Source organism: Pygocentrus nattereri, chromosome 1, assembly GCF_015220715.1.
Source record: "Pygocentrus nattereri isolate fPygNat1 chromosome 1, fPygNat1.pri, whole genome shotgun sequence".
Taxonomy (NCBI): Eukaryota; Metazoa; Chordata; class Actinopteri; order Characiformes; family Serrasalmidae; genus Pygocentrus; species Pygocentrus nattereri.
This window is the reverse complement of record NC_051211.1, coordinates 15503565-15647743: the sequence shown is the minus strand read 5'-3', so window position 1 is coordinate 15647743 and position 144179 is coordinate 15503565. Positions and strand designations below refer to the sequence as shown.

Here is a 144179-nt window from a genome sequence, read left to right as displayed (position 1 = left end):
TGTGTGCTTACTGTCTTCCCACAGCAGACTGGAATCAGTTCGATTTCGGTTTCTTCTTTCCTCACGCAGACATTCAGACAGGAGTCTCTGCACCTTTAAACAGAATAGAATAAAGTCCTGTTACAACTCACGTAGACTTCATTCTGTATTCCTGGAAGGAAAATGATTGGACACAAGCTCTAATCTGGATCTTATTGTTCATTTCAGAACCATGTCAGTTTTACAGATTTGCATGATTGCTTACACATTGTTCTTCCACACTGCCACACAAATCAGAGTATCTGAAGCTCAGGTGCTTTTTCCAAGATGAAGGCAGAAGATGAACAAATTAGGGAATTAGTAACAGAGCTCTGACTGCAATGGGACAAAAAGAGTGTTTCTCTGCATTCTATGAGTGAGAGAATGAGGCAAAAATAATGTGAAACTTCCCATACATTTCAAAATATATCACTGTTGTTGGAAGAAAACCTTCTTTTTGATGTTTTTCAGTTTTGGACATAGTTGGAAAATACATGTTACCCTTTACATTGTATATACAGTACTGTGCGAAAGTTTTAGGCATCTAAAATTGTTTTTTAAACAATTGACCTCAGCAGTGAGTTTATCACAATATACATTAGAATAAAGTCATATTCATACTTCAAATAAACGTAAAAACAATAAAAAGTAACAAGAATTTCTTGGGTCCATATTTTCCTTGACACCTTCACAACCACCACAGAGACTTGTTAATATCATCTATTACATCATGAGCACAATTTAATGAAGCACTGATTGGTCAAACCAGGAGTTGCTTACATAATAATACTGGGCTTCCTCAAGGAGAGGCTTGAAAATACTAACATTCACACTAACACGCTAACATTCATCAAATCGGTATTAATTAATATTCTATACATTTTGTTTATTCAAATATTAACACTTTTCAGCAAATAAACACAAACTACACAAATAAATAGATTTTGAAAGTGTGTCTTGGGTGCCTAAGACTTTCGCACAGTACTGTAAATGTCATGACTAATGGACTAAAAGAAATGATCTAAAATGATTTGGAAAAAAAGTCTGGTTCCATTGACTTACATTAAAAGTAAAATAGGTTTTTTTCCTTCTTCTGTAAAGTTACCATTTTGGAGATACAAGGTTTTGTTCTCACAACAGTGATATAATAAATATAATGCAAGTAGAGATATGCATGAGTGTCTAATAACATGACATGTATATGTGCACATTTTACTTTCTGCACTAAAGCCGCATTTGCTGTTGAGTTTGAACTAAAGAAATTGCAGACTGGAGACAACAGAAAGACTTCATAAACATGTATTATTCAGCAATTTATTACTGGCATTTTAAGGGTCAAATGTGATGAAAAGTGATACTAAATACACACCACACTTTCAAGAATTAAAAAAAATCTACTTAGAACAGCAGACACACAAAAGCTTAGCTGAAATGTTTACAATATGTCGCTGGTAAGAATGAATGAATGAATGAATGAATGAATGAATGAATGAATGAATGAATGTGCAGGATCCTGTCTACCATCTTCATTTCAGCACACAAAGTGATCCACATCACTTTCTAGCCAAACAGTGCTCTAAACATGTTCTACAGTTTTCTAGAATGTCTTCTTCAGTCTGGACAGTGGATGTTCCTAAATGTGTCCTCCATAATTTGAAGCAGGGTGATCTGCTGATGCTCATAGACCTTCTAAACCCAAGAGAAAAGCTTCTTCATTTGGATTTAGAAGTAGAGAATATGGTGGGAGGCGTAAAACAGAGAACACATTCTTGAAGATGGTAGAAGATTTTCAGAACGTGTGTGATGTAGATAGGATAAAGACCAGATGCTGTGACAGGATCCAGTGTCTTTACCGTTTATTTATTTATTTATTTATTTATTTATTTATTTATCTATCTATCTATCGACAGATAAAGGAAAGCTCAAACGAGCTTTGCTTTTTATATATTTTTACATTGTTCAAAGTGTGGTGTAAATTTTGTATCACTTGCAGTTTGTTTGTTTCAAATGAACACAAATAATAAAGTTATATGTGAATTATTAAGTTAAATTATATGAAGTATATTTATATTGTGTCTAGTCTGCCTGTCTGCATTTTCTTTGGTCCACACACAGCATCAAATTTAATGTTGATGTATCAAACTTAATGTAACTTAGCTTCTCTTTGCAGAGGGAAACATCTGATTTGTTGTAGAAATTCATCTGATCACTGGGTTTGGTATGTTAATGTGAATACCTTCACATTAACAATTTCAAGGAACATGTTCTTGGTTTTGTAGCCAGAAGTTCCTTTTGGTCTTAGTATGGGAGAATTTTCTAAACGCGTGTAGTATTTTGAGAATGGATGTGTGAGCTTTTAATAGTCTGTGAGAAATAATGAAAAAAAGTAATAAGTATATTTAGCTTTCTGTTTCATGAAAGAAATATATACATACAATTAAAAGCTTGTCCCTCTAAATTCATAGTGATCAGTTTTAATTACTGCATTTCTAAAAACGTCACAATATCTGAGAGACTTCTTGAACATATTTTTGTGATCCTTTAGAGGGAGAGAAGTGTGTGTAGAATGTCTTTGAAGCTGTCAGGACTGATAAAGTGTTGAGTTAATGAGCATAAGAAAATCGGCCGTTGCTATTAGATTAGGGGAAATGTCTTTTTAAGCCAGTTACAAGGTTTGAATTCTTTCTGATGAAAGTGCATATTTGTTTTTGATGTCAGTGATGATGCTGGGTGTGAAGCATAGCCTGCATAAGATCAAAAGACTCCAGCGTGTATGACCATCCCTCATACTGAATTCTGTATGAATGTACCAAGTCAGTACTCAAAAAAGCATTGTGCTGTTAATGGACTGCTATGCCAATAAAAAGTCACTGTGTATTGCAATCTCTCTTATTAAGAGAGACAATATAATGTTTTTTGTCATAAAAACAAACGTAGTTTGAGAAAATCAAGTTATTATCTAGGCATGGATTTGAACACCAGTTGCCAGTGTGCAACTCATTATGTAGTATTTAGTTCTAACTAGTTTTGTACTGTTCATGTCCAGGCTCTTTTCTAGTCTCAAGGGCATAAATTAACGGTCTCAGTTTTGTCTCGGTCTCAACATCATTTGGACTTGTCTTGGTGTTGGGGTAAAGTGGACACCAACTGCAATGCCTCTGTCTGAGGAAACTAGACATTATTAAATACCTACAATATCTCACGTTTAAATGAAATGTTCACTGCTGGTTGAGAATCTAAGTGAACTTTCTATAAAGGCTGGATATTATTTGTTTGTTGATGTTCATTGGTTCCAAAATTTAAACATCTCCTGAGGGCAATTCTAGTCCATAATATTGTAATATTTCAGTAAAGTGCCTTTCTGTCTCTGAACATTTATTTAACTTTTCTTTAATGGAAAATGCTCCACATTGCAGCTTTAGCATCAAGGTCCAGGCTCTTTCTCAAGAGATCCTAGCTGAAATGAAGGCTTTTGCTTCATCTTAGTCTTTCTTGCTCGGCTCAGTCGGCTTGTGTTTGGCGGGACGGAGCCGGGCTGCAGCGGCTGATTAAACTGCCCTGAAGGGCCGCAGATCCTTCTGTGATCAAAGCACAGTGTTTTGAATCTCCATGCCAACCATTACAAATCAATGCAAAACCCAGCGCCAGTTACACCGCAGGGAAGGAAAGCACTAATGTTTAGATTATTAATTACACAGTGCTTTTTCTTTTTACTTTGACTGTTATCAATGCAATTGATTATGGTTTAAATTGATTTTGCTACTTTTTTTGGGAATAGAAATGGTTACATTATTATACATAATTTGTGCGTGAATGTATGTAATATTCTGCAAATATGTATAATTGCTTTCGTGAAATTTAATTGCCTAAAATGTATGACAAATTTACCCATAATTGCCTTTACAACAGTAATAGCTGAATCTGATAAATGGCTGGGAATGGTCGTACTGTACAGGCCAACAGTCTAAAATGTATAGTTTTTGTTAGCCACCCTCTGTCCCTTCACCAGGTCAGTTTCTGATCACAAAGCCTCTCTTGGCTGGATATTTTTGTGGGTTGTAATCCATTCTCACGCTAGCTGTAACATTGATTTGTGTAAAAACCCTAGCAACACTGCTGTACCTGATGCACTTGTACCAGCACCGCACGTCATATCAGTGTCACCGCTATGTCAATAGCACTATGACAATAATCCACCACCCAAATAATATCTAGTCAACAGCAGTCTTGTGTTCAGAAACTGACCAGTGTTGAATGGGTTAGAAGGGGGTTGACAAATTGTGAAGCAACAGATGGGCTAACTATATAGTGCCTATATACCGATGATCCCATGCCTAATATACTGCTGGTCCTCTGCTTGCCACAAAAACACCTCTAATCTGCCGAGGCATTGACACTACAAGACCTCTGAAGATGCCCTGTAGTATCTGGCACCAAGACATTAGCAGCAGATCCTTTAAGGCCAAGGCAACATCTTGATCTTCTCATCATGTTCCTCAAGCCATTCCTGAACAATGTGCTCAGTGAGGCAGGGCACATCATCATGCTGAAAGAGGCCACTGCCATCAGGAAACATCAATGCCATGAAGGGTTGTACCTGTTCCACAACAATGTTTAGGTAGGTAGTATGTTTCAAATGATATCCACACGAATGCCTAGACACAGGGTTTCCCAGCAGAACATTGCCTAAAGCATCACACCCCCTCAATATCTTGTCTTCCCCCAATGTATTCTGGTGCCATCACTTCCTCAGGTAAATGGTGCTAACGTTCCTGGCCAGGACTCATCGAATGAGGCAACCTTTCCACAGTGGGCAGGATGCTCTGTTTGGTCTGCAGCTGTGAAGCTACATGCACAGCAGAGCACAATGCACTCACAAAAACATCATTAAAAATGTATATGACTTGTCCTACAGTAGCCTTTCTATCATTCCGGACATGACAGGAAATCCTTTGTTGCTGGGGGCTCAACATTCTGTCACCAGTTCGTGGTTTGTCCCTCCTCGGACCACAACGGGTATCACTGCTAAACGGGAGCACCCTGCTCTGATCCAGTTGTCATGCCATAACAATTTGGCTCTTCTCAAAATCGTTCAGGTCTTCATGTCTGCCCATTTTTCCACCGTTCAGCATGTCGACTACAAGAACTGACTGCTCACTTACCATATAATATATCCTAGGCAATAACATTTGCTGTTGTTAAGAAATAATCAACACTTCATCTGTGAGTGGTCATGGTGTTTTGGCTCATCAGTGTATACTTGTATCTATATATAAAACATATCACATCTATATAGTGAATCCACAAGGGACGTGGAATCATATCACATCTATATAGTGATTCCACAAGGGACGTGGAATCATATCACATCTATATAGTGATTCCACAAGGGAGGGGGAGCTCTTAAAGTGAGCAGTGAGTGGAAGCAAAAGGTAAGTCTTTCTAATAAAGTGAATAGTGAGTGAAGTTATGAATCAAACCTATCTAATACGTGGTTTTCAACTAGGGAAATATTTGTATTTGTCAGAACAACCACTTTTCAATCAAACAGCTAAGCTCAGAGCAATTTGCCATGCTTTTTACTATTAGAAAGTGCATTTAAAGTGATAATCTGCAGACCATATGACAGTGATCTTTGAGAAACACAGCCTCAAGCCAGAAAGCTTTCTACTTTTAGTGTTTAAATCAGCTGAAACTTCAGACACCGTGTGACATTACAGACACTAGTTTCATCACAGAATCTTCCCAGGCACCCCAAAATGTAGTCACGATCAGCCAAGACATGATTGTCAAGATATTTTTTTAGTATAAATGCTAAAATCTATATATACTAAAATAAATGCACATAAATGACAGTGTGAAAATGAGACATGATTTTTCTCTATACAAATCTATCAAAAATTAAAAAATGACTTGCAGAAAATCTGCAATTAATCCAATTAGTCATTTAAATGTATTAATACTGCTTTTTACTGTAATTCAACAGACTTACTAGTTCAACTACTTATTCTGACCTACAGTATTTTACTACAATGATAACAGTGAGAGCGATTCAAATAAATGCAAATGTCTGCAAAATAAAGATAATTTATTTTTGTGAATTTATATTCTATTTCTGTAAATTAACAGCAGTGTTAAAATACAGTATGTATGCCTCATTTACATACTTAAAAAAAACAAAAACAAGTATTGACCATTATATTTTTTTCTGTATGTTAAATGTACAGTGAATACTTTAAAGTGTATAGTGTAAACTTTAATAGAGCTTGGATGTCAGTAACCCACTTAGAGCTGGTTTTGGAGATGTTAGCACAATCTTTGACAAAGCAGAAGGAAACTTCTGACACTTATGTAAATGTTTTTGTTGTTGGGACACAGCCAATCAGTCAGCTAGGTTGTCAACATGCCAATGCCAGAGGCAACAATGATTGGCTAGTGAGTTCTCACAAAATCGAACAGAGGCCTTCTGAAAAGGTGCATTTGGTGTGCAAGATATCATCAGGTGTACATGTGATTGCACAAATAAATTATACTTAGCATATAAAGGCCTTTGCACTGGAGCTATGAAAGTAATGTAGCTAACAAGCAATTGAAACCCCCTGAATAGCATTGTGCAAGCTGCATGCCTGATCTAACAGACTCTGGCCTCAAACCATCTTGAGTTGGGCCATTGCATGGAAAAAACATTTATAGACCTATTATAATCACTGTGTTTCTGCGATGTCACAAAAACCATTCCATTTGCATATGTGACCTGAAGAAGATTATGTTGAGATATGTCAGATTTATGTTGAGGTTACAAGGCATTTTTGAATGTGGTATAATACAAGGCATCCAGTCAGAACAGAGGTCATTTATAAATACCAGTCTTAAAAGCACAGTAAAAATAACAGCCTGTTTAAGTCTGAGGGATGAAGAGATACTGAAACTTTAAAAGTAAACGAATTCAGACTCTTTCTGGTACTTAAAATCATAAAATTTCATAAATAGACAAATATAAACTACAGGCCCTTTAAGTAATCTTGAATAGGCTTGAGTCTGTGGTGTCTGATGCTGTATGACATTATATACAGTATTATATGTAAAAAAATGGGTGTCATACAGTGTTAGAAGCTACATCTGTGGTAAGGAGGGAAAATACTGGAGATCTGATTTTTTTTTTGCCAGACTAGGTTTTTTTTTTTTATTTCGACACAGAGGCCATAGAAACTGGACTGTCAGACAAAGTTGCACAAGCAGATTTCCTCGAGCACGGAGCCGATCTATAAATATGAACTCTAGAGCTCGTCTTACTTCGCTGCCACAAATACGTCTAAGAATTGCCAGAGAGTTCAAAGCCCCTGCTGATCAGCACGATAACCTCCAGTTGTAGACATGAAAGGAATGCTGTTGCGTTGATTTATGCATGCCGCGAGAACATTAGTTTGCTGTAATGAAGAATTCACAACCAAGCCAAGTTTTTTCTTTTTACTTTTTTCTTTTCTTCAGTTTTCTTTTATTCCATTTTAGAGTATATGTTGCCTTTCAGTAGAACTGAAATCAAACATGCACTGCCACTTATCAAGCCTGTTCTCTGTGCAATTAAACGTCAATGTCATGATTAAACTTGAAAAATGTCCTGGTTTCTTACAATTTATTGCCGTAAGCTAATTCTGCACATTAATTGCTTTTAAATGGACTTTTGAATTAAAGGGTCATAAATGTGAAGGAGTCATTTGAGATATTTAACTCCAGGAAGCTTATTCAATCCTGGAGCCAGACAAGAAAGGTGTGTGTGTGTGTGTGTGTGTGTGTGTGTGTGTGTGTGTGTGTGTGTGTGTGTGTGTGTGTGTGTGAGTGTGTGTATGCATGCCGGTTCAGTCATTTTTGGGAGTGAGCTATTGCCACTGGGAACCAGGGTGCGCTTCCTTCACCTTTAAAATGGACACCGAATATCAGTCATGGACTTGAATGTATTAGTACTGTAATGAATAGCAGTTCATTAAAATGTTCATATTTTTACATTCTGATGTTACTCACTTCACTGCTATGAAGATTTGATTGCATTGTTCAACCACAAAAGCATCAGCAAGGTCAGGTACTGATGTTTGATGATTAGTTCTGGTTCACAAATACCACTCCAACTCACCCCAAAGGTATTAGAGAATGCTTCGTCACCCTAGTGAATGCAGTTCCACTGCTCCACGGCCCAGCGCTGGGGACCTTACAGCCCTTTAGCTGATGCTTGGCATTGTCCATGGTGACATTAGGCTCATGTATGGTTGCTCCAGAGCTTCCCATTCTGTAGGCAAGGCTTTTCTATTGAGATTATACAAGCTGTATGTGCGCAACTAAAGAACTGTCTCAACAATGCACTTTGAGGTAGCTGTATGCACTAATTTCAGGCACTTATAAACCACAGAATTTGTCCTCTTCAGTGTGCATAGACTCTTAGAACAAATTCCACATAAGAAAACATTTGTGAATGTCAAAATGTTCATGAAAACTGTGTAAGTGGGTTTTAAGGAGAAATTTCTTCTTGAGAATTGTTGCTGAATGAAACCCATTGTACTTAACTTTGATAAAATATTTGATAAAGTTAGTTTGAACCTTTTCCCTCTGTATTATCCATTATCATGAAACATTCACATAATATAAAGATCTAAAGAGAAGCTTGCAAATTCCTTAGGAACAGCAGCTTTCATTAGAAAAAGAGGCTGATCTGTTGTTTACTGGTGTTAAAGATAGGGTTGGGTTAAGTAAAGCATTAACATCTCATGGAGTAATGGAATAACTGATATTTGAGGAAACCCATCCTCCTTCCAATCTACGGACTATAAATTCCCATCCTTACGTTCCATTTCCTGTGAGGAAGTTCTTGCCTCCCCGACCCCAACTCTTCCCTGTTCCTCAGTCCTATATCAGCCCTGTGTTAAAGACACTGTCCAAACTCGTCACACATGCCAGCGCACTGTAACAATAGTTTGTGGATTCTAAAGTAATCTGGCTTTAAAGTTCTGAGTTTATTGTATGTTTAATAGTGTGTCAACACAACAATAACCTAAAGGTTTGGGCAGCCCTGGCCAATAACATGTTTGTTGATGTTCTAAGTGAAGTTAACACATTGTCTACAGAGAACAACGGAGGTTTTTTTTTTTATTTCCAGTATGTTAAACTTCCTGTAGAAGGTGAGTTAACTTATCTTCGCTCAGAACATCGACAAAACTTGGATGACTTCGGTCATCCAACCGAACATTTGAATATGACTGTATAAGTTTAGTAAAATTGAAATATTAAGACAGGCATGTTGCTTGCTTTTTAAGTTAAACACCAAATCCTTTTTTTTCAGTTTACTTGGTGTGTGTGTGTGTGTGTGTGTGTGTGTGTGTGTGTGTGTGTGTGTGTGTGTGTGTGTGTGTGTGTGTGTGTGTGTGTGTGTGTGAGAGAATGTGTTTTAGCTGTGCTGAAACTCCCTTCTTTCTCTCTTACTCGATCTGTATGTTGCGTTTGAACCCTGTGTTGTGTCTGCTGAACCACTGGAACATGGCACTGGAGACATATGATTTTCATTGGAGGGATAAAAGGCATCTATAATGTTGTTTTTTTCCCCCCGTCGTCTTCTTTTGTATGTTTAGTAAAAGCTGAGGGCCTGCAACATCCCTCAGCCGTCCATATGGTACTGCTTTATACGTCGTGAGGAAGGATTCATTGAAGTGAAATTGAAACTTCATGACATGTCATTATTATAAACTTATAAATAGTTTTTTTGTTTCCGGCAGGCTGTTTCTTTGCTTAAGAAGCAGTCACTTGGCAGAGGTTAGCTTTAACTCTTAGAAGTCTGGAGTTATTATTTTCCATTTGCTGTACTATTCCAGTTTAATTACTGAGTATATACATTTAATGACACAGTGACATTTGAGATTTGTGTTATTTTGGTTTGTTTTGTTTTCCATTTGTTTCGGCATCCAGCGTATGTGGCAAATACAAACCCACAACAATAACTTTTCACTAAACTCAAATATCTCCTCTTTTACTCATACAAGTATAATGTGAACTGAAAGTTTAAACGCCACATTTCACACTGAATTTACAGTGTGCTTTTGTTATTGCTAGTGGTTAGTGACTTCTAAGGGTTGCTACTAAACCTTGTTGTGTGTGTATATATATATATATATATATATGTATGTATATATATATATATATATGTATATATATATACGCTGCTGTTGAAAGAAAAATTCATACCTCCATTTTTGTTGTTTTTCAGTTTTTGACACAATTTGAAAATATCTGTTGCTCTTTACATTGTTTGTAAATTTTGTCCTGAATGGACTAAAAGAAACGGCTCAAAAAAAGTCTGGTTCTATTGACTTGCATTAAAAGTAAAGTACAGCAAAGTCACCATTCTGGAGATAAGAGGTTTCTTCTGAAAACAGCGATATATATATATATATATATATATATATATATATATATATATATATATATATATATATATATATGTATCTCTCTCTCTCTCTCTCTCTCTCTCTCTCTCTATATATATATATATATATATATATATATATATATATATATATATAGTCTGCAGACTGTAAATAACTATGTAAAGGTTATAATCCTCAGTGATAACATATAGATTATAGACGTTAAAGCTCATAGATGACATAAATGACTATGTATGAATACTGTATAACAGACATCAGTGAAAGTCCGTAGATCTCAGTAACTATGTAATTATGACACAACATATCTCAGCAATGACATACAGACTATAAACTACAATGACTCATAAATACAATGTTGATAAAACAACAGTCCTCAGTGATGAAATAAAGGCTATAGGAATCAGACGACCCCATAAAGACTACAGACCATAATGACTGCATACTGTAAATACCAAACTGCAGAACTTAGTGATGACATAAACACTGTGGACTTCAGTGATGACATGAAATCCATAGACAGCATTAATGATATAAAGTCTATAGATTTCAATGACCATATAAAAACACGTGACTTCCCAAAGACTACTTAATGTAGTGACTATATAAAGATTACAGATCTTAATAAGATGAGATCACAAAATATTTTATACTATATATAACTTTGAAACCTACTACCTACTATTTGCATATTGGCACTGCACCAAACGTTTGGGCATGCCTGCTCAAAGGCCATGGTATTTTATTTAAGTATTGTGCTTTTTCCAACTTGTTTCATTACAGCAGTTGTTATAGCGCAAATCAGCTTTTCACATTTTTTGCTATTTTTTTCTTACCTCAAACATGGTAATGGAAGCTCATACCCCATCAGTTAGCACTGTGCACAGTGCATGCACAAATCGTCACACACTTGCCTCAAACTGCATTTGGTTGTTAATTGCAAATAAACTGTTTTTTGTTTTTTTGGGGGTTTTTTTGCATGGCATTATTATCTTTAGTATTATTAATTGGAATAATAATAATTATTCTTATTATTATCTAAAGTAGAAGTACATAACTGGACATAAAGTACAAAACCAAAGTACATAACTAAAAATAGTTATGCACTGAACATGTCTTCTTCATCATAGATGCCTTGTTCTTCTCTGGTTCCTTTCCATTTCAGTTACAGTGTCTTTCACACTGTAATTAAATGCCTAATCTTGCCTGCAATCACTGTCCCCATCAATGTAGGACAGCTCTCAAGCCCCTGACCAATACACATCTGTCAGTGTAGTGAAATATTCCTCTTTCCTATAAGAGCTACAGCTGCAACTCTGCCCCCAATGCACAGGTGCATTGAAGGTATAAAGCATGTATTCATAAACCTACAGAGACATAGAGTCAAGCACACAACTTGCCCTCACTTGACATTTTTGGAAATGGTTTGTGTCGTGGGAGGAGACGGATGGATTCTTTGAGAATTTTTTTGTTTGTGGATTACAAGTTTTCATATGACTGAAGGACTGGTACCTTGAGTTCTCCCCCACCTGAGCTAATTGCAAGTCTTTTGATGCAGTTCTCCTTGATGTCCTGCTGGGAGGTGAGCCTACAGCCAGCACTTGGCCAGGGTTGATTTGGATTTTTGGGATTTTTATTTGTTTATGTTTGTGTGTAGTTTTTGATGATTTGTGGAACTGTGCCATTTCATGTTGTGAGGTTCAGATAAATGCATGGCAAATAGGGCAAGGTCAATTCCAGTGCACTGCAAAGTCCATGCTTGTCAGATAAAGATCAAATACTTCAGAGTTTTCAGAAGTAGCACCAGAGCTTTCCAGAATTATTTGCACCCGTGATACAGATGAACACCTTTACCAAGGGTGCTTACAACTATGCAGGTCACTGTGCTTTACACAGTGCATAAAAGCTATAGACCTCATTGACTGTATAAAAATAACTAGTCTTCAGTGGATATATGTAGGCCTTAAAGACCTAAAGGCTATAGACACCAATTGCTATATTAAGACAAGACCTAGTGATACACACTGCTCAAAAAAATAAAGGGAACACTCAAATAACACATCCTAGATCTGAATGAATGAAATATTCTCATTGAATACTTTGTTCTGTACAAAGTTGAATGTGCTGACAACAAAATCACACAAAAATCATCAGTGGAAATCAAATTTATTAACCAATGGAGGCCTGGATTTGGAGTCACACACAAAATTAAAGTGGAAAAACAAACTACAGGCTGATCCAACTTTGATGTAATGTCCTTAAAACAAGTCAAAATGAGGCTCAGTATTGTGTGTGGCCTCCACGTGCCTGTATGCCCTCCCTACAATGCCTGGGCATGCTGCTGATGAGGTGGTGGATGGTCTCCTGAGGGATCTCCTCCCAGACCTGGACTAAAGCATCCGCCAACTCCTGGACAGTCTGTGGTGCAACGTGGCGTTGGTGGATGGAGCGAGACATGATGTCCCAGATGTGCTCAATCGGATTCAGGTCTGGGGAACGGGCGGGCCAGTCCATAGCTTCAGTGCCTTCATCCTGCAGGAACTGCTGACACACTCCAGCCACATGAGGTCTAGCATTGCCCTGCATTAGGAGGAACCCAGGGCCAATCGCACCAGCATATGGTCTCACAAGGGGTGACATTATCACTATAGACCTCAGCGATGACATTAACACTACAGACCTCAGCGATGACATTAACACTATAGACCTCAGCAATGACATTAACACTGTAGACCTCAGCAATGACATTAACACTATAGACCTCAGTGATGACATTAACATTGTAGACCCCAGCGATGACATTAACACTGTAGACCTCAGCAATGACATTAACACTATAGACCTCAGCGATGACATTAACACTATAGACCTCAGTGATGACATTAACACTATAGACCTCAGCGATGACATTAACACTGTAGACCTCAGCAATGACATTAACACTATAGACCTCAGCGATGACATTAACACTGTAGACCTCAGCAATGACATTAACACTGTAGACCTCAGCAATGACATTAACACTATAGACCTCAGCGATGACATTAACACTATAGATCTCAGTGATGACATTAACACTATAGACCTCAGTGATGACATTAACACTATAGACCTCAGCGATGACATTAACACTATAGACCTCAGCGATGACATTAACACTATAGACCTCAGTGATGACATTAACATTGTAGACCCCAGCGATGACATTAACACTGTAGACCTCAGCAATGACATTAACACTATAGACCTCAGCGATGACATTAACACTATAGACCTCAGCAATGACATTAACACTATAGACCTCAGCGATGACATTAACACTGTAGACCTCAGCAATGACATTAACACTATAGACCTCAGCGATGACATTAACATTGTAGACCCCAGCGATGACATTAACACTGTAGACCTCAGCGATTACATTAACACTATAGACCTCAGAAATGATAAATAGACAATATACAGTATACAGTAAAGACTATCTACATGAAAATCTACATACCATACTATGTCCATATAAAGACTATTGACTTCAATGAGTACATATAGTTAATAGAAATCAATGCTGAAATGAAGTCTATAGACCTCCTTTCAGTGCTCTACTCTTCCTTTTACTGAAAAGTAGCAGCCTGAGTATAAGAGAAAGTCCCCTCTTTTGATTGACATTCATTATCATGTTCAATAATAAGCATGATATACATTTGTTTATACCTTAGAAGTAATTAATCTGCTTCTACTGGTAAATGGGTAGCCTCTTTTCAGGGCTGTTATACAGTGGACTTGCAGGAATCTGGATTTGCATTCCCTGTCTTTCTCATTTCCTCTGTGGCCTCTGAAGATGTTCTTTAAAGCAGACCAGGCGTTTATTTTTTTCGTCCTCTGCTGGAAACGGTGTGTTTGTTATGCAAAATAAAACCCAACAGACGCCCACTTTACACCAAACCCAGGAATCCACTGCAATTACCCCCTCAGCCTCGCGTGTAAATATGAGCGTTTGAGGCCTGCTGTGGTTCAGCGGTGGCACACACACACTCGCGCACGCTGAGGATCCTGATTCTTTGTTCTGCCGACCTTTGGCTTGTTGCCATGGCGATTCCTCTGGCAACACCTCACTGTAATAATCTCACAATGGCAGGCGTGCGAGCCGTCCATCACACAATTCTTTAGATTTAACACACATGCGCACACACACACACACAGGAATGCTCACAAACACATACAGACACTTAGGTAGCCATGAAACCTTTATTGCCAGTAATAACAGCATAGAAGAGTAGAATACATATAAATAAACATAAATAAAACATAAGAAGACTGTTTTGTTTAATTCTATCAGCATTCCTGATTTAATTTATGGGGAATTCCACTGATTTGGACCAACAATTAATAGTCTCTGCATGGTCTGTCAGAGCGTGGCTGCACCACAGACTGATATAAGCCAATGCTTTCAGAGTAGAAAGTAAGAACAGATTGAACAGGTGGCTTTACCCAGATGTGCGCCTTCCAGTCAATAGCTCACCTGCCCATACTACACTACAGGCTGCTCTTTATCTGTGTGTGTGTGTGTGTGTGTGTGTGTGTGTGTGTGTGTGTGTGTGTGTGTGTGTGTGTGTGTGTGTGTGTGTGTGTGTGTGTGAGAGAGAGAGATAGAGAGAGTGAGAAATATCATACCTATACCCAGGGCCTTATCAGTGGGTGATGTACTGCAATTTGTCATTACGAAATCTGCAGGGATATTGAAGTTGATTGTATTTTCTGCCTCTCCTAATCCAGATAATCCCAGACACACTGAGTGCGGTAAAGGTCTGGACTCTGGGGTGGTCAGCCCATTGTTCAGAGCACATTAGCAGCTTCTTTGTTTGATTTGCAAATGGTTTGTCAAATTTCTTTTCCCAGTAAGAGATTCTTGACAGCTACACATCTTTCAGACTCATAGTGTTGAGTTGTCTTCTCACATTGAAAGGATGGACAGAAACACCTGTGAATGTTTTCAGATCTGAAGCTAGTCTGTTTTTGGCCTCTCTCTCAGAGATGAACAGTGGTGGACAGAATGAAGTAAATGTAATTCGTTACTGTACTTAAGTAGTTTTGTCATGTATCTGTTTACTGAAGTATTTCCATTTTGGGTGACTTTTTCCTTTCACTCCACAACATTTCAGGGTCTAATATCTTACTTTTTACTCAACTACATCTGTTGTTCCTGTTGGTTTATGCGTATATAAGAATGTGACATGTCAAAAAGAAAGAAATGTGAAGCAAGAACACCAATGCGCACTTTGTCATACCGACCCAGTGCAGCACACGGTTCAACATCAGTGCAGCAGCATGAAAGACTCTGTTCATTTATACAAACACGATTTCATTTTATAGTAAATTAGATTTATCTAATTTGTGTTTATGAACAAAGACCTACAGATGCAATATAGTAAAGGAAACTCATTTGTTAACCTGAGTTTGAAGCAAGTTTTATGTTAAACTTTTAACTAAGTTGCAAATAAATCTTAAAGTGAAACTTTGCTTGTTTGTAAAAAGTTATTTCAGAGCCACTCGGTTCTACCTGATGGAAACTGTTTGCCTTCAGTGTTTTGTGTCTCCCAATCACATCATTTTAATAGAGATCAATGTCAGACTAATTAATGACATTCTATCAAAAGCCTGGTTTACCAAGAGAGGCAATGGAGTATTTTCACCTAAAATGAGTTCGTGAAGTGAGTCTTATTACAAAAAGGATAACATTAGAGTCATAATTAATCTTTTAGTACTTTTACTTTCAATACTTAAGTACGTTTGAAGGCAAATACTTTTGTACTTTTACTCATGTGGAGGTCTAACAAGAGGAAGTTCTACTTTTCCTGGAGTAATATTTTACCTTGGGTATCTCTACTTTAATTCCAGTACATGATTTGAGTACTTTTTTGAACTCTAGTGTATTATTGGTGTTTTTTTATTTCCAATCTCCTCAGCAATATCTCCTACTGTAAGTATGTATTTATATGATTTCCTTGCTAAATTATCTTAACAGCACATAAAGCATAATGCACATCAGTCCAAAACAGACGCAAAACACCAATTTGTATGCAGGTATGTCAGAATTAGATATTTACATACAAGATAAGCCTTGCGATAAATAAAAGCTGTTCCTCAATGGCTCAAAACCTCCACTGAAACAAAACAGGTCCGCTGGCCTGCTGGTGTGATTCCTTCTGCTAACACTGCTGTTACTGTCCCAGCATGAGGCCTAATAAACCACTGACGACTGCAGAGATAAGAAAAGAGCTTCACAAGTCTGAAGTTCTTATTGTTGCTCTGCAACATAATTTATCTACACTACGTCATTATTTAAATGTAATTACATAATCAATAATTACATATGCATCCCTTTATTTTTAAGACCATTCAAGACTTGTTCTTTGGTCAATTTAGCTGAAATTAGATTGGCTAAATGGTTTATTCACTATGCCTGAAGACCTTTTCATTAATACCCATAATGGAACATTACTGGAGGTCTGTTATGTGAAAATCATGCATAATTGCACTATTGGTTGTCATAAAGCACAATAAACATTTATTAAGACCTTGTTAAGACTCTGTTAACACTTTTTTTGTTTCAATGTAAAAATAATAAATACATTGTCTATAATATTATAATCTAATACTATTTTCTCCTCTACTCAACACAAAAGTATTGAAAGTTTAGCATCTGAAATTTCAACGGAATTTTTCCTTTTGTTTTAATGAGCTACAATGTGTGTTTAAAAGAATGAAATGTGGTGTAACTGAACCTAATGTAAGTATTTAATGGTATATACAGTGAAGAGAGGTGAACAGCACCTTCAGTGGGTGTAAAAGTAGCCTTAAAAACAAACAGGGGCACCCCATGACTGTTAGAGTTGGTTCACACACACAGAGTATTTTACACCCCTCTGGGCAGTGGTGGGGGGTTTTGGGGGGTAATAAAGGGGGCTAAACCATCACACTCTTGTAAACTTAATCTACACTGCCTTAATTACTATCTGGCGCCTCTCTCTCTCTCTCTCTCTCTCTCTCTCTCTCTCTCTCTCTCTCTCTCTCCCTCTCTCTCTCTCTCTCTCTCTCTCCCCCCACCCTCTCTTTTTCTGTCTCTCTTTCCTCTCTATATCTCTTTCTCCATTTGTTTCTTTCCACTCTCTCTTGCTTTGTCTGGTTTTCCCTCTCTTTTTTGTTTCTTTCCACTCTCTTTTTTCTCCCCTTCATTCATCTACCTCTCTTTTACTCTTTCTTTCTCCCTCTAGCTTTCTCATTGTCTGTTTTGTCCGTTTCCATCACTTTCTTTTTCCTGTCTCCCCCCTCTCTCTCTTTCTGCTCTGTCTCTTTGTCTCTCTTTCCTCTTTCACCCCCCCCCCCCCCTCTCTCTCTCTCCCTCCCTCTCTCTCTCTCGCTCTCAGACGGGTTTGTAATGGGATTTGCTCTGTAAGTCTCCTGCTGGACGGGTCAGTGTGGAGTAAATGAACAGCACGCCCCCCCCCCTGCTGCCCCTCCCTCATTCTGTTTGTCTTTACCTTCACTCTCCTCTGGAGAGCTGGAGCCAACCAGCCTTTCTGCTAATCAACTGTTTCCTAGCAGCACACACACAGAGACACACACACATGCATACGGATACCCCTCTACCAAATGCTTGGCATTATACATGGTGACCTCAGGCTCATGTGTGGCTCCTCTAGAGTGTCTAATTCTACTGGTAATGTATTTCTAGGAATATAAGATAAATAAGTGATGTGTGCACAATTAAACATCTGTGTCTGCAAGGGATGCACCTTAAAGTAGCTGATTGACTAATTAGAAGGAGTGTCTGGATACTTTTGGACAGCCGGTGTTTATTGCATTGCCACAAATATCATCAAAGTAAGTCAATAGATAGAGAACAAAATTACGTTGATGTAATATGTTGAAGTATCAAGTATCAATTCAAATTGAAGTAAATGAATTAAATTATCTAAAGCTTGGCAGTACATTGCAATTTCTATACACACCCACCTTCAGAAGAGGAAGCAAGGGTGGGTGGAGAAGGGGGGGATTGGCTCGGTGGTCTGGGCTGTAGGCTGTATTCTCTGGAGCCAGAGTAATGAAGTGTGAAATTCACAGATAGAGACGTCCTGCTGTACACTACACAATCAACACAGACACCCAGACTGCTTCTCTCTCTCTTTCCTTTTCTCTCTCTCTTTTTCTCTCTTTCTCTCCTTCTCTCTGTCTATCTGTCTCTATATCTCTCTCTTTATGTATGTTGCTGCCTATTCCATCTTCTCATCTCCTCTCTTCCCTTCCATTCTCTCTTTCTGTCTCCTCTCTCATTCTCCATCTGGCCTGTATCTGTATTCTGTTCTGATTTATGAACTTGTCTCCTTTCCTGGTGCCAGTCTTGTTTTATTCCTACTTGTTTTTTCCCAGATCTGGTGCTGTCCCTTAAAGCCCCTCCACTAATCTTTTTGACACCACATAGGCATGCAGTCCTTCTTGGGATGACTTGAGTGAGAAGAGCCCATTTCACAATCACAATAAGAATCACTATCAGGAACAGAATCAAATTTATTGTCAGATTCACACTTAGAGTAAGAATCAGAATTACAATCAGATGCAGTCTGAATCCCAATCAGAGTAAGAATCAGAATTACAATCAGATGCAGTCTGAATCCCAATCAGAGTAAGAATCAGAATTACAATCAGATGCAGTCTGAATCGCAATCAGAGTAAGAATCAGAATTACAATCAGATGCACAGTCTGAATCCCAATCAGAGTAAGAATCAGAATTACAATCAGATGCACAGTCTGAATCACAATCAGAGTAAGAATCAGAATTACAATCAGATGCACAGTCTGAATCCCAATCAGAGTAAGAATCAGAATTACAATCAGATGCAGTCTGTATCCCAATCAGAGTAAGAATCAGAATTACAATCAGATGCAGTCTGAATCCCAATCAGAGTAAGAATCAGAATTACAATCAGATGCAGTCTGAATCCCAATCAGAGTAAGAATCAGAATTACAATCAGATGCAGTCTGAATCGCAATCAGAGTAAGAATCAGAATTACAATCAGATGCACAGTCTGAATCCCAATCAGAGTAAGAATCAGAATTACAATCAGATGCACAGTCTGAATCCCAATCAGAGTAAGAATCAGAATTACAATCAGATGCACAGTCTGAATCCCAATCAGAGTAAGAATCAGAATTACAATCAGATTCACAGTCTGTATCCCAATCAGAGTAAGAATCAGAATTACAATCAGATGCACAGTCTGAATCCCAATCAGAGTAAGAATCAGAATTACAATCAGATGCACAGTCTGTATCCCAATCAGAGTAAGAATCAGAATTACAATCAGATGCACAGTCTGAATCGCAATCAGAGTAAGAATCAGAATTACAGTCAGATGCACAGTCTGAATCACAATCAGAGTAAGAATCAGAATTACACTCAGATGCACAGTCTGAATCACAATCAGAGTAAGAATCAGAATTACAATCAGATGCACAGTCTGAATCGCAATCAGAGTAAGAATCAGAATTACACTCAGATGCACAGTCTGAATCGCAATCAGAGTAAGAATCAGAATTACACTCAGATGCACAGTCTGAATCACAATCAGAGTAAGAATCAGAATTACACTCAGATGCACAGTCTGAATCACAATCAGAGTAAGAATCAGAATTACAATCAGATGCACAGTCTGAATCACAATCAGAGTAAGAATCAAAATTACAATCAGATGCACAGTCTGAATCACAATCAGAGTAAGAATCAGAATTACAATCAGAGTAAGAGTCAGAATTACAATCAGGTGCACAGTCTGAATCAGAATCAGTTAAAGAATCAGAATTACAATCAGATGCACAGTCTGAATAAGAATCAAAATCAGTTGAACAATCAGAATCACATTCACAGAGTCAGAATCAGAATTAGAATCAGATGCACAGTCAGAATAAACTAGAATCAAATGAAGTCAATGAGAATCAGAATCACAATCACCTTTACAAGCAGAGACAGAGTCAAAATCACAAAGTCAGAATCGCACTCAGATTTACAGTCAACACCAGAATCACATGCATAGTCAAAATCAAAGTCAGATTTACAGATTCAGAATCTTAATCACAGTCAGAATTGCAGTCAGCACCAGGACCACAATGAATGTCCAATGAATTGGAATCAGATGCACAGTGAGAATCACTGTCACAATCAGTATAGAAACAGAATCTGATGTCCCTTCACAGCAAGAAATTATCCATTTATATAATTTATATTATATCCTTTTTTTATCAAATGTTTCTTTGTGCAACAAACCAGGCAAAACTGAAAATGAGTTTTGATTCTGATTTTGATTGGGATTCTGATTGGGGCAACTCAAAGACAGGAGCAGCAAACAGGCATCCAGAGGAATGAAGGAGTGGCAGAGGGAGGACAGAAGCTATGAAGGGAGGAGAAGAGAAAAGAGTAAAGGAGGAGGGAAGAAAGTAGAGGGGCAGCCGTGTACTTTGATGTCTGTGGAGTGGTTTGCTCTTCGGCTCAGTGCTAATCAAGAGTCTGCCAGACTAAGAGCCGTGTGAGACTTAAGTCTGGAGCATGGAGAGAGGGAGAGGGAGTGGGAAGGAGGGAGAGAGAGAGTGGGAGAGAGAAGCATGGAGGCAGAAAGAAAGAGGAAAAGAGAAGTAAAGATAGACACAGTGAGTCAAAGAAAGAAATTAGGAGAGGAGAAGGAAATGGAAAGTGATAGGGAAAAGACAAAAAGAGAGGGGAGAGGACACAGACGGAGAAAGAGATAGGAGGAAGGAAATGCTATAAGAGATATGTTGAGTGAATGTTAAATAATAAAGTGTGAACAAGAAAAAATTAAAAACAAAACGAGAAAATGAAAACGAGCAAAAGAAGAGGGTTTATGTAGAAAGAGAGGATGAGAAAGAGACAGAAGAGATGGAGAATCAGAAGAGAAAGTGCAGAATGAGAAAAGAAAGATATAGAGTGTGGAATGAGAGGAACAAAAACAGATAAAGAGATTGTAGAATCAGAAGAGAGAAAGATTGTAGAATGAGAGGAGAGAATAAGAAAGCAGAATAAAAAATCAGAGAAAGCAGATGAAGAAAGAGTGTAGAGGAAGAGAGAGTGTAGAATCAGAGAGAGAGATGAAGAAAGAGTGTAGAGGAAGAGAGAGTGTAGAATCAGAGAGAGAGATGAAAAAAGAGTGTAGAGGAAGAGAGAGCGTAGTATCAGAGAGAGAGATGAAGAAAGAGTGTAGAGGAAGAGAGAGTGTAGAATCAGGGAGAGAGATGAGGAAAGAGTGTAGAGGAAGAGAGAGTGTAGAATCAGAGAGAGTGATGAAGAAAGAGTGTAGAGGAAGAGAGAGTGTAGAATCAGAGAGAGAGATGAGGAAAGAGTGTAGAGGAAGAGAGAGTGTAGAATCAGAGAGAGAGATGAGGAAAGAGTGTAGAGGAAGAGAGAGTGTAGAATCAGAGAGAGTGATGAAGAAAGAGTGTAGAGGAAGAGAGAGTGTAGAATCAGAGAGAGAGATGAAGAAAGACTGTAGAAGAAGAGAGAGTGTAGAATCAGAGAGAGAGATGAAAAAAGAGTGTAGAGGAAGAGAGAGTGTAGAATCAGAGAGAGAGATGAAGAAAGAGTGTAGAGGAAGAGAGAGTGTAGAATCAGAGAGAGAGATGAGGAAAGAGTGTAGAGGAAGAGAAAGTGTAGAATCAGAGAGAGAGATGAAGAAAGAGTGTAGAGGAAGAGAGAGTGTAGAATCAGAGAGAGAGATGAGGAAAGAGTGTAGAGGAAGAGAGAGTGTAGAATCAGAGAGAGTGATGAAGAAAGAGTGTAGAGGAAGAGAGAGTGTAGAATCAGAGAGAGAGATGAGGAAAGAGTGTAGAGGAAGAGAGAGTGTAGAATCAGAGAGAGAGATGAGGAAAGAGTGTAGAGGAAGAGAGAGTGTAGAATCAGAGAGAGAGATGAAGAAAGAGTGTAGAAGAAGAGAGAGTGTAGAATCAGAGAGAGAGATGAAAAAAGAGTGTAGAGGAAGAGAGAGTGTAGAATCAGAGAGAGAGATGAAGAAAGAGTGTAGAGGAAGAGAGAGTGTAGAATCAGAGAGAGAGATGAGGAAAGAGTGTAGAGGAAGAGAGAGTGTAGAATCAGAGAGAGTGATGAAGAAAGAGTGTAGAGGAAGAGAGAGTGTAGAATCAGAGAGAGAGATGAGGAAAGAGTGTAGAGGAAGAGAGAGTGTAGAATCAGAGAGAGAGATGAGGAAAGAGTGTAGAGGAAGAGAGAGTGTAGAATCAGAGAGAGTGATGAAGAAAGAGTGTAGAGGAAGAGAGAGTGTAGAATCAGAGAGAGAGATGAAGAAAGACTGTAGAGGAAGAGAGAGTGTAGAATCAGAGAGAGAGATGAAGAAAGAGTCTAGAGGAAGAGAGAGTGTAGAATCAGAGAGAGAGATGAAGAAAGAGTGTAGAGGAAGAGAGAGTGTAGAATCAGAGAGAGAGATGAAGAAAGAGTGTAGAGGAAGAGAGAGTGTAGAATCAGAGAGTGAGATGAGGAAAGAGTGTAGAGGAAGAGAGAGTGTAGAATCAGAGAGCGTGATGAAGAAAGAGTGTAGAGGAAGAGAGAGTGTAGAATCATAGAGAGAGATGAAGAAAGAGTGTAGAGGAAGAGAGAGTGTAGAATCAGAGAGAGAGATGAAGAAAGAGTGTAGAGGAAGAGAGAGTGTAGAATCAGAGAGAGAGATGAAGAAAGAGTGTAGAGGAAGAGAGAGTGTAGAATCAGAGAGAGAGATGAAGAAAGAGTGTAGAGGAAGAGAGAGTGTAGAATCAGAGAGAGTGATGAAGAAAGAGTGTAGAGGAAGAGAGAGTGTAGAATCAGAGAGAGAGGTGAAGAAAGAGTGTAGAGGAAGAGAGAGTGTAGAATCAGAGAGAGAGGTGAAGAGAGAGTGTAGAGGAAGAGAGAGTGTAGAATCAGAGAGAGAGATGAAGAAAGACTGTAGAGGAAGAGAGAGTGTAGAATCAGAGAGAGTGATGAAGAAAGAGTGTAGAGGAAGAGAGAGTGTAGAATCAGAGAGAGAGGTGAAGAAAGAGTGTAGAGGAAGAGAGAGTGTAGAATCAGAGAGAGAGATGAAGAAAGACTGTAGAGGAAGAGAGAGTGTAGAATCAGAGAGAGAGATGAAGAAAGAGTGTAGAGGAAGAGAGAGTGTAGAATCAGGGAGAGAGATGAGGAAAGAGTGTAGAGGAAGAGAGAGTGTAGAATCAGAGAGAAAGATGAAGAAAGAGTGTAGAGGAAGAGAGAGTGTAGAATCAGAGAGAGTGATGAAGAAAGAGTGTAGAGGAAGAGAGAGTGTAGAATCAGAGAGAGTGATGAAGAAAGAGTGTAGAGGAAGAGAGAGTGTAGAATCAGAGAGAGAGATGAGGAAAGAGTGTAGAGGAAGAGAGAGTGTAGAATCAGAGAGAGAGATGAAGAAAGAGTGTAGAGGAAGAGAGAGTGTAGAATCAGAGAGAGAGGTGAAGAAAGAGTGTAGAGGAAGAGAGAGTGTAGAATCAGAGAGAGAGATGAAGAAAGAGTGTAGAGGAAGAGAGAGTGTAGAATCAGAGAGAGAGGTGAAGAAAGAGTGTAGAGGAAGAGAGAGTGTAGAATCAGAGAGAGAGATGAAGAAAGACTGTAGAGGAAGAGAGAGTGTAGAATCAGAGAGAGAGATGAAGAAAGAGTGTAGAGGAAGAGAGAGTGTAGAATCAGGGAGAGAGATGAGGAAAGAGTGTAGAGGAAGAGAGAGTGTAGAATCAGAGAGAAAGATGAAGAAAGAGTGTAGAGGAAGAGAGAGTGTAGAATCAGAGAGAGTGATGAAGAAAGAGTGTAGAGGAAGAGAGAGTGTAGAATCAGAGAGAGTGATGAAGAAAGAGTGTAGAGGAAGAGAGAGTGTAGAATCAGAGAGAGAGATGAGGAAAGAGTGTAGAGGAAGAGAGAGTGTAGAATCAGAGAGAGAGATGAGGAAAGAGTGTAGAGGAAGAGAGAGTGTAGAATCAGAGAGAGAGATGAAGAAAGAGTGTAGAGGAAGAGAGAGTGTAGAATCAGAGAGAGAGATGAAGAAAGAGTGTAGAGGAAGAGAGAGTGTAGAATCAGAGAGAGAGATGAAGAAAGAGTGTAGAGGAAGAGAGAGTGTAGAATCAGAGAGAGTGATGAAGAAAGAGTGTAGAGGAAGAGAGAGAGATGAAGAAAGAGTGTAGAGGAAGAGAGAGTGTAGAATCAGAGAGAGTGATGAAGAAAGAGTGTAGAGGAAGAGAGAGTGTAGAATCAGAGAGAGAGATGAAGAAAGAGTGTAGAGGAAGAGAGAGTGTAGAATCAGAGAGAGAGATGAAGAAAGAGTGTAGAGGAAGAGAGAGTGTAGAATCAGAGAGAGAGATGAAGAAAGAGTGTAGAGGAAGAGAGAGTGTAGAATCAGAGAGAGAGATGAGGAAAGAGTGTAGAGGAAGAGAGAGTGTAGAATCAGAGAGAGAGATGAGGAAAGAGTGTAGAGGAAGAGAGAGTGTAGAATCAGAGAGAGAGATGAAGAAAGACTGTAGAGGAAGAGAGAGCGTAGTATCAGAGAGAGAGATGAAGAAAGAGTGTAGAGGAAGAGAGAGTGTAGAATCAGAGAGAGTGATGAAGAAAGAGTGTAGAGGAAGAGAGAGTGTAGAATCAGAGAGAGTGATGAAGAAAGAGTGTAGAGGAAGAGAGAGTGTAGAATCAGAGAGAGTGATGAAGAAAGAGTGTAGAGGAAGAGAGAGTGTAGAATCAGAGAGAGAGATGAAGAAAGAGTGTAGAGGAAGAGAGAGTGTAGAATCAGAGAGAGTGATGAAGAAAGAGTGTAGAGGAAGAGAGAGTGTAGAATCAGAGAGAGTGATGAAGAAAGAGTGTAGAGGAAGAGAGAGTGTAGAATCAGAGAGAGAGATGAGGAAAGAGTGTAGAGGAAGAGAGAGTGTAGAATCAGAGAGAGTGATGAAGAAAGAGTATAGAGGAAGAGAGAGTGTAGAATCAGAGAGAGAGATGAAGAAAGAGTGTAGAGGAAGAGAGAGTGTAGAATCAGAGAGAGAGGTGAAGAAAGAGTGTAGAGGAAGAGAGAGTGTAGAATCAGAGAGAGAGATGAAAGAGTGTAGAGGAAGAGAGAGTGTATAATCAGAGAGAGTGATGAAGAAAGAGTGTAGAGGAAGAGAGAGTGTAGAATCAGAGAGAGAGGTGAAGAAAGAGTGTAGAGGAAGAGTGTAGAATCAGAGAAAGAGATGAAGAAAGACTGTAGAGGGAGAGAGAGACAGGAAAATAGTGTAGAATCAGAGGGAGAGATAAAGAGAGATTAGAATCAAAGGGAGGGAGAGAGAGAGAGAGAGAGAGAGAGAGGGAGGGAGAGAGATGAAGAAAGACTGTAGAGGAAGAGAGAGCACATCAGAGGGAGAGAGAGACAGGAAAATAGTGTAGAATCAGACGGAGAGATAAAGAGAGATTAGAATCAAAGGGAGGGAGAGAGAGAGAGAGAGGGAGGGAGAGAGATAGGAACAGAGTATAGAAAGAGACGGAGAGAGAAGAGAGAGAATGTAGAATCAGAGGGAGAGAGGAAGAGAGACATTGCAGAATTAGAGGGAGAGAAAGGAAGAGAGACAGTGCAGAATTGGTTGGGGTGCCATAGAGCACGTTTAATGACTCAGTTTAGATTGTATCCAGTTTGATTTAGTCAGACTATATATAAGACATTTATATACATGTACAACGTCAACTCATATGTCTATACTCAGATGCATAGACACGTGATGTATCGTCGCTGTCCAATGAAAAACATGTATCTCCATTTTTTGTGATTTTTATTTTTCTGCATCATTTGAGCTCAGCAGCGGTCCTTTACACTGTGTGATGATTTCATGATGATCGGACCTGTAGAAATGGTCCAAAATTGCTTAGAATAAAACCTTTTTCCATTAACTTACATTGAAAGTAAAGAGCCCTGCGATGGCCTGGCGACCTGTCCAGGGTGTATCCTGCCTTCTGCCCGATGACAGCTGGGATAGGCTCCAGCACCCCCCCCCCACGACCCTGAGGGAGAAGCGGCTTAGAAAACGGATGTTTCTTACTGTGGTTCTAGACAGGGGAGCCAGTTCAGAGCAAAAACACAGACAGAGAACGCGCATCCTCAAGAACACACACACACACACACACACACACACACACACACACACACACACACACACACACACACACACACCCACACACACACACACACAAATATCAAGCCATCCTTGTTGAGTCATCAAATCATCTTAATCCAGGACGTTTACTGTGAATGTGAGTGAATTCCCATTCCTGCCTCAGTCTCACCACGAACTCAAGAAATGCAAGGACTGAGAGAAGTCTTTAGATTTCATATGAGTAGAGAGAGAAAAGGTTCTGATTGCTTAACCTGCCAAAAGCTCTGATCCATCCATCCATCCATCCATTTTCTAAGCTGCTTCTCCGTCAGGGTCGCGGGGGGGTGCTGGAGCCCATCCCAGCGGTCATCGGGCAGAAGGCAGGATACACCCTGGACAGGTCGCCAGTCCATCGCAGGGCAAAAGCTCTGATCTTACATACATATCAGTCTACAGGGTGGGCCATTTATATGGATACACCCAAATAAAATGGGAATGCTTGGTGATATTAACTTCCTGTTTGTGGCACATTAGTTTATGGGAGGGGGAAAACTTTTCAAGATGGGTGGTGACCATGGTGGCCATTTTGAAGTTGGAAGATTTTGGATCCAACTTTAGTTTTTTTCAATGGAAAGAGGGTCGTGTGACGCATCAAACTTACTGAGAATTTCACAAGAAAAACAATGATGTGCTTGGTTTTAACATAACTTTATTCTTTCATGAGTTATTTACAAGTTTCTGACCACTTATAAAATGTGTTCAAAGTGCTGCCCATTGTGTTGGATTGTCAGTGCAACCCTCTTCTCCCACTCTTCACACACTGATAGCAACACCGCAGAAGAAATGCTAGCACAGGCTTCCAGTATCCGTAGTTTCAGGTGCTGCACATCTCGTATCTTCACAGCATAGACCACTGCCTTCAGATGACCCCAAAGATAAACGTCTAAGGGGGTCAGACCGGGAGACCTGGGGGCCATTCAACTGGCCCACGACGACCATTCCACTTTCCAGGAAACTGTTCATCTAGGAATGCTCTGACCTGACACCCATAATGTGGTGGTGCACCATCTTGCTGGAAAAACTCAGGGAACGTGCCAGCTTCGGTCGTCATGGGCCAGTTGAATGGTTTAAAAACCAAGCACACCATTATTTTTCTTGTGAAATTCTCAGTAAGTTTGAGTCACATGACCCTCTTCCCATTGAAAACACTAAAGTTGGATCCAAAATGGCTGACTTCACCACCCATCTTGAAAAGTTTTGCCCCTCCCATATACTAATGTGCCACAAACAGGAAGTTAATATCACCAACCATTCCCATTTTATTTGGGTGTATCCATATAAATGGCCCACCCTGTACAGTTATTATTGTCTTTTTTCGAAATAGCATTTTACTGTAATTACATAAATGTGCATAGACAGATGTCACAAAATGACAAACATGGCAGAAATGTTTCATTTCACTCTCTAAAGAGTGGTTTTCTTTACAACCCGAGACTTTACAATAACTTTCCCATCAAATTCAAATCATAATGAAATATCTCATCTCCTACTTACAAAAGAAACTGCGTCTTTCTACAGAATTTCTAATAATATAATAATAAATATGAAATCACATGACTTTACTGTCCCTGGAAATAACTGTGACTCATGGTTAACTAAGTGTTAATTATAAAAATTCAAGAGAATCAATAACTACAAGTTCTCTTGCGTTATGGCCTTTACTCCCACTCGCACGGCAGAGCGGCTTTAGCTCACGTACACTGTGCTCTTTCCTCATCTGTTCACTCATCATTTACTCTCACTGTATTATTTTTTTAATTTCTTTTTTATTTGATTGTTGTATTATTTAATTATATTAAATACATTTATACTCTAAAGGTCTTCAGTCTCATTACTTCAGAGCTCACACATTAGTTACGTATGAGTAGTTCATATATTCATACTTAACACGTAGATGCTGAATCATAACTGATAATAAATGTATTGCTGTTGTCAGAAGAAAATCTTATATCTCCAAAACTGTAACTTTACAGGAGAAGGAAAAAAAAATACTTTGCATTTAATGTGAGGCAAAGGAACTAGATTTTTTTCCAAGCAATTTTGAGCTGTTTCTTTTGGTCCATTCATCCTGAAATTTACATACAGCGTAAAAGGCAACGGGCATCTTCAAATTACAACGGAGATTTTCTTCCGACAGCAGCAATATATGAATAATTACATGCATAAAAATAACTATGAATCATTAATGGTAGTTACTGTATAATTTATAATGGCTACTGAATTGTTCATAAGACTAATAATGAATAATAATCATAGCATTCAAAGGGTTAAAATTCAGAAAATGTAAAAATGATCATATAAAACATGCAAAAAAAGAGTAGAAGAAACAATAATACAGTTTTTGCAGCTTTCAAGAAATGTCATAACCCCCCCAACCTCCTCCACACAATTCTCTCTCTCTGTCTCTCTCTCTCTCACTAACTCACACACACATGCACACTCGTCACAGGTATTAAGCTGCCGACTCCAACATTGTTTATGAAACACAGCGGGATGACATCATCCAGCGAGACTAATCGATACGCTTTCACTCTGCTTGTTTCAGACCACTTCAGGTGTCAGTGAATACTGTGTGTGTGTAATATGTGCAATATATGTGTGTCTGTGTAATATGTGTGTGTGTGTGTGTGTGTGTGTGTGTGTGTGTGTGTGTGACAGGCAGGCGGCAGTGTGAAAAGTGAGAGTGTGTGTGTCAGACATGTCGACTCCGCTGGTTTGATGGATGGTCAGTGGGGTAAGACAGATGACAGTGTGTGCATGCTAGTCTCTGTCTAAGCTCTCAATATCACTGGCCAAACTAAAGTTTGTTTACCCTGCTGAAGCAGAATGATTTAGAAGCAGACTGTGTGTATGTGTGTGTGTGTGTGTGTGTGTGTGTGTGTGTGTGTGTGTGAGCGTGCATGTGTGTGTGTGCGTGTGCTGTAGAATCAGATTACTAAACAGCTCTTTGAAATCTAGCCCATCGTTAAAGTCCTGAAGAAGCTCTAAACACACAGCCCTGCTGGAGGTCTAGCGGGTAGGCAAAACAAAACAACACATACACACACACACACACATTACACAAAATATTTGTAATTTTTGTAAAATCTGTTTTTTTTTAAAGTTTTTTATAGAATCATTATACTTATTATTTTAAGCTATGCAACTATTGTAGGAATAATATTTTTTAACTGTTAAATGTTGGTCAGAAGCAAAAGGGTTATATTTTTGAAACTCCCAATGGAAAACGGTAAAAATGGTATCTAGAAAGATAGAGCCAAGAAAACCCTCCCATTGTTCAGGACTTCAGGAACTGAACAGAAGGCCTAATATGTCATATTAACCACTAATGTAATTAGGAAGAGAATAATCATATTTTACCAAATAAACCAATCATATTTTGAATTCCAATAGGTGGGACCAATTTTGAGGGAAAAATCATCACTTTAGATGTTGTGGGATTCCTAATTATGTTACTGACTGATACGACTGGTAGCTTGACCAATGCATTTCAATCAAAAATCCAGCTAAGACTGGCTTTCACTCGTAGCTGGTTTCAGATTGTCTATGGTGATCTTGGTCTTTGACAGTAGGTGGTTGCCAAGCTACTAGAAAATCCTTCATGCTGATTGGTTAACTAGCTGGAGTATGGAAAACATCCTGCAGCTAGTTAAGCTGGAAGATCAGTTTAGCTGATTGATCAGCATATGATATGTATTCATTGAGCTGAACTGAAAGCCTAACTCTAATAGTCATGGCTTGCTTTGATGTTCATACTGTCAAAATATTATTGTGTGTTCATGGCAGTGAAGGGGACTCACGTCGCATGCTGACTGACTTGCCATTTGACTTAAAATTACCCTTAGCTGACTCATGCCTCGACTTGGATTTCTGTGTAGTTTAATTAGCAGGTCTGTGAGCTAGCATCATAGCTATTTTGATCTACAGATACATATTCCTTTAAAACGTCAGAGCTTCATTCTCTCCTTCAGACTGAAGGTTTGTCTACAGTGAAAGAGTTCTTATTTGAAGCTGTATGAAACCTGACAGGCTTTTAGTAGGTTTTTCCTTTTGTGCAATGCAATGCCTACAGCTAATAATGAGACTTAACAAGCTCTCTACTAAAGACTGCTCAAATACTCAAAACTCAACTTGGGCTTGTAGCTCAATAATGGCTCGAATGGGACTAGCAGCCCAGAGACTCCTGACTTGATTTTGGCTAACAGCTCAGAGACTCAAGACATGACTTAGAGACTTGAATTGGACTTACAACTCAGAGACTTGAGACATGACTTGGGCTCAAAGCTCAGAGACTCAATACTTGACTTGGACTTGCAGCACAGAGAATTAAGACTGCATCTGGACACGCAGCTCAGAGAATCAAGACTCTACTTGGGCCCAATCCCATTTCTGCTTTTCACCCCTAACCGTTGCTCTCGAGTGTCACCATAACCCCTTAGAACTGATTTACAATGGGACAACCCTCAAATAAAAATAAATAAATAAATAAATAAAACAATGTTTCAATAACAGCTACTAACAGTGCTCTGTAGGCGACCTGGCCCGTCTTCAGTGACAGCAGAGAAGGGTAAAGTTCAATGACCTCACTGCTGGGCTTTAGTTAGTTAGTTTAGTTAGTTGTACTTTCAAAGAGTGGGTATAAGAGAATTATTTATTATCACTCACCGCAATTCATTGGTGATACGAAGCTGAAGTCAGCTATTTGCCAGCTTCTTGTTCGAATTTTCCTGTTCCACCTTAAATGGTGTAGCAGTTACCTTCTGGCGCTTCAGGCATCGACACTGCTGGACTATTTAAGGGGGAACAGGAAAGTTAGCTAGGTAGCTACTGAAACATTAGCATGCTAGTAACGATTTTTATGCTTGTTATGAAGAAAACGACCATAATACATTGAAATGACATTAAACATTAAAGATAAATCTCTGTTTGGAGGGTCATGTAGCCCTAACACTTCGCCCTACTCCTCCATCTCAACAAAAATCGGGACACCCTAACCCTAGACATGAGCACGCAAAACAGAGGTCTAAGGGCTAAGTGGTAGGGACAAGGGGTGAAATAGGATTGGGCTTTGGACTCACAGCTCAGAGACTCAAGACTTGACTTGGCAAACTCAACTAGAAATTTGCAAACTTTGGTGTCTGAACCACATACTTACACTCATAATTAACAAAATGTACCTTCTCTATTATGCATTGTCACAGTTCTGTACTGCCATGGCACACTGCACTGTTACACCACTAAGGACAATTGACAAATGACAACTGACAATAAAAAAAAGGTACAAAGTTTACTGTAAAATCAATGAAATGACAATGAAAAACTATGCCGAGTTGACACCTGAGTGGAATTTAAGTCAGCATTTTCCTCTTATTCTTTCTAGATTTCTTTCCAGGGTTGTTCGAGGGTGGACTGATGGGGTACCAGATTCCCATAAGAGCAAAGGAACTCCCATAACAGAGACAAAATTGCATATTTTCTTTTGTATTATTTTATTTGTACTTATTCCACTAAAGCACTGAACAGTTGTTCTGACACAACTAAACTGTATATTGGGAAAACAATATTCCTCAGTGTATTTATAGTAAGATTTATTTGATAACCTGTTTGCTATGCTGGTTGTTTGTATTGTGCAACCAGGACACATGCCAAATTTGTTAAAGGCCATTTCACAGTCAGACCCTCCACTAGGGGACCACCACAAGTCAAGGCCACAATTGCACACTGCTTTCTGTATATTTAAAATGATGAAAATACCATGGTATTCTCAGCCGTTTTTGATTGTTATAAATGGATAAATCTGAATCTGTTAGTATAAAATAAATAACAAAAACAAGCAAAATCACCCTACAGATATTTAAAACAGAACAGTGACGTGAATAGCATGTCTACTGTAGTAACAGAACCTGATATCTTCAAGATGGTAACTTTACAGAGAAGATAGAAAAAGGCAAAAATGTGCTTGAATGAATGTTAATGTAATAAGATTATCAAGAAGCATAATAATGAGTGGTCTCTGTGTAAAGGGTAGATGCTATTTTCTAATAAAGTAAAAAATCTAATTGGAAAAAATAGACTCACAAGGTTTTAATAGGGCAGTGATGATGTACAGTTGCGTTATAAATAATGATACAAATTTAATCAGTTACAGTTGTGCAGCAATTGTTGCATAAATAAACATTAAAGACATTATTATAATAAGTACCAATTCCTGTAGATGAGTGGAAGGTGCTAAGGCGAGTTAAACAGTAGCGCTCTCGTAGGCTGTCATGTCACTGATAAAGCACAGCAGTGGTTTTTCTGTGTGTGTTGTGTCTCTGTTGTTTCAGTATTAAATCTCTAACCTGTAAGCCCCTCAGCGCCGCCCCCTCCCCAAAAACTTTCTGTGCTGAGTTTCTGAGTAGCAGTATGATGTATGGCGGTACTGAAGGGGCAGCGCAATTATATCATCACTGCAGATGTAAAATGATTCCTCACAGGAATTCCTGTGACCCCTCACACACACACACACACACACACACACACACACACACACACACACACACACACACAGTGTCTCTCCCTGTCTCAGTGTGTGCTTGTGTTATCAGTCAGGGCAGGGCAGCAGGTCAGATGCTACACTCGGGTCAGGTATGAAAGGATGAAAGAGAAGACAGCAGCACAGTACACTCAGGGGAGAGTCTCTCTCTTTCTCTCTCTCTCTGTTTTTGACCCTCCCTATCTCTCTTTCTTTCACTCTCATTCTTTCTGCTATTTCTCCCTGCATATTTCTCTCGATATTCCTCTTTCTCTCGCTCTTTATTTCTCGGTTTCTCTGGCTCCCTAATGCTTTCTCACCATTTTTGGTCTGTTTATCTTTTTATCTCTACCTCTATTTTTTTCTCACTATCTATCTATCTATCTATCTATCTATCTATCTATCTATCTATCTATCTATCTATCTATCTATCTATCTATCTATGCACACACGCGCGCACACACACACGCACACACATATCGCTGCTGTCAGATCAAAACCTAATTGTAACTTTACAGGAAAAGGTAAAAACATACTCTACCTTTACTGGAAGTCAATATATATATATATATATATATATATATATATATATATATATATATATATATACATGCATGTTTAATTCCACGCTCAGATTCCCTCATAATAAACAGATGAATATGCATAATGCTGTAGACAAAATGCCGGTAAATCAGTTGATTATACTGATGTTAAATACTGTAGATTTATTGCTGATAGGGTTGTTTAAAATACTAGATTAAGCTGTTAAACTGACAGACACCACTATTTTCATCATCAACACCTTATGAGGTTTATGAATAGAAGGGATAATACCCACAGAAAAAAGGTCTTCAGTTAAACAGCCTGTTACGTACACTTAAAGTAAGTTATCATTATCAACTACTTAAAGCTAGCAGCTGCTGGTGAGCCCAAACTTGTATTACACACACGTGTACGAATAACTTTGCTTCTTACACTGAATGCAGTTTGTTTTGCATTGCATTGCTTTGGGGTGTAATAAGCCCGAGGAGTTATGGCGTGAAGGGGTTAACCTAGATTGGGGTCTTTAAGAAACACACCCCCAGGTACAAACCCTCTTTCCTGATTCACGTTGCTGGGACTGAATTAGCTGAACTCTTGTAGTTTATATTCATTCAGTTCACTTCCACTTCATTCAGCAATTAACAGTTCAACAATTCGGCTGGACCGAAACCTGAAAACCACCTGTATATATTTTAATACAACAGCGCCATCCTCTGGCAGAATTGCGAGTCCGAAATCCAATGTTTTCTTCACATCGTTTGCCTGTAGACTATGGACAGCGTTTTACGAATGTCGACAAAACTTTTTTATATTTAAATATTATGAAAATATGAAATATGTATATCGATACTGGAGACATTTATTCTCAGGAAAAGCACATATTTACTTATTTACTCACATGGAGTCTGACACAGATTTCCCTCACATGCTTCTTGCAACAGAAAGAAACACAGACAATATGTTTGTTTTTGTTTTTTAGAGAAATGCTGCCACTTTTTTTAAGAATGTTGCCACAAACCCAGATATCGAGCTTTACAGATATATACATTTTCTAAACGAACAACTTTGTGAGAAACTCTCGCAATACGGCTCTGATGTTAAACAATAACCACTACATTTTCTGCTCAGAAGGTGAAGAATCGGTTAAGTCAAGGTAAACACGCTGCGGCACAACCTCCCTGACATTAGAGACAGTAGAGACATTAGAGACAGTAGAGACATTAAAGACAGAGATATTAGAGACAGTAGAGACATTAGAGACATTAGAGATAGTAGAGACATTAAAGACAGATATTAGAGACAGTAGAGACAGAGACAGTAGAGACATTAGAGACATTAGAGATAGTAGACATTAAAGACATCAGAGATATTAGAGACATTAGAGATAGTAGAGACATTAAAGACATCAGAGATATTAGAGACAGTAGAGACATTAGAGACATTACAGACAGTAGAGATGGAAACCCGTCAAGGAGAACTTCTCATTCTACAAACCAAAATAACTCTTTTTGGTTTTCTGCAGGAAACGATGCAATTGCGTTAAGCATTTTGAATCGCTAAAAGTCCGTTCGAAGCAAAATTCCAAATGTTATTTTTTCTATATTTGTACTCCCATATGGAAAAGAAATATATTAATGTATTTAATTTAAAATACAACTGAAAACCATATACTGAGCTATTGTAGATTTATATTGTAGATGTGTGATGTTTATCTTTTGTTTTGTTTCTGTGTTCATTGTGTTGTAGGCTTTTCTAACAGGGGATGGGAGGGTGGGAGTGGTGGGGTGGAGTTCAGGAGGGAAATAATTTATTTGTATGTGTGTCTTCATTATACATTTTGTTTCTGTTTAGTACTGAAAATAAAAAAAATGTCACAAAAAAATAAAATACATCTGAAAAAATATAGAAATGGTCATTTGCTTAATATACTTTACATTTGGGAGTGGAACAATGTATTGTGCGTTATTTTATTGCTTGCGATTTGTATCTCAACACTTGTATTATATGAAAGTTGATGGATGATGCCAAAGCTGCAAAAAAATGAATATATATGTAATAAAAATTGAATATATATACTTCAAGAAATGTTCACAATGTCACAATATTCATATTTTTTCAAAAAGAACCAGTAGTGCTACATTTTAAAAATACTATCGAAATCTATGACTACAATGATTTTTATTCAAAAGTTTGTTTACTGTGTTGCACTAAATCCAGTTAAATGGGGCTGTTTTTGTTGTCTTCACAATGAAACAGCTTAGGTTGACGCCTAAATGTCTTTCATCACTGAAATAAATAAGGCATCTTTAAAAATGAATTTGTGTTATTCAGTAGTGCTACACAGTAACGATAAGATTGTCCATGCAGGATGTGTGAGTATGAGACGTGGGGTAGTATGAGCACAGCGTGAGTTTGGGAAGTTTATCAATAACATTGTACAATATCTGACCAACTTTCAGCAGAACTCAAAACTGTGAGTTTCCAAAGACCTTTATTTAGCCTCAACTCTTATTTTCCTTGTTCACTTATTTTTTGGAGGTGAGGGTTAAACAATAGCTGTCCGTTGATTGTTGGGTTTCCTTTCTCCCCACCCTTTCACATGCCAGCTATTGTTCACACTGCGGGCGTCCAGCTCCAGACCCTTTCAGAGACCCTCATATGGCACTTACAGAAACTTCACAGGAACTTTTAGCACCACTTTAGCGGCTTTGAACTTCAGTGCTATATGAGTAAAACCCAAGCTTCACACGTTCAATAGTGGGGGCCACTCTTCTCTTTCTCTCACCGACAAAAGACAACTGGGCCACTGTGTCTAATTCTGTCTAACAAAAACATACTTTCAGCTTCATGAGCTGACTTCCCATGAGGTGGTGTTGTTGTTTGTTTTGTCCCTCTGGAATCAACTCTGCTAGCTATCTGTCTCTGAAAACCATCCTCATTTAGCAAGGGAGAACTGACTTTTTGCAAATTTCAGTGTGGTGCCCCCTCCGATTGCCATCCATCCATCCATCCATTCATTTTCTAAGCCGCTTCTCCCTCAGGGTCACGGGGGGGTGCTGGAGCCTATCCCAGCAGTCATCGGGCGGAAGGCAGGATACACCCTACACAGGTCGCCAGTCCATCGCAGGGCAGACAGACAGACATAGACAGTCGCTCACACACCCACACCCAGGGGCAATTTAGCATATCCAATTGGCCTGACTCCATGTCTTTGGACTGTGGGAGGAAACCGGAGAACCCGGAGGAAACCCACGCAGACACGGGGAGAACATGCAAACTCCACAAACTCCCTCTGATTGCCACCCCTCCAAAATATGTTTCCCATGGTCTCTGTGTGTTTCCCAGAAAATGACACCTCCACCTGAAGAAATGCAAAGCTTTTTTCAACATTAATTGTCCTGATGCTTTAACTGACTTAATAGGAATCCTTAAAGGTTTTCCACATTTATTTATATCTGAATTGCAGAGCACCTCCAATTCAGTGAAGGAAAAAAATTATTCTCGCGAGCAAAGCATGTGAACTTGGATTAGCACACACACACACACACACACACACACACACACACATTTTCTAAGCCGCTTCTCCCTCAGGGATCCTATCCCAGCGGTCATCGGGCAGAAGGCAGGAGATACACCCCAGACAGGTCACCAGTCCATCGCTGGGCAGACAGACAGACGTACACATCACTTGGATTGGTACCATATTTCATGAATCCTCCACAAGGGGGTGCTATTAACTTGAAAATAAATGGGCCTCATTGGAAGAGAGGAAACTTCAAACCAGCACCATAAATGCAGAACATTTTGGTCACAACTTAATTTCAAAACCACAACAGAAAATAACATATTACCCAAATACTTGCACTGTTCACTGTTATTTCATATTATTTAATATTTCAGTGTAGGGAGTGTCAGTATGTGGAGGGGAGGGAGAGTTTGTGATGTAATAGGTAATCCTGACTTTTTTTGGGGGGGGATTTGGAGACCTCTCTGGTGCAACACAACTTGAGGAAGAACATTTTAAAACACTGGTTGTGCACTGGACCCCTTCCCCAAGGGGATGAAACTGATTGTGAGTGCATTGAAAGAGAATTCAAAGAGAACTCAGTCAGAACTTTGTGAAGGCTGTCTTCCGAGGATGTTAGTATCTACTACGCAATCCTATCTTCATCAATGAAATACTCATTTTATATTAAAGACTTAAACATGGAGACAAAACTTCTTTCTAAGCCTGTGAGAAAGACATTAATACATATAGAAATAGCATTGATCTGATGCAAAACGAGGCTCAAAAAGCTCTTTTAAATGATTATTTCAGGCTTTACAGGGCGACACAGCAGTGCACACACACACACTCACACACACACATACCATAATTTAGTGTTTTCCCTTCTGACTCAATACTGCCACTTCTTTCAAACTGAACATAAAAATCATGCTTTAAATCAGCTTTAAAAACATGTCAGTTAATGCTGCGTGTGACAAACATCAGTAAAATCTAACCTTGTGAGGTCAGTTCTGCCACTTGTGAAGGGTCATAAATACTGAGGGGCACCTGCTTTATACGTGACCCACATCTGCAACGGGAAAGAAGCCAATGTTTACTACCCCAAGCACAATGGCAGTTTCTGACTTCCTCCATTTGTTTACTGAAACTGAGGAAAGCTGAGAAGCAGCTGGCAGGAGAGAAGTGCACCCACACGGCTTTGCACAAAGTGTAAATAAACTTTAACAAGGGTCGTATGGCATGAAAACAATGCAGCTTGGCACTGAATGTTCACTGCACGCACAATTCAACTGCTGTCACTTTTCTCTCAATGAGCCAGTAGGTTTTATTCGATGCTTACACAGGCCTCAAGGACAGAGTACACTGATCAAACAAACATGAGCTTTCTAATGTCTGTAACTGTCCGTAAATGTCTAGGAAAAGAAGAGACAAGCCAAAGTGACTGAACAGAGAAGATTCTAATCTTTCAACAATCAAAAACATCTTTGTCTGGTTAGCGTACTCTGGCCTCAGTAGGACTTTAATTTTCCTCTATGACATATTCATAACTGATTTGGACGGCAGGCATAAAATTTCGGACCTCCCCATGCTTCAATTCAATTAAGATTCAATGCATTGTGGAATCTCACTACCCTGTGACTACTTAAAATTATTTCGGCTTTTTGTGTTTTTACATTTTGATGGATTACTGAACACACAAATTTGATTAGAGGAACCTCTTACATAGTAATTAGATTAAAAACAACAAAAAAAGATCTTTTGTTTTTGTATGATTACGTTTTAAATAGCCTGGGAATTACCTCACAGGATATCCATGACTTGACTGAAGTAAATTCTTGTTACTTTTTGTGTTTCTCATTATTACTTATTCTAATTATACAGCACTTTCATATTTATGGCATATTTTTGGCACTTATATATATATATATATATATATAGTTACTTTTTAAAGCAGCCATAAAATGAGTTTGTACCATGTAAACACTGTAAAAATTTTTAAAACTGTACTCATTCCATACAGTCCATATACAGAAACTGAGCTGCAAAACAGCTCATTTTAAGTGGTGTTTTTATAATGTCATACATCCACTTATTCATCCTACAGCAGTTTAGCCCTGCCCATTCACACTGAAGTCTCAGTCCGGACTGATTTTTGGATGAGGCACAATACTGGACAGCCAATTACATCTTCTGTATGAGGTACAGTAACAGAAATAGATAAAAGTCAAAACATGATCACATAAAAATTAACTATGACCATTTTTGATGCACAGGCCCCTACAAAATGGAACTCGGGGGGGGGGGGGGGGTCAACATGCAAGAGGAAGGTGGGACAGGGGCCCTTTAAAAACGGGGGTTCATTAGAGCCACATTTGGTTCCCTAAAGTGTGAAAAACTAATATAAAGGTCCTACACCAATTCAAGGGTTCTACCTAGAACCCTCACAACACGTGGTTTATTTTGTGCTTTATTAAGTTTTTTTTTATTTTCTTCACATTTACATGTCATTTAAAAAAAATGGTTCTCTTAAGAAGCATCCATTGAAAGAATACATGGTTCTTACATGCAAACTCAATTTTGGCACCTTTAACAAATATAACATAAAAAAACTAGGGAATATTTTCTTTTTGAAGAATGATAACTGCCTACATTCCAGTGTGAATTTTGCTTGAATTTTATCCCCCTCCCAGTCCACTTATACCATGTATATGGGTTTTAGGTACAAAGAGTTATTAGGTATAAACACTAATTTTCACATGACCATTTCTGAGCGTTCTGTATCTTTATTATCTGTTTTATAAACACACTGTTTTTGTTGCTGTGCGTTAAAATATACGTATGACGTATGTAAATGAGCTCTGTTGTTCTGATTAGCTGCCCTGTATTGGGCCTCACTCAAAAGCAGTTCAGGCTCAAACACAGCTCATAACTTCAGCATGAATAAGCAGAATGAAAAAGCTGTGAGCTGAATATGTGGATTTATGTAAACGTGCTGGTTTTCGTGACATCACTAAAACAATTGTTCTGCACCCCAGCTTTCATATATGGGCTGCATGCACTGAGAGTGAATGGGTAGTTTTGAATCTTCAATGTTTAGACACTACATTAAAAAAAAAACACACTGTAGTTTTCCATATGAGCCATTTAAATTCATTCTGTGCTAAAGGAATCCCACTCAGCTGTGCTTCTGATTGCAGACCTTTCAAAAGACATTCTTCCAGTGGTCTCCAGCAGAAAGCAGCCATTATCTGGCATGCCTTTTGCCTCACCACATGAGAAATATAAGGAGCCCCTGGTACAGAAAGACAGAAGCGTGCGAAGGAGTAACCTAAGTTCGTTCCCTGTCTTATCTCTGCCCCTATGAGCCAATGAGATAGGCTATCACCCTCCCCTTACCCTAGTGTTGGACAAGAGAGACGCTGATAGCACAACCACACTAAGTAATGAAGCTCTTCCTTGCTACTACTGGTAGTTTCAATTCTCAGGATTACACAGACAGACACTCACACACACACACATATGCACACGCACAAACAGACCGTTACAGATGAAAATGTGGTTTAATTGGCTGCTTGAAGTACATGTTGCAACCATGTAATCAAACTTGTGTCTACTGAAGGCATGCCGGAATATCTAGATTTAAAAAGATCCATGTCCATTGTAAGATAACCTCAGAGGCCTCTTGACAAAATAGACCAGAACTAAAAAAGACAATTAGCTACCTGTAGCTGTTTGGTGCTATCAATATTGTGGACTGAACGGAACCTACCCTGACAATTACTACAAAAAAAAAAAAAAATAAAAAAAAAAAAAACATTTAAATTAAAACTGGCTGGAGGTTTTCAAAGACTGGAACCTCTTTGCCACAGAAACTGCATACATATATACTGACCAGAGCAGAGGAACTATAACCCATAATAGATTCTGTTAAGCACCTCACTGGCTAAACACTGAAACAACAAGGCACTTGAGATTTGAAAGATCTGAACCCTCTACAGAGATAAATTAAAATCCTTTCAGTTAAGCGACTAAGGACAAATGAATTTGGAAAGAAAAGCTGCCAGTTTTCTTAAAAGGGGAATTGTACCTATTTTTCAAATTTTCTGCATAATCAAATGGTTAAGATGTAAACAAAGTCTTAAGTAGTTTGATGTGAAATGATACTGGTCTAGAGAAACAATGGTGGTGTTTGGGATCACTGCTCAAGTCAGATTTTTTGCTCAAATCTGATATCCGTGACATGATATCACACTCATTTATGTACATGATTAGAATCGGTCATTAATGGGAATGAGCCAACGTCCCGAAAAGACCCACATGTGCACAATCTACTTAATCAGTAACGTAACGTGAATGAACCACGTGCGTCACACGCATCATCAGCAAACAAACCAACGAGCAGAACGAGCCTTCGCTGCATAGATAATTAACTCGGAACAGCTCTCAGCGTCATTAATAGAGTAAGACGAAGGCAAAAAAGATGAGATGTGTTGCTTTTTTTTTTTACTGCTGCCACGGTAACGCTGAATGTTGGCAGACGCACAGTGGAAAAAAGCACATGAATTCCGAGTGGGGCGTTCACATTAAGGTCGCATGACCACAAAACAGATAGCGCAACAAAAAAATTGGATTTGTGGCATTTCAACCTGGTAATGTGAACGCAGCCTAAAAACACCCTCATATGTAAAATGAGACATTTTATATATAAATACATTACTTGTTGCCTGAGACGTTGTTTAATGATAGTTTTGCGATTAGGTTTTGGCCATTCAAAGAAAATAAATACAGCTAAGTCAGTAAATTTCTCTACGTTACACCACATCAAACCACTCTGGAAGACTTCATTTACATGTCAGTGATCCTGAAAAATCAGTGGAATTCCCCTTTAAGATTCACATTCTAACCCTTAACTCAAACATGTCTCATTTAAAATAAACTGTGTCAAGTCCATGCTTCATGAAAGTTTGATTTAAAATGAGTTTTCAGCTTTTTTCCTACAAAAAAGATTGTTTACTGTTTTTACACAATCTAAAAAACACAACACAGTAAGAAACAATAAATAAAGATGGAGATTTCAAATGCTATCAAAGAGAAGGCCACATATTAGCCAGAACAGAACAATGCTAAACTGCTCTTGAGACTGCTGCTTATAGTTCTAGCAAGGCGAAAGCTTCACAAATCTAAAACTGGCCACTTTAAACTGGCCAAAATAACAAACAAAAAAACTTTGGATAAGTTTAAAAGTTGTCTTCTTCTGTAGTTTTGTGCTCTTGTAAACAATACTGTTTGAGAACATTTAACCACGTTTGCTCCGATATCCATGACGAGGCTCGCATATATGTCCGCTGACTTAGTATAAGACACATTGGTTGTAACATAGTATAAAAATGTGACCTACAAGACTGTGTTTCTTCTTTCACTAAGCACCACTTAGCAAAGCACCTGATTGAAGACGTACATAAAGAGCATTTTCTCAATCATGTATCATATCTTCCAGTCTTAAGTTTGGTCTCCTATTTTAAGGCCACTGACCACACATCCTCTAACAAACACTTACAAACCTTATACCTTCACTATCTCTGTGTGTGATTGTTGGGAGTCTCCAGATTGTCTCCCACTCCAGCCCCATTTTACTTTGTTCTAGAATGTTGTCCTCCCTTTACGCTAGTTCATTTGGCTTGTAGGCTCTTGTTTCTGAACAATATAGAGCCAACTGCAAATGCACTGCAATGTCAATGTTTGTTAGAGAATGTTGAGTCAGTCTGCTCTACCTTTTAAATGGCAAATTGAGACGGTTCTTTGAATAAAAAAAAAGAAAGAAAATTAAAAATTAAAAAAAGATGAAAACTCCCAGTATAAAATCCTGGAGATGTGAGTAGAGAACAAAATGTTTCTGAAGTCTTCCAAGCACCAAAATAGTTCACAAACGATTAGTAATTCCGGATACTGAAGAAGCCAACACTGGTGGGAGACTCCTTCACGGTGACTGTGACTAGGTTGGCGGTGACGTCGGTGACAAAAACGTGTTCTATCAGGCTGCGTGTGGGCCTCCAGTCCTGGCTTGCCTGCACACCAATAGAGAGATCCTGCCTTTTGCTGGATAACGAAGACTCATGCTCAGATTCAGAACTTGTTCCCTCTTCCCCTGTGCTCATTTCGCTCAGTGTCTTCGCCATCTTGGTGCCGTCTTTGGAGCCATTTCTGTCCAAAGTAGGTGGGAAGTTCAGGCCTTTCTGGGGCCTACCTTGGTTTGGTTTCCCAAATCTCTCCGCTGGGTCACTGCAATCCTCTGATTTTACCCTCTCCACCCCAACAGGCATACTGTTATTGCGGGTTCCCACTATTCCCAATCCTGTTGCTTGACTGGTCGGATTCAGCAAAAGACTTTTCTCTTGTGTTAGGCCTTTTCTCACTGTGCTTCCAGAGTTCCGATGGATAGAGCCTTGACCATCAACTGCAGAAGTGTCACTACCTTGTGCCATTTTGCTAACACTATGTAGGGTGGCATTCTGGAGGCTTGTGGTCTGGTTACTGTTTTTTGCAGAGGACAAAGCAGTTGCAGGTTTGTTGTTGGCCGGTCGTTGCAATGGACTTTGTGCCAGAGATTCCTGTTTTTTTGTCCAGTTAGGAGCTCCCACTGCTGCCTGTCCATTGGAATTGCAGGTTGTAAGTTTTGGGTTGTGTAAACTAAGGGATGCCACTCCCGGGGACTTGCATGCTGACGCTTTTAAATCCAGTCCTCCTCCTCCACTCGCCATGTCGGAGAGTTTAAAATCTGCAGTGCTTTTCCCTTGCGATGGCCGTCCAAGCGATCCCACTGGGCGACCTGGACCCAACGAACCCAGAGAGCTCTTCGAAGATGCATTGTGGTTAAAGGATCCTCTGCTCTGCATTGCCATTGGCTCCCTGTTGGCAGCTCGATTCATGCCTGTGTAGGTGAAGCTGGCAGGCATAAGGGGTTTCTTGATGCTGCCTCGCAAGTCAGACAGAGAGTCTTTGGGCATAGGCTTTCGTGAACTCTTGGCTTGACTCTGCCGCAAGGCCTTTAGCTCTGGCGCCAGAGGTTTCCTGCCTCTCTTCTTCTTCGGGGGGTCCGGTTTGGCAACTAAAATCTGAGCCTTTTTCTGTGGAACGGGATGCAGTTCCCTCGGACGGGGGCTCAGCTTCGGCTTCCCGTCATCGTCATCATCGTCATCCTCAGATGAAGAGGAAGAGGAGGACGAAGAGGAGGAGGAGCCAGATGAAGATGATGATGATGAGGAACTACTTGATTTTGAGACCTGTGGAACAGTTTCCTGACAAAATACCAAAACAGAAAAACATTAATTGGTGAACACATCCACTACAAGTCTGGAAACAACTAATAAAATAAATAAACTAACAATTAATTGTTTAAAGCTTTACTATGTAAGACTGTTTTAAAACAGCTTTTTACTGAATTAGGGAAAAAACATGCTACAATATTATGTCCATGCAGAGCTGCAGGATTGCAGGAGTTTGTCCATGTCATTGATCTTTATGCATTAATGTCACACACAGGCTCAAAATAAAGGTCCGACTCCATATTTACATCTTAAATACAAAAATGAACATAATACTGATGAAGATATGAGGACAATAGTAGAAAATTCGCTTACATCCTTGGAAGACAAGCTTTTCACCAAGAGGTCTCTTATGTTTTCATCGTGATCATCATTATCAGATTCATCCATTCAGGGAATAATTATGATGTGTAACCAACATTACAAAATATTCCTCTGCATGTTGTGTACAATTACACATTTCTAACAGAGATCCTCAAATCTCACATAGTGTAGTTTTAATCTCTTATGCCAGGGGTCTCCAATTTGCGGTGCTGGAGGGCCAGAGCTCAGCACAGTTTGGTCATTTCTCTACTCTCTTCCAATAACTATACATAGTAATTAATTTAGCTTCATTAATTTAGTTCATTCAGTTGTTAGGACAAAGAAATTACTGTGCTGGACTGAGTTGGACCCTGCCTTATGATCCTTTGTTTGTCAAGATCACAAAGCTTATTAACTACTTGGAAAACAATGCGAAATTATTAAGTGGTTATATTGTTATAAACTTATGCCATGGAAGTCTTTAGGGAACCAAAAATGGTTTGACTATGGCATCATTCCAAAGAACCTTTGGCACCTTTATTTTTAAGATGTAGGTGAGCATTCTACTGCGGAACTACCTTACCATGATTTTCCGCGGTCTTCCACGAGGTCGTTTTCCTCTTTTCTGGAGTAACAGCTCTCGTTCCTGCTCCCTGAATATGGAGTAAAACCACATGAGTTAGAAACTACAATTTGTGCACAGTACACAAACCTCCATTCAAAGATATTTTCATTCCTGAGTATGCTAAAAAATTGATTCTTAACAATGTAACATATTTAATAAAACACTCTGAACTTTTATAAAGATTCTACTATAATATTAGATTTACAAATGCCCAATGATGGATCACCATGTCTCTGTGTTTTTTTTTTGCCAGAGCTTTGTTCAAAGCTAAGGAAAGAGCAAAAATCGTTAAGCCATCGTTAACAACTGTAAAACGCAGCAGCAAGTTGAGAAATCTAGTTCCTGTTTTTATGAATTAACAATCTCGCCTCCACATTTCCTGTACACAGCCTCCCTGCAGCTTTAGGCACCTTTTTTTTTTAAAAACAAAACAACTACTCTTCTTTTGAGCTGTCTCTTTTCTTCACCTTATAAGCAAACTTTTATTCTTCACACACCTTAGCAAGGGCTAAACTCTCAGTATTTGACTATGAAAGTCTGTTGTTATTTTCTTTTGCATTTAAACTGATCCTATGGGGGGAATCGGTCGTTGAACTAAACAACAAAGTATGGCAGAGCTACCAGGTGCTAACGCAAGAATGTTTATTTGAATGAGCCCTTTGGCAGCTCTAAAATCCATATGTATGTCCAAAGTACTGAATGGCTGAGAATGGTGCACCATTGACGCTTGGCCAAGCGTTGCAGTCCATATTATTTGCACATGGAGGAGGAACATCTCGCTGTTCGTCCAACCCCCTCACCTCTTGTTAAATGCAGCCAGCAGTCTTGGGTCAAGGAGGTTCTCCTGTGGCTCCCAGCTATTGTGCCTGGAAACACAAATCCAGAAGCCCTTTAGCATTTTCTCCACCCCACCCACACATGCAAAGCAGGAGAGACACTCACATACACTCCCTTGAATGTTATTTGAGTATAATTTGGATAAGCCTCTGTAAGTGTGGTTTGGTAGGGAAAAAAATCCAGAACTACTGGCCACAGAAAACCATAAATCTGATAATTCTGACTTCACATATCCAGTCCATTATGGTCTGTTTCTTTGAAGTCTGGACTGGAATGAAAAGGCTTGAAACCAGATCTTTTCTTCTGTTCCAAATGTGGACTTGGTGTACCAAAGCACCAATTCTGAAAATGTTTACATGCTGACTGCTTTGGCTAAACACACGCCCACAACCGCACCAAAACCAGCAGGTAAAGCATTACAGGCTGTTCAGTAAACCAAGCCATAGACAGATTTGTGTAGTTTAAGGGCAGGGAGTGGGAGTTTAGGGCCAGCATGAAAGACAGAAACTTCTTTAACTCTTTAAACTCCAGGAATCCATGCATGGTTCCAGATTACATTCCTCAATCTCAAAACTACAAAGCCTACACATTAGTTTCATACCTATTACTGAATACTGTTTGTTGCTGTTGTAAATAACCTGATAACTCTGAAAATGTAACTTTGTAGGAGAAAGGGAAGGGGAAGGCAACATTCTTCATTTTAATGTTCGTTAAGGCAAGAAATGTTTCCAAATAATGCTGAACCTTTTCTATTAGTATATTCATCTTGGCAGGCTTACACAATGTGAAGGGCAACATTTTAACATGCTTGTTTAAAAAATAAAGCACAAAAATGCTGATTGACATGGAAAAAAGCCTTATAAATGGAAACTACGCCTGTTGTTTAGGAAACAAAATTAAGTAAATAAATAAATAAAATACAGCAGAGTCCACCACACCCTCTGGTTTACTTTTAGCTATTAAATTAGTAATAAGCCTATAGGAAAGTAAACTACACTCACTGCTACACAACTCCAAGCATCCACTCAGAAAGGCAGGCATATTTCCGAGTCATTCAGAGCGATCTGATGTGAAATGATGCACGCTAAACAAATGTACTAACTCATGTGTGTGGTACAATGACAGTTCTGACTTTTTTTTTTTGGTACAATAATAATTCTGACTTTTTACAAGTAATGTTGATGATGGTAAAACAGTGGTAAAAAATGTTTCTTTGGGGATTATTTCGGCTGTTATCATCCAACACGTACCTCTCCACCATTAACAGAGCCTAGAAAACAAGTTTTTAGGAAACAAAGTCTCAGGCAATGTGTTTATAACCATTTAATGCAACAACTTTCTGCAAAGTGGGGGCTTTTAGACGCATTAAGCTGTTCAGATGTCTGGTTCCTATAATCATCTAGAGAAACTTAGAGTCGAGAACAGAGAATTTCACATTAAGCCACTCTGATTAACTGTTCACGTGTTAGCACTTTAGATATGCTGAGAAACTGGAATTCCCTTTTAAAACTGCTGCATTCACTCCTTACGCATGACTTGACTGTTAAAAAGCAGGTGATTAAAATAATCAATGGCTTTTGCACTATCTGCCCCCCCCAACCTGCGCGTGTGGAAGCAGATGGAATGGAAGGGGGGGTAAAAGTGGGTTGTGATTGACAGATAAAATGCCCACTGAGTGGGATTAACAGCAACAATAGAGAGGGAGAGGGAGAGAGAGGGCGGGAGAGGGAGAGAGAGAGAGAGATGCTTCTCATCTTGTAATTGCTTTGGCAATATTGCATCTAAAGCAGACATGCCAATAAAGCCCATTATAGCGAGAATTGAGGAAGGAGGGAGGGAGAAAGGGAGGGAGAGAGGGAGAGAGAGTGGGAGAGGAGAAAGAAAGAGCATGTGTGCATGTATATTGACTAAAGGGGTGGGGGGTGTGATTGTGAATGTGGAGGGGTAGGGGCGAGCTGGGGCAGCTGGAGTTCACCAAAAGCCCCAAAAGAAGCGCGCGACGTCTCGAGGGGGCACACAGCCAAACCCGGGGGGAAAGAGCCACACAGAAAAGCCCAAAGTCCGTTTTTCAAAAAGCCCCCAAGTGGACGATGCAAAAACCAGCCCATTTAACTGAACACAAACAGAAAATAAGTACATCAATGGGGGGACAGTGTGGACATCACCGAAACAACATACTGAACGAGAAAAGCGTTGCGTTCTGCAAAACACACACACACACACGCACACACACACACACACTCTCATTTTCTCAAGAAAAGAAATATAACAATTAAAAACAACCGCAACACCAAGCCGCTCGGGTCGAAAACTTCGCAGACAAAGGAGCGACAGGGAAAAGGTTTAAAAAAGGACACACCAAATCCTGTTCAGGACTACAGCAGCGATATTTACGCGGAAATCTGCAGCGTGGGTCTCAGTGTGTGTGTGTGAGTGAGTGTGTGTGTCCTGCTGGAGCAACAAGCTGCTGCTGCTCTGTTGTTGTTGTGTTCATTGACGAGGCTGAAGTTGGTTTCTTAGTCGAATTGTCCGTTCCACCTTAAACAGTTCAGCAGTTTCGTTCTGCTGCCTCTAGCTAAACAGTCTGTGGCGCCAGAATGGAACTGCTGCACCGTTTAAGGTGGAGCGGACAATTCGACTCAGAAGCCAACTTCAGCTTCGTCGTTCATTGTGTGATTTCTTTGCTCTTACTTGGCCGACCATCCCCTCCACTTCACCAGATACTCCAACTTTCCCTGCAGAAACACACGAGCTCCTGGTTACCGAGACAGAAACAAGGCGGTTTACGAGCAACAGCAACAAAAGCAACCGGCGAATAGTCTCACCTTTCGCAGCCTTTTGTTCAGAATGCACTCGGCATCAAAAACCTGCTCTCCCATAGCGCTCAGCTCCTCCATGTCTGCCAGCACCAGCCCCTCTCTCTCTCTCTCTCTCTCTCTCTCTCTATCTCTCTCTCTCTCTCACTCTCTCTCTCTTTCTCACTCACACACACACAAACTAACACACTTACGCAAACAGGCACGTCTGTGTGTAGAGGAAAGGAAGGAGCGAGGGGGAGGAGAGAAAAAACGCCAAAATAACGGCCCTGGACCTCGGCGGGCACCGTCCGCGATGACGTCGTCACGCATCGATCCGGGTAGTTTTCCCGGCGAATTTGATGAAATAAAGTAAGAAAAGATCAAATGAAGATTTAATTTCGATCAAATATTAGAGCTAAAAACTAACGCAATAAAAATACAGAGTTCATGGACGTTATTTATTAAGTGCTGAGTATTTATATTAAACACACATGCACTTATGTACGGACAATAATAACAATAGCAATACAATAACTGGAAAGATGTAATGTAAAATAACAGTGGCTGAAATTAGGAGCGGCCGATATGGCAAATATATAACATCTGAAAATATAAAAGACTGGGCAGCCCGGTCAGATGATATGTTTTGCTGGCCTAAGTGAACATGGCATCATCCTTTCCAGAGAACATACGTCTGCACAGTTTACTGCAGAATGTCTTTTTAACTTTGGGGGTAAAAATAAAAACATATCATAAAGAGTAGCGTTTACAGTAGTTCTGGCACATTTACCATAGCTGGCACATTGCATTAGTTCACACTGTATTATTTCTTTCTCCCAATATGATAAACTCAAATAAATGGAATGAAATAAATTGTGCACTAAAATCAACTTGTGATTTGGGGTGTTTTTGCATGCAACTCTATGTGTATTTGCATTATATTCATGCAGATGTAGTTATATAGTTGTAATACTACCACTACTACTACTACTACTACTACTACTACTACTAATAATAATAATAATAATAATAATAACTATGAGAGAAGGACAGGTTGAGAGAAGCTAGTTGAGGTGGTTCGGGCATCTGGCACGGATGGCCTCTGGACGCCTCCCTAGGGTGTTGCAGACATGTCCGACAGGGAGACGACCCCGGGGAAGACCAAGGACACGTTGGGGGGATTATATCTCTTGACTGTCTTGGGAACGCCTGGGTATCCCTCCGGAAGAGCTGGAGGAGGTGGCGGGGGAGAGGGAGGCCTGGGCCTCTTTGCTTATCCTGCTGCCCCCACGACCCGGACCCAGATAAGCGGTTGAGGATGGATGGATGGATAATAACTATCAATGTGTAATATAATTTTTTAATAATAGCCCATTTTAGGGGTGATTTAGCAAAACATGTATCACTATACCTCACAAGATTTCCTGGATACATGATATGCATTTCCTGAGGTTTGACAAGTTAGAAAAGACAAAAAATATCAGTGGTCAGTTGCTCAGGATTCTTTAATCGAGAAAGCATACTGTAATGTAAAGTGACATCATTTAATGATAAAGATTGTTTAGCTAATAAAACGTATATTATTTAAAAAAAACAACTAAACATAAAACACAGTGCCCAACAAATCATATACATTCAATTGGATCCCAAAAATACAAACACAGGTTTAAAATACCAATAGCTTCAGTTGAACAGTTTTTAAATATTGCAAATTCCAGTATAAATGACATTAGCATGAATGAACATTAGTATTTGGTTTGGAGTGCTCACCAGTTTTAACTTGGTTTTTTACGATCTCTTCTGCTACAGCAGGGCATTAAACAGTATGTTTATATTGTCTTACAATATATGTTTAGGATGATGACATGTCTGGAAGTATTGTAAATACTATTGTAATTTAACATTTAATAAATTAAATGTCTTAAAAGGAGGCCTCTTTTGTGGGAAAGTCTTCGGTCTTCTCCGAGTCACTAGTTCTGCCAGTAAAAAAAAGAACAGAAAGTCCAAAAATGTGATTAGTGTATTATAACTATGTACCTTACAACTCACTTCTTTAATGTAATTAATTAAAGCTGCATCAGGATTGCATGAATCACTGCATCAGGAACAGTTGCAGTTTTTTTTCCAGTTAAAGAATCACAAAACACATATAACACATTTTGTAACAACACACAAAAAAGCATGAAACAAGATTTAAAAATAATTGAAGGGAAATTCTACAGTTTTCTTGTATTTTTTGTTCCCCCAAAGGAACATAAAATACAAGGTCACCTTATAATGTGTTTGTTTAGGTACCAAAAACAGTCAAGACAGTGAATCTGTTCTGATTCTGTTGAATCTGTTCTGATTCAAATGCTGTCCAAGCTGAAACAGTGCTTATAACTTCAACGTGAATGGGTGGGGCTAAACGATCCTAGGCTGAATGGGAGGATGCATGTAAATACAGTTTAGCTTCTATATGTGAACAGTAAGGACTGTGCGGTGAAGAGAACACTGTAAGTACATGTCAAGAGTACAATTACATACCACCTCAAAGTGTTTTATTTAAAACAGTCAGGGAAAGTCAATATTCCATTATATGGCTACACAATAAATTGTATTTCTATTGCTATCACAACGAGTTTCAACAATTAACACATCAATAAGGGCTGCATTGCCTGAAGAGATCAGATCACCTCACACACAAAGCGCATAGTGAGGTACTCAGAGAAAATGTATATATTACACCATAAAAATGTTTTTTGATGTTTTTGATGTTTAAAAAAAGTAGTTTACCAGGCTCAGTTGAAATTCTAATAGTAATTTAACAGAAGTTGCCCATAAGCATTGTTTTTCTCATTTTATGTTATATATGTAAAGCACTTTGAATTGCTCTTGTGTATGATATGTGCCACAGTCATTACAAGCAAAAGTTTGGTACATCAGTCAAATGATTTGCTGATTTCCTAAATGAAACAAGGCACACATCCTCTACAGAGGACAAACAATCACTGCTTATTTAATAAATGTAGCATATGGGGGAGAAAAAAAGAAACATAAAATGTGGCCCAGTTATGGCGCACTTTATATTTTATGTTTCATCGTTTCCTCAATATGTTAAAATCAGCATTTAAATAGAAATTGTACACTAAAATTAGTGCCCTATTGAAGTGTGTTCCCTGTATAAGCTTATTTTCACTCTAATCAAAATCAACAACACATGACCTTTGAGTGGTGGCACCCCATCCTTTGCTCAAGCCTGTAGCACATTTCATACACGAAGGCAATTCAAAGGATCAGGGGTGTTCAAACTTCTGCATACCACTGTATTTTGAATAAAATGACTGGCACTGTACAACCCCAATTCCAATGAAGTTGGGACGTTGTGTAAAGCATAAATAAAAATAGAATACGATGATTTGCAAATCCTTTTCAACCTATATTCAATTGAATACACTACAAAGACAAGATATTTAATGTTCAAACACTTGAACACTTCATTGTTTTTTGCAAATATTCACTCATTTTGAATTCAATGCCTGCAACATGTTCCAAAGAAGTTGGGACAGGGGCAACAAAAGACTGGGAAAGTTGAAGAATGCTCAAAAAATACCTGTTTGGAACATTCCACAGGTGAAGAGGTTAATTGGAAACAGGTGAGTGTCATGATTGGGTATAAAGGGAGCATCCCTGAAAGGCTCAGTCATTCACAAGCAAGGATGGGGTGAAGTTCACCACTTTGTGAACAGCTTCTCTGGGCCCGAGCTCATCTGAGATGGACTGACGCAAAGTGGAAAAGTGTCCTGTGGTCTCACGAGTCCATGTTTCAAATTGTTTTTGGAAATCATGGACGTCGTGTCCTCCGGGCCAAAGACGAAAAGGACTGTCCGGATTCTTATCAGCACAAAGTTCAAAAGCCAGCATCTCTGATGGTATGGGGGTGTGTTAGTGCCCATGGACTGGGTAACTTGCACATCTGTGAAGGCACCATTAATGCTGAAAGGTACATACAGGTTTTGGAGCAACATATGCTGCCATCCAAGCAACATCTTTTTCAGGGACGTCCCTGCTAATTTCAGCAAGACAATGCCAAGCCACATTCTGCATATGTTACAACAGTGTGGCTTTATAGTAAAAGAGTGCGGGTACTAGACTGGCCTGCCTGCAGTCCAGACCTGTCTCCAATTAAAAATGTGTGGCACATTATGAAGCGCAAAATACGACAATAGAGACCCCGGACTGTTGAGCAACTGAAGTTGTACATCAAGCAAGAATGGGAAAGAATTCCACCTACAAAGCTTCAACAATTAGTGTCCTCAGTTCCCAAATGCTTATTGAGTGTTGTTAAAAGGAGAGGTGATGTAACACAGTGGTAAACATGCCCCAGTCCCAACTTCTTTGGAATGTGTTGCAGGCATCAAATTCAAAATGAGTGAATATTTGCAAAAAACAATAAAGTTTATCCGTTTGAACATTAAATATCTTGTCTTTGTAGTGTATACAATTGAATGTAGGTTGAAAAGGATTTGCAAATCATCGTATTCTGTTTTTATTTATGTTTTACACAACGTCCCAACTTCACTGGAATTGGGGTTGTATAATACAAACAGCTGTACTGTCTAATGTTACATTGCACTTCCTTTTAGGGAAACATCTTTTCATACCTCTTTTCTTTCCTTCTGCGTTTGATGGCGCTACTGGTCACAATAAAAACAAACACAATGAACAAAAAGCCAGCCACTGCAGCCAGTCCGATGAATAGACTATTGAGGACATCACCTACAGCAGTTTTATCTACAACAGCAAGAGAGAGGGAGAGAGAGAGAGAGAGAGAGAGAGAGAGAGAGAGGGACACACACAATAGTGAGTTACAGTGTTGTATTTGACTGATGTCACTCTGCTGACAGTGTGTAACTAATTCACTGCTGTTCTGTTGCTGAAACACTTGTTTACAAAGTAAGAACTTGGGCATGTCTCAGTACAAACTAAATGTCAGATATTACACCCTGTAATCAAGAGTTCTTCAGAATGTTTTAAATGTCTGAGTCACATTTTCTACTAATCCAGTCACATGGTACAGTCAATGAGGGGTTTCTGGTTGTTGGTGAATGTAACTAAAGGGCTGCAGTGTGTTTTAAAGTAGCTGCTTATACTCTTAGCCAAAATGGTTCTAGGGAACGTATTTCTTCACCAATTCACCAGGTTAGGCACTGTGTATGCATAGAATCTGACAAATGTTTTTTTTTTAACTTTGCTTAAAACCTACAATCACCAAAAACTTATAACTGGCAAAACCATAATACCAATAAACAATAAACATTTTTGTGGACACCTCAGTTTTGCAGCACTTAAATGATCCAAAAAAAACTAGCGTACAATTTTAACCAAAACCTGGATTGATAGAATAAAAAATACTTTTTATGTGATTTTAAAAATGTTTTTATTAAAATGTTAACATATTTTAACTGTCATATCCCATAATGCTGTGCTGTAGAATGTCAAGGTCAACATTTAAAGAAAGAAAATAACCAAAGACTGATAACACCAATCTACAGAGTGTAAGCTAAACACTGCAGAGAGTGAATCTCCTGATTTATACATTAGAGTTTATTCAACTAGTCAACTAGTGATGAAGTGAGCTAAAACTATATTGGAGCACATTACTCTGCAGCAGTAGTGTCATAGAGCCTGAGTTGGACATTGGTACTCTAAAATGTTTCCTTAAAATGCAGTCTTGGTTTATCACATTTGAAAAAGTGACTTTATAAAAACAGTTCTAGAGCTACTAAGTCACATTAAAAAAAATACATAAATAAACACACATACAACCACACATTAGTTTAACTCTATCTAACTGTATTAATGCGCCAAGCTATTAACAAACCCTGATTCTTGGTAACTACAGCCCACTTTTAACAAACTGCATTGCTTTGTGGAAGAACTGTTTATTGTAATTATAAAAACCAGACAAGGCAAGCCTTGTTTTGTCAGACAGCCAGGCTGCACACACTCCCCTCTGCAACTTTGGTAAACAGTGCCAGGGCGAAGCAGTCATTTTAAAAGTAAGGGGTCACAGTTGTCAGTGCATGACCCCTGAAACCCCACACTTGTTCAGAATTATTATTATGAAGCCTGTAGTATTATGTGCACTTTTACAGCCAAGACAGTTTGAGTGTAAAATGAACCTTTCAAAGTTTACACTTTGCTCCAAAAACATAAAACTATGTTATGTTCCAAAATAAGAAACTGACCCATCACTGACCAGTCATGGGGTAGTTATTCAAATTATTCCATTCTAAATTACTACTTCTCTCAAACTGTAATGGGATCACTTATTACTTCCAGGGAAAAGTAATCTCACACTTCTCGTTACTTTACATCTAGACACTTTCTAAACCCCACATTTGTACCAGTCTTAGATACACAGATATCATATCATTTAAAACACATCTCACCATCTCATAAGCTAAATCCAGTCAGATAAAGTGAAAGTAAACAACATTAGCTGGCCACTGTGTAGGGAAAAAAGGCTACTTAAGTGACCACTTAAAGAGGGAATGCAGTATTAGCTACCATTCATTAAAACTTCCCTAAATAAGATAAGAGATAAGATAAGATAATCCTTTATTAGTCCCACAGCGGGGAAATTCACAACAGCAGGGTTAATAGCAGTTAATAGCAGTTAAATAGCAGTTAATGGATCTACTCTCCCTGTTTACTCTTGCATCACTGGGTTTAATTAACTCTTTGTGAACCATTTTAGATAAAAAGTAAAAAAACAAATAGTTTTCTTCTTTATATTCAAATACTTCACATTTACAGATTTGAACATTAGATGAACAAATGCCTTTTCCTAGTGACCAAACACTGCTACTCTGCACTTAAAGTTGCTTATGCTATGTGTTCTTCTTTTCTTCTGTTTCCTGCAGCTCGCTGTTGGCTAATGCCAGTTGAACATGCTCAGGCGGCCCAAGAAGAGTTGACAAGAAGCCACTAAAGCTCCCTGATCTCAAAATTTTCTGATGGCTCGCAGCAGCAGCAACCCATAGCATAATATTTCAAGCAAGGACACACAGCCTAATGAAATGCAACAGCTGCAGCCTTAGCCAACCTAAGACTGTGTAGCATGAGAAGCTCGGGTCCTTTTCTGTTGGACAAATGGAGGTTGGCAAGCTAATTTAAGGTGCATTACCTCCATCAACTAAGGGCTAGCTGCACCCCATGTGCATGCAAGTTTTAACAAATTTGACATTCAGGCAAGTGAGCAAAAATGCATCTTCGTGACTGGCCTCCTAGACAGTCCGAAAATAAATTCTAATATATTCTTAAAATGGATGTGATCCCTATAAACTACCCCATAATAATGGTAAAATCACTGTAATGCACAATCTCTCATGACTTACTACTTCTTCACTAAGCATAAACAAACTGGTTGATTATAGAAGGCTATAGGGAACAGTATGGCAAGCTGTAGTCTAATGCCATTGTGCTAATTGTTAAAGGAACTATATTCTATATTTTTGTTGTATTTAACCTTTAACCCAAAACTCATGCTCTGGTTATATACAACAGTCTCAATTGATTTATATGGCCTTTGTGACATCACAACCATGATGAATTCATGAATTTTTGCAGTTTCCATGTAGCTAATGTGTGGATTAGACAATGGTATGTTTCGATACTTTGATGTTTACATATAAAATTAAGCTCTTTTATTTTTAAAAATTGATCCATGAGTTGTTACCTTTAATGTTAGCATGCCATTTTTAGTGTGAGTGATTCAGGAAGGAAACTCACCCTCTGGTGGCTCAGAGGAGATCAGCATGGCCTGAGTGGCACCCAGGTGGCCATCGTTGGGTTCAGGTGTGATGCCCAGCAGGTGACACATCAGTGGATAGATGTTCACTGTCTCAAAGGGCTCCACCACCAGATTCTTATGGAAGGCTGGTCCAACTGCCCGGAAGAACGGCTTCATGTCCAGATTCTCATTGTCAAAGCCATGCTCTCCTTTGTTGAACTGCACTGGGAAGTACTTTCAGCACATAAAGAGAAAGAGCCATGTAGATAAGAGCTGGGAAAAAAGATCTTGATCTTTACAGAAATGTCATTTGACATGGTACACAGACCAAAAATATTAATAGTCATTAGTTTACTAAGCGATTAAAATGATTTACATAGTGATTTACACAATGAAGTACATTTACTTTCAATTTACATTTTGTATCCACAGGGTTAAGTCTGTACGTCTGACTGTTTATACGTGTGTTTGTCTTCTAATTGAATACTGCCTTTCTGCTGGTAAAGGTAGGCTCTGAGTTGAGACTTTCTCTAGCTTAGACTCTGTTAGTTACAAGGCTGTCTTGTAGAACCTAGTGCTTAAATGTAATTACTAGTTTCAGGTGTGGTTTCGAGGCCGGACAATCAGTCACAAGGCTGATAAATTGAGGAGGTGTTCCCTGGAAGAATCAGCGTGTTTGTCTTCTAATTGAATACTGTCTTTCTGCTGGTAAAGGTAGCCTCTGGGTAGAACCCAGTAAAAACTTCTCAAAAACACACCATATTCAGAATACTTTTCCTCCTCACTTAGTTTTAAGTAAACCAGTTTTTGTAGAGTAACCATCATATTATTCTGGAATGTCCCAGAACAACTGAAGTAAACATAACATATATACTTTAAAAAGTTATATTTTTTGTCAGAGACAACTGTCAATGGTGCTTTTAATCTTCATGCTTAGGTAAAATGCTAATGACAAAACTCAAATTCTCAAAAAAAAAAAAAAAATCAATCAAGTTTACTGAATGGTCTGGCATATTGCCCACTACTAAATTGTACTCCCAGCTGTATGCTGATTCTCCTCAAAGTTAAATCACAGTAAATTCTGTAGTTTCTGAACTTACCCCGTTAATGACGTATCCTGGGTCAGACCAGAGGATGATGGGTAATATGCGAGCGTTGTTGGCGAAATGCAGCCTGGAGGGCATATCTTCTTTCTTGTAGACATGGAGGTGTGGATGAGCGCCCTTCAGGGCGTTATACACCTTCTCCAGCATCCCTTCTTTGGGCAGGAGCATGCCCGTGGGCCCATAATCCACCAGGTGGAAGACCAGGTCTCGGAAAGAGAATCCTGGAATCTTAGAAAGGGTGATTTCCTTCACTAGCCCGTTGCGGTAAACTGTGGTCATACCATGGTCAGCGGTGATGATGATGTTGAGGTGGTCTGTAAGTCCATTGCTTGCAGCTGAGTTGCGCAGATAGCCAACGGTTCGGTCCACTTGTTTCACCATCTCTATTCTCTCTGGAGAGTCTGGCCCATACTTGTGACCCGTGCTGTCTGGTTCACCAAAGTACATTGAAACAAAGTCAAGGTCTTTCTCTCGAAACCAGCTGCCCATCACCTTGTCCACATTCTCACGCCAGGCGGTCTCATTGCTATAATTGTAGAACCATGGCTCCACCTCGCTCACTTCGGCACTCTCTCCCTGATAGGTGGAAGCTGTACCAGGGAAGTGGAGGGAACCGGCCCGAAGACCCTGAGTATAAGAACAGCATAATGTTGACATGTAGCATTGTTTGCACATATTTATTTAAATTAGTCTGCACTTTAATGATGACCTGGACGTGGTTTTAGAAGGTTGAGAGAAGTATTGGGGATGTATTTTTACAGAAACTATGTGGGCCATTTGGATGAGTTATGACCCAGTGACTATTGGGTTCTAGTGTCTATTAGCAATGTTAACCTTATAGCTCCAGGTCTAAAATAAAGAAGCAAAATTTGCACTCCAAACATGTCTTGGCTAATCAGCTGCATTTGAGATTAGTTGAAAATTTGGTAATAGGATATTTTTGCTGAAGATATTACTTTAAGATACACAACTAGACCTTATGGTCCAATTTTGACGTTTGTACTTAGGAGGAAAATTCCACCTTTTTTCTGACAGTGCTATGGCAAAAATACAGTTTTAAAATGGTCAAAAGACTAGAGCAGTCAAAGCCTGGTTTATTTCTGGTTTGTGATGATTCAAGCATGCAGTTAGTACAATGCTAAATGGTGTACATGAGCTTTACTTCTTAGCTACATTAGCTTCAAAACGACAGTGCTGATTAAAAGTGTTCAGGTGTAATATTGACTGTCTAAATGTGTAAACACAGAAGGTTCCAAAACCCACAAAGGAAACTCCAAAAACAGAAGTATGTTTTAGCATGACTACTCATAGCTTTCTGCCGAACTATGGAAGTGCAAGGTGTTGATACCTGTCTTTGCGCAGTGATCCAGATGGGGACACTGCCATTGTCCCACCATTCATTCACAAACTGCGTCTGGTAGTATGGCTTCTTCTCAGAGGTGGTGGTGTTGAACCACATGTTATGGATCACCCCATGATTTTCTATGTATTTTCCTGCAGAATAAATGCCTGTATCATTTATCATAATTCACATTTTGAAACTACTGCAATGCTATAACCAATGTGTGAAATCCAGGACCCCCTAATTAACCTCTTGGACCCCCTGAATGTCTCAAAATCAAAATTCTGGGGGTCTCTGAAAAGACATTTATGTATTATTTCCATTTCCAAAAAAAGTTGGGATGCTGCGCAAAAAATAAATAAAAACAAAATTCAATGATGTGCAAATCATTTAAACCATATATTTGATTTAAAACAGTGCAAGGACAACAAATCAAATGTTGAAACTGAGAAACAAAAACAACAAGCACATTCAACAAATTAAATGATGAAATTTTATTGTTTCTTGAAAAAATTTTGCCCATTTTGAATTTGATGCCTACAACACATTCCAAAAAACATGTGACGGGGGCATGTTTACCACTATTTCATCACCTCTTCTTTTAACAACACTCTGTAAGCATTTGAGAACTGAGGAGACCAGTTGCTGTAGTTTTGAAAGTGAAATGCTTTCACATTTATGCTTGACATAGGATTTCAGCTGCTTATCAGTTCAGGGTCTCCTTTGTTGTATTTTTCGTTTTGTAATGTGCCAAATGTTTTCATGGAGGTCTGGGCTGCAGGCAGGCCAGTTTAGCACCCGGACTCTTTTAATACAGAGGCATGCTGTTGTAATACATGCAGAATGTGGGCTGACATTGTCTTGCTGAAATAAACAAAGCCTTACCTGAGTAAGTCATTGTCTGAATTGCAGCATATGTTCCCAAAACATGTATTTATCACTCAATATTAAAGGTGCCTTCACAGATGTGCATGCCACCCATGTTATGTGCACTAATGCACTACTATACCATCATGAATACTGGCATTTGAACTGTGAACTCATAACAAGCTTAGTGATCTAAAGCCTGATGGACACAGTGTTCATGATTTCCAAAAAGAAATTCAAATGTTGATTCATCAGACCACAGGACACTTTTCCACATATCCTTTTTAATCTTATCCTTTAGTCCATTTTAAATGAGCTTGGGCCCAGAGAAGGTGGCAGCATTTTTTATGTACAGTTTCTTCTTTGCATTAAAGAGTTTTAATTAGCATTTGTGGATGCTGCACTGAACTGTTTTCACAGACATGTTCCTAAGCCCATGCAATGATTTCCACAAGAACATCATGTCCATTTTTAATGCAGTCTCATATGAAGGCCCAAAGATCAAGGCCAGCAAATACTGTTTTTTGGCCTTGTCCCTTGCATACAGAGATTACTCCAGATTCTCTGAATCTTTTAATGATATGTATATAGACGATGAAAAGCAAATGTTTTTTGCTATTTTACTGTGAGAAATGTTAATTCTGAATTATTACACTATTTGATTGTGCAGTCTTTCACAGAGTGGTGAACCCCTCCCCATCTTTACTTCTGAAAGACTCAGACTCTCTGAGATGCTCATTTTATACCCAATCATGTTATTGACCTATTGCCAGGTTGGATTCCCAAGATTTTGGTGGAAGTGAATTGTTACTCATTTCTCAAACCAAAGGCACTAGAGAAGATGTGTAAGATCTCAGTTAATGTGTAGAAGAGTGCAATACCAAACTACAAAAGAGCATTTCCAGAAGAAGACTTGTTAAACCAAATATTTTGTTGCCATTGAAGCCAGCAACAGTGCCGTTTGTGGCGAGTGAGCAGCAAGCCAACACTGGATTATCGAGCCAACATGGAAAACCAACACCTGTATAAAGCCAATATGCGCCAATATGCACCAATATGTTCCACACTGAAAACCTAAAGGGCCCATTACCTGCATTCCTTAATTTTAAATAAGCTGTTTATGTTACTGTGCCAGAAAGACTGACATACGTAAATAATCTCTGTTCTGATTGGTTTCCTATATTGTGACTCATTCTAAAAGCAGTCCAGGCTGAAACAATTTTTACAACTTCACCATGAATGAGTGGAGCTAACCTGCTGTAGACTGAATGTCATCATATGTGTAAATGTGTTGGTTTTTGTGACATGACAAAAACAGGGAATTCCAAACGACCTATTTATGCAGTTCAGAGTCCACATCTAGACTGTATGGCCTGGGGAGTGAACTATACATTTCTGAAACTTTAACAATGTTCACATACTACATCATCAAGCTCTTTTATTTAAAAAGCAAGGTTTTCAATTAAATGGGCCCTTTAAGATTATTGGTGTCATTGTGAAAAACTGTCAAACTCACTCCGGTGGTACGTTCTGTATCTTTTGGTAATATATTTGTGTTTAACATTAGTAGTTGGTAATCACTGTTTCCTGACTCTTGAAGTTCATCTCCTGGGGGGGTTATGCAGCATTTCTTCCTCATGTGAGTAACTAAACTTTAACTTTTATGGTGGTAATCATGTTTTTGTCTAATCTATATTCAACTTGATTTTATATGAAGGTTAAAATGCAGGATAAGTGAAAGTTCAAATGAATATGATTTAGCTCAGTAAGCAGGAGATCATCATTCAGATGAGCAAGCAGGAGTTCAGGCAAAGGCCAAGGTCAGTGATAAGGTGAATCTTAATGGCATGGCATTTCCAAGGCACAGCCTACTTAGAAACTGATATGGTGAGCAGCAGTTAATCAAGGCTTTCGGTTACAAAAGGAAGCAATGGATGCATGATAGTGATATATCCTATGCTGCAATAGACCAGATTAGCTCACTTTTTATGTTTAACTTTTCAATAAAACAGTAAGTACTGGAACAGAGCAAAGGCCTGCATGAGCTCTCTTAATGCTTAACCAGCCGAGAAAACATACAAGCACTTTACACTTTAGTACTCTTGTTAGCTCTCTTTAAAGGAGAAGTCCACCACTTTTTCAAAACGTCTCTATACTGAAACGGTCAGGATGTAAACAATATTCAAAGTGGTTTATTGTGCAATTATCTATTCTAGAGAAACTTACAAAGTCACAGTTCACAGTGGTGGTTATAGGAACCAGACATCTGAAGAGTTTAATGCCTCTTAAAGTTCCCTCACAGAACATTACTACATAAAATGGTTATGAACATAGAGACATTGTTTTACTATGGTGCCTGTTTAAAACATTGTTTTAATCAATTCATGGTGGAGAGGTACAGGCAGGCCATTATAAAACAATATTGTCCTTTATTGTCCTTTTTGTCCTTTTTTTAGGTTTATAACTATTTTACCAAAATAAACATTGCATTAAAAAACTCAATGCACGCATTTGCTAGGTTAGCTAGTCATTTTGGATACAAAATAAAACGTATATATAAAAGTTAGATTTATGTTGTAGACATTGTGACCCCTGGTTCCTATCTCCAATGTAGAGAAATTCCAATTGATACGTTTCTCTACAAATGACTATTTTACACCAAATGACTCTGCATGACTTTGTTTTCATCTAAATGATTTAAGTATGCAGAAATCTGTGGAACTGAAGTCAAATCCAGGCATTTGAAGTGTTTATGACCAAGAGTTGACCTTGACTTCCAGGTTAATTGGAGTCGAAGAAGCAACTCTTTGGGAGTCGATTCCCCATCACTGAAGACATTAGCACAGGCGAGACGTGAGATTAGCCTTAATTCATTTTCACAAAATATTGTGGGTGTATGCACGAACATGATGACAGCAAAGAAAGAATGTTTCTGTAGAGATGAACCTGCTGTGGCAGCAATGTGTTTTTTTTTTGATAATGAGTGCTGAGGTGACTGCTAGCTCTTGGCCTGTGAACTGGCTCTGCATGGTTCTACAGTAGTTTTTGCCAAGGAATGCTAGTGCTGCTGATTAGGAATATACCAGTAGACACAAAAATGAACTTTTATTTTAATATTTATCCCCTTTTATTTCTATTCATTTTTCTGATTTTCCTACATTGTCCAAGGATTACCTGAACAAAACCAGGACATATACTGTGCTGTCCACTTAACATGGATTTTGTCTATTTCTATTTATTATTATTATTATTATTATTATTTAATCGGTTTCTGCGTTCCAACATCTCTTACTTGTTTGTGCTATAAGCCTGTTTGCTGGACAGCAATTTCTTACTGAAACATCTTGATAGTTCTACATTTGAAAAAGTCTTTAATAATATACATAAACATGGTATAAAGACTAGATTACAACTTGTTGGAAAATGATAGATAATATCTGTAGCTTGGATGATTTGTGAATTTAAAATAATGAATGAAGAGGCGTTTGGGAACCAAATGTTTGGGAACGAATGCTCTTATTGGTGATCTGAGCCACCTGATCTGACTTACTGAAATGAGTCGAGTGAGAGTCTGTAGCCTGCTTTCTACTGCATTTGAATATAGAAACAGCCCTAGTGCTGCATTCATTACAGCACACATACAAAATCTACAAAACGTGTGCCTTAGTATTAAGTGGTGAATGCAGTCACGTTAAAAGCTCAGCTTGAGGAGAATTTTCTGTTGTATAAGAGGGCCATTTAGCTGCCGGTTGCTTTTATTAAGAAACCATTTTGGTCTAAATTTGCTGGTGCTATTGGTATGAGCTAATAACAATGGGCTAAAAATGCTAATTTGAGCTTGGTTTCTGTCCTGGTGAAGACGCTGTGTAGCGCACCACACAGAGAAATTGAACTTTTTTTGAGAGTATGAAAGCCTGTGAGGTCTCAGTGCATGTCGTGAGACTGCAGCAAAACCAAGAAATGTAAGTCTCTTACTAGCAGTTCTTAAATAAACCATGTGACTTCACAGCTATGTGAGTTTGTTATTTAGCAGGTTACTTGGACTTCCTGTGACATGCATCATTTGTGCATCATGCCCTGTCAAAGGGTCGCACTTGATTCTTGCAGAGACATGAACTAATCAAGTTTGTTTTCACACATAATGAGTTATGCCTATTAAAATGGTAGGTCACTCAGGTCAAAATCTGCTCTTACACTGGTGCTTCTAATTCAAAACTCTGTTCCTATTTCTTTAAACAGAAGGAGTAAATGCAAGCACACACTTGAGCTAATTTTTTAGGTTAAGGAAAGTTCCAAGTGATAAATGTTTTCAAGTGATAAACGATAAAACCTTTGTTATCTGATGGTCACATCTTTACGATGCTGGTGAGATGAGTGTTAGTACTGAGAACTGGCTGGAAAAGTCGGTTTTGTATGTGATGATGGTCAAAGGGGGGGGCGGCTATGTGGGTGTTCTTACCTGTGAGAATGGTAAAGTGAGTAGGACTGGTAACGGTGATGAAGGCAGGGGTCACATATGGGGCTTTTACCCCATCTCGAGCCATTGCGTCCAGGTGGGGAGTGTCCACATCCCTGTCATAGTCCCACCTGAAAAATCAGTGTGAATTTAATGTGAATAAGGACTGTGCTGGTAAAAATGCATGATACAACAATCGTTAAACGGTGTCTCACCTGAACCCGTCAAAAGAGACCAGTAGCACTTTACTCCGGCTTGAAATGCGAGGTCCAGCCACGGGCACGGCTAGAGAGCGTGCACACACGCATAGAAACACACACACCACCCACAGCATGACCATATCTGTACAGTCAACCTGCTTTCAGCATCCAGTTATGTTAGTATTGATCAAACTTTTCTGACTTGTCCAGCTTCTTTCTTCACCTGTCTGGTGGAGATGTTCCCTCACTGCTTCCCTTCAAGAACTGTCCGTACACCCCACTTCCCCACCCCACACACACACACACACTTCTCTCTCTCTTGCTCATTTTCTGTCTCAGTGGTTAATGAGCAAAGTTTGCTCTGGTTATCTCATCTGATCATATCTTTTTTGATTAGAGAGGTGTTATCTCAGCAAAGTAAGCTACAGTGTTAACATGTCTTAATGAACAGACCCCAGGCCATCTACCCATTCCAGCGTTGAAGAACTAACATTTTTACTTGAAAATATAGCCACTCTGATTCAACATTCCTCTGTCAGAGAACTGAAGTACTGAAGTGACTCCAGCAAAAACAGAGAGGTCTGGTTCTTATTGCATGGATCTGTTTGTCCATCTGATTTAGTTTTTTTTATATTGTTTTGTTTCTGTGAATGATTTACAAACGTAGACAGCTGCTGGCGCCTGCAGAAATACAGTGAAATACATCCACATGTACCAGAAAATACTCATGAGTACACCCTTCAAAAAGATGATCCTTTAAAGGTTCTTCGGTAAAGAAAAGGGTTCTATATAGCATGAACACTCAAAGAACCCTTTGCATGTTTAAAGGGTTATTTGCACCATGAACGCTTTCTTCAGATTGATGGAGAATGTGCTGTAGATGGTTCTATATAGCACTGAGAAGGGTTCTTCTATTGTTACGACGTCAAGCTTCTAACAATAGAAGAACGTTTGGGTGCTATATAGAACACTTTTCAAAAAGGTTCTTTATAGAACCATCTATAGCACATTCATGCACATTTTCCATCAATCTGAAGAACCCTTGTATGATGCAAAGAACACTTTAAAGATGGCAAAAGTTTTTTGAGTGTTCATTGTTCTATATAGAACCATTTTCTTTACTAAAGAACCCTCCAACAGCCATCTTTTTTAAGAGTGTAGAACTACAATAAAATGTATTGTTTTATGGAACTTTGCATGTGTTTTATTATATATATTTAAGTGGTAATGGCTTGTTTGATAATGAATCCTTATCAATATCCCTTGTATCTGCTGACAAGCCACAGATGTGTCTTTTTTTCTTTCTCTCTCCTGTTCGTACCTGAAAGAAGTTCAAGGCAAATGTCTAAGCACGCTGAAGATAAAAGATTGTTCATCATCTCCCACTTATCAGAATCATGTTCACATTTGTCTTCTGTGTGATCTGCTGTGTCTGTGCTCATGTAATATGGCATGTGATAGAAGATAAGCTGTTAAATTGTTGCTGTGTATTTACTAAATGCATTACATGTGTCTTTAAAATTAGATTAGTTATGAACTAATACAATTGCTTGACATCAGCTCATTTTGTATGTGTTCATTGTTTCATGTTGCATTATCAGGTTGAAGGGCCCATATCAGGAAAACTGAACGTTTCCCACCTTTTTCAAATAAGTTTGATGTAGTTTGTAACCATTGTTACCATAGAAATATCTGCCACCTCAAGCAGCAATGTTATGCAAAGTGCAGCAGTGAGCAGAACGTTCCATCAAGAGTTCGATTTTCCCAACTTTTGCCGTCAAGTGTGAAATTAACAGGATGTTTATTTTTGGAAGGGGGGGTCATAAATGCTGAATGTCTCATTGTTAAAGTCCAGAATCACCTACTGTTTTACAACAACAAATAAAAGGGCAGAGAGCATCCCCCTGACATTTTACTTTACCTTCAGTAAGAAATCGACACTGATATATTTCTATTCTGATAATCGTTCATTTTCAGTCTTTTTTAATATAGGAGTTTGAAGTAATACAGTACATAAACGTGCATGTTAAGGTTTCAATATGTACCATTCACTACCCAGTCCATACAGTGCATACATGGAAACTATGCTGCAAAAACAGCCTGTTTGGAATTCACTGTTCCTGTGATGTCACGAGAACCAACTCATTTACATGTATCCACCAGACCAGCCTGTTTAGCTCTAGTTCTACAGAGCATTTCAGGTCAATTCATTCATTTTCTTATTTTGTTGGTCTTGAAACACAATAACAAAAACAGACTGCTTAATACTATAGTTTGGAAAATGACCATGACAAAAAAAATAGGATACACAGATGCTACAAGTGGACACCAGAGAAAAAAAATGACAAAATGGACACTTTAAGAATGAGTCATGAGTTTTGGTATATAAAACCACACAAATCACAAATATTGAGCAGTTCTCTGGGAAACAAATAAAATACAATTGGGCCTTTTAAATACAGACAGCTCAAATGTATTAAAGTAGCAGGTTGTGATAAACCAATAGGTTTTTTTTTTCTTGCATTCAGACAAAAAGAAAAAATGAAGGGCCAGGTTTCCTGAACCACATTAAACCTAAGCCTAGACTACAAAGCATTTCTAATGGTGATTTACCATTGCCTTAGCAATTTAGTCCAAAAATAAGCATAATCCTTGTTGAACAGATCTTGAACAGACAAGTAGAATAATTGATATTCTTATATATATTATCATATATGATTGTATTTTTATGGGATAGTACTGTTTATTTATGACATATAAGTTATCAAGGTTGGCTTGGATGCAGTACTAGGATGCATAAAATATATGTTGTGTGCTTTGGATCCTTAGATAAAGCTTTTTTACAGTCCAAGTAACTCCAACCATTTATGCTAGCGGATGCCCTCTGCTGTTACAGATCTGTTACTGTAGCATAAAGAACAACATTGTAATTGTAGCCATTGTATTATATTGTAGGCCTGAGCAGATGATTATTATAAAACATGTATTCACTTATAAGTCCTTATACACAACATGTTATTCTATACCCCTATTACACACAGGATCATTAATCTATCTTATCTATCACTTATTTATCATTTTTACAGCTAATCTTCTGGTTCATGGTTATAGCTGAATGATAGACTCAGGGCTAATACCCATTAAAAGTCAACTTTCTGGAAATGTGTATTTATGTTTGCACCAGAATTTGACAGGCACATATGCCACTCACCCTATACCTACTTTGATTTTATGAGGCATTGGTAGCTGAAGTGATGTGATATGTCAAGAATGTCTTTCTATCAAATTGCTCTCTTCTGTAAGACTACCCTCTTGTATTTTATTTTTATATGGAGATTATGTGTCTGGTCCACCACCCTACCCAGTACCCAGTTCAGAATGATCAGAATATGGGCATTTCTGATATTTGGCTGCACTTTCAGTAATAATAACAGATTTTCCTGATAAGCTTGTCATGAGCATGCCCTTAGCCTCCTCATAGTGTTCAGCTCTGTGAGTCCTGGGAAGCTGAACAATGGAGATATTTAAGGCAACTTTATATATATATATATATATATATATATATATACACACACACACACACACACACACACACAGCTTATACTGCTTGTCATACAGCAGTTTCAAATTTTACCAAGCATGCATCTCACATTGTCTTGCGATAATGTTGCTTCCAACTAGGGACTGGTTAGTCTAGAAAGCTTGGCTCTGAAGTGGCAAATCTTTGAAAAAATATTAATTATATACTTTTTATCATTTTGCATTGCTCCTATACTTTAGACCTAGTTCTCAGCAGTAAACCATCTATCCAAATCCATGATACATTTCATTACAGAAATATTGTAGCAATGATGCAGAAAAAAAGTGTATATAGACAAATGCTCTTTTATTTAAAACAGACACTTCAAAGGCAGCAAGAAATGCCCAGCCCAGTGCTACCCCAACAAGAAACATGGGAAGGGGTAATGCGGGAGGCTTTAAAAACTCATCCAGTTCTACTGTTTAATGGTTTTAATCTAAAGAAAATCACACGGTACCATGTAGATCATTCAAGTGAATTTTTTCATTAACTTTCACCAAAAGTACTTATTGATGGCATCTTAGAGAAGCGAGATGCACAGTATAGAGTGATGGAGGACAATGCAGCTACTCTAAGGGACATTAGTTCGAGTTTACAGCAAATATCACACTACGATATTTTTCCACAATGTGAAAAATAGAAAATAAAGCTATTGTATGAACAGAAAAAGGGACGAACGTTTTATTTAGGACTAGTGGTGTTAAATGTTCATGGGGTAGTGTGGTCTCATGTAGCGGAACACTTCATGGCTAGAACACAACAGGCTAGAATTAGATGGCACACCTTCGTAAGTAGTAAGGTGCCTCCGGCTCCGGCTCATCCAGTAACACTTTAGGACACCATGAGTGAGCTCTGTCACACTGTGGGTCTGTGAAAGTGCTTCACTGTGCTTTTTGTGCTTCAATGTGCTTCTTCTTGTGCCGTTTGAGAATTTGCCAAGGGCATCATTAAGGAGAACTGCATGATCACTCATTTAAATTAAATGACATATTTATATATATGTGTGTGTATATATATATATATATATATATATATATATATATATATACACACACACCAATCAACCATCCATCTGCTATGCTGGAGAATGAAGGAATGATGTGTTCCCCCAGGCCACTGGGCAACCACATTAAGTGGCACTGAGCATCACAAGTCACTTGCATGTTAACAGAATGATATCTCTTGCAATTCAGATATGCCAAGTCATCAACTGATGGGGCTGTTATGCGCACGTGAGTACAATTTATGGCACAGAGTGTGTTTGGAAGACAGTGTTTTGTTCCAAATGCAATTTTTCAAAAGGAAACAGATCAGTTGCTTAATTCTCTTTAAAACTTTCCAGTAGCAAGGAATCCAAGCACTGACAAAACTGGGCCATGCATAAGAATGATACTAGATATTTTGTGGGCCAAAAGGAGCTGCCTCTAAAGTGTTGCACAGCATAACAAGAAGATGGCATGGCAAACGAAATCAACTAATGAGCCAGTGCTCATTCTCTGAAAAATAATCATATCGGTCTCTAGATAACTGTTCTCTCTTATTGCGGTATGCGCTAAATCTTCTAGTAGTGCCAGTTCAGCCATTACAGCGTGTAGGTCCCACAGCCACAGACTTGCCCTTCCTCCTTTTATAGAGCTATGACTTTAATTAATAGAATATATTTAATTGCTTTAGCCTGATATATTCATATTTTTTGTCAAAAATAATAAGTCATAAATATTAAGTGGAGCGCAGAACATTCAGGAATACTCATGCGCACAGTTGGAAGGAGCCGTTTAAATTTCTCCCTTTTTAAAAAAGCACCTGGCAACTAAACAATTTCAATTTAATCCATTGAGGCTCTTGTTTTACGTAGAATTCACACATGCTAAGGAGGCTTTTTCCGAACTCGACTCCTGAAAACTTTCCTCAATTTTCTTGAGTAAATGTTTTTGTCAGTGTCAACCTGTTTCTTATTGATCAGCCCTGCTGAAAAAAATCAGCTTCGACCAGCATGAAATCCAAGCTGGTTCATGCTGGTTAGTGCTGACCTGTTTAGTTGGTCAACCAGCATAGTGGTACTGGTTTAGCTGGTCAGCTAGCATGGTCTTTGCTGGTGAAGTTGACCAGCATGGCTATTGCTGGTTTAGCTAATTGGCCAGCATGGGCTTTGCTGGTGAAGCTGATTGACCAGCATGGTCAATTCTATTTCTTGGTCATACATTTTCTAACGTTAAAGAAGAAAATACTGAAAAGGAAGTTTCAGTACAAGTTCTTAAAAGAACCTTGTGTGTGCACGTGTATGTGTGCCTGTGTCTTCAACAATTTAAACGATTACTCAGTTCCCAGGCAGCGATGAAAGTCTGGCCCAACTGTGCCTGCCATCTGGGTTGTTGCATTATATGACTGTTGATCGTGTGTACATTCATTTTAGCATTTCTGCTGATATTTTACTATACTGACTTCAAGATTTTATCACGCAATCATATAATTGACTAAGTATGACATTACTATTAAACATACTGTTTAGCTTACAACGGATAAAAAAATCAAGTAAATAAAAACAAAATGTCATTTCAATCATACGTAGAAAATCTCAGTGAACTATAAGCGAGCCAGGTCGTCCGTGTGGACCTGTAATACCTCTGCGGTCCAGCAGGGAGCAGCAGCGCACTTCGCAAAACTCCACTAGAGCTGTTTTTTTTAGACCTACAGCTGCTGTTGTTACAAGTCAATATTTTTCGCTTGCACGTGATAAGAATCTACAGGTGGTCACGAATGCTCACGGCTAGACAGAGATGTTTGGCGTCTTTACTCGCAATTTTTAACGCCTGTCGAGCGGCGACACTGCCGTCTGTAAGAGAAAGTCTGCAGCCGTTTTGGGCCTCGAAGACCTTCAAAACGTCTCTGCGTTTATGCAAATGAACCCGGCCAACGCAGTGCGTCTACCCAATCAGGAGGCAGGGGTTTGCGTCACTGCAGCTCGCGGTATGAGAGATGATTTCGAAACGTTCCCGCGTGACCTGTGAGCAACGGCATATACAGTATTTCTACTCTTCGAGAACGGGGGAAGCTGGTGAGAAGGCACCGGACCGCCTGAACCGAGCTCGGTCAGCTGGTGAGAAGGCACCGGACCGCGTGAACCGAGCTCGGTCAGCTGGTGAGAAGGCACCGGACCGCCTGAACCGAGCTCGGTCAGCTGGTGAGAAGGCACTGGACCGCCTGAACCGAGCTCGGTCAGCTGGTGAGAAGGCACCGGACCGCCTGAACCGAGCTCGGTCAGCTGGTGAGAAGGCACCGGACCGCCTGAACCGAGCTCGGTCAGCTGGTGAGAAGGCATTGGACCGCCTGAACCGAGCTCGGTCAGAATTCTGTCGGAGCACCGCACTAAAGGTAATACAGATATTAATACAACGGCTCAGAAGTTCCTCACAGACTGTCAGAACTCTCTCCGAGTTCTTCTGAGGTCTAGCGCCAGATTAAAATGGCCTTTTAATGTAATGTCTTCTAGACGTTTGTCGGACTGTCACATTTGGAGATTAAACTGAAGAACGTTTGTCCTTTTTGCTTGTCTTCCGCCCGAAGCCTGCTGAGATAGGCTCCAGCACCCCCCCCCCCACCCCCTTTAAAAACACCTCCTCCCAAGTGTGCTTAAAACCCGCCATTCAAAAGGCTGAAACTGGCACGTTTTCCACTGCAAACGAGACCGTGAGGCTGTGCATTGCGTATATACGTTGTATTGTACAAAATCCTAAGGAAGTCTGGGAAAAATATGTAAAGCTGTCTTTATTTGTTGGAAAGTAAGAGTTTAGTGCAGAGTTGTGTGAACTCGTGTTCTCAACTTGAGTCAACTCGAGAAAAGCCATGAGCTAACTTATCATTTTGAGTCGAGCTGATCTTTGATTTTAAACAGTATTGCTATTCAAACCAGGAACAATATACAGTCATTAGAGGATTCACTTTCATGTTCTGCTGTCTGTAATCAAACTTTTTGGTGGTGGCTGTACATTTGAAAATATCAACCCCAAAAAACACAACCCTATTTCCAAAAGAGTGGGGACACTGTGCAAAATGTAAATAAAAACAATATGGTAATGTGTAAATCATTTACACCTTATATTTAATTGACAGTAGTACAGAGACAGCATATCAAATGTTGAAACTGAGGAATTTTATTGTTCTTTGAAAAATGTGTCCATTTTGAATTTGATGCCAGCAGCGCATTCCAAAAAAGGGCAATAAGAGTGCTGACGTTTTGTAATGCTAAAAGAAAATAACTGGTGGAACATCTTATAACTAATTAGGATAATTGGGTTTTTCACTTCAGAAAACCGCTGTCTGTGAACACAGTCTATTACTGCATCCACAAATGTGAATTAAAACTACCCTGCAAAGAAAAAAACTAAAGAAAAAAAAAAAAAAAAAAAAAATATATATATATATATATATATAGGATCCAGAAACACTGCTGCCTTCTCTGGGCTTGAGCTCAATTAAGATGACTGAGGTGAAGTAGAAAGTGGTCTGATGAATCAAAACTTTAAATTCTTTTTGGAAATCCTGCATGGTGCGTCCTCTGGGATAAAGAGTAGAGTGACCATCTGGATTGTTATCAGTCACCATTCAAAAGCCAGCATCTGTGATGGTAAGGGGGGGCATGTATGACTTTCACACCTGTGAAGGTGCCATTAATGCTCCACAATATATCCAGGTTTTGGAGCAGCACGTACATTTTGCACAGCGTCCCAACAATTTTGGAAATTGGGAGTTGTACATTGTACTCATTGTTTTGTTTATAGAGGCAGTTTGGGATGACTTGTGTTTTGTGACAAGGCCCATTATCAGTCTGCAAGTAGCCGTTAGTAGATGGACAAAATTGAGGTCTTAAAGTTATACCACATGGTCAGTAAAAATACTGCTGTAGGGTACAAGCGGTGCTCCACTGAATTTGTGCCACATTTTCCACACCATTCCTTCACCACCATCAGTTTAAGCTGTCTTGTCAGACAGAAGAGGACATATAATTACATATAATTATAGAACAGGTGTTTCTTATAAAGTGGCACATGAGTGTATTTGTTAATACTTTGAATTAATTTTGTAACATATGTGTTTCATTAAGCTGATATGGCACATCTAACTGAACAACAACCTATGTTTTGTGATTTCTAACAGGTCAGTTGTGGGTTGTTTTAGCTTCTTCAAGAATCTACAGTACGACCATGGCTTGTTCAGTTCAGTGTGCCCAAGATTATGTTAGTGATGCCCGGGTAGACCTAATAGAACAGCTGAAGAACTTGCCTCTTATTATTGAAAAACTTTATCAGAAGAAGGTTTTGAACAACACTGAAGTTAGTGATCTTGAGGCCATACCTGAAAAATGCAGAAAAGCCAGAAAGGTATTGGACTGGATCACAAACAAAGGGAAAGATGCCTGCCTAGAGTTTCTAAAGATACTGGATCTTGAGAGGAAATCAGTCTTGCCTCTTAAACTACACACCTGGATCAGCCACTTCTCCTTTGGTGAGGAGTCAGATGACATTCAAGGTAAGCATGATTTTAGAATTTAGTGTTCGACAGCGAAAGCATTACAAACAGTGAAATATGAAAATGCAGGAAAAAGGATGGTGATTAACAAACTTCCTATGCTGATAAATGTTGGATGTTGTAAGAAGTCCTGTTTTTTATAAGTTAGACCAAAACTTTTGCTTAGGCAGTTTTTAAGCTCGTACTTCTACAACAATACTGAGAATCATTACAGTCTCAGAAATAAAGGTAGTAAACTGTCACTGGGGCAGTAGCCCTCTTGTGGTACCTTCGGGTACATCTCAGTACCTTTAGTCAGGGAGCATAACTGTACCATAATCCATTAAAATTATATTTTCTAGGTTATATTGACTCCACACACCGGATCTCATCTCCAGGCTTTTTGTTGCATTGTACTGTTTGTAAAATATTAGGTAATGAAAAGGTACAAATACAAACTCTTCATCTGGGGAAAAAACTTATTTATGGTGCACAAGACTTAAATAAGTAGTAGAGAGGGGGTACAACCAATTGGTTTTTGCTTAATTTGCCACCAAAATAGTACCTGCTCTGTGAAGGTCCATGGGGGTCCTGACCACTTAAGAACTGGGTAAAAGAGTGGCTAACAAAGTATGCAGACACAGATTTGTAGAACTACAAAGTGCACCTGTATACTAAGTGGCGCTGATAAAATATAAAATGAGCTTAGAAGGTATGATATTGTGCCTGATCGGTGCATATACTGTATAATTTATTATTTATTTATTTATTTGTAAAGCTGAGCCATTCTTTTAAAACTGAAATACCAGTATAAGACACAAAACAACAAAGGGTTTTAATTAATATGAAAGGATCTCAATATTCACCTCTCTTTCTCATTCCTTTTATTCTAGGACCCACCTCATGCCATGAGATTCGGACCCTTTTAAAGACAAAAGCAAAAGAAATTCTAGATCAGCAATGTAAACGGAGCAATCATTTCTTTGGAGGGAATGCCAAACAAAAATTTACTTACATTCCTCTTGTGTTGGATAGAGACACAGAAAAGAACAAACCACATAACAAAGTCATTCACAAAAGCAAGAAATCTAAGAAACCCCGGGGGAAAAAGCTGAGATCCTATATACCTAAGGACACATGCAGAAATACCCCTGAAGATCTGTTGAACAGCCAGGAGAAAAGCATCCTATTAGTGGGAAAACCTGGAATTGGGAAGACAACAGCTGTTAAGCAAATGCTGTATTTCTGGGCAGAGAGGCATGACGAAAACCTTGACTTCATGTTTTATTTTGATAAGAACGTGCTGACGAATATCGCAACTTCTAACCTGCAAAGTCTGCTTTTAGATACTTTGATTATGTCAAATGCAGATCTAAGGCAAAAGGCTGAAGAAATTACTCAGTATCTTGAAGACTACTCTGAAAAAGTCACTATTATTTTTGATGGGATCAGTGGCTTTCATGACAACAACATTTTATTGAGGATTATACATCATGAACTTTTGCCTGAAGCTAAGATTGTGGTAACATGCAGGCCAGAAACAGAGGATGATGACTTCTTTGACTGGCCAACATGCAAAGTATATGTGCAAGGCTTCAGTGAAGAGTCCATTTATACATACTTAACCCAAATGCCAGATCAGGATCCAGAATTGGTCAATAGTGTGGTAGACAATCCAGCACTGTTCAGTCTCTGTCATGTCCCAATGTATGCTTTCATGGTGGCAGCTTGCTTTTCCTACTATACATCTGAAGGTGCTCATAAACAATGCACAGCTACTGAGTTGTATATACGAATTTTTCGTCATTGCATTCAGAGGCATGGAAATAAGAAACTGAGGCACTTAGATGCACATATCAAAGACTGCAAGGACAAAATCTTGCTTTTGGCAGAGAGCGCATTCAGTGCAACCAAGCTAAAGACTATCAACCTGGAATTTGATTACAGTGACAGTTGCATTGCTGGTGTTTTCCTGAGGTCAGTGTCAGTTGTGTCACCAGCATTTGCCAGGACATTCTGTTCCTTTCTTCACAACACAATACAGGAATTCTTCTCTGCCCTGTGGCTTCTGGAAAAACCCCAGAAACTTCATGAAGTACTCCAGCTTTGTCAGACTGAAGAGTATAAGCACATGAAATACATGATTCCTTTTCTGTGTGGGCTTCTATCAGAAACCACCATCCCTCTTCTAAAGTGCCTTTTCCCACCCGACCAGCCGAAAGGAACATGTCATGGGTTCTTTGAGAAGGTCTTGAAGACATTTCTACATGATGAACCAGATGAAGAGTATTCTGTTGATGCTGTCTTCCTCTGTCAGTGTCTAAATGAATTGCAGTCATCTGAAGCTTGTCTCTGGTTCCTGGAGAGAGTAGACTATAGTTTAGATTTGAGTGAAGAACATCTTGACCCTCATCAGTGTTGTGCTGTGTCCTATGTGATCAGCCAATCCAGAGATAAACCAGTTCACCTTAATTTGGAGAACAGTGTTGTATCTCTTTCAGGACTGAAGACAATTCTGAGGCATTCACAAAATCTCAGGTATTTACCATTCAGTAAAATATGACATATTAAATGCTGATAAATTTTGTTGTTATTATCATTATTATTATTGTTATTGTTGATATTTTTTTACTTTCAGGGATTTGTCAATGACTCTCTGCCAAGTGTGGACAGCCGCTCTGAAATGTGAACAGCAGAGTTATTTGATAAACCTCCTGCTGTTGTGTGGAAAGGAAATTTACCTCCCAATTATCACTCAGAAAGCTTTACATCAACAAGCTGGAGAAATCATTACCCAAAGTGCAGATCCAGTAATCCTTCATCTGTGCTGTGGTCAAAACCCACAACAGCTCAGTGATGCTTTCTGCAGGACCATTTCCACATGGCTACCATCCATCAGCTCTGTTCAGTGAGTTACCCTAGCAAGGGACCATATTTAGATATTTAAGAGCAGGAGTTTCCCAGATTTCGGAAACCTCCCAAATAAGCTTTTACAAATAATGTTGCAATGCCTTTGTGGAAAGAGAGAAGGCAATTAATGCTACCTCAGTGAATTAGATGCCATATATTGAAGTCTGCTGCTTCATTGTTCAAGTTTCAGCTGAGACTTTGTAGGCCACACTTTTATTAATTATTCCGGAGTAGTAACAATAGGCCAATGGTCTCCAAACCTTCTCCTGGTGAGCTACTTTCCTGCCCAACTGAGTTCCAACCACAATTTGCCACACCTGCTCCAGCTAATCAACCTCTTTCCAAGTCCCTGATTGGCTGGATCAAATTTATTAGAGTTAAGTAAAGATAAGGCATCTTACAGTACAGGTTGGAACTGAACTCTTCAGGAAGAGGGCTGGAAACCACAGTGGTAGACAAACAAAGCATATGCACATGAATGTGAGAAAGTGTGTGAGAGAGAGTGAGAACAGTGGTCCTGTTGGTCCTAAGTAAAACCTCACTTGGGGCATCCTCACCTAAACCATATATCTTCATCCTCTGCCAAAGTAACGTTAAACTTTTGGGCACACTCTTTAATTCCCCTTTCAACCATCTGTATTGTTGAAAACATTTAGCTTTTCTGCATAGATGGTGCAGAACATGGAGAATCTTCATTCTGCAGCTAATTAGCGAATAAATTATTGTTAGCAAATATAAATAGATAAGCTTTGTTACAATTTGCCAAATTTTCAAATATTTTCAGATGTCTAGTCAAGAATCTACTGTTTTATTAACTGACTGTTGCTAAATGTTCTCAAAGGCACACATTAGCACCTAGCTTGCTAGCTAGGTAACACTGTAGTTTAGTTTTGTTTGCTAATTTGAGTTAAATTGGTTAGTGTTGTTAGGAATTCTGGTTTACAGTAGTTTAAGAATAATGTTTCCAAAATCTGAATGGACACCACTGAACATAACAGTAAAGTGTTTAACTGGTTGTGTTCTTTCAGAATAGGTGCTGAATGCTAAGAAACTTTTAATTCATACCCTGTTTGTGTATGGATAAGAGAAGTAGAAAAGCTGGTATTTTATGATTTAAATTACTTTTATTTTATGGAAAGAAATTCATACCTTTGTATTTCTCCAGTAATGAATACTGTAAGGAGAGAAAGACTAATTAAGGCTTGGGCTTAAAGACTCAATTTTTTTATTTTGGTCTTAACCCAGTCTCACTTTCATTTGAACTTGGTTTTGACTGGATCGCAACTAGTCATGATCTTGGACTTGTCTTGGACTCGATGATGGTGCTCTTGACTCCAGCTCTAGTACACAGGGCACCATTTAGAGTGTAGAAATTGTCATTTTAATCAACGTAGTGTATTACATAGGTATTACAAAGCCATTTTAGATACACTTGATGTTGCGTTCATCTGGTTTACATTCTTTTTTTTTTTTATCCTTGTACAGCTATGAAAATGTGTATGAAGTGTAGTGAGTTTAATGAGGCAAGAAGATTGGTTACTGGGCCATTGTCTCACTAAATGGCCCTCTGTTGCGCATGCCTCGAAACCACTCTGTCAAATCTGCTGCACCTACTACATTCGCATGAATAACAGAAAAATAATGGAGTACATTGTTACACTTTGGTGAGAATTGTTTATGCCTATAAATGTAGAAGCCCTGCACTCTGCAGAAGTGTATAAAATGGCTTTCTGATAAATAGCTATGAAAAATGTGCTCATGCTTGCCATGGGGCTCCTCAGCAAATGGGGGCCCTATGCAACTAGTGTATAGGAAGAACTGAACACTAGAGGTATTGAGGTCTGTGCAGAACAGTAGAGATCTTCCGACCAGATCTTCATGATGAAAGATGTTCAGATCCAGCAAACTATTTATTTATTGACCTTGCTTCATGCAAAAGGATGTTGACCTGCTAAAACAGGAAAGAACCTTCCCCTATCCTAATCCATGTCACCATCAGACCCCAGACACTCTACACACAATAATTGCACTCTCCACATACTTGACACACACCATTCACTCCACACCCAACATATACGCTTGACACACTTCATACATACATTGCACTTGAAACAAATCTCACATTCCACAAAGTTCATACACACTCACCTTACATGTCATATACTTTACACACACAGAAACGTAGCAGCCACCTGGGAAACCATAACAGCTGTCAACTATTAGCAACCACCAAGAATATCACAGTAACCATTTGGCAATACCCTAGCAGCCACCTGGGAACTGCTTAAGCTGCACAGTCACTCTTCACTTTCTTCAGGAAATGTACTTTTCTACGCCTGTCTCTTAGCTCCCCTCAACTCAAAAAAGAGTGAGGTCATTTAAACTGAACCGTTAATAATGAAAATTGTCAACAGTAAATGCATTCAAACTAGGAGTGTATCTTACTCAGTTGTGGCATTCTTAGTTGAATAATATTCTGTTAGTCAGGTAATTTCATTTATTTTTGTATGTACTCTTTTGTTTTTTGTTTAATACCATAGATATTTCTGAAAATGCAGTTTTGGCCTCCATATAAGTTTAAACATCACTCTGTTTTTTGAACAAAGATATGGAACACACTGTCTACTGAAGAGCATAACAGAAGCAATGTGGAGAAGGACTGTGCTGCACCACTGATGTTCTTTTCTTATAAGTCTTTGCTTGTGTTTTCTGCAGTTTTACTACCAAACAGAATCAGAGAGAATCATGTGAAGAATGGGAAAAGAGAGTGACATTATTTAAACTGAATCTCTGTCTGCAAGCAGCTCTTCATCAAAAAGAAAATGTCCAGACAACAGTAAAGAAAGTTACCTTATGTGGAACTGATGAGTGTAATTTTCTGCTGGATCTGTACTCTCATGTGAAGCAGTACGAGACTGAAACAGGCAGGAAAGTTCTGCCAGCATTACTGCCAGTTTACCAGTCAACTCGTGCAGAGTGGATCATAGACCTCTCAGAGAGAAAAGCCTCCCTCCTCCTAGAAGTGCTGAAACTCCAAACAGTGAAGAAACCAGTGGAACTGAGCGGCTGGTCAGATGAAGAGAGTGAAGTGAGGAGTTTCCTTCAGTGTCTGCCCTACATCTCTCAACTGAGGTAAGATTTATTTATTTATTCAAGTTTTTTTTTCTTCAGGTTCTTAGTATGTAGTTGTTTAAGAGTTTACAGCTTGCTGATTGAAATAATCATGTGCACTTCATGAAACTTGTACTCTTTGTGTATCTCTTTTTACCTTTCTAATATATTATAATGACTACAGTGGACCACTTCTGTTTAAAAAGTTAATGATATATTGCAGAGAAATTAGATAAATGTTAATGGCACACACACAAAAAAACACAATTTCTCCTTTATCACTTATTAAATGGTAGCCTTTTCAAAACCAGTTTGGGTCGTTTAATTCATTTGCCAGAGACAATTTCTGCAATTTCATATTTTGTGAAATTTTAAGGTTTGTTATATCATTGTTTTGCAAGTGCAATCACTTGTCATTGGAAAATTAAAAGTCTTCAAATTCTAATGGTTTTTAGGTCTCAATCAAAACAATGAAAGTCTTTTTCTTATTTCTGCAATGAAGAGTTTGTGGCATCTTTTGCTGAAGGTATAAAAAAGCTCCTGCAATTATAGATGAAGTAAATCATCAGTTTACATGTGAGCAAAATTTTAGGCATCTCTGGCAAAATTACATATTTTGAAGAACACAGCAGAAATGAACCCAGCTTTTGCAGCAGACTATTAAAAAAACATGTTAATGTTAATGGACGGTTACTTTACATTTGATTAAAATGAAAAAAATATTTGTGGCATGTGCAAAGGTTTGTACAGCACTGTACTTGGTAACCACTGCTTGGCTGACATCTTGCAAATGCTATTTCTGTCTAGCAAAGAGTCTTTCTTTTTTTGATGGGGAATTTTCACTCACTCTTGCTTTCTGGTGTCTGCCCTGCTTTGACTTCAGCACGTTCTTCCTGGACACAAAGAAACATCTCAGCATTTGCAGTATCAAGCTGGTGCTGGTGCAGAATTGATGGTCGTGGTCACAGTCTGACCCTGACCCTGATAATAGAACCTGTTGAGTACCTCACTCTCATACACACACATGTAGTTATACTGTGGTGCAGCCTTCATGTAGCTTAAGTACTCCTTTAGATGTTCTATGTAGACTGTCTGAATAATTTACTGTAAAAGGGTGGATGCATGTCTCACATCTTTCTGAATATATTATGTTTTTTCCTTGCTTTTTTGATCAGTTCCTGGTTAGACAGGAACAGGGACTTCAATTCCTCAGCAGTACATGGATGGTGAGACAGCGCATTGGCATTACTATGTGGTCGCCCAGCATGTTGCTGAATGGAAAAGTTGTACTCTTGTAATGCCGTCATCCACCTCTCTACCTGTCCTTCATGAGCCAGGTCAACGATGCCTGATCAATGTACAGCATGAAGGGAATGTCATACAGGTATGGCGGGAACTGGCACAGCCCCACTACAACAGCCAGCAGTTCCCTTTATGCAGTAATTGTGCTCAAGCGGCTTTTTCAAATGGTTGCTATAATACGTGATTATCCTCATATTACCCTCCTGCACTTGACACTATCCTTGTCTCCAATGAACTCTCTGCCTGCCTGCGGAGTAGTTGCCCACTCTGTAGGTTTAGCAAATTGAATGCCTTAGACCAACTCAACAGGCTCCACATCAATGTTATTGTACAGAAGCGGATACGAATCAGGTTTAGTTATAGCATTAATCTGTTGGTAGTTTGCACAAAAACTTTCAAATGCCTTGCTGCCCAGGAGCTTCAAACCTGCTGCTGGACTCTTCTTTCCTGTGCTCCAGACTCACATAGCCCATGCAATGTCAAGGCTCCCGTCATGGCCAGAAAGTCTAAACTGAGTATACAGGTATTCCGTAATAGTGCAAGCCAGAATTCACGCCCTTGCTTCAAACTTCCTAGTGCTATCGTAATCCCCTTTCTTCCTCTCACATGGATTCCTGCAGGTCATAGAGCCAAGCTGGACGTTGGTATCGTGTCAACTGTCCAGCTGTCACTCTCATTCCCTGCCAGCTGAGGCTGAGTGGATGTTCCTTTTTTCCACACCACCAACATATTACCCCCGGGGCCATTTCACCTGCTGCTCCTCCCATTAGATTTCTCTGACACCTTGCACTGTGTTTCTGACTTTGAAGCCTCATCGTTGAGGAGGCTTGCTGCTATTTTGGCTTCTCTGACAGCAGCTTGGAGGTCCAACAGTTTGGCGACCTGAGATAATGCCTCAGTTCTTCTCCTGAACTGCTTTCTTGAAAATTGGATAAGCCTGCTACACCATAGTGCCCAGTTCTTCTGCCAATACACTCGTCCACTGTCATTTTTTTACTCCACTTATCCAGAAGCAGCTTCCTAATGGACGGCACTGCTGGCATTTGTCTAAACCACCGCCAGAGAGCTGTGGACAGTGCAACTAGGTTGCCATGCTACTCTGCTGGCAATTCCAGGAGTGCTAGGAGTGCTCTACCCTCCAAAGCCAGGCACAGCTGGATCATGGCATCTGTCCAGCCACAAAGCTGAGTGCCTACCTGCAGGTGCACTGCGTACAGTTGCTAGGAAAAGGACCATGGGAAAACATGGTAGACGAATACGTGTTTTCACTTTCCCCTTTGCCAGCTTCAGTTTTGCTGGCTTGCTCGCTACTTCTGTCACTCACTGCCTTCTCTTGCTTGGTGGTTGACAGGCTGCTCTTCTCATCCTCTCTGCTGTCAGCTTCTATTCTGTCTTCTTTGTCACCATTCACCACGGAATTGTTTGATATTCTGCTCAAGTTCTTCTAATTTAAGTGAAGGATCCCACTTCTGAGCACCGATTGGCCATCTCTGTCTCTCTCACCCCCTCTAACAAAAAAAACACTCCAATTACCCAAATATCCATATATCACATATACATATAGACACAAAATGATATGCACATAACCCAATGAACAACGATTAACAATGTCAATAGTCCTTTTTACTGTGTTCCATGAGCATTTGTGTGTGTGTGTGTGTGAGTCTGAGATACCTCAGATCTAACCGTATAAAAAGAAAAACTGATAAATAGAACTGAAAAACAAGGCAGCATAACAAGCAGAACAATCAGATTTTTTTTCCATTTTAACCCAAATTCCATTGACATACCCATACAATGCTATTTGCAATAAAATTATGTTGAATGGTGAATTGATTGTGAAAGAGTGGACCAAGACTGGTTTGTATGTGATGTATTTTGTCTTTTAATTCAGTTACATTTCTCCACACATTCTGAGTCTTTTCTATATGTTTTTCATTAGTTTTTGAAATTAGAAGGAATCATTGGATGGATGGGAGAAAAGAGTGAGGTCCCTTAAGCTAAATCCGTCTGTGCAAGCAGCTCTTTACCAAAAAGCAAAAATTCAGGCAACAGTAAAGTTAATGTCACATGGATGTGAGAATGAGTCTGATTTTCTAATGGACCTGTACTGGTATACCTGCACATGTGAGGCAGTAGGACAGTGAAACAGGCTGGAGTGTTCTTCCAGCATTAGTGCCAGTTTACCAGCCAGCTTCTGTATCTTATAACAGATTTAATTTAAATGCTGCTGATTTCTCAAATCATTAGAACATTATGTCTCTGCTCCCAAAATTATTTGAGGCAGAGAGCATAAGACACAAAACATTGAGGGTCCCATGTCACCCACTGCTTATGCAAATGAAATAACCTGGATCTCGCGTGGAGCAATGTAGCTGTGCACTTCCTGTCCTGAAATGTGAAGTGCAGTATTAAAATGATTTGAATTTTATTATTTGTTTTGACATAAATCAGTCTTCCCATATATGATTTACTTCTCCTTGTAATTTTGCTTGTGAATTTTAGGATCTAATCATATACCAATCCAAAACTCTGAACTCTTATGTTCCAGTGGACCCTGCTACAATATAGAAAAGTTGAAAATCAGTTATGCATGTCATCACTGTTAAAAACAAATCTGGAAGACAAGCAGTTCACTTACAGTTGAGTGCAGCATTGAAGTGGCTCTATCAGAGAGCCACAGTTAAAGACTTTTCTCCTGGCAGCTGCTACTGCAGATTTCTGATTTTCTATTTCCTCTACTTTTTCAGTGCTGCCTTGAAACAGAAAGAAATTCTGGAAAGCTCTTCTCTGATTGAATACATTTGTTTGAAAGTAATCAGGCTATAAATTTGTCTGTATTTGGTATGAGTGCTATGAATTGCTGAACATCTCGTTTCCTTGGTGGGAAGCCTTTATTTTGAAAAATGATGTAATGTAGCAAAAATGGAATTCTTGTGTTTTGTGAATTACTCTAACTTCATATGTTAATGTATTTTTTTCTTTGTGTTCTTGTTCCTTCAGACTTGCAGGTACCAAATATATTGAGTTTGTAGTCATTCTCTTTCATGAAGCAGCAGAGAGTGAGAGACAGACAGGACAGAAGACACTGGAGCTGTTAACATCAATGTGCATTAAAAGCTCTTTCCCTTGTGGAGATACAAACAACCACATACAGAGTGCTTTCCTGCTGGATCTGTACTCGCATGTGAAGCAGTATGAGACTGAAACAGGCAGGACTGTTCTTCCAGCATTACTGCCAGTTTACCAGTCAGTTCCTGCAGAGTGGATCATAGACCTCTCAGAGAGAAGAACCTCCCTCCTCCTAGAAGTGCTGAAACTCCAAACAGTGAAGAAACCAGTGGAGCTGAGAGGCTGGTCAGATGAAGAGAATGAAGTGAAGAGATTCTTTCAGTGTCTGCCCTTCATCTCACAACTCAGGTTTCAGCTAAATTTTACTAGTTTGATTTTATTGCAATATAATATGTGTTCTGTGCAATGCAGCTGATAAAGCCTGTTATTTTAGAATGTAGCAACTTGCTTTCTGTGTTACGTTCCTAAAACATTGTGAAAAAGAGACAATATTTTTATCCTGTTTTGACCAGAGTTAGTCTTCCTGTAGTTTTTTTTGTTTTGTTTATGAATATTGTAACCTAAACATATACTAATCCCTGCTACAATGTGGACTCTGCTACAGTATATAAAAGTTTAAACCCATTCAAGTCAAGTCAACCAGATTTTAATGTCATTTCATCTATGTACAAGTACACAGTGAAGTGAAACTACATTCCTCCAGGAACAACACAGTGCAACATGGGAAAAAAGTACACAGTGGTAACATGCAGACATAAGTTTGCAAACAAAAAATTGAACTAGAAACAATACAATAAATATGATAAATTAAACAAACATTAGAAACAGTAAACAGACAGGACAGTGCAGCCAACACAGCACAAATTTCTGGACATACAACTATCTGTCATGTATCCATTTTGCAGATCACTTTTAAAACAAATCTGGTTTTCTGGCGGTGATGATGGCTAGTGAGTAGTGAATAAATAGATCTGTTAATAATAAGCACAACAGAAAACTGATTTTACCAGAGAGCTTCAATTATAAGATTTTTCTCCTCACACTGAGTTCTGCTACTGTGAACCTGTGTAACGCCAGGGAGCGATGATGAGGCAGACACATATGCAAAGAGAAGCAAGATTTATTAGGGGCAAATCCATAATCAGGGTCTAGACAGTCCAGGGTCAAAGAGTCAACATGGAGAGAATGATGGGCAGACATGACAACAAGGAACACAGACTAAGCACAAAAACAGAGACTAGGAAAAAATAATGGGGGCCAGCAGAACAAACACCAAACGATAGAATGCATATCAAAGAATACACTACAAAGACCAGCTACCAACTAGGGAAAAAGACACGGCTTAAATACAGAGACAACAAGGGTTAATAAGACACAGGTGATAAACACAGGTGGTACAATTTAGGGCAGGGTCTGGAAACAAGGGTGCAGGATCGGGGGAAAAACAAGGAAGCAAAACAAAAGCACATGGAGGACTGGGAGGGGCCAATAATAACAGCCTGAGCTCAGCACTGAATCCCAAACCGCTCCAGCATTGCTGCAGAGTTCTGAACCATTTCTTATACTTGTTCAGTGTGGCCTTGAAAAAGGAAAAAGACATTCTATAAGTCTCTTCTCTAATTGACAGAACACATCTTTTAAATGGTAATCATGCCATATATCTGGCTGCATTTGTTAATGTTGTAAATTGCAATGCATACTTTAGCATTTGTTTAGAAAAAATGATTCTCAGTTTAGCAAAAAGATAGACTTTCTGTTGTTCTGTTAATTGTACTAAGTGCATATTTAATAGGTTTTCTTCTTGTTCTTTATTTAAGATTTGCAGGCACAAAAGATATTGAGTTTGTGGTAAATCTCTTCCGTAACGCAGCACAGAGTGAGAGACGGATTCGACTGAAGACACTGGAGCTATTAATGTCAGTGTGCTCTTTACCTTATGGAAATAGAAACAGCTACATACAGAGTGATTTCCTGCTGGATCTGTACTCAAATGTGGAGCAGTATGAGACTGAAACAGGCAGGAATGTACTTCCAGCGTTACGGCCAGTTTATCAGTCAGTTCCTGCAGAGTGGATCATAGACGTCTCAGAGAGAAGAACCTCCCTCCTCCTAGAAGTGCTGAAACTCCAAACAGTGAAGAAACCAGTTGAGCTGAGAGGCTGGTCAGATGAAGAGAGTGAAGTGAGGAGTTTCCTTCTGTGTCTGCCCTTCATCTCACAACTCAGGTTTAATCCAAGGTTTGCAAGTTCATTTCTTTTGTATTATAGTATCTAGTGTTCTTGGCACCACAGCTTGTATTGCGTGTTATTTTAGAATGAAGCTGCATACTTTTGTTGTCCTTCTCTGAAACATTGTGAAGTAGAGACAATAAGACATAAAACTGGTTATCTTGATAAACATGCAAAGTCCCAGATCACCCAGTTTTATTCTTTGTTTGGAAGTTAATCAGTCTGATGTATTTTTCTTACATTTTCCCAGATTCTCTTTTTGGTTTTGGTTTTCTGTTATTTTTTTCCTGTTCACGATTGCAGTATGCATTAGTCTGGGATTTCTAAGTTTGCAAAGTTGCTTTTCTTCATCTTTGTACATTTAAGCTGTCTGAATTTAAGTTATGTAGTCTTCATTGGGCCAAAAGCTGTGCCTATGACGAAGATGCATGCTATATGGTGAAGGGTGTTGCAGTGTTGCTTGGGTTTATGTGAATCATGCATTTTCATTGGTTTGCACAATCTTGGTGGTGTTTTTGTATTAACAGAGGGTGGAATTGTTCATGTATGATGACTGTCCTGCTGTCACCAAAAAGCTGTGGACTCATGATATATGTGTCCTGAAAAAGGTCTACCTAAGTGGATTTCTCACTTTTGCACAGGTCTAGCTAAACAAATTCTGTGTATGCCAATGTGACTGTATTATAGGGCTATAGTTTTCAAACCTCTGCTCACACTGAGTGCTGCTACTATGAACCTAAGCACAGCACTGAACCCCAATTTGAAATCCTTGATTGTTTTCTACTCTTCATTCAGTGTGACCTTGAAAAACAGAAATTGTGACAGTCTCTTCCCTAATTAAACAGCTTTGTTTAAGACTTTGTTACTGTTGTTAACAAAATATTAACAATATAGGTTAATGTTATGAATTGCTGCACATTACGTAGTGTCTTTTTTTTAAGTATAAATTTTTTTTTAAAAAGTAATTTTATTAAAACTTATTTTTGTGTTTTTAAAATTGTTCTAACAATGTCTTTAATACATATTCCTGTTGTTCTTGTACTTTTATTTAGATTTGTGGGTGAGCGACATATTAAGTTCATGGTGAATCTTTTCCATCAAGCAGCAGAGAGTGAGAGACAGACAGGAGAGAAGATGCTGGAGCTGCTAACATCAGTGTGCACTTACAGCTCTTTCCCTTATGGTAGTACAGACAGTTACAGACAGAGTGATTTCCTGCTGGATCTGTACTCACATGTAAAGCAGTGTGAGACTGAAACAGGCAGGAATGTTCTTCCAGCATTACTGCCAGTTTATCAGTCAGTTCCTGCAGAGTGGATCATACACCTCTCAGAGAGAAATATCCAATATTGACCATCGGCCTTGTCCCTTGCATACAGGGATTTCTCTCGATTCTCTGAATGTTTTGATATTATGTACTGTAGATGGTGGGATATTTAATGGTTTCACAAGTTTATATTGAACATCCATCCATCCATCCATCCATCCATTTTCTAAGCCGCTTCTCCGTCAGGGTCGTGGGGGGGTGCTGGAGCCTATCCCAGCAGTCTTCGGGCGGAAGGCAGGATACACCCTGGATGGGTCGCCAGTCCATCGCAGGGCTTATATTGAACATTTTTCTGAAATTGTTCTACACTTTTTAGACACAGTTTTTCACAGACGCGTGAACCTCTGCTGCCCATCTTTGCTTCTGAGAGACTCTGCCTCTCTAAAATACCTTTTTTTTAAATGGGAGAACTTAGCGGTGTCTTTATATGAGACCTGCAAAATTATGATTATTTTCATTCCAGAAATTCCTTGCCTCAACATGAATCATACATTGTAGTACATTATTGTTTTTGAACAATACCTTGTCTAAAACGGTAACTTTACAGGACTACAAAACATTCTTAACTTTTAATGAAAATTAATTTCACAAGATTTTCTGTATGTCTTTTGGCCCATTCACGAAGAAATATTAATTTAAAAATATCATTAAATCACAAAAATGTAGGTGGACAAAGTTTTGTCCTGACAGCGATGACTTTTCTATTTTGAGTTCTATATTTCTATAGTTAAGGCTGAGTACAGTGTTAATCTGACTTTACATGTTTACATCTTTTCTCCTCACACTGAGCTCTGCTACTATGAACCTGAACTCAGCACTGAACCCCAAACTGCTCCAGCACTGCTGCAGATTTCTTTTATTTGTCCTGTTATTTAATGTAGGCTTCAAAAAAAGAAATCAGTTTTGATTGTGTTTTCCTAGATTGAAGTCATTTAAATAGTATGAAATTTGTATTTATGCATTGTTCGTTAATTAAATTTTTTTTTTTTTTCTTTTCTCAGATTTGACCTGTGTTGTGGTGGTGATGATGATGATGATGATGAAAGTGTTGACTTTCTGGTGAATCTTTTCCATCAAGCAGCAGAGAGTGAGAGACAGACAGGAGAGAAGACGCTGGAGCTGCTAACATCAGTGTGCACTTACAGCTCTTTCCCTTATGGAGACAGAGACAGTTACAGACAGAGTGATTTCCTGCTGGATCTGTACTCACATGTAAAGCAGTACGAGACTGAAACAGGCAGGAATGTTCTTCCAGCATTACTGCCAGTTTACCAGTCAGTTCCTGCAGAGTGGATCATACACCTCTCAGAGAGAAGAACCTCCCTCCTCCTAGAAGTGCTGAAACTCCAAACAGTGAAGAAACCAGTGAAGCTGAGAGGCTGGTCAGATGAAGAGAGTGAAGTGAGGAGTTTCCTTCAGTGTCTGCCCTTCATCTCACAACTCAGGTTTGAGATAAATGTGTGCAAATTTATTTCTGTTGCAAAATGAATGCTGGTGTTTTTTGCAACACAGCTAATAATTCCTGTTATTTAGAATGCAGTTGCTTGCTTTTTGTTGTTTCCCCTAAAGCAATGTGATTGAGAGACAATAAGACACAAAACTGGCAATCTTGATGAAACTGGAGGGTCCCATGTTATCCACCACTCATGCAAATGAAATGATCTGGTTCATTGTATGAGGCACAGTTATTAGACTTGCAGTATAATTAGTGCTCTGTGCACCACAACAGATAAGCTCTGTTGTTGTGAAATGTTTTTTGGGTTTTTTTTGCCCTTTCCTAAAACATAATTTCTCGCAGAGACCACAAACCCCAAAACTGTCCCTCTTGATGACGATGCTACCCACTACACATGATAATGATGTGTGTTTCTGCTAAATGGGAAAATTATACAAAATTATGATTATTTTCATTCCAGAAATTCCTTGCCTCAACATGAATCATACATTGTAGTACATTATTGTTTTCTGAACAATCCCTTGTCCAAAACGGTAACTTTACAGGACTACAAAACATTCTTAACCTTTAATGAAAATTAATTTCACAAGATTTTCTGTATGTCTTTTGGCCCATTCACGAAGAAATATTAATTTAAAAATATCATTAAATCACAAAAATGTAGGTGGAAAAAGTTTTGTCCTGACAGTGATGACTTTTCTATTTTGAGTTCTATATTTCTATAGTTAAGGCTGAGTACAGTGTTAATCTGACTTTACATGTTTACATCTTTTCTCCTCACACTGAGCTCTGCTACTATGAACCTGAACTCAGCACTGAACCCCAAACTGCTCCAGCACTGCTGCAGATTTCTTTTATTTGTCCTGTTATTTAATGTAGGCTTCAAAAAAAGAAATCAGTTTTGATTGTGTTTTCCTAGATTGAAGTCATTTAAATAGTATGTTTTAATATTATGAGTTGCTGCACATCATGTAGTATGAAGTATGAAGTATTTATTTGGAAACTAAAAGTTTAAATAATTTTTTTTCCACTCAAATTTGTATTTGTGCATTGTTCGTTAATTAAATGTTTTTTTTTTCTTTTCTCAGATTTTACCTGTGTTCTGATAATGATGATGAAAGTGTTGACTTTCTGGTGAATCTATTCCATCAAGCAGCAGAGAGTGAGAGACAGACAGGACAGAAGACACTGGAGCTGCTAACATCAGTGTGCACTTACAGCTCTTTCCCTTATAGAGACACAGACAGTTACATACAGAGTGATTTCCTACTGGATCTGTACTCACATGTAAAGCAGTACGAGACTGAAACAGGCAGGAATGTTCTTCCAGCATTACTGCCAGTTTACCAGTCAGTTCCTGCAGAGTGGATCATACACCTCTCAGAGAGAAGAACCTCCCTCCTCCTAGAAGTGCTGAAACTCCAAACAGTGAAGAAACCAGTGAAGCTGAGAGGCTGGTCAGATGAAGAGAGTGAAGTGAGGAGTTTCCTTCAGTGTCTGCCCTTCATCTCACAACTCAGGTTTGAGATAAATGTGTGCAAATTTATTTCTGTTGCAAAATGAATGCTGGTGTTTTTTGCAACACAGCTAATAGTAAATATAATGAGCACATGATGTATTTATATTTTAAATAATTATATTTTACACTTTCTTCTACTACTGCTTTCATGAAATAAGTTGAGCCATTCATTCCAAATTCATTAGGATTTGTGTTTCTAGTTTCTTTCTGGTTTTCTATTGATTTTATTAGAATCAATGATATTGATGGGGAAAAAATCCAGGCAACGACTGTGAGAAACAAGGAATTCATGAAAACAAAGAGAGAAACAGAACAAAGAGCTAGAGTAAGAAAACTAGTAAAATATAACACAAAATCTCAGTTAACAAACTATCTAAGCTAAGAAATAGGATGATACGATGTTATATACAGAGATCGAAGCTCATTTCACTCATTTCTCCAGTATTGCCCCAAGCAGATGTGCCAGTTGAGTCCTGTTGGCATGGTTTCCACTCCATTTATGAGCAGCACATGATCCGTCATAAACAGCTTTTGCCATTCAAAACCTCCGCCTCAGTCGGTCAAGTTTTGTCATGTGATGCAGAAAATTACAGGTAATGGTAAAACTGTCAGGTAACTGACAGGCAACTGCATTTTCCCTCTGGGATCAATAAAGGATTCTGATTCTGATTTTGATAAAACGAATAGTAAAATTTATAGCTGCAAGAAGTTCTAATAACAATTTAGTAGGCAGGCCATGCAACAATTTATGCAACAACTGGTATAAATTATGACGACACACCATTTAAATGTGTTTCTCTGCCATTTCTGGAAAACTGGCTGACCAGCACAGAAATACTGGAGTGCACGCTCAAAATCTGCTGCTTTGAAACCATTTATATAACCATGAGTAATGATTTCTGATGCGTGATCATCACAGAAACAGCAAAAGTGTTTTGACTTTCTAAACATCAAAAGATGTGATTTTAATAAAGTCTTAAGTTTACATACACCTTTTGTCACATTAATTTAACTCCATCCTGACATTTAATCAATTTATTTCAAATTTGATTTTTTTCCATCACATTGCCAGTGGCTCAGAAGTTTACATGCATGTGGTTAGTATTTAGTAGCATTGCCTTTAAATAGTTTAACTTGGGTCAAACATTTCAGGTAGCCTTCACAAGCTTCTCACAATAAGTTGCTGGAATTTTGTGATGGCCATTCTATAACCGTTACTTTGTTTTCCTAACGCCATTTGCCCCAACTTTGGAAGTATGCTTGGGATCATTGTCCATTTGGAAGACCCATTTTTTTTAAGATGGTGCTTCAATCTCTCCATATAATTTTCCTTCCTTATAGTGCCACCTGTTTAGTCAAGTGCACCAGTCCCTCTTTCAGCAAAGCACCCCCACAATATGATGCTGCCACCCCTTACTGTAAACTGTAACCTGGCTTTTTTATGGCAGTTTTGGAACTGTGGCTTCTTCCTTGCTGAGCGTCCTTTCAGGTCATGTCGATATAGGACACGTTTTACTGTTGATATACTTGTCTTTGTACCTGTTTCCTCCATCATCTCTACAAGGTCGTTTGCTGCTGTGATTGGTTTGATTTTTAGCATGCTTATCTCTAAGGCACAAAATGCATCTCCTTCCTGAATTGTATGGTGACTGCGTGGTCTCATGATGTTTGTTTTGGCTCTGATGTCTTTTGTTTTTTCTATGATGTCAAGCAAAGAGGCAAGTAGGCCTTAAATACTGCCACAGGCACACCTCTGATGAACTCAAAATAGGTTCTAACCCACCGGATTAGATTTTGATATAGTGAATTATATTTGTGAATTATATAACTTGCTGAAACTAGAGTTTGTTGACATGAAATCTGTGAAGAGGATAAATATGAGTTTTAATAAAGACTTCGACCTAAGTGTATGTAAACTTATGACTTCAACTGTAAATAATAATTGTTTCATTTCGTTTTTTTCACGTTAAATATTTGTTGCTTTTGTTTCAGATATGCAGAATCTCTTGTTCCATATTTAAATGAACTGGTTGTTAACTACACAAGAGAGACAGAGCTGTTGACAGCTTTATTTTCTGCTATGGACTCTACCTTCACTGTAAATGGGGTTTTGTCCAGTAAAAAGTGCAGGGCTGTGGGTAGAGCACTGGGGCTCTCACCCTCCCGACTCAACCTCACTCTAAAGCCCCGAGCCATCTCTCTCAGAGGAGCTGCACTTCTCTTCAGACACATTACACACCTACATAAACTCTGGTAGGTAGATTTTATTAGACTTAGAATCTTAGACTTAAATTAGACTTTATAACACATTCATGCATCGTCATGTCAATTTGTCAGTTTTCATTCTCAGTTTTGATCACTACTGTGGTTGTGCCCCAAAATCATCTTTACTGCTTCTTAAACATATTTCAAAATTATTCACATTAGCTCTTTTTAAAATGTTCATATTAACATGAATGGCTGGGACTTAAATTTCCATCACACATAAAATCCATCTGTTGGGTTTATAGAAGTAATGCTTTAATGAAATACACTATTGAATGAGAAAAAGTCACCTTTTTTTCTGTGTCAAACTTCATTTCCTCTTAAAATTCCCTTCTCATTTCATTTTCACATCATTTTTTTTTTTTACAAATCATGATTTAGTGTTAAAAATATATTTGAATAAAACTGCCCCATAAATTGCATTGGGCTGTTTTTTGGGCTCATTGTTGACACTTAATTATATAATTAAAAAGGCATAAAAGATTAAACTCTCATATTGTGTTAAAATTCTCTAGCATAATGTATTACCTTTTGTATTTTTCAGCCAAACCAGGTGTTTATCTGCTTGAAATGAATCTCAAAAATGACAATTATTTAGTTAGTCAACTTTCAAAATATTTCTGAAGTGATTAGATATAAAATAATCCACTTGCATAAGGAAGGGGAAAGTTAAAGGAAAATGTGTGAAATAAAACCAGACGTTTATGGACGTGCAGTTCAAACATGATTAGGTGGACTAAATATTAACACGTGATATATTTTGTTTATAGTTGACTGTGTAATTCTTTCATTTTTTTATTTTTTGGGGGGCTGAAATTGAATAATTGTACTTGCGTGTTGTTTTGACTGGAGATTTAATAAATGAAGGCTGGTCTTTGACTTTTGCACAGTACTTAAATTGTCTGTTAATTATCTTGTTAATGTGTTTTTGTGACTGCTTGTCAGTCTAAATGACAGTGTGCTAGGAAGGATGACCCAAGCATTTCGAGCAGAAACGACCTGTGTGCCATTGGTCATTCAGGAGCTGTCTGTGGTCATGACAAGTGTTTGGTCAACTCAGAAGCTCTCCAAGATCCTAAGCAGCTTGGTTGCCCTTCTGAACCTCTGGACAGTTCAGTGTCTGAACCTCATTGAGTGTAAGATGGAGGCTCATTCTCTCATTGGCATCATGTGTCATCCTGGAACCCTTATTATCAGGTTTGTTTATAGAAAAAAAATGAAATGTGTTAAAGATACAACAATTCAGAAAATAATTTATTTCCAAACTGTTTTTGTGGGTCTGTTTCTGTGTGTGTGTGTGTGTGTGTGTGTGTGTGTGTGTGTGTGTGTGTGTGTGTGTGTGTGTGTGTGTGTTTGTTTGTAGGTTGTCTAAAGAGACTCTCCAGAAGTTTTCATTTCTGGTGTATGAAATAAAGGATAAGAAGCTAACCTGCTTCTTTCTGGAAAAGGTTGGAGGAGACCTGACTTCCTGTTCTCTCAGCTGGGAGGAGCTTCTATATTTTGTCCAACAAGGAGCTTGTTGTCATGTCACCGTGAATACCATAAAGAGCAAAATCACTTCTACACATATCAAGCAGCTTCTACCTTTACTTGATAAGGTTCATTTCAAAAGGTAAGACAGTAACATCATGTTTCTACACTTTTTCATATATGTCTGTGTGTATGTGTGTGTGAGCGTGTGCGTGTGTGTGTGTACGCCAATGAGCCAAAACATGATGACGTATGTGCTGTTTGACCTCCTTCTGTTGCTTCAAGGTCCAGTTCCGATGCTTGAATGCCTATTCTTGATGCTTCTGGTGGTGCATGGGGGTTAGTATGGGCACTGTGACCAGTCTGGGGCTACGCAGCCCTGTACGCAGCAGGGTACAATCTGTGTTTTGTGACACATTCCTCACAGGAACATCTATAACAATTTCTGTGACTTGTGCCACAGTAGCCCTTCTTTTAGTTTGAATGAGACAGGACAGACATCATTGCGCAATAATGAGCCTTGGGTGCCCAGCACCCTGTTGCTGGTTTATGGTTTGTCCCTCCTTGCATCACTGTTAACTACTCATAATCACAATAACTACTCATCCCCCAAGCCTTGCTATTTCAGTAAAGCTATGACCCAGTCATCTGGCCATAATTTTGGCCCTTGTCTGTCCTTGACTGTCTGTTGACTCCACCAACTTAATGTTTGCTTACAGTCTAATATATCCCATGCCTGACATGCCCTATTGTTACATGATTATTGGAGATACATTATTCACTTCATTTTTGAGTGGTCATAATGTTTTGTCCAATTGGTTTGTGTGTGTCGAAATGTCTGCTAAGTGCAGTATATGGGGCACAAATTGTTAAATGCCTACATATTGTTACAGTTAACACATGTTTGGTATGTCTCTGCTGTTTCTGGGCTGATTAAGTCTTGATCAATGAAATATTTTCTGACCTATAATGCATTCAGTTCTATTCTTACCTTCTCTGTCTTGGGCCCATTCAAGTGAATGGGCAAAGATTATAGGAGGGGTTTCTGTCTGCATTAACAGTTGCACGATTAACAGGAATTGTCTGGCCTGTGAGGTTCACTACATTCTGCTTTCCATGGTGAAACAGAGAATAAACTTCTATCAAAATGTTGATAAAAAGATATTAAATATGGATACCAGTATTATTCCAGCCCGTACATGCGTCCATCAGGGTGTTAATTATCTCCTCACTATTTAGGATTACTGCTACTAGATGTCATGCTTACTCACTAGATTTCATGCTGCACACTGCCTGCATACATGTAGAATATCACACTTCGAAAACACTGAAATATTGTCAAATTTCATTTCATATATTCAGACTTTAATTCTATTTTCTCAGGTTTCATTTCATATATTCAGACTTTCATTCCCAGCACTGCAGAATGCACCACACAACAGGGTTGCTGGATTTATAAACAACTCAGTCTCACTCTAAGAAGTCCACTAGCCAAAAATATCTGCATCCTGTGTCCAAAAACATATGAGCTTTCATCTCTAGTTCTACAATGTAGGAATGTCTAATAGAGTGGGCAGTAAGTGGACATAGTGTTTAAAAAACCCAGCAGTACTGCTATGTCCTAACATGCCACTCAGTGTCACTGCAGTGCTCAGAATGCTGAAATCATGCAGAGGAACAGATGGACTATAATTTGTAATAGTAGAACTTCAGAGTACACCTACACTTATATGATTAACAGGTTAATATATTAAATTTATGGATGATGTGTTGTTACCTCCACAGGCTGAGCTCCAGCATTATACTGTCCATCATTAGAGAAATCTATGAAACTGGCTCAGCTCACCATGTGTCCAGCTTCTTGAGTTCAACAGAGAATTGTATCAACCTGAATGGTCGAGAGCTGGACACCATCCACTGGGCCGCACTGTGCTTCACCCTTCACAACTGCACAGCCATCTCTCTCAGCCTGCTGTGGGCCTCCATACCAGAGCGGGAGATAGAGAGCATTCTGCATCTGCTCAATAGAGTTTCCCATCTCAGGTAACTCAGTTTATAATAGGTAAATGCCTATTGTAATAGTGTTTTAGAAATAAAGAAAATACAAGTATTATTTTCTCTGGAACCTATTTTTCAACACCCTGTTCTCTTAAAGAAGGTTCTTCAAGGGTTCTTTAGTAAAGACTGTCATTCTATATAGAACCATGAACACTCAAAAAAAATGCATGCTTAAAGTGTTCTTTACATCAGATGAATGGAGAATATATGTGTTATAGGTTATTTATACAACAGTTCCCGGTCCCAGTCAGGCAAGCTGATTGGTTGAGAAGCGTTCTAACAATCACAGGTTTTTCACAAACACTATATCACTCCGCTAAGACACTGTTGCTAAGCAACGAGTTTGACAGCTGTACGAGACGCTCAAGCTATTTGAACATTTTTACTTCTTACTTTGAACAAACAGAAAATGAATACAAAGATCACATTTGACTGACAACCGGTTTGATAAGACTCTGAAGATGAGTCTACACTAAATTCCCAAACTGTCATTACCACTGAGCAAGCTTTTCAGTTGGCAGCTGTGACAGAAGAACAGCTAAACAACCTGGAATCAGCCAGAAATTAACCCAGTAACTTTCAGCAAATATAGTCTCATCTTCAGAGTCTGACCAAATCAAACTGATCCATAAAACTGCTGCAGTTAAAAACAAAGCTTGCTCAGTGGTGATGACAGTTTAGGAATTTTGTGTAAGGAGCTGGAGAATAAACTGCCGGCTGTGCAGCGAGTGAGCTCATTAATCTGATGTAGCAACAAGCTTGTTGTTAAGGAACTATAATTACGCAGAATGTTGCCGTGTCTGATCCACTCATACCAGCACAACACCCACTAACACACCACCACCCCACGTCAGTGTTACTGCAGTGCTGAGAATGATCCACCACCCAAATAGTACCTGCTAAGTCGTTTCTTTTTCTCCTGCTTCTTGTTTGAATTCTCCCGTTCCACTTTAAGTGGTGCAGCTGGACAATCTGACGCCTCAGGCACCATTTAAGGTAGAGCAGCAGAATTCAAAAGAGAAGCTGGAGGATGAGAAGTGACTTCAACCTCATAAAACGTCAAACATTGAGAGACATTTTACAAGAAATTCGCGGAGATGTTTCCCAAGATGCGAGAAAAGTAGCTACAGCAGAGCTAAAGGTTAAAGCAGAGCAAAGTGAGTCTGCATTTTGTTTAGATTTTCAGCCAGTACTACAACATCAGCTCGTACTGAAACATGCTTACAGCAAAGATGGTAAAAGGGACATAAAATGTTGTGGCTCCCAAAGTGGTTTCATTATTGCTGAATGGACAAAATGGCTCTTCCTAATATTTTGGTTGTGACTCCTGAGTTAAGGCTGCTAGTTAGGGGTGGTCAGCACATGCCCATCTACTCGAGCTGTCCGTGGCTCAGTCAGGTTTGCACAGTCACCACTAGTCCAGTGAAAGACCGCGTTCTGTAGTTCATTCTTCCTGGATTGACTAAAGCTTATAGTGAAATTGTAGTGAAAATTTTTGCTATAGCTACACAAAAAATTGTAGGTGCTACAGCTACAAGCTACATTTCATAAAACTGTAGTGGCTACAGCTATTAGCTACTAATATTTGTAGCTAACTACAAAAAGTAGCGCACTACTTAGCTACTCCCCCATCCCTGATCCCTACAGATCTCCAAACTTCATGTGGTCTTCAGATTAGCTCACGAACAGTGCATAGAGAGCTTCATGGAACAGATTTCCATGGCCGAGCAGCTGCATCCAAGCCTTACATCATCAAGCGCAATGCTAAGCGTCGAATGCAGTGGTGTAAAGCGCTGCCACTGGACTCTAGAGCAGTGGAGACGTGTTCTCTGGAGTGATGAATCATGCTTCTCCGTCTGGCAGTCTGATGGACGAGTCTGTGTTTGGCAGTTGAAAGGAGAACGGCACTTGTCCAGCTGCATTGTGCCAAATGTAAAGTTTGGTGGAGGGAAGATTGTGGTGTGGGATTGTTTTTCAGTAGGTCCAGTGAAAGGAACTTATAATGCTTCAGCAGACCAAGAAACTTTGGACAATTTCATGCTCTCAACTTTGTGGGAGCAGTTTGGGGATGGCCCTTTCCTGTTCCAACATGACTGAGCACCAGTGCACAAAGCAAGGTCCATGAAGACATGGATGAGCGAGTTTGGTGTGGAAGAACTTGACTGGCCAGCCCTAAACCTGGCAGAATATCTTTGGAATGAATTAGAGAGTAGACTGTGCGCCTTCTCAGAAGAGTTGAAGCTGTTATAGCTGCAAAGGGTGGGCCAACATCATATTACACCCTATGGATTATGAATGTCACTCAAGTTTATATGCGTGTGAAGGCAGATGAGCGAATACTCTTGGAAATATAGTGTATGAGATCATTTGTGAGTGTCCCGTGGTGCATTTATGAAAATTCACGTTGTGTTTTCACATTATATGAATTCGTATAACTGTCTGTGGTATGTTGTGAAGTGTTGACAGGCTCCTGTTGCTGAAGCTGCTTCACTGCTGCAGCGTGTCTGAGCTCCAAGAAAGGGCAGCAGCAGCAGTGCTCTCTTCTCTGCAAAACATACTGGACTTCTCCTGCCGGGCCTGTCTGGACCTGACTACACAAACAGAGGACACCACTCTACATCTGACCACTGAGGACTGTAGAGTCATCAGCACTGTCATTCAGAAAGCTCAGAAGCACACAGAGCTCATTCTAGAGGACTGTGAGATAGAGGATGCTGGAGTGGATGTGCTCTTCTCTGCTTTGTGCACAGTCAGACTCTGGTGAGACAAATGACAGAGCTCATACAGGAGTAATGAATTGTATTTTCGCTTCAAACAAAAATCTGCACTGTCAGATTTGTCCTTTTGACAAACATTTTGACCAACTTACAGTGGAATTCGTACTGTATTTCAATGACTTTCAAAGCTGCAATGAATCCAGAAGGCATTGCAAAACTCCACATGGGTTGGGCTTCACTGATTAATTATTAGTTTTAATATGTGTGACTATATTCATAATTGACTGTCAATCTCTCTCTCTCTCTGCCTCTGTGTCTCTCTCAGTTGCAGTAAAGCTCTGCTGCTTCAGTTCCTGGCTCTTGTCCGTGTGGGTACTGAGTTTGAGCATATGACTCGTGCTGTAAATCTGTCTAAGGCCCTGGATGGAAAGTTAGACTTCAGTGAGACTCAGCTGGACCTGCAGGTCTGTAAATCACTGGCACTGTTTCTGGAATACAATGATGGCTTGTCAGAACTGGACCTCAGCTACTGCCAGCTCTCTGACCACTGCCTGCAGCTCCTTCTCCCACACCTCCATAAAATAGACATGCTGGAGTGAGTATCCAATGTATATGTGCTCACATGCGCCTACATGTATATTTTGGTTTATACAAACATTATTTTTTGTGTTTGTTTCCATTTTCCAGTCTGAGTCACAATAATATCAGTGACAATTTAGCAAGAAGAATTACAGCATTGTTTCCATAAGTAGCAATATACGTACAGTCCGGTGAGTGTGGCACAATGTATATTGTGTTTTTAGAGAATATAGTGTGTGTGTGTGTGTGTGTGTGTGTGTGTGTGTGTGGTGTGTATTACAAACTTGTACTTCCACTTTATGAGCTCCACCTACCTTATAGGTCCACTATATGCAGTCATATGCAAAAGTTTGGGCACGACTGGTCAAATTACGTTTTGTTGATTTACTTATTTATTTTTTAGGTGAAAATAAGTTAACACATGCTTTATACAGAACACACTTCTAATGCACAGTTGCTAATTATGTGCTGAATTTAACATGCAAAATAATGTAACATTGAAATAACTTATCATATTTAAGTTTGTTCCCTATAAAGCAGAGGTTTCCAGTCCCAATCCTGATGACCCCATACTCTGTGTATTTTTGTGCTATGTCTCATTTAGCACATCTGATTCAACTCATTAGCTAATATACAAGCTTGTGGTCTAGGTCATGTGTGTACTGTTAGGATACATAATAATATAATATAATGTGATAACTTACTTTTACTTAGAAAATCAACAAAACAACTCATTTAAAGTGAACGGTTTACATCTTTTGCATACAATTGTAGGTGTACAACTAGAGACTTTGGTCCACTGTTTCTGATTTATCAGCCCCTCTCTACCTCATTAATCACTGATCAGTTCCTGAACACAGAATCGCTTACACAATGTAATGTTACTGCTAGAGTAAGAACAGTTCAACCACCCAACAACCACCCAAGACTGTCGTAGAGGCAGGTGATCCAACAATATGTTGGTGATAAATGATGTCACAAAACACTTTTCTTAGTATATTGTGTATAGTCAGTATTTTTGTAACACTAAGCAATTGCATGATTCATAAAAAGAAAGATTTAGACCAACTATAAACAGCAACCAGTAGTATCGTAACTGCATAGTAAAATGTAACTGACCGGATGTCAACCAATATCTTATTTTAAACATTTATTTTTAGTATTTTAATTTTTTTATATTTATTATGTATTTATTTATTGTTTAATGTTCCTCGTGTTCATAGTTTATTACACTGCTCTTTAACTGGTGCATTTTATCTGGACTATTGTGATGCATATCGTGTGTGAAAATGTCTCCTAATGTACTAATGTTGTATTTTTGATATATCACCCACCTTTACTCTGTGATCAGAAACTGGGATAGAGGACGGCTAACACAAAATTAAGAGATTGGCTACTGTCTCTAAGTGTACACCAGTGACGTGGAGCTACAGGGCAGGGGGTTCTAATAAAGTGGCTGATAAATGTATATGTTTATGCATATGTATCAGTTGACCTTTGTAATAAACATGTATTCTTGTGTCTACAGGATCTTCAACAACAGAATTACAGATAAAGAGCCTTTCCTAAATGATAAACGCTTTGAGATATGGTGATGACTGTCAGTCATGTAGAAACGCACTGCCAGATTTTCAGACTTCTCTATTTCAAGGACTGCTGGCAATTACTGCTGAATGAGTTAACCTGATGTAACCAACATCAGTCCATTGCTCTGTTAATAAAGATCTGTAATTGGGCAGTAATTGTTTTTTTTATCTCTTTTCATTCAGAATTTTCATGACTGATTAATTTTAGTGGAAATTTGAATGTTCACAGTGTGAGGAATGGCACATGGAAAGTCCTTTGAGTTTTACATGTTCCGTGTTTTGTGTTGAAACATTTGCTTGTGTTTATTTTTCATCTTCAAACTATGAATGAGTCCTTGTAATAAGAACTGTATGGCCATTGGATCCAAGGAAGAGTTTGTATGAGGCGTAGGAACAGAGATGATAGTGGTGCAGTTCATTACTTATTGATCTCTGTGTATCCTGATGTTTGTAGGTCATCCTGCAACTCTTTTTGAGTGACTGCTGGCTTCCACTCATCTTTTTTATCATTAAACTGAATGATATGTTGCATGGCACACCTGTCAGGGATAAGTAGTTATGGATCTGTGACCCTCATTTCTTGCATATTATTGAACTAATTAAACTGATGGGGATTCTTAAGGTATTTACTGTGGCTCTGTAGCTTTTTCCATTCAAGTGCCAAAAAGCATTGATGAATAAGATGGCCTAATTTTTGGGGGTGTTAATGTGGCTTTGTTTAGTTTATGCCACTAATATGTGAACACTTTTAAGTGGTGGAGTTGTATTGTTGTATAAAGTCAATACATGGTAATGTTTCACAGGTTTTGCTAAACCAGATCAATAGGATAAGTCTATCTCAGGAATGTGATGACAGCATTTCCACTGCTAAAAATATCAATATAACTTTTATTAAAATGTTTGTAATATTACATCTTATTGTCATCTTGATGGCAGCATCCATCTGTCTAAACCCCCAATATACACCTCTGTGTTAAAGGTACCTTTACACATTTGCAACTTGCTCATGTCCTGAGTGCTGATACACCCCTATTCCAGGACAGATATTGGCTTCTGCACCTTTCTTTGATAAAAGTCTGGATGGAGAACTCGATGTGCATTTTTCCTAAAACCAAGCTGAAATGTGGACTCGTCTTTTGGACCATCTGAGATGAGCTCGGGCCCAGAGAACTCAGCAGCGTTTCTGCATAGATCTGATGTATGGCTTTTTTTTTTGGATAAAGAGATTCAAGTTGCATGTCTAGATACAGTGGTGGACTATGTTAAGAGACATTGGTTTTCTGAAGTACTCCCAAGCCCATGAGGCTATATTTAACACAGTAGCATTACGGTTTCTCATGAAATGCTGTATAAGTGCTCGGAGGTCGCACACATTAAACCGTGGTTTCTGGCTTTGCCCTACATGGACTGAATTGTTCTGGATTCCCTGAATCTTTTCACTATATTATTTAGATGATGAAATCTAAATAATGAGATCTAAATTCTTTGCAATTAAGTGTAGAGAAATATTGCTTTTAAACTGTTTGACAGTTCTCTCAAAAAGTTTGCCACAAAGTAATGAGCCATGACCCATCTTTGCTTGAAATAACTGAGCCTTTGGTGGGTGCCCCTTTAATACCCTTACATGTTACCAATTAACCTGTTTATTGTGGAATGTTTCAAAATGGTGTAACTTGAATATTCTGTAAGCTTTCCAATCTTATTTTGATTTGTCCCAACTTATTTTGAATGTGTTGCAGACATCAAATTCAAAATGTGTTTATAGTGACAAAAGACAATCAAGTTGCCCAGCAAAACATTAAAACTAATTTCTTTGTTCTTTGTCATTAAATAAACATTTGACATAATTAACATAACACATTGTTTTTATTGCATTTTACAAAATGTTCCAACTTTTCAAGGAAGAATTAATATTTGTATTGTAGTGCAAAGTACATTCTATATTGTGCCACTTACAGATCTGACTTTACAGCCTAACTAATTGATATTTTATGTTTAATAATATGTGTCAGTAATTGATCCACAGCAAGCAGTTAGACTAATGTAAAGATATTACAAGCCAAGCCTTTATCAGTATTAGAAAGATACAACATAGCTTTGAAAATATGATATCATTCACACTTGCATTTAGCAGTAATATAGCATGACACCTATATTAGGTGTCCAGAATCCAGAATATGTCTAAAGCATTACAACCAAAAATGTTCATCATCTGAGCGTTCCCACAGTGACACGCGAATAGCAACAGATGGAGTCTATAGGAAAATAAGGAGACCAAAGAAGGAGATCAGCACTGCAGACAGAGGGTAAAATCCCAAACAACATACAAGCAACTATATTAGTTTTAATGAATTTAATCTCCTTTCACCAGAGTGATTAGATTACAGACAGTATACAGAGAAAAGATAATTGAGGGGTACCTAATTTCTTGATTTAAAGTATGAGTGATATCCAGGAGGCAAAACATTTTAACATTCAAAATCTGTCATCTCCTATCACAATTTCACAGGCCTGACAGTGCATCTGCTTGATATGAACTCCAGAAGGACATCGAATCAAGTCTGAAATAAACATTTCAGTGTTTGAATGAGGTAATAACTGTCCAGGGAAACCCTACACTTCCTAGCAAGATCTACACAGAGCTCTACATCACAGAGGGAGAGAGTGGAGACATCAATAATGAACATGAGGTGAGACAGATTGAGGCAGCAAACAGGAGAACAGCAACAGGTGACACACCAATCAAATGCAATCTTTGAGCTTCTTTCAGAGCAAGATAAACCCATCAGAACTGTGCTGACAAAGGTCTCTGTACCAGCTCTCCACCTTATATTTCCACTTTCTTTCAGGGAAATTAACTTCATGAAGGACCAAAAACTCTGTATGATGGATCTTCTTCATACATGTTTTAAGAAAACTAAAGGAATGGAAATCTAGCTTACAAAAAACTCTGTTCATTTACGATGGTTTAGATGAGTGTGATTTACCTCTAGATTTTCAGAGCACAATATGATGTCACTCAGTTATCCTCAGTGGATGTGCTGCTGGCGAACCTTATCAAAGGGAATCTCCTTCCCTCTGCTCTCATCTGGATAACCTCTTGGCCTGCAGCAGCTCATCAAATACCTTCAGAATGTTTAGATCAAGTGACAGTTGTACGAGGGTTCAGTGACCAGCAGAAGGAGGAGTACTTTAGGAAGAGAATCAGTGATCAGAATCTGGCCAAAATAATCATTTCTGAAATTATCCAGAACCTTATACATCATGTGCCACCTGTCTTTTGTTGTATTTCAGCCACTGTTCTAGAGAGAATGTTTGCTTAAGCAAAGAATGGAGAGATCCCCGAAACTCTGACACCAATGTACACATGCTTCCTCATCTTCCAGCTCAAAAATTGTATGAGAAAAGTACACAAAGGAGCAGAATACAGATGAAGAAATGCTTCTCAAACTGGAACTGCTTCTCAAACTTTTCAGCATTTCCTGATGAAAGGAAACCTGATCTTCTATGAACAAGATCTGAGATTGTGGCATGGATACTAAAGAAGCATCTGTGTACTCAGGGGTGTGCACACAGATCTTTAGAGAGGAATCTGGGCTGCACCAGAATAAAGTGTACTGTTTTGTTCATCTGAGTATTCAGGAACAACTAGCAGCTCTATATGAACACCTTACCTTTCTGAACCAAATGAAAAATGTCCTTAATCCTTTAATGTCCTCACCAAGAAAAAAGCAATGGAATTCTTTTTTGTGTGTGTTTTTTATTTGTTTGGTGCAATAATAAAAACTATTGGTGTTTTTCCCCCATTTTTTTAGCCCAGAGTTTTTAAAAATATTCCCTTCTGCTAAATGATTGAGATGGCAATTTGTGGCATGTATAGTGATTCAAAATGTGCTCTACCAAATGGTTGAGCAAAGCATTGAAGAATTAAGCAGAGTTGGTTCCCTGGACTTAACAACTTCATGAGAAAAGAAATTACTATCTCAGATGTACACAAAAGTGCTGTGGATCAGCTCTTACAGATTGAGAATGGACATTTGGACCTTTTTCTTTGCTTTCTTCCTGGTCTTTCACTGGAGTCCAGTTAGACTTCCCACACAACAAAGACGAAACAGTTCATTAAAATGAAGATCTGAAAGAATCCCACAGCAGAGAAATCCATCAATCTTTTCCACTGTCTGAATGAGCTGGGTGACAATTCTCTAGTTGAAGAAATCCAGCACTACCTGCAATCTGGAGAGATACACACAAGCAAACTCTCACATTCACAATGGTCAGCTATGGTCTTTGTATTACTGACATCATCACAGAAGTTGGATGTATTTGACCTGAAAAAATACACCCATTCTTACAGCAGAGCGGATGAGATTCTTTTTAAGATGCTGCCTGTGATTTCAGCATCACAAAAAGCTCACTAATAGATTGTGCAGCCATTACACAGTTACTTTAAACATTAAACAAGATAAAAGAGACATAGTTCTAGGTATAAACCATGTACAGTTGTAAGCAAAATATACAAACACAAAAAAGGTAAAATTATGTTTTGTTGAATACTTAAGAGAAAATAAGCACTATCACATCCTCTACAGATAACACACCTCTGCCCAATTTAATGCTCAACTGTTTATTTGCTGAATATAACAAATTGGAAAGCATGTGCATGTTCTGGCATATATTTTGTGTGTAACTTTTTAGTCCATAACTATCTTGGAGCACATAAATAGGCCATATGTACACACACACATTTTCTAAGCCGCATCTCCCTCAGGGTCGTGGGGGGTGCTGGAGCCTATCCCAATGGTCATTGGGCGGAAGACGGACCAGTTACACATTTCAGTGTAATGTAGTTACACTGCCTGGGTACGTACCTCCATTTTAATGACAATAAGTCTTATAATAAGAATTAGTCAGCACTTTGAGTTTGCAGGCTTACCTGGTCAATACCTAGAACCTAAGGGACTGTAAATGTAGTGTTACCATATACACTATATTTCCAAAAATATTTGCTCATCAGCCTTCACTGGCATGCACTGGCAAAGCAGGGTTGGGATAGCTACTGCAAAATTAGAAGTTCACCACTTTGCAGCTACTTTTTCAAAATTTGTAGCTAGCTACAATTTAGCTACTTTTCCAGAAAGAGTAGCAGCTACATTTTAGCTACTTTTTGAAAAGTAGTGCACTACTTTTTAGCTACTTTCAATGTGCAATTGTCAGAATATTTGTGAATCTCCACCTGACACACCAAACAAGCCCAACTAATAGTGTGAACAAGACACTGCATTTAATCCTGTGCCAGAAAGAAACACACGTTTGAAAATCTGCAAAAAAACAAAAAGATCACCAAAAAGTGTAACCAGCAATCAAACTTACACACGCAAAGGCGTGATATACAACAAAAATTATGACTAAAGGCAAAGTCAGTCATCCCAGGTACTTCCTAACAAAAATCAACGAAAATAACCAAATACAAACCAGAGAATTTTGTGCAAAGCATTGTCTACTGTTGAAATAAAACTGCTCCAATTTAAACATTTCAGCAACATATGCTGATCAGGCATAACATTATGACCACCTCCTTGTTTCTATGCTCATTGTCCATTTTATCAGCTCCACTTACTATATAGGTGCACTTTTTAGTTCTACATTACAGACTTGTGTCCATCTGTTTCTCTCCATACTTTGTTAGCCCCCTTTTACCCTGTTCCTCAGTGGTCAGGACCAGAGGTGGACGAAGTACACAAATCATGTACTGGAGTTAAAGTAGAGATACCCAAGGTAAAATATTACTCCAGGAAAAGTACAAGTCCTTACTCTAGACCTCAACTTGAGTAAAAGTACAGAATTTGCCTTCAAATGTACTTAAGTATTGAAAGTAAAAGTACTAAAAGATTAATTATGGCTATGATGTCCTGGTATAATTTTTATAACAAGACTCTTACTTCATCAACTCAATTTAGGTGAAAATACTCCAGTCTCTCTCTTCATAAACCAGTCTTTTAATAGAATGTCATTAATTAGCGACGCTAACATATTAAAATGATCATAAGCACAAAACGCTGAAGGACAGCAGTTTCCATCAGGGAGAACCGAGAGGCTCTGAAATCACTTTTACAAACAAGCAAAGTTTCTGTTTAAGATTACTTTGTAAATTAGTTACAAGTGGAATAAAAACTTGCTTTAAATGCAGGTTCACAAATAAGTTTTCCTTTCCTATATAGAGCTGTAGGTCTCTGTTCATAAACATAAACTAACCGAAACTAATTTATTATAAAATGAAAGTGTTTGTATGGTGTAAAAGTAGAGGAGGCAGTAGATAGGGCAAGATGGAGGCAGATGATCCGCTGTGGCGACCTCTAAAGGGAGCAGCCAAAAGAAGAAGAAGTATGAATTCAGAAAAAAAGGAACCTGCCAGTCACAACTGCATGTGTGTACATATTTGTATATTGTGGTCTATTTACACAAAGTTAGGTTAGTTCCATCATTTAGGTAGACGAATGCGCTACCAAACTTTTACGCTGCTGCACTGATGTTGAACCGTGTGCTAGCACTGGGTCGGTATGACCAACAGGTCAAAACAAGCTCAGAACAAAGTGACCGCTGCGCCCCGATTGGTGGAAATATTTAAGTAAAGTACAGATACACAAAAAACTACTGAAGTACAGTAACGAATTACATTCACTTAGTTACTGTCCACCACTGGTCAGGACCCCCATGGACCCTCAGAGCAGGTACTGTTTGGGTGGTGGATCATTCTCAGCACTGCACTAATACTGACGTGGTGGTGGTGTGTTAGTGGGTGTTGCACTGGTCTGTGGCCATCCCCAAACTGTTCCCACAAAGCTGCTCAAAATCTTTTGGTCTGCTGAAGCATTAAAAGTTCCTTTCACTGGAACTAAGGGGCCGAGCCCAACTCCTGAAAAACATCCCCACACCATAGAATAGAATAGAATAGAATAGAATAGAATAGAATAGAATAGAATAGAATTCAACTTTATTGTCATTGCGTATGTCACAGGTACAAAGCAACGAAATGCAGTTTGCATCCATCCAGAAGTGCTTAGCAGCAATATAAATATATATCTTACAATGTACAGTAATTATAGTATATACAGGTTAAAAAAAAATATGAGGGGGTATGAACATGAAGGAGGTTATACAGGTTATAAACAAGAATGTACAGGTTATAAATATGAGGGGTATAAGTACTATGAACAGGTTATAAATATGAGGGGGTATAAAGTACTATGAACAGGTTATAAATATGAAGGGGGATAAGTATGTACTTATGAACAGGTAGAGTATTTACACAGTATATACAGTAATGGGCAGTATATACAGCAGATGTAAGTGCCGGTAAGTGGTGTTCAGTGGTGTGTAAGTCTGTGTGTACAGTCCATTGTTATTTAGATGTCAGGAGGCAGAGTTCAGGAGTGTGACAGCTGTTGGGAAGAAGCTATTCCGGTACCTGGTGGTCTTAGTCCGGAGGCTCCTGTAGCGCCTCCCAGAGGGCAGGGGGGTGAAGAGTCTGTGTGCTGGGTGACTGGGATCTTTGATGATTTTCCCAGCCCTCTTCAGACACTGCTTCCTGTAGATGTCCTCTATGGCAGGAAGTGGTGCACCGATGATGCGCTGGGCAGTTTTCACCACTCTTTGCAGCGCCTTCCGGTCTGAGGCAGAGCAGCACCCGTACCATACTGTGATGCAGTTGGTCAGGATGCTCTCAATGGTGCAGCGATAGAAGTTCACCAGGATGTCTGAGGACAGGTGATTCATCCTCAGCCTCCTCAGAAAGAAGAGGCGCTGGTGAGCCTTCTTTACCAGCTTGGAGCAGCTGGTCGTCCAGGTGAGATCCTTGGAGATGTGGACACCAAGGAACTTGAAGATGTTCACACGCTCCACTGCCGTCCCCTTGATGTGGATGGGTGGATGTGGGTCAGCATTCCTTCTGAAGTCCACAATGAGCTCCTTAGTTTTCTCAGCGTTGAGCAGAAGGTTGTTAGTGTCGCACCACTCAGCCAGATGATCCACCTCCTCCCTATAGGCTGTCTCATAGTTGTTTTTGATGAGGCCAAGCACCGTGATGTCATCCGCAAACTTAATGATGGTATTGGAACCATTGACAGGCTTGCAGTCATGGGTGAAGAGGGAGTAGAGGAAGGGACTCATCACACAGCCTTGTGGTACACCGGTGTTTATGGTGATGGTGGATGAGCAGTGGTTGTCCCACCGGACATGTTGGGGTCGGTTGGTCAGGAAGTCCAGTAACCAGTTGCACAAGAGGGAACTAATACCCAAGTCTGTGAGTTTTGTGATGAGTTTTGAGGGGATGACTGTGTTGAATGCTGAACTGAAGTCTACGAACAGCATCCTGATGGAGGTATTTTTATTGTCCAGGTGTGAGAGGACAGAGTGCAATGCTATGGAGACTGTATCTTCTGTGCTCCTGTTCTGGCGGTATGCAAATTGGTGGGCGTCCAGGGAGGGGGGGAGACAGGATTTGAGCTGTGCTAGGACCAACCGCTCAAAGCACTTTGTGATGATGGGGGTGAGGGCTACCGGGCGGTAGTCATTCAGTCGTGATGGTTTGGAGTTTTTGGGTATCGGAACGATGGAGGTGGTTTTGAAGCAGCTTGGTACCACAGCACGGGCCAAGGACAGGTTGAATATGTCCGTCAGCACTCCTGCCAGCTCACCAGAACATGTTCTGAGAACACGTCCAGGGATGCCATCAGGACCCGCAGCCTTGTGGGCTTTAATCCTGCCCAGCGCCACTCCTACATCGGTGGGAGAAAGAGTCAGTGGTTGGTGGTCTGCAGACACATCTGCCTTGGTTGCAGTTGTTGGGTTCCCTTCCTCAAAACGAGCATAGAAATTGTTGAGCTTGTTGAGGAAGGAAACATCAGAGGAGGCGGGGGAGGGGTTGGTGGTCTTGTAATCTGTCATAATCTGGAGTCCTTGCCACATACGCCGGGGATCGGAGTTGGAGAAGTGTTCTTCTACCTTCCCTTTGTAGTGGTGTTTGGCCTTTTTGATGCCCTTCTTCAGCTCAGCCCTGGCTGCACTGTAGGCCTGTGCATCTCCCGACCTGAAGGCGATGTTGCGGGCCTTCAGCAGGAGACGAACATCCCGGTTCATCCAAGGCTTTTGGTTGGGGTACATGGTGATCTGTTTCTGGGTGGTGACACTGTCTATAGTGGTGGAGATGTGGTCCAGTACAGATGAGGCGTACTGATCCAAGTCTGTGTCAGAGAACATATTCCAATCTGTGTTTTTAAACCGGTCCTGGAGCACGGCGTCTGTCCCCTCTGGCCACACTTTTATTGTTCTCACAGTGGGTTTCACGCGTTGGATGAGTGGTGAGTATTGAGGTGTGAGGAAAAGGGAGAGATGGTCAGATTGTCCAATGTGGGGGAGGGGTGTTGCTTTGTATGCCCCAGGCAGGTTGGAATAAACATGGTCCAAAGTCTTGTCCCCTCTGGTATGGCAGGAGACATGTTGGTGGAATCTGGGGAGGATTGTTTTCAGGTTGGAGTGGTTGAAGTCACCAGCAACAATAAAAGCAGCCTCAGGGTGTTTGGTCTGTTGTTTGCTAATGGCTGCATGAAGTTCTTTCATAGCCAGCTTAGCATTAGCGTCCGGGGGTACATACGCTACAGTGATTATGATGCAGTTTATTTCTCTTGGGAGATAATGAGGTCTGCATTTGACCATTATAAATTCCACATTAGGTGAGCATTGACTCTCGGTAGTAGCAGAGTTTGTGCACCAAGCTTTGTTAATATAAATGCACAAACCTCCACCTCTGGTCTTGCCGGAGTCTTCTGCTATCCTATCAGCTCGGTGTATATGTCGTCCTGCTAACTCAATAGCGTTGTCCGGGCAGCCGTTGTTTAGCCATGTTTCGGTGAAAATCATGACGTTTGAGTCCATAATCCGTCTGTCGTTGGTGATGCAGAGCCGTATTTCGTCCATTTTGTTAGCCAGAGAACGAACATTGGCGAGGAAAATGCTGGGTAAGGGCAGCCGGTGTGGTATAAGCTTTAGCTTAGCTCGTAGCTTAGCTCGTAGCCCTCCGCGCCTACCTCGCCTTTGTTTACGTTCTCGGCGCCGTCTGCGTGCACTTCCGCCCGGCCGGGAGGAGTACGCAGCCTCCGGTGTTCTGGAGATCTCTGGAATGAGTCGGAGATCGGCGATAAAACTGTCGGAGGTTTGAGTATTGATGTCCAGAAGCTCCTGTCTGCTGTAGAACAGAAACGCCGAGCAATTCGAGATAAATAGTCCAGTCAGAAGTAGATAGAAAACCGTTAAAAAGCAGATTCTGGAGAGACGCTGAGCCTCGCGTTGTTCACGCGCCGCCATCTTGGTCTATGTATTATTACCATAATCCCCCCTCCACCAAACTTTACACTTGGTGCAATGCAGTCAGACAAGTAATGTTCTCCTGGCAACCACCAAACCCAGACTCGTCCATTGGACTACACACTGTTCACCCCCTGCATATTTATATTATACATGTGGTGTTGGGTTGAATGTGCGGGAAATGAAAGTGTGAGTTGCTGTTAGTGTGTGTGTGTCTGTGTGTGTATGTGAGGGTGGATGGACATGCTGATGACTGGCTACAGCTGCTAAAGGAGAACCCCAAGTTGGCCACCTGTGGTATTTTAGACATCTGGTATTTTTACATAAATTATTATGACTGTATTGATTTAAAAAAGCAACAATGCAGTGGATCCACCAGACCACTGAGTAACAAAAACATTAACAATACACAAGGGTTAAGCTGTAATTACCAAAATGGCTTTGCAACAAAGTACTAATGTTATTTTTTCGCTGCGTTATATTTTGTGAATGAGAGTCAGAGAGGAGACAAGACACTGGAGCTGTTAGCCACTGTGTCTGTGCACTTTTTTTCTGTCTACATATACACTCAGATGCAGACTGTGATTTTCTTCTGGATTTGTCCTCACATAGGAGACAGTATGAAACTGGAACAGGCAGAAATGTGGTTCTAAGTGTTTGAAGTGTGTTTTATGTCTTAACAGCCCAAATTCATGAAAAGAGAGCCCTTGCCTTAGCTTAACCATGCTGGTGATACCCATATTTCGAGTCACTTGTAATGTTGGCTATGTGTTGGATCATCTCTAAGAGTTAAACAACAAAACATACAACTCAACAATGTCAAAGCAATGCTCAAGGAGGCATTTAGGGTAACAATTTATATATAGTTTGCTGATTTTTGTCATTAATGTTTTAATTGCTACATGCACATTTCAATAATTGACCACTTACTTAGTGACATACTGTGAGGCCTACACTTGGGAAACTGTTATATCCATTTGCAGATTTATTGGAGTGAAAAAAGATAGAATCCAGAGAACAAAGGTCAGAGTCGTGTTCACAGACTTAGAGCCAAAAAAACAGGGATTCATTTCAAAATGAGCATCAGTAACAAAGTCTTAAATCTGAGCTAGCTGAGCCAAAAACGAAAAGGAGAAAATCAAGGAGCAAATACCTCACACAGCAAATGAATTACATGTCAATAACTTATTACTATACATCCATCTTAAATGGAGCAGCAGTTACATTCTGGCACCTGCACAGGCTGCTGCATCATTTAACTAATACAGGGAGAATTCTGAAAGAACCGGACAAACTTTCCACAATAATAATAAAGCATATTCATATTGTCCACCTCTTTTTGTTGCTCCAGTATGAAGCTAAAGAACCAAACAATTCTTGGCTAAGTGCATTTGGGGTAAAGGGGGAAACTGTGTGCATTTCTTGCTGTAATGTACCATTAAGGACACAAGGGGGCAGCAAAAGAATATGATTAAACTGACTACCACCTCTGTTCATCATGTGTGTTCATCATCTCAACACAATGGAAATTTCTAAAACACTTTGTGAAGGTGTTTACCTTCAGACAGCGCATTTAAAACTATAATGGCATTGTATCGTGTATGCTTAGTTTCTAATGTCTTTTCATATCACCCATGTCCATAATGACCAGCAGATGATATAGCTTATTATGTTTATTAGCTTTGGTGACTCACGCTCTGGCCATTTACGAAAGGAGAGAACATTAACAAATCTCCAGAAGAAAAGCATTTGATGTTGATGTTGGTAAAGGTTACTGTGATTGTGTGTGTTTGTGTGTGGGCAGGGTTAAGGTTATAATGACTTTGTGAGACAGAGGGAGAAAAGAGTGGGTAAAGGTTATAACAACAATGCGTTTGTGTTTGTCAGACAGATGATGGGGTCAAAGTAACGAGGTTGCTGCTTGTCCTCTGGGTGTCCTTCCCTTTGACTGTGTGTGTGCGAGACTGTGGGCCAGTCTCATTGTAATCTGATGATAATGATGTTTACGGAGACTGGCCTGTGCTTGTTGAGGGGAATAAAGGCTCTCTCTGTGATGTGTGTGTGCTATTGGAAATCGATGGGTCATAAGAACAGCCCATCACGGCCTGTTATTACCATGACACCACCATCAACTCTCTCTCCCTCTCTCTCTCTCTCTCTCTTTCTCTCTCTCAGCTGTAGTTAAGTATTCCTTTCCAGGTTGTCTTCATGTTTTATCTTGCACTGCCAAAAATCAGCGTCAAAAAAAAAAAAATCTATATCAAGAAATAAGACAGAAGTAGAATTACTGAGTGAGGTGAAAAACAAACCAGGCTAAAAGCTAAAATATGGTGTATATGTTATGCTAGTAGCCACCCTGTAGGAATCAAAAAGAAAGTCCAGCTCAACATTTAGGTCTCAAATGCAAAATCCACATTATACTGCACTGATGAGGACATGAGGGCAATAGTAAATCATTTGCTTAAATCCTCAGAGCACATGTCCTTCACCAGGTTTCATGGTACTCTTTCAATGTGCTCGCAATGAGTAGATCATCTCCTCAGGGAAGGTGTCCGAAGCACAATAGACATGACAAAACGTTCTCATGCACTGATCGTGCGATTATACCTTTCCACCAGAGAGGTCTCCAAATCCCCACATCATTCACAGTGCAGCTCAAATTTCTCAAAATGATACGTCACACTTTTTAATCCCACAATCAGGGAAATTTCACCTCTGCATTTGACCCATCCATGAAGTGTAACACCACATACACACTAGAGGGCAGAGAACACACTTGCCCAGAGCGGTGGGCAGTCCTATCCACGGCGCCCAGGGAGCAATTGGGTTTTGGGTGTCTTGCTCAAGGAATACCTCAGTCATGGACTGTCTGTGCTGGGGATCGAAACAGCAACCTTCCGGGTCAATTATACTAAAATCTTAAAATCACTTATTTCGTTGTTTTAAGGCATTGTGGTTAGATTTAAGTAAGACTAATTTGATGTGGCATCATAGTTATGATTTGAGCAGAAAAACAACATATGAATCTTGTTTTAAGCATTTTCGTAAAACCTCTTTTAGTACAATAAAAATACCTTGAAACAGGAAAGTTTGAACATGCTTTAAGCTCAATGCTAGGGAAACTTTGGTTGTAAATCAAGACAAATGTTGTGAAAACAGTCCTATGTTAATACAGTAATGTTAAGATGCAATCCTGATCAAACTTCTCGAAATGATGCATGGAATGATTTTTTTATTACTAGAATCAAATCAAATCACGTTTATTGCCACTTCAAATTTATGCAGGTATGAAGGTGAGTGAAAGTCTTCACTGTATAGCCCCCTTGTGGTACTTAAATACAAAAATTTATAAAAAGCATATAAAAATAAATACCCAGTAATATACATCAGCAGTGTGCCATGTCCAATTTTTTGTAACAGTAATGTTGGTTATGAAATTAAAGCTAAGATATGTATAGTTGTAAACATTTCGATTTATGAAATAAATGAGTCTGAGGTAGATAAATGAGATGCAGGGAACACAGGGGATATATTATTGATATATATTACATTGTTTATGAATTAATAAATAACAACTAGAAAAGAACATTTCCTGATGACAATGTAGAGTGATTGTGCAGCCTAAATAATTTCCCAGGATTGTTAGGGTGTTGCTAGGTGGTTGCTATAGTGTTTCAGGTAGCAGGTAGTTGCAAGAGGATTGCCGAGTGGTTGCTAGATGATTGCTATGTTATCTCAGGTGGTTGCTGAGTAACTTGCTAGTGTGTTGCTAAGACAGTTGCTGTGGTGTGTTAGATGGTTCCCAGTGTGTTGCTAGGTGGTTGCTATGGTATTCAGGAGAGTTGATAGGGTGTTGATATCTGATTGCTTTGGTATTTCTACTGAGTGCTAGGAGTTTGTTGGTGGTTGCTAGGTTGTTTCTATAGTATTGATAGGTGGTTGCTGTGGTATTTTAGGTGGTTACTAGACTGTTGCTAAGAAGTTGAAAAAGGTATCCAAGGTTGCGAGGGTGTTGATAGGTGGTTGCTAAGGTATTGCTAGCGTATCTTAAATTGTCACAAAGGTGTTGGTAGTCCATTACAATGTCATAGGTTTGTGTGTACATACTGTATGTGTGCTAGTATGTATGTGAGCTAAGGGAGTGTCTACAAAGTACATCACACTCAGTTTTCATTGAAGCTCGAGCATGACGCAGGTATAAACCCGAGCCCATACAGAAGCCACAGTGCACAGACTGTCAGAAAAAAAAGGTTATTGTACAGGGACTTTAGTTCAGCAAGATAGAAACAGTGTATTTGTTTCCGGAAAGGTACAACAGTGGTTTTAATGTCCAATTGTGTACCTTAAATAAGTTTTTTTTCCCCAGAGGAAAGGTATGTATACTATATTTCCAAAACTATTCGCTTGTCTGCCTTCACATGCATATGGACTTGAGTGACATCCCATTCTTAATCTATAGGGTTTAATATGATGTTGGCCCACCCTTTGCAGCTATAACAGCTTCACCTCTTCTGGGAAGGCTTTCCACAAGGTTTAGGAGTGTGTTTATGGGAATTTTTGACCATTCTTCCAGAAGCACATTTGTGAGGTCAGACACTGAAGAAGGCCTGGCTCACAGTGTCCGCTCTAATTCATCCCAAAGGTGTTCTATCGGGTTGAGGTCAGGACTCTGTGCAGGCCAGTCAAGTTCTTCCACACTCATTCATAACTCACTCATCCATGTCTTTATGGACCTTGCTTTGTGCACTAGTGTGCAGTCATATTGGAACAGGAAGAGGCCATCCCCAAACTGTTCCCACAAAGTTGGGAGCATGAAATTGTCCAACATTTATTGGTCTGCTGAAACATTAAGAGTTCCTTTCACTGGAACTAAGAGGCTGAGCCAAACTACTGAAAAACAGCACCACACCATAATCCCCCCTCCACCAAACTTTACACTTGGCACAATGCAGTCAGACAAGTACCGCTCTCCTGGCAACTGCCAAACCCAGACTCGTCCATCAGAATGCCAGATGGAGAAGTGTGATCCGTCACTCCAGAGAACACGTCTCCACGTCTCCACTGTTCTAGAGTCCAGTGGCGGCGCTTTACACCACTACATTCAACGCTTTGCATTACGCTTGGATGCAACTGCTCGGCCATGGAAATCCATTTCATGAAGCTCTCTACACTGTTCTTGAGCTAATCTGAAGTTTGGAGGTCTGTAGTGATTGACTGCAGAAAGTTGCAGACCTCTGCGCACTATGTGCCTCAGCATCCGCTGATCCCACTCTGTCATTTTACGTGGCCTACCACTTCGTGGCTGAGTTGCTGTTGTTCCCAATGACTTCCACTTTGTTATAATACCACTGAGATTTGTCTGTGGAATATTTAGTAGTGAGGAAATTTCATGACTGGACTTGTTGTACAGGTCCTATCAAGGTACCATGCTGGAATTCACTGAGCTCCTGAGAGTGACCCATTCTTTCACTAATGTACAAGTCTGCATGCCTAGGTATTTGGTTTTATACCCCTGTGGCCATTGAAGTGATTGGAACACCTGAATTCTATGATGTGGATGGGTGATTGAATATTTTTGGAAATATATTGCATTTGTATATTTTCATAATCTTATGTTTCAATACAGAACAATAAAATAAAAAGCCTGGAAACAAGAAGCATAAACATGAATTAAATTTGCTGCAATTATGCTTCCTAATAAAAGGGACTAAAGACATAACCTTGCAACTACTACCTCGGTGACAGTTTACTGCCCTTTTTTCTAAGAGCGCAGGAATAATGAAGTAATCAGCAGCTGTAGGAAAACAGGAATTACAGGGCCAAAAATGCTCAATATGTGCTTCTAGCAATCGTTTAGAAAAGAAAATCGTTAAATCAGTATTTATGCAAAATCTGATGTCTGATAGTGTTGCAAAATATACGCAGAGCTTCAGAGCAGTTTAAATTGATGTTTTACTAAAGCAATGCTTATTGGCATTTTCCTCTTTGCAAGTGTTACAAGTGCTTTGTTTTTGTTTTCATCAAAAACAAGCTTTTCACAGGTGTTAAATAATTCAGTCAAATAAGTATTTACTATCAGACTCAGTAAATCAAAATAGATGTTTCATTATTTTTATCTCCTCCCAGAATTTTCTGCTTTGATGGAGAAAAACCCCTAGAAATGCATATACAGTTTGGCCACAGTGCAAAAGAGCAGTGACTGCCATACTGATCTTATTATTATGGACACCAAAGGGCCATTGCATCAATTTAATAGATGGCGACAGCCACTTCTTAATGCCAAAATTTTGTTTGTCATGGCACTAAAGTAAAGTAAACTAAAGTAAATCTGCCTCTAAGTGGTTGTCCTCTGACAGGGCTAGTCACCTGTTAGACTGTGGTGTGGAAGCAGACTCAGCTAAGTATTTCAGCAGATTTAATCAAGCAGTTGAAAGAAATTCTGTTGGCAAAGCCGATTAATGTACGTCAAGAATGCTTGGATTTATGCACAGCTTCTGTAGCAGTTCTGTGTTGCAGTTTATCCTCACTGGAACAGAGACAACAGGGCTACATATGAGAAAGACAATAATTTCACGTTTACATAGATTTTTTCTTTCCATTTACTAGTCTAAGTAGCGAAGCAACAACAAAGCTTGTTAAAACATATGCAAAACATATCACTTCAAGTTAATCTACTGACCAAATTCAGTTCTGAGCACAAATCAAATAAACATAAGACATGCTGTGCATCCCAGCACAACCTTATTCTTATTCTTATTCTCTTTTGAGGATGACAAATTAAAACTAAAAATTAAAAATTGCCTTTATTATTGTTAATTTTAATTTTATTTTGATCTCAATCAATTTACTTTTGCTTTTCTTTTACTTTATGAAACGACAGTGGACAAACATTTTTAAAGATGATTTAAAAATAGGATATGTTTATTAAGACTTCCAAAAACTTTGTTCATTCATTCATTCATTCATTCATTCATTCATTCATTCAATTAATAAACAATAGTCAATGGCAATACAATTAAACATTTTATAACAAAAGTATGTTCAAAATAAAAACAATGTTTCAAATATATATTTAATGTGTTTATTTTTTGTTTATTGTAGTTATGGATTAACTGAAATTTGGGAGGTGGACCATGCCTGAAACCCCTCCCCTTTCCAATTTAATGCCCTAAAAAATTCCCATCCCTACTTTTAGTTTCCTGTGATGAAGTTTTCACAATCCCCACTCCTCCCTGTTCCTCAGTCCTACCACAGTTAAGAAGGAGCTCCACCCTTCCAACTCCAGCCACCCAGAGCTCCAGCTCAAGTTCTCAGAGTTCTCTCTCTTCCCTCAGTCTTCATTCATACTACCACCTTGTTGAAGGCAGTTTGAACTTGCAAATCATTAATGTTTATGTTTTCAAGGTACAGAAAAAACCTTAAATTTTGGCATCCAGACCTTCCTAAGCAAGAAATCTCATGTAAGCATACCTTCCCATGTTCTATCCATTGCTGCAAAGACCCTATTTGTAAGGTCTATATGCACACTAAGAGCTCTGCAGCATGTCTGTATGTGTCACAAATTGTCTTCGGGCACTGGCGATCTTACTTTTGATCGTTGATATGAGAGGTCACCTGGGAAGGTTATGGACAGGCAAACAAACATACAAAACTGTTTAGAGTCCAAAGACAAAGGTCAGGGGTGAGGGAGGCTTGGAGGACAGCAAAGGGAAGATTGAGTGAGGGTCTGAAGGTCTATTTTTAGCCCTAGAAAAGGTGACACTGAGGAAAACTGGTAGTGATTGATCTGTTTGCTTAAAGGGCACAGCAGAGGGGAGGGGTGATGATGGCCTCTGTGAACGAGGGATGACCTCCGGTAAAGGAGAATGAGAGAAAAAGTGAGGGACAGAGAGAGAGGAGTGCTTATACTGAGGCAGTCAAATAAGGCATGAAGGATGAACAGAATGTCAAGAGAAGACAAAGCAGAGTGGGAGGAAAGAACAAGGTGACAAGAAATACCATGGGGACAAAATCTCATGGCGCACCACAGAAGAGACATGCTGATTCGACTGAAAGAGAGACAGTTTAGAAGGACAAAAGGAAATGAGTGATCATTCAGGAAAAAGGACGTCCTAACAGAGTCAGGACTGGCTGCAGACATGCAGAGCATTGCACCGAGGTCAGAGGGCACAATAAAAGTCCCGCAAACGAATGCAATTGAAGCTTGAAACTGACCGGTAGTGACAACTTTGAGACCTGACTCAACCAGGCATGCACCAGCAGAGGTTAATGTGTTGTATATGGTTCTATACAGAACCTTTTTGGAAACGGTTCTATGTAGCACCAAAAAGATTATTCTATTGTTACAAGCTTGACATTTTCACAATAGCAGAACCCTTTTTTAAGAGTGTAGAATGGTGCATTTCACACAACAACAACAACAACAACAATAATAATAATAATGGTGATGATGATTATAATAATAATAATAATAATAATTATTATTATTATTATTAGCACATCATGTCAAATTTGAGAGCTATTTTGCTACACTGTTAAAAAAGACAGTTCTACAAGGGTTCTACACTCTTAGTAAAAGGGTCTGTATAGTATCAAAAAAGGTTTTTTGGCTTGTAATGACAGTGGAACCTTTTTTGGTGTTATACAGAACCATCTACAGCATATTCTTTATCAATCTGAAGAATCTCTTCATAATGCATAGAACCCTATAACCATGTAAAGGGTTCTTTGAGTGTTCATGGTTCTATATGGAATCATTTTCTTTACTAAAGAAGAACCCTTGAAGAACCATCCTGTTAATGGTGTATAGTAAAGACAATGGTTCTATATAGAACATGTTGTATATGGTTCTACAGTTCTAGCCACCTTTTTGATGGCTCTACATAGCACCTAAACATTTCTTTTACTGTCACAATATCAAGTTTGTAACAATAGAAGAACCCTTTCTGGTGCTATATAGAACCATTTGCAAACAACACTGTACCACTTAACAAAACAGTGTCACTTTATTATAAAGCACAGATCTGACAAAAGGCTGGCAAATTAGTTAACAACTCAAACCACATCACATATATCTTTACATAATATGTTTATCTTAACTTTGTTTATTAATAACTAGAAAACCTGCACATAGTGTTTACGCTAGCATGACTTATCACAATAATTTTCTCATTTTGTCCCTGACCTGTTACCACTACAATTACTAACTTATTATTTATTAACAACTGCAAAAATTACCATGTCATTTAGGTGAATACAACTTGTTACCATATTATCCCATCATTACCTGTTTATTAGTGATCTGTAAAGTGCTACCACTAATATTATTGTAGTTGATCTTAGTTCCATGATTTTCTTCAAGAGTAGGTGTATGAAAATGCTCCCCATCTGGTGTTTATTTAAGTGTCGTATTTACTGTCCTATCCAGAGAGAAGACACTGATATTTATGTTAAGAACCCACAGATCATCATCATGTTTAGCTTTGTTTTATTGCAGAAGTGCTTCACAGTACCAGAGCGATATGTGTTTCTTTTAAGGGGTTTACAGCAAGTGTTCTGAATTTCTACTATGTAAAAAAGCATCTGGGGGAAGGGAACATGCTATTGTTTGATGAAAACAAACAGTAGATGTCAGGTACATTAGCATCTATGCTAATCTGTTGTTTACCTCAAGGCCCCCAGTGCTTCACCAATGAACCTCTTCTTCTCTTGAATCACACCTCTTAATTAAAAACCTCCTGTTCCTTCTCGCCTCTGATCCCCTTATTAGCAGTGGAGCATCTCTCCCAAAAGCTGCTACAGAAAGAATCTCCATGTGAAGCTGTTAAGAGCACATGTTTGTCATTGACAGAGCTTTCTGTAATCACTTCCCATTGAGATCTCATTGGAACAATGACAAACAACAACCATTCAAACAGTGTCCTCCCAGAGGATGTGTCTTTATATTCTTTTACTACTACCTTGAAAGAAGCTTTTTTAAAAATGCCTTTTTTAGAAAAAGCAGAAACATTTTTTAATGTCAAAGTAGAGCCAAATGGTGTGAGAAAATGATCGCTTATAGGAATTCTGAAGTTAGCAAATGTGGGGGACACTGAGGACACTGGCCTGCTGTTGCAAATTGGTTCACCCAGTTGGTCCCTCATAGCCTAGCAACTGTAACTACACCAGGGATACTTCTGAAATATGTAACAATGTGGAGTAGCTTATTTGTAAATCTAAAATATTGCTCAATTTCTGGTGTTTGGTGAAAAGAATAAATTGTTACTCATTTCTCAAACTTAAGACAGAAGAGATGTGTGGAATTTGTGGAAGAGCACATTACCAAACTAGAAAAGAACATTTCCAAAAGAAGAATTGTCAAACCAATTTTGTTGCCATTGAAGATCATCATCATCATTGCTATGGTGAATAGGTTAGCAGCCAGCCAATGCTGGAGTCGCCAGATACCAAGGGGTATTTCACACACTGCCTACCAGTACCTCAATTACATTTCATTTACAAGAAGCACCCCCTTATTCATGCAGATGTTTCAGTAGGCAGCCAATAAAACGACAGCATTCTGCATATCATAAGCCAATCGATGTGCTAGTAGGTGGAGTTTGAGGACTGAGCACTGCCTCCCCAGCTGAACATATATTATAATTTGTTAAAACGAAAGACGAAAATGGGAAATAAACAAAATATTTAAGTTTTTAAGACGACAGGATGATGTGATAGTGTAGTGTGGTTATTTTCCTGAAAATATACTGTAATATGCCTTTAATTGGAACATGAAACAGAATAAGTACATCCACTTTTACACTGAATTGCCAAGTGCTATTATTGGTATTATAGATGAAGTTGATTAATTTTTGTTAATAAACTGTTAAATTAGACTCCAATTCAAATTCCTACCAGACTTGGGTTTGATCACACAGATACACCAAAAATGGAATTGGTGAATAACAAAATTGTCAGTGCAGTGAATAAGGGCCAATGAACTTCCGCTACTCCAGCTACTTTTACTATAGCTGTCATGGGTTTGAAGAAAATAGTGCTGTTTCACCATTACTCTTAGCTTGGATGCATCAGTTAAGAGCTCAAACTTTGTGCTGAAGTGACTGATTTGGTAACATCAGCCTGGATTTTGTCCGATATACATGGAGTATTTTGCTTGTTTTTATTGTTCTCCATATTTCAGAATGACAGTCATAAAAGACAGAGAACATCAAGACTTTAAAGGAAAGCGTATAGAATAATGCTGTGACCAAAAAGTGCTTTGAATTTATCCACTTCACATTTGTCAAATGTGGAGCCTCTTTGTCCTGACACACTTTTGGCACTCTCTCAAGCAGCTTTTTGAAGAGCTGTCTGATATATACATTAATATGATACTTTAAGGAGACATATGAAAGTGTACCTAAGGCTTGCTTTATATGGTGAAACTTTCACACAATTTTAGTTGCTTGAAACCTACATGCAACGGGTCAACGAACATGGAAATAAATAGTGTATTGGGCGGTTGGAAAGACATCTCTCTGACCTCATGAAAGTTTGATAGTTTTTCATTTTATTGTGAGTTTTAGGAAGCTGACGTTTCTGTAAGCAGCTACTTACACTTGCCAGCTAAAGCTGACAGCTGTTTAAATGGCTACTTGTTACAAGATTTATACTATCTATCTGTCTATCTATCATAGATAGATAGATAGATAGATAGATAGATAGATAGATAGATAAATAGATAGATAGATAGATAGATAGATAGATAGATAGATAACAATCAGTAAGGTACATGGTACATTGAGCTTTCACTACAAAAAAGGTTCAATTGGGCACTGAAATTATCTTAAATCTTGTTAATATGTTTTATTTTGCATTTTCAGATTTTTGTAACTTTATTTCAAGGTTAATTCATTAGTAGGCATTTTTGCTTGTTTTAAGTAATTTTGTTGAGAAAAAGAACTAACTGTATTGGCAGAGAATTTTGCTGGTTTCAAGTATGTTTCTTAAAACAAGCAGAAATATCTGCCAATATAGTGAGATAACTAGACTTACTAAAATGACCTATACCAAGGAAACATATCTACAATGGGGGTAAAAATCTTAAAATCATGTTACAATAATCTCAAAATAAGAAATATTAGATATATTAACTAGACTTAATGATGAGGAAGCAGGCAGATAAGTGGATAAAAGAATCAATGCATTTATCATGGAAATTATTGTTTATTTCCATAATAACAGAAAGTATCAAAATCAGCTAAATTAGCAACCATAATCCATTTCTTTCTGAGGCTTTTTAAGGGCCCTCCGTCCAGGCAGGGCCCTGGTTAGTCAAATCTACCATTACCAGCGGTCAGACACCCCTGCCCTAGAGCTGCAGTGATGGTGTTTTGGTATTTCAGGACTTAACAAGAGATGCTGAACAAGGAGTGACCCTCAAATCCACTGGCTTTGTGTGTTTTGTTTGTTCAGCAAAAAGATGAAGACCCTTTCTTCTGCTTCTTCTCCCACTGTCCTGCCAATAAGACAGAGCAAAAGAGGAGTGAAAGCTGACAGAGACAGAATAATGAGTAAATGTGTGCAGGAGATTGACTTTGGGAGGAGGTCATGTTCTAAAAGTCCTCCCAGATGACTGGTACAAAGCTCCATTTTAAATCTGTGTTGTAGGAAGCCCCCAGAGAGCTGAAGGAGGAAGGTCATGGTATGGTTCAGTGCTCTGTACTCATATAGGGTGAGGGTGGGCCATGGTGGTTATTAAGTTTCTCTCTGCTTATGGATTATTGTTGTGGCCCACAAAAACGTATACAGGCATTTTGGTGCCTGTGATATATACTCATGATACCTGTGGAAGCTGATCAAAAACATTAACTTAATAATGTGCTTCAAAATAATTTAACTTAGAAATGAACACATATTCAATGAATATATTATATAGTATCAAATTATAGAAGCTAAAACATTGGTTTTGCCATGACAGTCACTTTAGACATATAGTGTCCTTCAGAGCCTCAAGCCTACAGCTATTAGGGCTCCAAAGTGGTGCAACCATCTAAGCACTCCTGTCATCAGGAGAGTGCATGGTTAGTCTTGGTGGTCAACGCACATCAACACAACAGTCTAAGAAAGTGTAATTGGCCTAGATGTCCCTCACTCTTCCCTCTCAGATAGTGTAGTGCTAGCCAAGGCAGGTGTCTATCAGCTGTCGTGTGTTGAGCTGTCTAATGACATTGCATTAGAAGCAGTTTGAATAAAATAATGTGGTGGTTAGCTTTAAATGCCTTCATCTTCCCAGCAAGGTAACATTTTAGCTAACTAGTTGGTTTCATTGAATGAAAAAAATACTCAAGCTTTAGCTAGTGTGTGACATTTGCTAAGTTACCCTCATTTGTTATTCCATGATGAACTTGTCAGTTCTGCAAAACTAATTAATTCTGCTATAAAGATGGTTTTCTTGTTATAAAAATGTTGTTCACAATGTACAACTTATGAACATGGACAGTGACTCTGTCTGAAAATACCTGCCAAATGCTCATGACAGACCACTATACAAATTCAAAATATTATGCTAATTAAATTGATTTCAAGTGGGGCTGGGACCACTTAATTTTCTGAAAACTAGTACTGTATATCCCTAATACCTAATTTTCTTGCACAGTGAAACAAACATTTATTGATCATTTTATCCCGACTTGCAATTTCATTCCATCCCTAATTTTAGGTTATGAAAAACAATATCAGTTACTGATCACTGATTGTATGGCCCAGTGCTCTGTACAGATAGGGGTTATAGTGTAGCCCATTGCTCTTCATTGATGGGAGTTTTAGTACAGCTCAATGCTCTGTATTGAGATGGGTTGTAGTATGGCCCAGTGTTATCTACTGATGGAGAGGTTATAGTATGTTCCAGTTCTATGTATTGATTGTGGGTTATAGCATGCTCCAGTGCTCTGATATGGGGAATGGTATCAGCAAATACTTTTGTGCTGGCCTGGTGTTTTGTACTTTGGCAATCTAAGTGAAGATTCAGCATTACAGCCTCCAGGTGCTTTCTGGGTGAAATACAAAAAAAGGAATGGAGGTTGAAAAATCCCTGTCTTCCCCCTTTCCCCATTTCTCTTGCTACTATCCCCTCTCTCTCTCTCTCTCTCTCTCTCTCTCTATCTATCTCTCTCTCCCCCCCCCCCCCCCCCCCCCCCCCTCAAGGTGAAACTGGCTCAGGGGCTGGCAGCACTGAACTCATCACTAATGATTCCAAATGATACCCTCACACAGCAATGAATACAATAACAGCAGCATCTCTCTCTCTCTCTCTCTCTCTCTTTTTGGCTCTTTAACCTTTTCCCTCTGCAGCCACTCTATTTCAGACAGCATTTTGTTTCAGGCCTTTTACACCTTCGCTTTGTTTCTCTTTGTTTCTCTCTATTCCTAATTTTCTACCTTTATCTTTCCATCCTTCTATCTGTCTCTCAGAGCCTACCCTTTGCCCAACCTCTCTCCTCTGTCGCTGTCTCTTTTTCTCTCACTCTTCCATTCTCTCACTCATTCTTGCTGTTTACTGTTCTCCCAGTTCTGCTCCTTATCTTACTCAGCACTGCTACTCCTCATCTTAGCAGATCTGCTCCTCATTGTCCTTAGTACTCCTGCTCCTAATCCTCCTTAGCAGTGCTGATCTTCATCTTGTCCAGCACTCCTGCTCCACGTCTTTCTCAGCAGGCAATGCTCTTCATCTCCCTCTTCCACAGCAGCACTCCTCCAAATCTTCTGTAGCTGTGGCGTTCTTTTCTTGATCAGTACTCCTGCTCCTCATTTTCCTCAGTGCCACACTTCATCTAGTTCAATGTCCCTGCTCTTCATATTTCTTAACCGTGCTCCTCCTCGTCTCTCCCTTCCTCAGCAGCACTCCTCATTTCCTTAGCAGTGGTGTTCTTCTTCTTGCTTAGCCCTCCTACTCCTCATCTTCCTCAGCAGTGTTGCTCAATCTTGTTCAGCACTCCTGCTCCTCATATTCTTTAACAGTGCTCCCTCTCACCTCCCTCTTCTTCAGCAGTGCTCCTTCTTCCTCAACAGTTCTGTTTCTCATCTCCCTCTTCCTCAGTACTCCTGCTCCTCATGTTCTTTAGCAGTGCTGGTCTTCATCTTTTTCATAACTCCTGTTCATCATCCTTAGCAGTTCTCCTCATCATCTCCTTCCAAGGCAGTGCTACTCCTCATCTTTTTTTTGGTTTCTGACATACTAATACATATGTATGACATGCTGTTATCCAAAAAGATGGACAAAACTACAGACAAAATGTAGGTTTTAGCCGCTGCTGTTTTTAGTTATGTGACCCTCCTTTAGTTCATTTTTACAGATACAGTAAGAGAGTGGTGGGTGAGGGTGACTGAGAGACTGCAGTAAAAGAATAGAAAGCAACCTTCTCTTCCTCTTGGCTCGCATGCAGTCCTCAATGCTCACTAAACAAGCTAAAGTGCTGTTTTAATGATGGACGCTGGAGCAGGTTTAGTAGTTGTTATGGAAACTGTCAAGCAGGCAATTTAACCAGGGAGCATCCATTTTCTCTTCTCCATTCTGATTTCTCTCTCTCTCTCTCTCTGTCTCTGTCTGACTCTGTCTGACTCTCGGGGGTAAGACCTGCATGATCTGGGTCAAAGACAAAGGCCTGCGGCAAGTGACAATCATTACAGCTCGCACCATCATGCTCTGGGTGAGGTTAACCTGTGTGTGTGAGTGTGTGAGTGTGCCTCATTAGCAGCACAGTCATGGACTCGAAGTGTGTGGGTGTGTATCTGGATGTAAACTTACTCCAGCTCCATCTCTGAATGAGTCATTTTAAATGGGTGAGTTAATTTCAGTCCTGAGGGCAGCACCTGAGAGAGAACTGTGTGCTTCCTGGCTTTTAATTGGATGTTAGTAAAGTTATACAACATAAGCAGTGGATAGAGGTGTGACATTTTAGAATCTAACTCAGGTATCAATATGTAGATTTTTTTTCTTAGATTTTTTTGTATTTGATTTTATTGTGAATATGTTTGTCTTTGTGTAAGCTACAGCCAAGTTGACTATTAAAATTTCTGAGTCTTATTCAGTCATGTAATGATGGAAAACTGGCCATCTCCTGGCCTCCTCACAATTGAGTTTTTGTTCACTGAGATCCACTGTTGATGTTTGTGTGATTTTATATATCAAAACATTCATTTCTCCAATTTTCCTTCCTCCCTTAAAACAGGCTGTTTTTGTTACTGTGCCTTTAAGAGTGATGTATGATTTTTAAGTATCTGATTTTTGGTATCTGTTGTGATTGGCTGCCCTGTATTGTAGCTCACTCAGAAAGCAGTCCAAGCTGAATGGGTGGGGCCAAATGGCAGGACGGGCAAGGATATGTAAATAACCTTTTTTACATATTACATATCACATCACATTTCAAAACTGGCTATTTTTCCATATATGGACCATGGAAAAGGAGTGAATGGTAAATTATTTGGAGTTTTTACAAAGTCTTTCCAGTACATCAAACTCCACTCCAAAAAGGACAACAATGTAAACTTTTTTTTTTTTTTTTTATGAGAGAAATGCATAGAGAGGGAAAGAAAAGAGCAAGAGAAGAAAGAGGACCAAATTAAAAAGACGGGAAAGAGAAGGAGCAAAAGAGAGTTGAGAAAAAGAGGTAGATATGGAGAGGAGGAAGCAGCGAAATGGATGAGAGAGTGAAATAAAGAAAATAAATATAGTGGGGTGAGAGTGAGAGAGAGGAAAGGAAAGCAAGACGAAGAAAAAGAGAGATAGAAATAGAGGGGCAGATAGAAGAGTGGAAGTACTGAGAGAGAGAAGAAGGAAAGGCCAGAGAGAGGAGCTGAAGGGGAGATGGAGGGACGAAAGTGAAGAGAAGGTTGAGACGTAGTGTTAAAAGAAAGAGAGGAGAAAGCGTGGAGACAGTAAAGAGAGAACAAAGCAATGAAAAAATAAAAAAGTGTGAGTTGGGAGATAAAGAAGGGTGAGGACAGAGATTAAATGAGAGAGAGAATGAGGACAGAGAGAAAGAGAGAAAAAAAAGCGAGCGCATTTGCAAGTCCACCATTTTTTTTTTAATTTTGGAAATTTTGGAAAAAAAACTTGAATAGAGAAAGACCAAAATTCAAAAATATCCGAATATTGCAATATATATATATATATATATATAGCTGAAAAGTGAAAAACATGGATGATGGGAAAATGGGTTTTTGAATAAAATAAATTGCTCATCCTGCCTGGTGTCTCTGTGCTGCAACCAACACAGCCATAAACAGATGGCAAATGGTGTCAGATCATTCAACTTAAAGCAAAAACAAGTTAAATCTTTTCATCTTGTAGCCCCTCATCATGGTGGCCTATGTTATCTAAAGTTTCTTAACATAACTTTAGTGTATGGAAACATGCAAATAACATTTGCAAAACATTTAAATGACAACGAGTGACAGAAGATGGAGGGGTGGAAGAAAGAGAGTAAGGAGAGGGAGCGAGAGGGAGACGGAGGGGTGGAAACAGAGACATGAACAGAGGGAAGAGAATGATTGAATAAGGTAATATGGGGGAGATGGAGGTCTATAAACAGAGAGGTCTGAGAGAGAGCGAGAGAGAGAGAGAGAGAGAGAGAGAGAGAGAGAGAGAGAGAGAGAGAGAGAGAGAAATGGACCGAAAACTAAGTGACAGATATGGATGAGGACAGAGAAAGAAAAAAGAGGGGAATTGGGAAGAAAGTAGTACAATAACAGAGTACAGATAGATACAGAGAGAGAGAAAGAATGAGAGGATGGAGGAGTGTAAGTAAAGACAGAGGGAGAGAAAGGGAATAGATTGCATTTGGCTGAGAGCTCTTGTCTGTGTTGATGAGAGTTGGACAGTGTAAAGAGTGAAATTAAGGGATGTTTGTCTGAAGCAGGAGAGCCACCGAGAACACATCCTCATCACCTCACTTTATACGCATACATGGACCAAAACTGGGAAGGAGCCGTCATATCAGTCAATACTTCTAAATCCCTCTTGTTTCACCTGATGCATCAATCTATCTATCTTGTACTGAAAAACAAACTGCAAAACATTTTTCTTTCCAGTTTTCAAGCTGAGTTTAAAAAACTGCAGATTCAACACTCCACATTCTGCTTTTTCATGAAATGAAAGTCCTTGAGGGGTTTTGTGTATTTTTCATGTTTGTTTAAATAAGAGGACATCGACTCTTCCAGAAAAGAATGACTCACAATTTAACCTAAATGTAAATATAATAGAATAACGGAGACCCGGAAATAATACGACTGCGAGATAAAAATTTCATGTTTTGACCTGTGTGCACTATACTGTCCATAAAAATCTTTTTTTGCACTTATGTCTGATTTCTTGCAGCAGAAAAGATCAATATTGTAATTTTCACGTTGGCAGACACATCTGGGTTACACCAGGACTTTGTGACCCAGTATAGTTTAACAGCATTCAAAATAACCTCTCGTTGACCTGTGTGACCTTCTACATCTCAATAATGATCACTAGAAAAAAGATACCGTAGGGGAAAAAACAAAGATCTTGTTGTTTCCATGGATACTATGTTAAAGCAATTATGCATATCTGTTCAATTGTTTTCATTAGCATAGCTGCCCATGAAGAATGAAGAAATGTCAATACATAACACAGAGCATTAAGCAGATAGTATATAATGGGGTTGATATAGATATAGATATATCCATTTATATCTATTGTTTTACTATCTACTCTTTTATGTGGTTAATGTAAAATGTAAGGGTTAAACATAGAGGTATACATATTTTTAGAACTTGTATCCTTATCTAATGACAGATAAATGTGAATGTAAGAGTAGAAAATGTGGGTGTTTAAATGATTAATGTGAAAAAAAAATCAATCAAAACAATAAAAACACAAAATGAAAAAACACAGCAAAACTCCTCAGTGAGATTGGCGGTGAAAAATCAGCCAGAACTATTAGGCTAAGAAACGGTGGAAAGATTATACTGAGGAACATTATTCAGACACACACTGTCCTAATCATCTTGAGGGTGCTGCTGCTTTCATTTCATTGCCAAAGCTGAAAAATTTTTAGATTAAACTTTGGGGAAGACTACACTCACAGCACAGTGGCAAAACAACAAGCAACTCCAGGGTAAGCCTAACTTTGTCTAGGTTACTGTAGGTTGCTAATGCTAATTTTAAGTTGATGCACAACAAAAAATTAAGCTACAAAACAACGTTGCTGTCGGTCAGCTGGTAAGTTTGATAAAAAGTCTGTGTAAACAATAGGATTGTACATTGCTGGCATTTGCAATTAAAAGCATTCTGTTGTTGTATTACTTCATGAGGCTTTACTAAAACCTTGTATAAAAAAACATCCAGCCCTCCTTAGCATCTAATTTTAACTTAATTACATTTTAATTTAATTAGTTAACTCCAGCACTAGCTTTAAGGGTGCTATGGTCCCCACTTTGCTTGTCCCAGCCGTTGCTCCTCTTTTAGTTATATGATAAGTGAACAGCAGCATGCAGTTTGCACAATGCTAACTGGGAGGTAAAAACTTGTAGGTTACATAAGCTTCACAGCTCCAGTGAAAAACTAAAGAAGCAAACTTCAGACACCAAGCAGGTCTTGGCTGACTGACTAGAGTTAGACTAAGGGAAAAACTGTGTAAACTGTAAACTGTGTTTTGTAGCTTTTCAGATCAGCTGGCTCATACAAATTCTTGACTTGATTTTAGTTTGTGGGCAATTTCTGAAAGTTCTCTCCATATATATGAAGAAAATTCCAGAATAAATCTAGTTTATGTTTCTCCTTGAGGTTTCAAGTGTCACATTCAAACATCATGTAGATTACACCAACGGAGAATGACACAAGAACAAAAACAACAACATCATCAACAACAACAATGCAATAGAAGCTGCTGTAATTAGCCAGGAGGTAATTGCTGAAGAGCAGCTGAACGCGAAGTATCTGAGGGACCCTATCAGACAGAATGTGTTTCTGAATGCTCTTCTGGGAGAGTAAACCGTGATCTCTACATACACTCTCTATCTCCCAGACACCCTTTCACAGAAGAAGCCCAGGTTCTGACAGGTGCTGTTGAATATTCATCACCTGAACAGCTTACCTGTTTCTAATCACTCAGAATGTGCCTACACTTTCAATCTGTCAATCATTCTGCTCTCCAAAATGGCCTTCACACTACAATGGTTATGGAAATTCATATTGTTGCCACACAGATGGAGTGTTTGTTCACCTGAACCCTGCTTAGGGTCAGCGACAGCTTGAAGAGCAGGAATGTGGGAGTGGGTTCAAAATATTGAATGTGGTATTGGCACTGATCCCATCGCTGCTAGCATTACGGACATTATCCGGCATGAGGCTGGATTCTAACTCTCATCTTCCCAGTATTATAGCCATGCACTCTCTGTCCACTTTATTAGAAACCCTCTCTAGACCCTTGCTAGTGTATAGGTTGATACTGTAGCCCATCTGTTAATGCCTAATTGGTGTCAGCCATCTTCTAACTCTTCATCTTGAGTGAATATTTTTGGGTGGTGGATCCTTCTCAAACAGTGACACCAGTGCTGGAGTGGGCAAGTGGGAGGGTTGCAGAAGAATTCCCAGTGGGCTGATATCTTTTTGGGTCAGTTACTGTGGACATATTTTCTCCCACACAAATAAACACACTCCCAATCAGTAAACAATACAACCAAGGACATATTTGAATAATTTAGGCAATGAAATCAGCAACTGCACTCTCCTCAAGTCACACAGCCCCAGTTTGTTAGCTAATGGGCCTTGTTTGGATGGATATAAGCCTATCAAATTTGGAGTGTTGGTACGAATTGCTAAATGTCATCTTCATACATGACTAATAAGATGTTTCACTATGTTTCACACCTACTGTCCTGTATGTGTTCATTAGATGTCCTAGCACTATCTAAATCTGCCATCCTGTAGTTCTTAATCTACCATCCTGCAGGTGTTCCACCATGTTCAATATATACTACCTTTTATGTCTTCTACTGTGTTCTACCAAAGTTATCTTGTATGTGTCCAACACAATAGAACATCCTCCAGCTCCATTTCCAGAAATCTGCTTTTTGACAAAGTTAGTTCAGGACAAAGCATCAGACAAATTAAACTGAACTACCATATTCTATGTATACTGTCCTCTGTGTGTCCACCATGTTCTGTAACTACCATCCTGCATGAGTCCACTAGGTTCTATATGTATCATTATTGATATGTTTAAGTGTCCTTATGTTTAGGTGTCCTACTATGTTCTAAATCTGCCACCCTGTAGGTGTCCCACTATGTTCTAAATCTGCCACCCTGTAGGTGTCCCACTATGTTCTAAATCTACCATCCTGTAGGTGTCCCACTATGTTCTAAATCTGCCACCCTGTAGGTGTCCCACTATGTTCTAAATCTGCCACCCTGTAGGTGTTCCACCATGTTCTAAATCTACTACCCTGTAGGTGTCCCACTATGTTCTAAATCTGCCACCCTGAATGTGTTCCACCATGTTCTAAATCTATCATCCTGTAGGTGTCCCACCATGTTTTAAATTTGCCACCCTGTAGGTGTCCCACTATGTTCTAAATCTACCATCCTGTAGGGGTCCCACTATGTTCTAAAACTGCCACCCTGTAGGTGTCCCACTATGTTCTAAATCTGCCACCCTGTAGGTGTCCCACTATGTTCTAAATCTGCCACCCTGTAGGTGTCTTACTATGTTCTAAATCTGACACCCTGTAGGTGTCCCACTATGTTCTAAATCTGCCACCCTGTAGGTGTCCCACTATGTTCCAAATCTACCATCCTGTAGGTGTCCCATTATGTTCTAAATCTGCCACCCTGTAGGTGTCCCACTATGTTCTAAATCTGCCACCCTGTAGGTGTTCCACCATGTTCTAAATCTACTACCCTGTAGGTGTCCCACTATGTTCTAAATCTGCCACCCTGAATGTGTTCCACCATGTTCTAAATCTATCATCCTGTAGGTGTCCCACCATGTTTTAAATTTGCCACCCTGTAGGTGTCCCACTATGTTCTAAATCTACCATCCTGTAGGGGTCCCACTATGTTCTAAAACTGCCACCCTGTAGGTGTCCCACTATGTTCTAAATCTGCCACCCTGTAGGTGTCCCACTATGTTCTAAATCTGCCACCCTGTAGGTGTCTTACTATGTTCTAAATCTGACACCCTGTAGGTGTCCCACTATGTTCTAAATCTGCCACCCTGTAGGTGTCCCACTATGTTCTAAATCTACCATCCTGTAGGTGTCCCACTATGTTCTAAATCTACCATCCTGTAGGTGTCCCATTATGTTCTAAATCTGCCACCCTGTAGGTGTCCCACTATGTTCTAAATCTGCCACCCTGTAGGTGTCCTACTATGTTCTAAATCTGCCACCCTGTAGGTGTCCCACTATGTTCTAAATCTGCCACCCTGTAGGTGTCCCACTATGTTCTAAATCTACCATCCTGTAGGTGTCCCACTATGTTCTAAATCTACCATCCTGTAGGTGTCCCATTATGTTCTAAATCTGCCACCCTGTAGGTGTCCCACTATGTTCTAAATCTGCCCCCCTTTAGGTGTCCCACTATGTTCTAAATCTGCCATCCAGTATTTGTCCTGCCACATTCAATATCTACCATCCTCGACATGTCCCACCACATTCTATATCCACCATCTCATAACACTGTATGTGTTCTATCATGTTCTAGATTTACTATCCTGTTTATGTCCCGACATATTCTATATCTATTATCCTGTATTGTTCCACCATAGTCTATATCTATCCTGTATGTGTCCAACACAATCAGTGCTGGAGTGGGTAATTGTGAGGGTCTGAAGAATTTCTGGTGGCCTGTTTCCTTTTTGGGCCAATTACTGTGGACTAGCAACATAGCATGTCTGAAAGTGCCTCAGAGCAGACCTGTTTTCTCCCAAACTAGCAAACACAAGAATGCACTCCCAAACTGTAAACACAACTAAGCACATATTTGTAGTATTTGAGGGGGTTAATCAAATGCCCCTACTGTTCTCAAGTCATACAGCCCCAGTGTGCACATACTGTATCTACCATCCAGTGTGTATTCATTGGATGTCCTAGCATGTTCTAAATCTGCCATAATGTAGATACCCCAATATGCTCTAAATCTACCATCCTGTATTTGCCCCACTATGTTCTAAATCTACCATCCTGCATGCGTCCCATCACGTTCACTATCCACCACCTTTCATGTGTCCTACCATGTTCTGTACATACCATCCTGTATGTGTTTCACCATAGTCTCTATTTATCACGTATGTGTCCAACACAATGAGTAGATCCTCCCAATTCATTTCTGGAAATCTGCTTTTTGACAAAGTCAGTTTGGGACAAAGGGTCAGACAAATGAAAAGCTTGTCTTGCGAATCAAATAATAGCGGCGCTTTGCTCCTTTCAGTTCCACAGGAAATTGTACCAAACTCAGATATCATTGTAGAAGTTATGAATAGTGTTTTGTCGATGCATGGATATGTATTGTGGATGATTTTGTGAAGCTGTCCTAAATTGGGATTTGTAGAGTAATGCTATGTGATGGAAGTTTATAGGAACTGTTCACGCAAAAGGGAATCTTCTTTGGATAGGCCACATAAATTAACCTTTCACACCAATTATTTGCCACCACATGCCATGGAAGCTTTGACTTTCTCATTCTGTCATGTTCAAACTTTCCTTTCTTTCTTTCAGCTACTTTTCTCTTTACTTAGATCACCTTTTCTTTATTTGACAAACATATGCCCACTGATCAGAGAGAAGAACAGAGCAAGAGAATGATAAAGAGAAATACAGAGCAGAGAGGTGGAGAAATCTAGAGAGTAGAGACAAATGAAGGAAGAGAAAAAAACCAAGGAGAAAAAATAGAGCAGAGAGAGGGAAGTAGAGAAATAATAGAAGTGAGAGAGAACAGAGAAGGAAAGACAAAGAATGACAGAGAGAAGGACAAAAGGATAGAGAAGAAGAAAGGGATAAGACTAAATAGAGAAGAGGACAGGAGAGAGGGAGAGAAAGAAAAGAGACAAAAAGGTTAAAAGAGAAAAGAGCAAGAGAGAATAAAAGAGGGAAAGAGTGAGAATGAGAAAGAAAATGAGAGTGAAGGAGGGGAAAAAGAGGAGAGAGGTATCCCAGGGGCAGTGATGTCTCTCAATACTGTTAGTGGTCACTAACAGGGTCATGTGTAATTCCTTCACATCCCATAACCGACCATGTGTGTCTCTTATTTTCATATTTTAGCCTTATTGATCCATCCATCCCTCCATGGAATGCCCATACAATCTGAAAGGTAACTTGTGTGTCCAAATGGTGTAAAAAGAAATAAAAAGGAAAGATAGAAAAAGAAGAAATCATGACATGACAGTGATACGTGTGTGTGTTCTGAGGTCTTTCTGGTGCCCCAGGAGTTGAGGAAGGTCAGGATAAACTATTTCCTTCGCACCTGATTAGCCTTCAGTCGCAAAAACACACATGAAATGCAGTCATGTATAAAATCTACACATGCATTTATGCATGCATTCCTTTTTGAACCTGCCGACACCATCATTTTTGCAGTCACACTGGCTTACTCAACCTTGTCTCTATGAGACCATCAAAATTACTCATACTGTGTGTGTGTGTGTATGTGTGATCTGATGCATGTCTTCTGAATATTCTTAGAATATTATTTGAGCATATGTGAAGTCAGTCTGAATCTTGGAAAATATTGCTTTTCGTATTGATCATTTTCAAATTGTGTGTGTGTATGTGTGTGGGTGACCCTACAGCACAATAGCTCACAGCTGCCACTGTGTTCTTTTCATAAAATACTGGTCCCTTTTTCTCCTAAACTACATTTGGTGATTGTGGCCAAAGAGTTCCGTTTTAATTTCATCATTCCGCAGCACTCTTTTCCAAAATGCCCCTGGCTTATATAGATGTTGTTTTGCATAGTTCACATCTTTGGGTAGCAGGTAAAGTTTTCTTCTGATGGCCGTGTTTGTGCAGGCAACACTGCACAGCAGAGCAGTGCTCTATCCCTCCTGTGGATGCTAAACCTTCTTGCAGATTATTTGCTTTTCTATGGGAGTTTGCTTCATTTATTTTTCTTTCCAGCAAGCTACTACTGCCACTACTACTACTAGTGCTACTACATCTACCACAGCTACTACTGTTATGACTACTACTGCTACTGCTACCACTACTTTTTCTACTAGTACTACTACTACATTTGCCATTACTACTGCTACTATATGTATGTATGTATAATTATTATTATTATTATTATTATTATTATAATATTATATATACTGTATATATAATAGTGTTATAATAATAATAATAAATTACATTTATATAGCGCCTTTCACAAACCCAAGGTCGCTTCACATAGCAAGACAAAAAAAAACACTATATAGAGGAGGAGGAAGAAAAATGTGCATTAAACAGAAAAGTCTTTAAGTCACATTTAAAAGAAGAAAGATAAGAGAAGTCCCTGAGGGATTGAGGAAGAGAATTCCAGAGTTTGGGGGCCATGGCACTAAAGGACCTCCCTCCCAAGGTGGAAAGTCTGGTGCGTGGAACAGCACGTAAGTTATTGCTAGAAGATCTGAGAGAGCGAGTGGGAGTGTAAGAGGTCAGCAGTTCTCTGAGGTAGGGGGGAGCAAGATTATGCAATGCTTTGAAAGTGAGAAGTAAGATTTTAAACTTTATACGGGACGGGACCGATAGCCAGTGTAGCTGGGAGAGAATGGGGGTGATATGAGCTGAACGCTTAGTGTGGGTGAGCACTCTAGCTGCAGAGCTCTGAATGTACTGTAGCTTTTGGATAGACTTTACAGGGAGACCAACAAAGAGGGAGTTACAGTAGTCAATGCGGGACATAATGAAGGCATGAACCAGAGTTTTGGCATCTATATCAGACAGGAGCGGTCGGAGACGAGCAATGTTACGTAAATGAAAGAATGCAGTCTTGGTGAGGAATTTGATGTGCAGATTAAAATTGAGTGATGGGTCGAGTAAAACACCAAGATTTCTAACGACAGGTGCAGGCTTAATGAGCAGGCCATCAATACTAACTGAAAAATCGGATGACTTTGATAGTAGAGGTTTAGGGCCAACCAGTAAGACTTCAGTTTTAGCAGTGTTTAGCATGAGAAAGTTATTATGCATCCAGAGCTTTAAATCAGAAATACAGTGAATTGGTGTACTGGGAGGGGTATCTGAAGGTGTGTGTGTACTGAGATATAACTGTATATCATCAGCATAACAATGGAAGTTTAGGCCATGGCTACGAATAATCTGCCCAAGGGGTGAAATGTAAATTGGGAAAAGTAGGGTTCCAAGAACTGAGCCTTGCGGGACACCACATCTAACAGGAGAGGAGGGGGATTTATGTGGGCCTAATGTAATAAACTGGTGTCTGTCTGTAAGATATGACCTGAACCATCGTAGGGCTGTGTCAGTGATGCCAATAGAAAAAAGACGAGAAATGAGAACATCATGATTAACAGTATCAAAAGCTGCACTTAAGTCGAGGAGAAGGAGAATATTGAGAGAACCACTATCAGCAGACCGGAGGAGATCATTAACAACTCGCAGAAGAGCGGTCTCAGTGCTGTGATGAGTACGGAAACCAGACTGGAATGGCTCATAGAAGGCATTATCACTCACAAACGTCTGGAGTTGGGAGGCAACCACTCTTTCCATTACTTTAGCTAAAAATGGAAGGTGTGAGATGGGTCTGTAATTTGAAAGAGAAGTCGGGTCCAATTCAAGCTTCTTAAGTATCGGAGTAACTGCAGCAGTTTTAAAGGCAGTAGGAACAGAACCAGAAGAGAGACATGAATTTATCACTGTAGCAATAGGGTGCTGATTACAGATGAACAGGCCTTGAGTAGAGGGGTGGGGGCAGGGTCAAGCTGACAGGAGGAAGCATTAGACTTAGTAATGAGCTCAGAGACAGAAAAGGAGTCAACAGGTGTGAAACAAGTTAGCTTTGTGTTCAAAGAAGGAGAATCTGTAAAGGAGAACGGCTGGGAAGCAGAAGAAAAGAGGCTATAGATTTGATTAATTTTCTTGTCAAAAAAATGTAGAAAAGCCTGAGATTGCTCAGGTGAATGGGGGCACGCTGATACAGGAGGATGGAGGAGTTTGTTAACAGTTCGAAAGAGAGCTTTTGGCCTAGACTTAGCATTATTTATGATGGAGGAGTAGTAGTTGGAGCGGGCAGTGTTAAGGGCATCCCTATATTTGTGGGTGTGTTGACTGTAAAGTAGAGAGTGGACTGTAAGGCTCAAGACGCCGACCAATAGCCTTCAGAACCCTTAGTTCAGGGGTGAACCAAGGACAGGAGGAGGAGTCTATTCTTAAAAGGGGCAAAATCATTAAGCAGTCCAGAGACAGTGTCATTATAGAGAGAAACCATGCTCTCAGGGGAGGATAGGTTGTGTAGGTCGGACAGGGCTGAAGACTGAAGAGAAGCAGCAAACACATTAAGATTGACAGACCTAATATCACGATAGACAACAGAGATTTTTTCACAGCATTGAGGAGTAGAAATTCAATGAGCTTATGGTCAGAGATACCAGAGACTGAACCAGAGACAGAGATATCATTCAAACCAGTAGAGCAGAGTAAATCAAGAGTATGACTCATGAGTGTGAATTGGAAGATCAACATGCTGCATCACGTTAAAACACTCTAAAGCTGAAAGGAACTCAGATGTGAAAGAGCAATCAGTATCAACATGGATATTGAAGTCACCAAGCACAATTATGGCAGAGCAAAGAGATGAGATGATTGTGAGGAGTTCATCAAGTTCAGACAAGAAGTTAGCAGCAGGTTTGGGAGGGCGATAAACTAACAGGAACAGTAAAGGTGAGGAGGAAACAACCTTCAAGGCAATATATTCAAAGGTTGTAGTACTGAATAGGGAAAGTTCTTTGACCGTTAAACCGGAATGGTGAACCACAGCCAGACCACCTCCTCTCCCTTTCAGTCGGGGTTGTGAGAGATAACTGTAGCCTGGGGGCGTCAGCATGTTTAAATGTAGGTAGTCACCGGGTTGTTGCCAGGTTTCCGAAAGAAAAAACACATCCACGTTTTTCTGGGTGATGAGGTCGTTGATTAACGAGGCTTTATTGGTTATGGATCGTGCGTTAAGATGGGCGAGGTTAAAGCAGCGACGGCTGGGAAGAGAAGGTTCAACCAGTTTTGAAAGTGGACGGAGATGGCCATGATTTACTCCACGGATGGCTTTAGTCCCACGCTGGCGAGCACGATTATATGTCCATATAGTGGGGATCCGCGCATCAGAGCCATCACAGCCATCACTAAACGAGTGTCCTCTTTTTGAGCGGTGGATGTAACGTGGACGTCGAGCAATTCCAAGTGTCCGGCAGAGATTATATGACGCGGAATCCAAGCGCGCATGGCAGTCGAGGTGTGTAAGTTCAGTTTGTGAGTATTTAAACATGTCCAGAGCGTAAAAAACAAAAATGAACAGCACAACTCGAGGAGAACAAAAAAAAAAAGCTCTGGACACCGGCCGTGGACATGACGGAGAAGAGTGAACATGCCAGAGCTCAGACCGCGCACGTTAGCCAACCACACCCACTACACCACCAGCCAAGACTGTGACAAGCACAAGCAGAAATGCTGCAGCTGACCACAGAACAAACTGGCAACAGCAACGAAGCAAGAGGGCGCAAACACACTGACCACAGGTGCGGTCACGGTGCAGGAGAAGAGGAAGAGGGCTCGCGCAGGTGAGGAGCAGGTGTGTCGTAGGCATCATCACAAAGCAAGATTCAGCTCGTACACAACAGAGAGAGTCCATCAGACTGGATGTCCCGCAAAAGTCCCGCAAAAAGGAAAGAAAAAACAGCCACAAGAAAAACAAAACAAACAAACAAAACAAAACACCGGCGAGTGGCGGCAGCCAAACTGTAGACCTTATTAAGTAATTAATATGGTTAACTATTTGCTTGTTACTTTTTTTTCTAAAATGCCTCGCTTTCCCTTCCCTCGCTGTGAATTTCCCCATTGTGGGAATAATAAAGGATAATTTAGTATTACTAATGTAAATGCATACAGTGTCTGAAACATTTTAGTGTTTAATAAAATTAAGTAAACATATATTAAATATTATCTGTAGAATTTGGCATGCTTATTGTGATAGCATTGATATTTTGCTGTACAAGTTGATGCGATTGTCAGAGTTAATCTGACTCTGGAGAAATGCTGGTAAACTCAGAGTGAGATAAACTTAGAATGAAGCACTGGTGATGGGGAGCAGTTACGCCTGTGTTCTCACTGGGTATATTTACTACTATACACTTTATTTCCAAAAGTATTCGCTCTTCACACGCAAAAAGTGAATGAGATCCCATTCTTAATCCATAGGGTTTAAACATGTTGGAACAGGAAGGGGCCGTCCCCAAACTGTTCCCACAAAGTTGGGAGCATGAAATTGTCCAAAATCTCTTGGTCTGCTGAAGCATTAAGAGTTCCTTTCACTGGAACTAAGGGGCCGAGCCCAACTCCTGAAAAACAACCCCACACCATAATCCCCCCTCCACCAAATTTTACACTTGGCACAGTGCAGTCAGACAAGTACCATTTCCCTGGCAACCGCCAAACCCAGAGTCATCCATTGGATTGCAAGATGGAGAAGCATGATTTGTCACTCCAGAGAACACATTTCCACTGCTCTAGAGTCCAGTGGCAATGTGCTTTACACCACTGCATTCAACGCTTTGCATTGCACTTGATGCTTCTGCTCAGCGATGGAAACTAATTCCATGAAGCTCTCTAAGATGTTCTTAAGCTAATCTGATGGCCACATGAAGTTTGGAGGTCTGTCGTGATTGACTCTGCAGAAAGTTGGCGACCTCTGTGCACTATGCACCTCAGCATCCGCTGACCCCACTCTGTCATTTTACATGGCCTACCACTTCGTGGCTGAGTTGTTGTCATTCCCAATCACTTCCGCTTTGTTATAATCCCACTGACAGTTGACTGTGGAATATTTGGTGGTGAGGAAATTTCATGAATGGACTTGTTGCACACATGACACACATGGTACCATGCTGAAATGTGTTCTGAACTTTGACTTTAAACCAATTCAGTACAACGGTCCATATATTTGACAGAGACTTAATACAGTTTAAAATATATGGATGATGAGACCAAAGACTGTATTTGGTGATACCAGTAGCTGAGATCAAAAACATAAAAAAGATCTTGGTGTGTGTGCAGGATAAAATCAGCAGTGTTAAATTAACACCTACAGCATAAACGTGGAAGTCTGTGTACTTTGTGTAGTCACAGCACTCTCCACTGTCAGTGTGGGAGTTAATTTCACACTAGTGATTTTACTCTGTGTGTGTGTGTGTGTGTGTGTGTGTGTGTGTGTGTGTGTGTGTGTGTGTGTGTGTGTGTGTGTGTGTCTGTGCACCTCAGGTTTTGGAGATAAGTAATATTGTTATCTCCAAGACCACAAATGTGCCACAATGCAACCTACCAGTCCACAGAAAGAGAGGGACAGTATGAAAATGATTGTGTGTATGAACACCAGAGAAAGAAAGAGAGACACACAGAAGAGAGAGAGAGAGAGAGAGAGAGAGAGAGAGAGAAAGGGGCCAGGTGAGCAGGTTTATGAATGACAGAAATAGAAGAAAAGTAGGAGAAAACGGGTGTATGTATTGTAGCTCACAGTGAGGCTCTTCTGTCAACCATTGCTCCATTAACCTGCAGGGGTGCAGAGCTATGTAGGATGTAGTATAGCTCAGAGAGGGAGAGAGAGAGACTAGGCACAAGTTATTGCCACTACTGGTATTATGCAAGTACTGTCAGTGGTGGGCGCTCTGCTTGCCTTTTATTAACAAATTTTATATTATTGTGCAAATGTAATTGACCATCTTTCACCTTAATTTCCAGTCAAAACAAACATAAAGTACAATTTACTCCTTTTTCAGCATCAATAATAAATTCATTTGTTCATTTGTTTGTTTATTTGTATTTGACTATAGTGGATGCTCACTAATCTTCCTACAGTGAATTGTGTTTGCCAGTGCCACAGTCATGTCTTATAAGATATGAACAGATCAGAATAAAAAAAAAAGTCATTTCAGGAAAAAAAAGAATATTGTCATAGCAACAGTCATCACATCTTTAGAAACTCAAGATTGTTCATTTATACAGAGGAATCTGCTCCTGTTTTGTCTCTTTTTATCAATCAGGATATATATGTAAATCATTTTCAGTCACGCTTGTAACTGACCAAGCCAGTTACCTCCATAGACAAACAGGCAATAGAATGGGTCATGCTGATCAGTTCAGTGACTTTAAATGTGGTACTGTCATAGGACGCAACTTTGCAATATGTCAGCTAGCCCAAACAAACTGAGTGGCAGTGCTGTTTGGGCTGTTTTTAGGGTGTGCGCCCAGTCGGGGTAGTGTTAATGTTACATTATACAAAGACTTTTTAGACAATTACAGGCTTCCAACTGTGTGGCAATACCAAAAGTTGGTTGATATAGGCTATAAAAACAATATTATTGGTTATTTTTTTATGAATATCATGAAAAAAGTATTCTCAAAATTTTTCATGTCATGAAAACCCAAATGGAAACTTTTTTTTTCAAACAGTATTGTGGAGAGGTACAGAGGTACAGCTGGACTGAGGAGGAGAAGAGATTGCTTTTTAAAGGGTTACTGTCACTTCTCATCCCTTACAGAGGAAGATGTGCCCAGAAAAGGCTACAGCCATACTGGAAACAGCTCTATTTGAATGAAAATTGGGATCTCTCATTTAGCGGTTCAGGATTAAAAATGATCAATAACTAAAGAATAAAAATAAAAGAATGAAAATAACAGAAGAGAACAGGTGACTTTAGAGATGTATGAAGCCTCTAAAAGGACCTGGTGTATTTTTTTTTTTAGGTATGAATATGGTGCGCACCATATTTTACACCCAATACACCAGATACTATCAGTAGATCAGTATCTGCTGTTCTCCAGATAGTATCTGGTGCTCACTAAATAGTATCTGGTGTTTTTTTTTTTTTTAGTATTTTATAGTATTTATAGTATTTAAGTGCTCATGTCATAGTGTCTCATGTGCACTTCAGAGTATCTAATACTGACCAAATAGTATCTGGTGAATTTTTTGATAGTATCTGTTGCTCACCATATAGTATCTAGTGCTCACCACAAAGTACCTGTTGCTCAACACAAAGGATCTAGTGCTCACCACAAGTATCTGGTACT

The 144179-nt window shown here is 39.3% G+C and overlaps 4 protein-coding genes across 8 annotated transcripts; 2 read left to right on the top strand and 2 right to left on the bottom strand.

The window, feature by feature from the left end:
* Positions 1–40763: 40763 nt before the first annotated feature.
* On the bottom strand, positions 40764–49254 carry cbx2 (chromobox homolog 2 (Drosophila Pc class)). The gene is made up of 5 exons (XM_017708111.2): positions 49135–49254; positions 49001–49044; positions 46273–46338; positions 45431–45500; positions 40764–44517 (listed from the first exon to the last, which is right to left on the bottom strand). Exons 1-5 carry the CDS (start codon positions 49204–49206, stop codon positions 43153–43155), a joined length of 1617 nt encoding a protein of 538 aa, XP_017563600.1. The 5' UTR covers positions 49207–49254; the 3' UTR covers positions 40764–43152.
* Positions 49255–50466: 1212 nt separating this feature from the next.
* On the bottom strand, positions 50467–65121 carry LOC108433466 (ectonucleotide pyrophosphatase/phosphodiesterase family member 7-like). The gene is made up of 7 exons (XM_017708062.2): positions 64871–65121; positions 64659–64786; positions 59339–59484; positions 57985–58617; positions 56884–57118; positions 53751–53880; positions 50467–51083 (listed from the first exon to the last, which is right to left on the bottom strand). The coding sequence occupies exons 1-7, from the start codon at positions 64993–64995 to the stop codon at positions 51029–51031; spliced, it is 1452 nt and encodes a 483-aa protein (XP_017563551.2). The 5' UTR covers positions 64996–65121; the 3' UTR covers positions 50467–51028.
* Positions 65122–71208: 6087 nt separating this feature from the next.
* LOC108433501 lies at positions 71209–102941 on the top strand. 5 transcript variants are annotated; one of them, XM_017708112.2, is made up of 17 exons: positions 71236–71807; positions 73590–73961; positions 74834–76478; positions 76579–76848; positions 79566–79982; positions 84267–84683; positions 86153–86572; positions 88892–89335; positions 90435–90866; positions 92858–93118; positions 94076–94327; positions 94494–94742; positions 96386–96643; positions 99116–99418; positions 99701–99970; positions 100063–100145; positions 101483–102941. In XM_017708112.2, the coding sequence occupies exons 2-16, from the start codon at positions 73637–73639 to the stop codon at positions 100121–100123; spliced, it is 6024 nt and encodes a 2007-aa protein (XP_017563601.1). In that variant the 5' UTR covers positions 71236–71807; positions 73590–73636; the 3' UTR covers positions 100124–100145; positions 101483–102941. The 5 variants fall into 5 exon arrangements, with proteins under 5 accessions (XP_037394843.1, XP_017563602.1, XP_017563601.1 ...); XM_017708115.2 differs by lacking the exons at positions 71236–71807; positions 73590–73961; positions 74834–76478; positions 76579–76848 and adding exons at positions 80845–80957; positions 81137–81345 and having other exon boundaries at positions 79845–79982; XM_017708114.2 differs by lacking the exons at positions 71236–71807; positions 73590–73961; positions 74834–76478; positions 76579–76848 and adding an exon at positions 78353–78514.
* A 2130-nt stretch (positions 102942–105071) lies between these two features.
* LOC119263040 (protein NLRC3-like) lies at positions 105072–105628 on the top strand. Its single transcript, XM_037536727.1, has 2 exons — positions 105072–105236; positions 105476–105628. The coding sequence occupies exons 1-2, from the start codon at positions 105072–105074 to the stop codon at positions 105626–105628; spliced, it is 318 nt and encodes a 105-aa protein (XP_037392624.1).
* Positions 105629–144179: the final 38551 nt, after the last annotated feature.

Coding starts and splice junctions, on each gene's coding strand:
- cbx2 (XM_017708111.2), bottom strand. CDS start 49,206: ATGGAGGAGCTGAGCGCTATGGGAGAGCAGGTTTTTGATGCCGAGTGC. Junction 45,501..46,272: donor CTGGCTGCATTTAACAAGAG/GTGAGGGGGTTG, acceptor CTCCATATTCAG/GGAGCAGGAACGAGAGCTGT. Junction 44,518..45,430: donor GAAGACCGCGGAAAATCATG/GTAAGGTAGTTC, acceptor GTATTTTGTCAG/GAAACTGTTCCACAGGTCTC.
- LOC119263040 (XM_037536727.1), top strand. CDS start 105,072: ATGGATACTAAAGAAGCATCTGTGTACTCAGGGGTGTGCACACAGATC. Junction 105,237..105,475: donor TTCTGAACCAAATGAAAAAT/GTCCTTAATCCT, acceptor AGAATTAAGCAG/AGTTGGTTCCCTGGACTTAA.
- LOC108433466 (XM_017708062.2), bottom strand. CDS start 64,995: ATGGTCATGCTGTGGGTGGTGTGTGTGTTTCTATGCGTGTGTGCACGC. Junction 64,787..64,870: donor GTCTCTTTTGACGGGTTCAG/GTGAGACACCGT, acceptor CTGATTTTTCAG/GTGGGACTATGACAGGGATG. Junction 57,119..57,984: donor CAGGATACGTCATTAACGGG/GTAAGTTCAGAA, acceptor ATGTGCTGAAAG/TACTTCCCAGTGCAGTTCAA.
- LOC108433501 (XM_017708112.2), top strand. CDS start 73,637: ATGGCTTGTTCAGTTCAGTGTGCCCAAGATTATGTTAGTGATGCCCGG. Junction 84,684..86,152: donor CCCTTCATCTCACAACTCAG/GTTTCAGCTAAA, acceptor TCTTTATTTAAG/ATTTGCAGGCACAAAAGATA. Junction 86,573..88,891: donor CAACTCAGGTTTAATCCAAG/GTTTGCAAGTTC, acceptor TTCTTTTCTCAG/ATTTGACCTGTGTTGTGGTG.